Below are 144,179 nucleotides of genomic sequence, written 5' to 3'. Positions count from 1 at the left end.
AAAAACCTTACAAATTGGCTCATAAGTATAAGTCCATAGTGCCAAAATAAATGCATGATATGCTAGCAACAATATTCATATATCCCACAAAAACGGCATAATGGGATAGCCCCATGGTCATGTAGTCCAAAAGGCATGACATAAAGAAATTTAAAATTTGTGAGGAATTCAAAGACCTTAATAAATTTACTATAACAAATCCATTCTTAACTCTATTTGGTAATAAAATCATAAATGAGGTGGAAGGCCACAAATGGTACTCCTTGACGGATGAGTTCTTAGGCTAGAATTAGGTTCCAATTGCAGTTGAGAATTAGGAAAAGATGAATTTTGTCTTAGTGTTTGGTTCCTTTGCATACAAATTAATGTCATTTGGATTGAAAAATGTAGCAGTAATGGTTTTAAGGATTGTAGTAAAAGAATTTCAAGAATATTTATACAAGATAATGGTAGTTTATTTTGATAACTTGACTATCTACACTCTTTTGAAGTACCATACCACATGGCTAATATCAAAGCTTGAGTGATTTAGAAAAACATGTATGTCTCTCAATATAAAGAGATTCCTCTGTACTACACCTGTTAGAATACTGTTAGGCCATGTTGTATGCAAAAATGGAATCAAAGTTAGTATGGAAAAAAAAAGGTCATCCTCAACTTGAAACCTCTTGTAAACATAAACAAATATTTTTCTTAGGACACAATGGTTATATAGAAAATTCATTCATCATTATAACTTTCCCAATCGATGACTTACTAAGAAAGGATCTTGAGTACACCTAAAACAAAGAATGTAATGAATCTGATCAAGTTACCAAAAATGAAATTGGTAGAGACACCAATATCGAAATTTCTCAATTAGGAAAAGGGATTTCACATCCATGTCAATGCATTGAATGTAGTTGTTGGGGTGATACTATCCGAACTAAACAATGACACAATCGACTATTCAAACACCTATGTCAGCTGAAAGTTAAAAAAGGTATAATAAAACTATTCAAATACAAAATGGGAATCACTTTCTATGATATTTTCTCAACAAAAATCTAGACATTATTTTTTAGTGAACCCATTCACATTCTTCATGAATCATCAAGCCTTGAATTACTTCATGAACAAACCAATACAGCAAGGGAGAATCTATAAATGGATCTTATTATTTCAATAATTCAATTTCGACATAGTTTTCAAACCAAGAAAACAAAACATTATACTTGACCACTTAAGTCAAGTCGAGATAGGGAAAGAACCAATAGGCATCAATGATAATATTCAAAATGTAAATGTTGTTCAGAGTCAAATCCACTCTAATTTAGTTAGCAAAGCTAGTTGATTTTTTACATCAAGGTTGAGGATCTACCTATAAAATAAGAAAGTGTTAGAAATGAAAGTCACACCATTCCCATTCATGAATGAAAATTAAGGTAAGCTAAGGCCCAATGAAATTTTCAGGAGATATGTACTTGAATAAACAATAGAGTATTATCAATGAAGCATCCAGGGATTAGCGGGAAGTTATTATAAAATAGATAATACAATGAGAAATATCTTGCAAGCATTACAATGGTGGCTAAGTTTATTGAAAGATTGTCAAATAAAGATAAAATAATGTGGTATTTGTCAAAGGATGGGAAAACCATTATGGAAAGATGGTATTCCCTTGAAGTCAATTAACCCAAGACTGCGCTTTGAATTTTGGGCCATGGACTTCATTCGCCCATTCCCAATAAGAGAAAAATGAACAAGTGCTAACTATATTATAATTATAGTCAAGTATCTCACTAAATGGGATGAAGTAGAACTAGTTGAATCATGTACCAAGGAAATTGCAACAAAGTTTATTTCTGAAAAAATCATCACAAGAATTGAGTTCCCACTAACACTTATCAATGATAGGGGCGCTCGCTTTATCAATGCAAAAATACATGTATATTGCAAAAAATCATGATCAACAATAGGAGGAAGATAGCCTACCATCCTCAAGCCAATGGTGTGGTCGAGTCCTTCAATATGACACTACATAAAGGAATTACAAATATTTTTGGAGTCGACTAAAATAATTGGGATGAAAAAGTGCTAGTAGTTCTATGGGATTACAGAATAGTATGCATAATTTTGATCAGTGATACATCATTTAAACTAGTATATGAAAAAGAAGTCATCATCCCTCTGCACTTCATGAAAAATGCAACTAAATTTTTGAATGCTCACAATTATGATAGGGATAAAACAGAAAGAAAATGCCTCCACCAATTACTTACTTGAACAAAATTAACTTCATGCAATACACTCGTAGGAGGCTCAAAATTATCAACAAAATGCATAGCATGATGGGAATATTAAATCTAAGCATTAAAGATAGGATATCTTGATTTCCTCTATGATAGTTAGAACAAAGGGAAGTCGAGAAAGCTATAAATTGCATGGTTAGGCCCCTTTGTAATGGAAGATATCTGACCTTCGAGTGTTGTTTAATTAAAGACACAACAATGGTATTTCCTCATTTTAGTCATCAATGGAGCTCTCTTGGAAAAGTTAAATCCATGATATTGTCAGCATGCTTGCTAGTGAAAACCCATTTAGGGCACTAGTAAGCATGGGTTAGGATAAAAACCACTCCATGGAAATCTAACCAGCTATCCATTGTATATTAACCCCTAATTATTTTCATTAATTAATCCAAGTATCAGTCTTAGACATGGAAATAAAGTTGGTTATAAAAGTAGGTACGATAAAAAAACAACCTCAGCATTAAGTACTTCAATTTTCCATTCCATGACTAGAATAATTAATGATGTAGAAAAAATAATACCTACATAAATTGTTGGATCGAAAGATGCACAATCAATATAAAATTCAAGGAAACTATCAAAATAGCGAAAGAAAAGAGTGAAGAAATAAATATTGAAGTTTACGGGGAAGGAATTGATCAAATAAGAATCAACAAAAATGAGTCTTTAGATGTGTTTGACTTGTCTCGACAATTTCCCCCATTAAGCAAACCCCACACCCCATCATGTGGCTTATATGTTTTTGCATTCAACACAATTGGAAAATGAATGTTTAGGGGAACATGCTACATCAATGAGAAAATTTTGGCCAAAAAATTAAACAAAATCCAACTTGACACTTCATTTTTACCACTTTTCTAAATCAAGCACCTAGTTGAAGAGTTTGAGCTTACAAATATTCTTAAATTCTCAAAGCTACTAGAGATGAGTATTTCTGAATCCAACCAACGTGTTTAACTACCGAGATTTTTGGAATATTTTAAGATGGCATGAATGAGAAGTCAAGTATAGGCACCATAAACCTTAGTAGAGCCACACACCAAGGTTAGGTTTGACAAATCCATGAAGACTATGTTGTAATTCCTCCTGCATAGCATTCGATATGAAAGGTTGGAGGAGATACCCAAGGATAAATAGTGAAAAGATTTTAGAAATGACCCCTTGTACACAAAAAGTGGAAATTCAAGTTGGATTTCCTTCACGCAACCATAATTAGTAACTATTTGGGTGCTCCCTGTCAGGCTAATTTAAGTGCATAAACTAGCACACATTATTTGTATCAATCTAGATGTTCATAAACTTAGGAGCACAATACAATCTATAAAGTGTTAGGATAGATGGGTTATCACGTTTTCAAACTAGTACTAAAGTTATATAATGAAGGTCAAAACTTATAATTCTAGCAAAAGTTAAAGGGCTAAGCTAGGAAATCATGAAAGAAAACTTAAACTAATCACACTGCTTAGAAAATAAAGCACACATTCTTGAATTAAATTGCTTGTAAATGAAAAAAATTGGAAACAATGCTCAAGAGGTTTATTTGATGTATTGGTAGTGCACTAGGACTTTTCCACTAGTAAAAGTATATGGACACTATGGTAGTTGTTTATCCAATCTATTAAACTCAACTTAATATTACTTAAAGAGCCAAGAATGCACTATGGCCTTTTCCACTTATGAGAGAGAAAGTGGATGGCCACTCAAGTAGTATTTTACTCAACTCATTAGTTGATGTATGCTTAAGTCATTGACTTAATCTAAGAAAGCAAGGAATGAATAATGAATATAAAGAAACAAGGAACTATGATGTTTTTTAATGCAACACAAAGTGAAAAGCTATGAGAGAGTTAGGGCCTTTTTCCACCAAGAAAGGTAGTGGATGGCACTCCTAGTACTCTACTTAACTTGTTAATTAGCTTGTCTTAATAAGAAACAACTATTCTATGATAATTATGGTTAACGAACAACACTTTAAACCATAAAATATATAATAAAATAACGACAGTAATATGTATTCAAATATAGTAGCAAGCTCACATGTAAACTATAAGCATAATAGCATAAAATAACTAGTATGAACAAGATAATTGAAAATACATAATAAAAAAAATGAAAGTTAAAGGGTATGAACATGAAAGAAACACATACAAACAAGATATGCCATCATGTACAAGATGGAAAACAAATAAAATGGAGTGTACAAGATTCAGTTGTGGGGGCCCTCCACGCCTCAGCAAGCACACCATGTGACTACCAATGATTGGAAATAAAAGGAGATGAAAATTTAATATGAAATAAACTTGAAGAAAGGTTCAAATCTAAAGTCTAAGCTCACAAAATATTTATTCAATGTTTTGAAATTACAAACTTACTTAGCAAGCACCATTTGCTTGATTTTATAGAAAAAAATTAAACTAAAAACCTAAAAATACTCCTTGATGACTATTGTGGAATATATATAGAATATAAATAGATCAAATTGACCTTATGATGGGATCAGATTGTGCATAGAATCAAGAAAAATTAGTTCTGAGTGAAAATGAAAAATTTCCTTTTGTTGCTACTAGATTGGGCACGTTAATTGGGCATCTCGAGGTCGATTTTGGTCAAGCTGACATGTATTCATCCATCTTAGAATGTTGGGTAAAAAAACTCATGTCATAGAATTCACCCAAGTGGCTTGCATATATAAGAATGGATGATTAATTACAAGATTTTTTACATTCTGTAAATTCATTTTACAATGTAATTATTTCATAAAATTTTAAAAAAATTAAAAAAGGACCAACAAAGTATGTTAGGAAATGTATTCATTAGGGAAAATATGAATAAATGATATCAAAAGAAACTTGAACTAGATTTCCTAAGGATGGATGGAGTGATAAACCATAACAAAATTATGTCATAATAGAGAAATGACACTCCTCTTATAATATACTTTGATGGGTGGAAGGAAGAATCTATGAAATTTATAGTTAGTCGATTCCATGAAGGTGTGTTGTGTTTAGACCACCCCGTTCAAATCACAGTAGGTTTAATCCACCATATCACTAGTCTTACCCATGCAAGTGAGAAAATTATTCGGACAATCAACTCAAATAAGTGGACTTAGAAATTTACAAGCAAGATAATTGTGAAGAATTCAAACGGATTGATAATTGGTCAAATAAAGGAACAACATATGAAATGGACCTACATCATAATGGAATTATGTATTACTCTGGTGGGTCGACCACCAGACATAAAATAAAATATGTTAAAGGAAACTGGCCAGATCATTAGGTTGGGGAAGCAGTACAATTAGGCGTACCACCTTGTAGACATTGTCAAGAAAAATTGAAAATAATGTCAAGAATATGGTAGGTTTATCATATTTCCTTGTTTAATCATTTGGATAGTTATGGAACATGTCCCACCAATTACAGAGATTGTATTTACAAAGATAATTCTTCCTTCCATGAAAAACTACAAGTATTTCGTCACAAACTAGTTAGAGAAGATGGAATCCCTTTTCCCAAAAAGAGATCTTTAGAAACTAAGTGGATAATCTAAAAATGTATCCCATAGATTGAGAATCATCCACAACATTCAGTAGGTATTACCCCTATCATCCTAAATTTAGATGAATTTGGATACGACTAAGGTATGGTACATGAACAATGACCAAGTGCATCCTAAGGAGCTAGCATATTAATAGACTTCACTCTTTATTTTTTATGAAAGTGGTGATAGTCAAACACAATAATCAACATACCAGAAGAAGTTTTCCATCTCAATGAAGAACTAATCACCCCATTAATTGATGGAAAAATAGAAGACGACAAGGAGGAAAAGTTATACATTGAACCATTCAAAGTTGATATGATGGTCCCAAGAGCATCACCAAGCAACAATCCAACATAGAAGAAGTTAGTCGAACAAGCTCCACAACAAGCCTAGGAGTAGGATTTTGGAATTAACTAAGTTGATGTACTTCAAGATATTTCCCTCAATGACCCCAAACAAAATAAAAATATCAACAAAATAGAAAATGAGGTTTTAGAAGAAATAGCCAGAAAGTGGAAGTTGAATAGAAGATAGAACAAAAATAAGGAGCTGATGATGGAGCCTTTAGTTGGAGTCTAGATTGTGGAAGCAATAGGACATGCGAAGACTTTCTTTATAGATATAATAAAGTAAAGGATGATGCATGAACAAGAGAGATAAGAAAGGGAATATTAGCAGGAGGAGAGTGTTGGTCAAACCACTTTAGCGGTTGGCAACAGTGATTCTCCAAATATTTTAAATACAACGACCTCCACCCAAAGCCACATTTATAGAGGAGGAAAAGAATGATGAAATAAAAGAGCAAGTCTCCTTAGAAAGAACTCAGTCAGATATTCCAATTGAGACTCCACAAGACAACATTGTTACAAAACCAAAATAACAGGAGAATCAGTCAAATCAACAAGAATAGAACATTTTTGCCCCATAACCTACCACACCTCCACAAGAATCATTTCAATCATAGTTATTGATCATCCACAACAATAGATCATTCCCAAATTAGTGTAATAGCAGTCAGAGACAAGAAGCAACAATAGTTAGAATTAGAAAAGAGAAAGGATAAGGATCAACTCCAAAGAAAATGGATAAAAATTATGATCGAGGTGGATATTGATGGCCACCTGCTTATTCCACTTGGACCCTCGCCATTGTTTCTTTTTAGTTCCCTTAATTGTAGCACAACTTACTATTTTTTATAGTTTTTCAGGTCCTAAACTTCTAGAGCCGTTTTGAGGCATGAAAATACATTTTAAGGTAAAATGGAGAGACCAAAAAAGTCCTAAAACAATGTATTGCTATTTTTTTCGGCCTCCTCTTCGAGATATTTGAAACTAGGTATTATTACAGTCAAACAAAAATCGTAAGCCAAAGTTACGACCTTGGGAAGTTGATGTACCAATTTACCCAAACGGCGCCCACAATTTTGGCACTTCATCTCCTAGGGTTAGGTTTTTGGATGTTTATGGTTTTCCATTATTTCTCAACAACTTGAGCCTCATTGTAACACAGTTCATAGGCATGTAGCTACCACATCTCTTCTCAGAGATAAGATACCATCGCCTGAGCTAGTCTATTTCCGTTTTTGTATGTAAGCATATTTCAGATCTTTGAAACTAATGAAATGAAGTTTTACTTTTGTTTCATCTCTATGAGTATGTGTATTTCTGTATTTTGTTGTGTTCCTACATAAGTCTGGATAAGTGGTATCAAAGTGGTCTTCTCTTTCTCTATTTTTCTTTGCATGTCCTCAATGAGGTTAGGGTATAAGGAGTTAGGGATTGACCTGGTTGAACCTTTGCAAGACCAACCTCGCAAACCCCGATGACCTCCCATGGCAGAAGAAAATAAAGATGAGGGGGCAGGAGATCCTTTCAAAATATTGCTCGAGGAAGCCCTCAAGCAACAAAGGAACACAATGATGGATAAATTTTCCTAGGTCCTTAGCCGACTACCCACAAGTGACACATCTTCATCCAGTAGCCACTCTGGAGGCAGCATTCCTTTTAAGGTACAAGTTAACTTTGAAATTCCCATATTTGAATAATAGATAGATGCAGATGTCGTAGATAGGTGGTTAAATCTATTGGAAGGATATTTTTTTAGTTCATGACTTTTACAATCAGGAAAAGATTACTTTTCCACTCCTCAAAGTCGCCCCACATGTCAAGGACTGGTGAGGAACCTACTATGAACAAAAGGAAAAGAGGGAATCCTCACTGTTTTCAACCACACCCACTTGGAATTCTTTCTGATATGCCATCAAGGAAAAATATTACCCTATTGGGAGCTATGAAGATAAATACATAAAGTGGACCACACTGCGGCAGGGAGCAGACCAAGATGTGTCGAAGTTCACAAATTTTTTCCATACCCTTCGCATGGAGCTAGGTATTAAGGATTTTGAGTGGCATTTGGTACTCAAGTACATGGCTATCTACACAAGTACATCTAGGATGAGATGGAGTTCCTATGCATCTCCTCGCTTAGCATCGCCTATTGATACACTGTCAAGATCAAGCATAAATTTAAACAGAAGAAGTGAGACTTTGGATCTGCAAATCTAAAGCAAGGGAAAGGTGCCCCCAAACCACAGAACAAAGTATAAATCCAAGTCAGGGTGACCTAGGACAACCCAGCGAAGTCACAAGCAAAGAACAACACCATGAAGACAAAGAAGGACATAGGGAAATGGTGTGAGTTCCACAAGACCCCCACTCACAACTCAAATGACTATCAAGGCAAGCAGTCACTAGTGGTCGAGATAAAGACTTCTGAATCAGATGCATGTTTCGACTTTGAGTCACAAGCTGATAAGGGGAATGACAAAGGGAAGAAAATTATCGATGCGAAGGCTAGTGACATTGTTTCCACCACCAATATCCAGAAGGATGAGCCCGAAGATCCAAAAGAGGGTGATTGGCTATTCCACTCACATATGTGGGTGAAGGATTCTCCATTGCAATTCATTGTCGACGGTGGGAGCAAAAATAACCTCATTTCAGTAGAGGTCGTGAAGCGGTTGGGCCTATCAAGCCCTTCACAGATGAGGTATTGTGTGATGTTTCTCATTTTGAAGTTTGTGATGTTTTATTAGGCCAACCATACTTGTAGAAGCAACACGTTGTCTATGAGTCTAAACCTCGCACTGTTATTATTACTTTGGGTAATAAGTTGTACAAGATATCAGAGGTAGCATTGCCTACCACCGTTTCTTTTATCACTACAAAGAAATGCAGTAAGATCATTTCCCAAACCAATAAAAAAAAATTCCTTATGATACACCCTCAAGAAAAGAATAATATTGTGGCCACGGCCTCTAGACAGGGCTCCTCTACACAACAGTAGCAAATGAACAAGGTTCTAGAGGAGTACAAGGACATCTTCACCTCACCCATAGGGGTACCTCTACATTTCTAGGTCAAGCACTCCATCAATTTGAACCCGTGCGCGCCGCTACCTAATGGACCAATCTATTGATGCTATGTTCTGGAAAATTATGAAATCAAGAGGTAGATTCAGGAGAAGTTGCAAAAATGGCACATCATTCCAAGTTCATCACCTTATGGGAGCCCGGACGTGTTGGTACAGAAGAAGAACGGGACCTGGAGACTCTGTATTGACTATCGGGCACTGAAAAAGATCACTATCTAGAATAGGTATCCAATCCTACAGATTGTTGAACTTCTGGACCAAATCAAGGGGGTCAAATATTTCAACAATATTGACTTGAAGTTTGGTTATCACCAAGTACCGATCGAAGCCTCTGATGTGTGGAAGACTATCTTCAAATCCAAGGAGGGCCTTTTCGAATAGTTGGTCATGCCTTTCGGGTTGGCGAATGCCCCCGCAACCTTCATGAGGTTAATGGAAGACATATTGTGACCCTTCACCAACTCATTCGTGGTGGTGTATTTGGATGACATTCTAATCTTCAGCCATAGTTAGGAAGAACACCTCCACCATATTCGACAAGTCCTCCAAACCCTACGACAACACAACTTGTGTGCGAATTTGGATAAATGCACTTTTGGTATGACCTAGGTTCAATATCTAGGGTACATCATTGATGATTGGGGTGTGCATGTGGACCCAGCCAAGAAACGTCATTCGGGACTAGCTAGCCCCAACCACTCTAACAGAGCTCTGCAGCTTTCTAGGTCTTGCCAACTTCTACTGTAGGTTTGTGTTGAGGTTCTCTCATATCACTTGGCCTTTGAGTCAAGTCACCAAGGGAGGAGTGAAAGAAAAGTCATTTTGGTATGAATCCCAATAGAAGGTGATTACTGAATTGAATCATTGCCTTTGCTTTGCACCAATGCTCACATTACCAGACCTCCAACAACCATTTGAGGTCGAGATAGATGCCTTCGCCTATGTTATTAGTGCAGGTCTTACTTAGCAAGGGCATCTAGTGGCATATCACAGTGAGACACTTTCAGACACAATTCAAAAGTATCCCACCTATGTCAAACATATGTATTCCATTGAGCAGGCCCACTGACAATGGAAGCATTACATTCTATGGAAGGAAATGGTCATCCACACAGACCACCGACCCTTGGAGTTCATACAGACACAAGAGAAGTTGCAAAACGATTGCCATCAGAAATGGTCCACATACCTACAATAGTTCCATTTGAACATTAATTACAAGAAGGGCAGCACCAACAATGTTGCAAACGGCCTCATTCGACCACCGGTCACAGCGTTGGCCACTGTGCTTGACTCTTGTGGGCATGAGACTGTGGGGTGGCCACATCTTTACAAGAGCAATCCAAAATTTGACAACACATAGTAGATGCTCCTGGAAGGCAAGCAAGTTCTAAATTTTCACCTCCAGGATGCATTGTTATGCCACTTGGAACACCTCTATGTTCATTCAAGCGAGCATGCACAAATTATTTGGGAGGTGCATTACAATCGGGTTGCTGGAAATTTCGGGTAGAGAAAATAGTGGCAATACTGTAGAATTATTTGTATTAACCAAACCTTTGACAAGATGTTGGGAAGTACATCTAATCCTGCACTACCTGCACCATTGCCAAACCGACTATCAAGAAGAAAGGACTATATACTCTTTTTTCTACTCCTAGTCAACCTTGAGAATCCATCTCCATGGATTACATGTCGGGTATTCCTTCTACTAAGCATGGAAACGACTGTGTTTTCATGGTCATCGACAGATTCTCTAAGATAGCCATTCTAGCGGCCTGGAAGAAGAGTATCATAGAAGAATCCACTGCTAAGATATTATTTGAACGAGTGTGGGTAAATTTTGGTATCCCACTGATCTGATTTACAATATTAGATTGATATGCTAAGATCCTCCTCAGATTAGAAACAAAATTCTTTCATTGTGCTTAAGGATTCATAAATTTGTGCAAGCGAAATGATGTGTTTTTATGTAAATTTTATCAGTGATTTAACATAAATAAGAGACTGAACAACAACATAAACATGTACAGAACATCATCTAAAACACATTACAATAGGAACATGATAAAGGAGTTCACCCCTCCTCGGCCATGTCTCCTTGGTCCAGCTTCCAATGGCTTGGGCCTCTCTATTATGTTCAAAAGTGTAAAAATATGTGTTTACAATGCTCAAATGCTTCTAAAACCTACTCCATTCAGTCCAACATACTCCAAAATGGTACCCTAGCCTCTTTCTCCTCCTCATTTGGTCGAAAATTTCCTTAGTTATGACTTCTGCCAGTCTTTCCACAATTTCCTCCTCCAAATCTGGCTAATTACCAGTTAAATTCATTATCTGGAGTTAATTCTGGCAGTTCCGCTGAAATTGGCAGTCCCGCCAACTTCCCCGCCTATCTCGCAATTAAGGTCGAGTGGTCACATGCAAGGTGATTAGGTCCGATAGTTAAGGCGACGGTTCCGACAACTCCATCGCAAATCGCAATTGGCAAGAATCAGCGGGTCTTATGGTTTTTGAATGCGATCGTGGGTGCTGTGTGATTGCGATAAGCGACGGACCCAATGGAACTATCAACTGCAGTATAATCTACATCGCATCCGGAACATATCACAATCAGTGGAGTCAAAGATAATGTATATATATATATATATATATATATATATATATATATATATATATATATATATATATATATATATATATATATATATATATATATATATATATATATATATATATACGGGACTTCTGAAATGTGCGATCTGCGATTGCAATATCGCATCGCAACCTGGTACGTTGTGATCTATGATTGCGACATTGCATCGCAACCCGGTATGTTGCGATCTGTGATTGCAATATCACATCGCAACCCAGTATGTTGGGGGTCGATTCTTTAATCGCTGACCCGCCTGCGATACGTTAGTTAAGAAAAAATGTGTAGGTGGAGTGGTTATCCCTTTGGTCTATTATGTGGGAGGTCGCAGGGTCAATCCCGACCTCCAACTTGTCTTTCCAACAAAATTTTGATCGACCATTAGGAGGACATGTGGCGGCCTCCGGCTTAGCCACGTGTCACCTCCTTATTGGTCCAAACCCAAAACACACGAACCAATGAAATTCTGACACTAGTCACCTTCTGATTCGCCACCTGCAAGGAATATTTTGAGTATATTCCATGGAATATTATTTTTGCTGACTGGGTTGTACGAATGCCCAATCAGCATCCCTATCAGCTCCTACACCAATTTGCTTGTTTGGGAAAATGAATAGATCACGTTTCTGGGAGCATACAGTGTTTGTTTTGCGCGAAATGAGTTGCACTGGATTCAGGATGATGAGCACTACGCAGTCATTTAGGTTCCACAGAATTCTGATGACTTTTATTTTTTAGCATAATTTTCAGCACCTGATCACTCCTCCCCGCTGGAAGCCTTTTGGACCCCAAAAGATCAATTTTAGTTGTCCATCAGGTGAGGGTACAGTTCCCCCACCTTTTCAATCTCGATCCATTTATCACTGACTTGGAACTTGTGATCTACATGATGCTTGTCATGCCTTGCTTTGTACCTGCCTTTGTCCTTTTCAAACTAATCTTGCATTGTTTGATGTACCATTTGGAGTCATTCAATGAACTCTTTGGCTTTTTCCATGTTACTATCAGTAGCAAAATCCTTCTTACGAAGATGATACAAAACATTATGATGCAAATTGTAAACAAATTCCTCTACTAGATTGCCTTGACTCAAGCTTGAATATACATCTTGAAATTATGTATTTTTCTGAACATAGCTTTCATGTAAAACAACATGATGGTTGAGGAAAGTAGTTATACAAACTATAGGCCTAGAAAGTACATCAACAGACTTGTCGCTTATACCTTTCTTATAACATTTGACTAAATGGAATAGTAGAAGAAAACTGATCCAATGGAAATGCCTTTGTCGCTACAACTTAAACACTGCACCATTGAAAATTTCTAAATGAAATGAAATGGGCTTACCATATTACATAAAGACCACACCCATGGCATAGTCACATACATCAACCTGAAACTCAAATGAATTTTTCAAGTTTAGAAGAACAAGTATAAAGGTTGAACTGATCTTTTGTCTTAAAGCATCAAATGCCTCTTGTTGTTTGCCTCCCCACTAGAATACCTTTTTCACAACTGCCAAAGAATGAAAATGAGCTACAATAGAAGAAAAATTAACAAAATCTCTCCTCCAACATTGGGTTGCTCCCAAAAAACCTCTTATCCAAATGACTATCTTGAGCATTGACCAATCCGTAATGGCATCAATATTGGAGAATACAAACTTCAACTCACCTTCTCCAATATCGTGGCCCAATTACATCAAAGAATTTTTATCCAACATATACTTTGACATCTTCAATAACAAATGTTCTTCACATAAGACATCAAGTATTTCTTTATCATACATGACATGTTCATAATGAAATTTTCTAAAAATGAAAATGTCATCCAAGTATATTGTCATGTCTAGAAATGGCTTCAATACATCTTGCTTCATATGCATGAAAGTAGTAGGAGCATGGAAAAGACAAAAAAGCATAACAAACCATTCAAACAAACCTTGCCTGGTTTTGAATGTCGTCTTCCATATGTCTCCTTCAACAACTCTACTATGATGAAAGCCACTTCTTGAATCCCATTCAATGAAATGCTTACCATTCTTCTTGGGCATCAAAACAAGGGGTGCACCACATGGTAAAGGAAAAGGTAAAATGATCCTTTTATTCAACAATCCTTGGATTTGTTTTATTATTTCTGCACTTTCCCTTCTTAACATCTTGTGCATGTCAATGTTAGGAAGAAGACACTTTTGCTACAATGGTATTTCATGTTGGATTCTCCTCTTGGAAGGAAATCCTTTTGCTTTCTGAAACACCTCATCATCATGGTTAACTACATCAACCAAATAAGTTTTCAAGTTTGAATTACAACCAACAAACTCTTCATAATCAATATCAACATTGGGTTTGATCATAAGAAGCACTAAATTCTTGCTTGAATTCACTAGTCTTTTCATTTACCCTCCATTAACTAATGAAAGATTTAGTTTCTTGCAATGAGATCGCACAATATACTCCACAACATCCTTGAACAAGTGGTACTTGTTTTCATGATGATAGAAGATTGCTTTTCTATCATAGAGATAAGGACTACCCAAAACAATTCCTGATATATCAAGCGATACAGCATCTAATTCAACTTCTTCAATGAAGTTTGTTGTGATTACAAACCGAAGAATACATTTTGTTGTAACCTGTAAGTTTGTTTCCTTGCATATCCAACCCAATGGATATGGCTTGGGATGTAAAATGGTTTCAAGATTAAGTTTTTTGACGAAGTTATCAGATATCAAGTTAGCTTGAGACCCACTATCAAAAATTGTGTTGATTTTTGTATGTTTTGAGATTACTCTCCAAGGATAATTTTAGGGGCGAATGTTCGCCCTTTGGCGAAATTAAGGGGTTTTAAATTTTTAGTGGGCGAATATTTTGTATCATAGTACATTTTTACAAATCATCTCAAAAAGCCCACCTTATTTTAAGGGAGAGGGTAAAAAAGGTAAATTTAGCCCTTGAAATTAGCAGTTACAACATTCCATTCGCCCATTTTTAAGAATAGGTTTTATTTAAGTGAATCCATTCGCCCCTTTTCAAGAATAGGTTTTATTTAAGTGAATCCTATGGGCCAAAGGCCCAAATACCATATTTATAAAAGAGGTATGGTAAATTAATAAAAATATAAATAAATGAGAGGTATGGTAAATAAATAAAACATTTTTTATATTTACTCCATAAGTCACCTTATATACATGCAAGGGTGTAAACAAATAAAAATATAAGTAAAGTGGAGGTAGGGTAAATAAATAAAACGTATTTTTATACTTACTCAAAAGGTATGGTAAATAAATAAAAATATAAATAAACTAGACGTATGGTAAATAAATAAAACCTCTTTTTATATTTAGTCCATAACCCTCGTTCTATTTATGAAGGCTCAAGAAAGAGATTTTATTTAAGTGAATCCTATGGGCCAAATACCATATTTGTAAAAGAGGTATGGTAAATTAATAAAAATATAAATAAACGAGAGGTATGGTAAACAAATAAAACATTTTTTTATATTTACTCCATAAATCACCTTATATTTACGAACATTCAAAAATTGCGTTATATTTAGGTGAAACCTATGGGAAAAATACTATGGGACAAATACCATGGACTAGATTGTTATTAATACCATGCAAAAAAACATTATTATTAATAAAAATAAAAATGGCACATTGTATTGACCCATGGTATTCACCAAAATGGCACATGGTATTGACCCATGGTATTCACCTAGAATGCAACCTATTTAAATGGGGGAATTAAACCAGCATAGATCCATCTTTACTCTGGATCTACTAACCCCCGAGAGGTATCAAATATCGTGATATGCAAACTAGCATGGAGTGAAAAAATATTTGCTCCCTCTCGGAGCTTGGTTAAAATAAAAAATAAAATAAAAATCAACTATTAATTTTATTAATTTTTATAAATTACTAATAGTGATTTTTAAGCTCCAGGTTTATGATAACCTATGGTATTGACCCATGGTAATACCATGTTATTCATGTGAGCATAGACTATTTAAAGGGGAAATTCTATCATCTTAGATCCATCTTAATTCTGGGTCTACCATGTGCTCAGAGGGATAAATAGATTTCATCCCCCTAAGAGTGGTAGATGTGGAGTTAAGATTGATATAGGTTGGTTTTTATGATAAATTATATTGTAAAAACATCTTAAGGTGAATGGTTAAAGCATAGACATTGGACAAGTATATTTGTATACTTCTGTTTTAACTGAAACAAATCCAAGGTTAAAAGGAATGGATTGATTGCACTAGTCATCCTTCTATAACTTTCCAACATATATTGGAGTAAACAGATTGTAATTTGGGTAATTTTTCTAACTGCAAATAGGAACATACTTGTGTATTGGCAGGGTGGTTACAAGGTCCCTAGAAGTGATGAATTCAATTTTTTCTTGGTTTTATATATAGTATTAGTTTTTTCTCATGCTTTCTGTGAATGACACGGATGAATTTTATCCTACACCCACTAGGTTATCCATATGTAATTTCGGTAATTTTGATTTCAAAATATATTTTAAATAAATGCAATGATTTCATTTGTGTATTCAATAAACACAAGATTTTATAATTGAGTAAAATATTTGCCATGCCTGGTGAGAGATTCGCCAAAAAATTATATATACATATTATATTATTGATAAAATCGCCTTCCATTTTTCCTATATACCATGGAGATTCGCCCATTTATTAAATATATAAATTTAGGGGGGGTTCTTAAAATTTTCCCTGTTACTCTCACATGAAATAATTCAATCCTTGTTTCTTCATTTGGATTGCTAGTGTGACAATTTGATATACTAGTGCTAGCAATGGATTCTTTTCCTTTTATACCCATGGTTGTAATTTTAGTTTCATCACTCGAATCGGATCCCAAATCCTCTTGAATGATGGCATCTGTCTTTTCTTTTCCTTTGTTGTTGAATTTATTTGGTTTCATTTCAGTATGAAGCTTCCAACAATGAGATTCATTGTGACCCTCTCTGGAACAATGTTTACATATTTTTTTCTCTTATTCCTTTTTAATGGATGCATTTTTCTTTCCCTTGAAACCCTTTTCTTTCTCTTTACCCTTAAATGGATTTTTACTACCTCCTTCTGGAGTGTTTTTCCCTCTTGACTCAAGATGGGTGGCTTGCACACATACATCATCTAGATTATTATGATTAAACATTAATATAGTATGCCTAAGTTAACTATGTAAACCCCCTATGTACTTCAACAATGTGTCCTGTGATTTCAAATCTACACTTAACATCAAAGACCTTTTTCTGAATTCTTGGGTGTAATTTTGCACATTTTGACCTTTAAGCTGTCTAGAGTTCAACCAATTCATGATGTCTTTCTGCATATAATCTAGAGGGTAGAATTGCATTTTTATTGCAGCAATGAAATCATTCCAAGAAATTGAGATCTTACCATTTTTTTTAATCTCCTCTTGGGTATTTGATTCCCACCATACTAGTGTTGCACCCTCCATTCTCAAGGAAGCTAACTGAATCTTTATGTCATCCTCTTGAAGGTTTTGAATCCTACAATAGACCTCCAACTGATGAATCCAATTATCAAGATTCTCTACATTCACTTCACCATTATACATGGGTAGCTCAAATTTAACAAGTTTTAAAAAAGGTGATTTACTAGTTCCTTTTGAAGTATGGCAATGAGTATGAGTAAGGGTTGTGTTAGTGGAAGAGGGTGAAGATGCTTGTGAAGAATAAGATGAAGAAGATGGTGGAGAGGGTGGAGGTTTGTCTCCATTTCCATTACCTCCTCCTAAAGATCCTTCTCCTTTGGGAGGTTTGTAACTTTCCCCTTGCAACCTGGGATTCCTCTCTTCATAAAGGACCTTTATCATCTTTGTCATATCAAAGAAATCCTTTCTAAAGGTATTCTCATCTTCTGTCATGTTTGTAGGTTCTCCCTCATGAGACATGATCTTTGGAGTCTCAAATACAACTTGGGGCTAAATTTGTGTTGGATATTGTGGCATCCTTGCTCTCCTTCTCCTTGACCCAACTTTAGGGCTTCCAACCAGTTTCCCTTATCCTCTTTTGAGTTTTAACCTTGTAAGCATGACATAAACTTGCAAACAATTAAATCCTTCTTTCACAAAGAAAACCTAGAGCTCTAATACCAAAATGATCTTATTTAGAATATTAGATTTTTGTGCTAATATCATCCTCAGATTAGAAACAAAATTCTTTCATTGTGCTTAAGGATTCATGAATTTTTTCAAGTGAAATGATGAGTTTTTATGTTAATTTATGAGAAATTTAACATAAATAAGAGACTGAACAACAACATAAACATGTACAGAACATCATCTAAAACACATTACAATAGTAACTTGATAAAGGAGTTCACTCCTCTTGGGATACGTCTCCTTGGTCCAGCTTCCAATGGCTTGGACCTCTCTATTATGCTCAAAAGTGTAAAAAGATGTGTTTACAATGGTCAAATGCTTTTGAAACTTGCTCCAATCAGTCCAACATACTCCAAAATAGTACCCTAGCCTCTTTATCCTCCTCATTTAGTTGAAAACTTCCTTAGTTATGACTTCTTCCAGTCTTTCCACAATTTCCTCCAAATCTCGTTAACTGCTAGTTAAATTCATTATCTAGAGTTAATTCTCGCAGTTCTGTGGAAATTTGCGGTCTCACCAACTTCCCTGCCTATCTTCCGGTTAAGGTCGAGTGATCACATCCAAGGTGGTTAGGTCTGGAATTTAAGGCGATGATTCCAGCAGCGCCATTGCAAATTGGCAAGAATCAGTGGGTCTTATGGTTTGTGAACGCAGTCGTGGGCGATGTGCGATTGCGATAAGCGGCGAACCCGATGGAACTATCAACTCTAGTATAATCTATATCACATCCGTAACAGATCGCAATCAGCAGATTCAGAGTTAATATATATATATATATATATATATATATATATATATATATAGATACACACACACGAGACTTCTACAATGTGTGATTGCGATATCGCATCGCAACCCGGTACGCTGGGGGGCGATTCTTTAATCGTTGACCCGCCTGTGATATGTTAGTTAAGAAACAATGCGTAGGTGGAGTGGTTAGTCCTTTGGTCTATTTTGTAGGAGGTTGTGAGGTTGATTCAGGCCTCTGACCTATCTTTCCAACAAAATTTTGATCGACCATTAGGAGGACACGTGGTGGCTGGTGGCTTAGCCACGTGTGACCTCCTTATTGGTCCAAACCTAAAACATGCGAACCAATGAAATTTCGACACTAGTCACCTTCCAATTCGCCACCTGTAGGGAATATTTTGAGGATATTCCATAGAATATTCTTTTTGCTGGCTAGGCTATACGAATGCCCAGTCAGCATCCCTGTCAGCTCTTGAACCAAATTACATGTTTGGGAAAATGAATAGCTCACGTTTCTGGGAGCATACGGTGTCAGTTTCACGCGAAACGAGTTGCACTGGATTTAGGATGATGAGCACTACGCGGTAATTCAGGTTCCACACCATTTTGATGACTTTTATTTTTGAGCACCTCATCAGCCACAATCCATTATCTCAATACGAGACAAGTAGTTCCTAAGTACATTTTGGTCAAGTCTCTGGTCGATGTTGGATACCAAGCTCACTAATTCTATGAATTTCCACCCCCAAACTGATGTTCAAACAGAGGTCGTTAACAAGATGATCGTACACATTCTACATATGTACAACTCGAAGCATCCCCGCACATGGATGAAAACCTCCCCTATGTCCATCACAGCTACAACAGAGCTCTCCATAGCTCAACTGGCCAAAGCCCCTTTCATGTGGGGTTGGGATTCCAACCACTATGTCCAATTTATGTGGCCATACCATTTGCAGCTACTCATGAAGATTCGTCTGATGTCCAGTCCGAAGCTGACATGGTTAACAACTTCATTGAGCGAATTCAGTACATCCGCTAGTAGGTCCATGACATATTGGATTGGTCCAATGATAAATACAAGCAGCGCCATGATCAGAATCATGTGCCACACAAGTTTCGGGTGGACGACAAAGTTTGGTTACATTTGCAGAAGGAGCACCTCATTGGGCCCCACCGCAAGCTTCGCCCACTCTGATATGGGCCTTACACCATCACTAAGGTTGTAGGGGACAATGCTTTCGAGCTAATCATTCCACCATTCCTTGGCCTGCACTTAGTGTTCAATGTGGACCACCTTTGACCATATTTTCCACCATTACTCGATACATCAGACATTGCAGAACAACTCACACCAAAAGAGTTAAACCCAAACTACATGGAAGAAGCCACACCTAATGAGATCATGGACATGCAGATCAAGAACAATCTTCAGTAGAATATCCAACTATATAGGGTTGTCAACGCTGGCCAACTCCTGCGCCAAGGCAAGTGGCTCACCACACAATGCGGACCATTAATTCCTGAGGGGGGAGGACTGATCCAGGTGGATATTGGTGGCCACCCACCTATTCCACTTGGACCCACACCGTTGTTTCTTTTCAGTTTCCTTCATTGTAGCACAAATTACTATTTTTGGTAGTTTTTCAAGTCTTAAACTTCTGGAGCCATTTTGAGGGATTAAAAGACGTTTTTAGGGAAAATGGAGAGACCAGAAAATTCCCAACTTAGTTTACCAATTTTTTTCAGCCTCCTCTTTGAGATATTTGAAATGAGGTATTATGATATCCAAACGGAGATCGTATGCCAAAGTTACGACCCCGGGAAGTTGATGTACCAATTTACCCAAATGGGGCCCACAGTTTTGGTGCTTCATATCATAGGGTTAGCTTTCTAGATGTTTAGGGTTTTCCGTTGTTTCTCAATATGAGCCTCATTGTAACACAGTTCATATGCATGTAGCCGCCACATCTCTTCTCAAAGATAAGCTACTATCACCCGAGCTAGTCTATTTCCATTTATGTATGTAAGCATATTTTAGTTCTTTGATATTAATGAAATGAAGTTTTATTTCTGCTGCTTTTTTGTGTTTATGTGTATATGTGTATTTTTTTGCATTCCCACATAAGTCTCAATCAAATTCAAAGATCACCTCATTAATACAAATAAAGCCACTTCGATTCAAACCATGCCAATTGATCCAACTAAAGTATCAGATACACATATTTTAAAATCATTTACTGGAATTTCAAAAGAAGCATATATTAGGTGGATATGATTACGGATAAAGAAAACAAATAGCGAGAGAGGAAGGACAAGAAAGAGGCTATCTAGAAAAAATATGTGGAACTCAACCAAGAGAAATTTCATATTCAGGTCCCTGCAATAGGGGAGGATCGACTAAAGGCTATGCAATCTCTTATGCATTATCTACTCAACCACAACGTAAAGATGAAGGAAGAGGTACAATAATTACAACAACACATCAAGAAAGCATGAATTGATGAAGCATCCTTTTTCATGATGTAAGATTTTGCTTCATTTGACAAATTCAAATAGTATCTAGACATAAAAATGGATCATTTTTCCATAATGATTGTAATTTGAATAATTTGACAACATATTTATCATCCACTTACAGTAGGAATTCAACAAATGCTAGTCAAGAACTTAACCAACAAAAATAGCTCCATATCAAAAGGAAGAGCAACAATAGCATTGGACACGTAGATATTATAAGAGAAGAGCCTAGAGATCAAGTTAATGCAGGAGGAAAGACAATGGCTCAGAAAAGGGAAAACGAAAAAAGTTGAGGCAACTAATACTTGTGACCACCTCCAAAAAAATTGACAACAAGTACAAGACATAGAAATAAAAAACAATCTTCAAGAGTTCTAAAATAGTTCCATGTCTAAACAATTGAAGCATATTTCATAGATGAAGTCACTTGAAGCTTAGGTGGAATATTCAGTTACAGAATGGAACACCTTTGATCAACACTTACAAATTTTGGCCTTAACAATACATAAAAGAACAAATGGGGAAATTCAAACTATTCCAACAATGCTAGAATCTTCACCTCCTCAATCAAAGTACCAAATTTTCCAGCCAAGTAACTATGGGTACTATAACAACCCTCATGAAAATTTCATGTAATAAAAGTTAACAAAGGCAAAATAAGACCACGGATAAGGGGAACTTATTTTAAGTTGAATGTTGGGCAAAGATATCCTAATGGGCATCACTAGATGTGTGTTTTGGTTACGGAAAATTGGCAAAGGCTAAGGCAAAGGTATTAAAAGGAAAAAAGGCATTTTTGGCACATTTATTTATGAAAATAAAGGAAAATAGGAGAAAAGGAAGGTAAAATGTCAAAAGATGCGTGTGAGGAGGAAATTGAAGGAAAATAATGGAAAATGAAGAAAATAGAGGCCTCATTAATAAAAAGGATTATGAGGATTAGTGGGCAAGCTTTTGCTAACCTTTTGTCAGTTCAAGTTTGGAGCTCTCTCATTATTTTCTCTCTCTCTCTCTCTCACTCTTGGTCTCTTGGATTTTTCTTGGAGTACTCTCACTTTGGATCAAGGAAGGAAAAGCAATCAAAGGGAAAGGAAGGAAATCAAGGATCAAGGAAAGGAAAGCGGGATCAAGTAGCTTCAGCAGGAATACTTGTAGGTATCCTTTTGCATCCGTGATTTCCTATATGTTTTGGACATGCATGGCTTTTCATGTTGGTTTGTGGTTCTCTTACTATCAGTGGCATGGTTTTGTCGGGTTATGACGGTGGTTTTTATCCTAGCCTTGCCTTTTTCTGGATGCCACGGTATGTTGGGATGTTTATCTCGATTTTGAGATTTGGTTTCTCGGATGGATTTCGAAATCCAGGGCAGAGGTGGTCTCAAGTTTCATTCCCAAAGGCCCAAGAATTCCTTAACCAGTTTTGGTGGGATACATGGTAAAGCTTGAGGGAAAAGTCTTGGTTTAGGGCCTAGTGATATGGGTTTGGATTTTGGTAAAGCTTAAGAAACTAGTCTCAATTTAGAGCCTAGTGATCAGGGGTTGGATTGCAGTGAATCCTGAAAGACAAGGAGACAAAAAGATCCTCAAGGATAGTGATGGATTTTGGATGGCATTCCAAGTTCGGATCGATTGTGATTGAAGCACCGGTTATGGTGTGATCACGGTTTGATGAGGGTGGAGGTGGTTTAACCTATGGATTCCCTTGGTTGTTCTATGAGATCCCACATCCATGCAACTTGGAATATGGCACGTGGTTGATTGGTTGAAAGTGAGATTTGGTTCAACCATCTCTATGGTCGGGTGGTATGTGGAAGTCCCGAACTTGGTCAGATTTGCCTATGATTAATAAAAGCTAATTTCTCTTACTTTTGCATTGGTTTGTATGTGGATTTAATGGTTGTCATATCTATGATAATTATATGGTGTAATGTTGGTTATAACCTATTGTACCATGAAACAACCCCCCCATTTATATATAGCAATAGCTGAGGTTAGACATATAAATGGGGACACTTTTTAAATTTTTGGTCATAGAATAATAAAACCTAACTCTAAGAAATTGCCTTAAAAAACTCTTAAAACAACCCAAAGATAGGATCCCCATCACAAATTGCAAATCGTGTTTTTCCCATGTGATGAACATGAAACACCATTAAAAAATTGCGATGTGCGATCAAACCTCCCGCTGCATATCCCGATTAAACAACTTGCAAACTCGTAATCGCATTTCGCAGAATTCGCAAGTAATTAAGCCTTGCCACTATGAACTTCATTAACAATTTGTGAAATGTGATATTGCGATATCATAATCATATTTCGCCTTATAAGCAAGCAACACTACATTACATCATTTTAAATATTGCGATGTGTGAATAGTGCAGTAAGCATGTGAAATAATTGTGTTTGAATGTAATAATGAACAGTTTGATAGGGTAATAAAATTTTAGCGGCCCAAGGAGAGGTAATGATTTTCCAAGTTATGGGAAGTTAATGCTAAATATCTCATCTAAACTGATACCGTCTACGTTGATATATCTCTTCCATTTCAGGCGAGATACAAAAGACATGTCATTGAGGAAGGTGATGCAGAAATAGAAGAAATAGAGCATTGCAGAGTCCGAGTTTACAGAAATGGCTCCTATATTCTCTGATACGGTCTATAGCGCTGATGGGGGAGCAACAACTTGGGAGGTCATATACAACAGGCTCGAGGATGAGCGTCCCAAGGTTACTATCACAAAAGCGACAGCTGATTCAATAAAACCTTCAGGACTCCAATTCAAGGATGCCACCTATTCTTTCCTTCATAGGATAGGAGCGAGAGCTAAAATCCTACCATACACGGATATGACTAGGTGGGTGGTAGAAAACCTCAGAATTGAAGATAGGCAATTCAGGAATTCGCAAATGGAACTCATCGGTTCATTCAGAGCAGAGGACCTGAAGCAAATGTACCATATACCTAACCCACAAGATATATATGATACCACATACGTGGCCAACTTCGCAAAGAAGAACCAAGAGCCCCTCAAGGTGATTCAGGGCTGGAGAGTGTTGGAGAACAAATTCAAATTCGAGAAATCGGGTATGTATGCTATAGCCTCTTTGGAAAACCCCTACAACTATGCAGTTGCTATGTTATGTAGACTATATGGGTTACCCAATAATGCTAAGTTTTCCATAGAATGGATTCCTCTTATTGATGCCTGTGTTAATTCCCACATTATGAATTGGGCCACCATCCTATCTGATAACCTAGCCACCATCATCACCGAATATCGACAGAAGAGATCCTCCTCTCCAGAGAACCTTCCTCCATTCTATTTCAGTGCCTACATTATGGATGCCATCTGTTTTTGCACTAAATTTCCAATCATGGGTTGGAAATGGACCTTACAGGACCCCTACCCTATCCATCTTAGTCATAAGAAAATGTGGGAATCCCATTACATACCCCATTTCTATAAAATATGTCATGTTGTTATTTTGTCGCTGCATCAATTAATTTTCAATAGGAAAGCCCCCAGATTCTCCCAAGAAACCGCTACAGACCTTCTGGTTGTTGGAAAATATTTTTTTGAAGAGTGGTTCACCTATATTAAGGTTTTTGGTAGCACAGCAGACCCACATGTCCTCCCCTTATATATTTCTGATAAATTTTTGGCAAGGGAAATTGCCCACCAGACCGTGGGAAAAGGCCTGACCAAAGTTCTCAAAGAAAGCAAGAAATTGTTATGGCCATCTTTTCCTATCAAGTGTGGTTCTTTTTCTTTGGCAAATTTTAATCATGCGATAAAGGAATCAGTAAGCATGCAAGGCCTCAGGCTTCATACTTTGCCGAAAAGGCAATTTTATCTAGACAAGATAGCATATAACATTACTATTGCGCTAAATATCAAGCCATATACCCACGAGCCTAATGATTTTGAAGACCTGTTACAGTCAGCTGAATCCTTCGAATAGTCGTTCGAATGGGCAAGGGCAAATCTGAGTCCTGGAGATTTTGGAAACTTTCAGGAATTTAGAAATAGAAGGCTCGAAATAATCTTGATGCACTTGTTGAAAATTGAGGAAAAGCCCACACCTAGTGTGACTGTCAATAGCGAGGGACCTAGTTCTCGCATTGAATCTCAGGTAAATAATGAGAAAACATTGGATACAAGGAAGGCCCAAGACACCGATAACATAACAGAATCCAACAAGAAGTCAGCCGAGAAACAGGTTATGAGCACCCCACTTAAACAGATTAGTTCAGAGGTCAAAAGCGACAGCTTGGAACAAGAGTGGGATCAATTTAATAAGAAACTGCAAGACACTCCCAACACCACAGACACCCAGGAAACAACGTAGTGTCAAACTCCTCTGCATAATCAAGAAAATACAGAGTCCAAGCCAATAGATGAGAAAGCAACAACGTCTCAGCAGACTAAGGTTATCCCTGCTCTGCCCACAATAGAGATTGTCTTGAAAGTGACTGAAATCCCTCCTCTAGATGTGTTCTACAACCCGCTGCACAAGGCTGTAGTAAGAAGACAGAGGAAAAGAAGAAGGGTAGAAACACCTGAGCTTCCACCTAGAAACGAGCCAATGAACATAGTTTGGAGGGACATTCCTTCCAACCCAGCTGAGAACTTGACTAGATTGTCACAATTTACGAGAGCATATGCAACGGCCACCATGGACAAAGCCACCAAAGTCTCTATTTTTTTGAGAGAAAGGGAGGAGAAGATTTCACAAGTCGAGCAGCAACTTGAAATAGAGAGGGCAAGTGTGAATAGGCAAGTTGCTGACCAGCTCGCCCAATTGCAACAAAGCATAGAGGTCCTAAAGATAAGCCATGAAGCCAATATATCGGTCAAAAATACGCAACTCCAAAAATTGCAGCAAGCCATGGAAATATATAAGGATACTCCTATTGTCAAGGAGTTCATTAAAGAGGCACTAGAATTGAATTCCCTCCTCATGAAACAACAAGAACAATTCTGGAAAAAGATGTCACACATCGCTCTTATCTGATCACTAGGGACCAACTAACAAATAAAGCAATTGACCAGAGAACTGATTTTACTGATCTAAACACCAGAATATCAGATTTTATTGAATGGAAAGAAACAAAAGATGTGAGGAAAGCTAATTTCCCTGAGATTGAGGAGACACACAAGGACATCCTTTTCATGGATTGGGACACAAGGATCAAGCAAGCTGAGCTAGCAGTAGCAAGAGCAGCTAGGGTGGCGAAGAACATAATAAAGGCGGTAAACCATACTTTGTTTTCCACCAACCTCGTAAGAGAAGGTAACCCAAAAGAAATGCCCGATTTAGGTGATTTGCATCAAAACTGGAAGGAAAAGGCAGAAGCTCAAAGGGAAGCAATCACAAAATTAGCAAAGACTGACTGGGATTCGTATTGGCAATACCTCATCAAGCCGCACAGCCAAATCATGACCCTTAACTACTCACTTCATTCGACTCAGCGGATGCTGCCACCTCTCATCGATGCAATTTTCACAGGACATGTTAGAGCACATTTTGTGGCACCTCCTCAAGTCAAGCCGATGGTCGGCATATGCGATTTAAAGGACAAGTTGGTAGGAAACAAATCATCATCCTAGCCTCTGCTCATCAAGCCACTATTTATTTTTAGAGTTAGTTAACTAGTTAGGAGGAAGTTTGTTTGAAACCTCCTCAAATTTTTGTATAATCTATTTTTGCATATTAATTAGCATGGTATTTATACCCTTCTCATGCATTTAGAGAAGGGTCCATAATTTTATCAAAAACATTTGCAAAGAATGCACTATTGTAAGTTTGTGAATGCTTTGGTGGAATTATGGAACATGATCGTTTCTTTTAAATATCAGATTACTTTCCTTTGTTGATGCACTATTGTATACTTGGGAGATAATTTGATCTAAAGAAAGGAGTTGATCCATGTCATTAGTCAAATGAGCAGAACTTCACACATATGGTACTTTTATCTTATGTGATTGATTATGTTTCTGTTTAATTAGTGACAACACTTTTTTTTCATGAATTATGTATAGGATACATTCTTTCTGTTAAGCGTTAATTGCACTATTGTATGATGCCTAGCTGAAATTGTCTACTTTCATATATAAATCATCATATATGAGATATAGTTTATACAATTTATTTGAATAACTATTTAGTCAAAGAAATTATCTTTATACATTTTCATCTGTGTTTTATGTGTGATTGATCTTTATTATCACATGTCAAGCAGATATCTTTGTAGATCGCATATCACACAGAAATACCCGGGTTTATATTAGAATAAGTTAGTTAGAGATTTGCATAATAGAATAGGTCATTTAGATTACCATTATTCTATTGCAATCACTCATGAACCACCCACTCTCATGTTAAAATCCACACTGGGAAACTGGTCCCATTATCCCCAGTCGGAGCCACCACTTTAAATGGAAAAGGAATTGTCTTAAGGTTTAGACCGGGTGGTTATCCCCCATGTTTCGGCAGCAGAAATCTGAGGCCACGACATTTTGGCGCTAGAAGGAGGGAATCTGACTATGAATGGCATATAAACCTAAAGATCAATCGAAAACCATTCATAAGATTCAAAAACCCTCCACAACTTCTACACCTTATATATCTCATTCAAAATCTCATGATCATAAATCTGAAGTTGTAGAAACATCTCCCTTGTCTCTTGAAGTAGTAAGATGACCACCTTCTCCATATTACATTCCTGAGTCTCCCAGAGTCCATTCTTTGATACATAAACTGGAACAGATATCCATTTCTGCCGAGAAACTAGAGAGGCCCGAAGTTTCTGAAGAAAGTGTTACTTCCTTATTACAACAAACTAGTGTATTCTCTGCGTAGAGTAAGTACATAAAGCATTTTGAAGATCATAGCTCAAAGCAGTGTCTCCCTGCGTGGAGTACACCTCTATCTAGTTTGAATATTCAACAGGATAGGCTTCTAGCCCACAGTACAGTATATGCCACTGGCATCTGCAAAATGTAATTTTCCTCATTAATGAAAATTAAGACTTTTTCCAAGGGAAAAAAAAAAAAAAAACAAACTGGTGTATTAACTAGATTGCAAAGTGAAAGGCTTGGAGTAACCCCTTTTGAGTTCCCCATCCCTCCACAATGTAGGAAAGTTACCTCACCAGGATTTGATTTGGATACCAACAAGATCACATCACCTTTTCAAACATTCACTTCTCCATTCACTTCTACTCAATCCACAACTTCTCAACTATCCACTTCTCCAATTAGTACTACTACTAGTAGTACTAACCCAGTAGTAAGTTCTTCGCCATCTATACCTACTTCTGGATCGACCTTCCCATCTTCTCAGTCTCCAACTCAAGTTATGGCCAATCAACCCACTCAACCTTGGAAAAATCCTGGTGTTGTTCTAGTTGCAAATCCAAATGCGCTCCCAGCAAACCCAGAAAAATCGCTGCCTAAGTACAATCCTGACAATGGTCTTCCTGCTGAAGAACATCTAAACAACTTTATGTTAGCCATGAATCTTAATGGATTTGCGCATGAAGATGTTGTAATTAGACTGTTCCTATATACCTTCCAAGGATCTGCTGCATCTTGGTATTTTTCCCTTCCGGCAAGTTCTTTAAGAGACTTGGATACCTTTCGAGAAGTATTTCTTGCAAAATTTGGTGATGACAGGATGATAGCATCCTTAATCAATGATATTTCTAACTTAAAAGCTAATTCAGATGAAAGGATCAAAGATTTCAACTCTAGATTTAACAAGTTGCTAAATAAAATCCCAATTGCATCAAAACCTGTAGTAGATGTAAAAATATAATGGTACATATCGTCTCTTCCTTCTAATATTGCAATTTTTGTAGATAAAGCCAATAAGGTGACCCTTGTAGAAAACATGAAAGAAGCCCTGTCTATAGAAAGAAGGATTATAGCTTTAGAAAAGAGATCACAAACAGACAAGAGGAAGTCAAAGAAAGTAACATTTAAGGATGAACCAAAAAAGAAAGCTTCAAAGGACCCTTTCGATCTTGAAGGCCTTCAGAAAGTGTTAAAGACCATGTCTAATGAAATGGTCAAAATCAAGAAACAGGTCATTGAATCCTCTGCCCCCAAGAAACCTTTTCTCTCATTTAAAAGAAATCCTTCTTCTGCATCGCAACCGCCAAATACTATTTCAAATTCCAAATCTAATCAAGAAGCAAAACAAGACTCACCAGCTGAAGAGGAAGCCGAAATAGAAGAAGAAGTTGAATTAAATGGAAGGTGGGATTTCATCCTCCCAAATGAAGAAGAAGCACAAGCTATGCCAGTAACTGCGAGGAGTAAAAACTCTCCTGATATGTCTGTAACAAATCATAAACAAAATATTGTTACCCATGTTTAAGAAAAAAGTCTAAGACTATCCAAACTGACCCTATTCCAATAGATCCTCCAAATGCTTCCAAAACCTTGGTGATCTCAGATACAATGGAATATAACATAGTGGAAGATATGAAAAATACTAGAGCAAACATTTTGTTACACGAACTCACTAAACTCAAACAACAACAGAAAATTCTATTAAGAGAGTTAAAATTAGTTCTTGTATCTCCTTTACCATATGTTGTGGTTACTCAGGTTGCCTAGGATATGGGAAAAGCTCCCTCATCTTCAAACAAAGTAGATCCTTCAAATTTAGTCCTAATCGGTGATAGAGCTATTTATCATATTCCTCCATTTCTTCTTACTTATGAAATTTTCAATAGAAATGTTCATAATTGCCTTGTTGATTCAGGATCCTATTCAAATATTATGCTAAGAGCTATGTGCACCAAATTGAATATTACACCTCGAAAATCTGCAGTACACATAGTTCAATTAGACAAGACAAAAGTAGAGGTACTTGGAGAAATAGTATCAATGTTAATTAAGCTTTCCTCTAATCCAAAAGTTTCGCAAATAATTGACATTCTAGTGGCTAATATCCCAGAATTCTATGGTCTAAGTAGGGACTGGTCTGAAAAGTTGCATGGTTATTTCGCAACTGATTGGTCCCACATGTGGTTGCCACATAATGCTAAACCAAATCAAATTAGAGTAGACCAAGAAAAGTTCATGAAATACAAGTCACTGACCTCGAGGGAAGCAATGAACCTGTTGCCTTCACCAATAACATCATTGGAAATTACTCAGCCGAGTCATTTTTGGGATCCTTTAATGCTCAGAGGTCTCCCTTCCCAGATAATATCGTAGTGTCTCAAATAGAAAACTTTTCACAAACAGATGCTTCCAAGTGTGTAAATGTAGTAAATAAAATTTCAAATAATCATTTGTTCTGGACTCTCTATTTTGATAGTTCCAATTCTAAAGACGGTGCAGGCGCAGGATGCATTTTGATTAACCCGCAAGGAGAGAAAACCATGTTAGCCTGCAAACTTGAATTTCAATGCACTAATAATATCACTGAATATGAAGCATTGATCCAAGGACTGTCTAAAGCCATTGGTCTTAATGTCAAATATTTGCAAGTCTATGGAGATTCTGAAATAATCGTTAAGCAGGTAAGAAATACAATTCATTGTGTCTTTGGGCACCTTAAATGTTATCAATCGTTAGCCTAGAAACTTACTTCCCATTTCACCACTTTTAATATTTCTTCAGTTCCTAGGTTGCAAAACGCAAGTGTTGACTTACTCACTAATGTGGCATCCAAGCTTATACCCTTGGAAGATTTCAGTCCAGACAGATTTTAAATAGAGTTAATATTTAGGCTGTCTATTCCCGATAATGTAACAAATTGGAGAGTATTCAATAACGATGCAGATATCGTTAATTTCCTTACATCAGAAGGGTCGTATGAGGAACAAGTCATAGATGAACATGAGCATGATCTGCAAATTAAACACAATCAAGACCAAAACCCAATCCCAAATTCTGTAGTTAAGATGGAAGATCTCTATGATCTAAAGGATAGGTTCAAGAAAGTTACCAACTCTAAAACTCAAAGTTCTACTTTGAGATTTGAAGTAGTAAACCTAGGGTCAACCAAAAAACCTCAAAATTTCAACCTAGGTCTTGACCTATCATCTGAAGAAAGAATATCATTCATTAGGTTGTTGAAAACATACAAATGTGTCTTTTCCTAGGATTACGCAGATCTCAATACCTATGATACCTCCGTAATTCAACATACCATACGTATGACTTCGAATGAAAAACAAGTTCAACAAAAGCTTCAAAAAATTCACCCAAACCTTGAGAGTCAAACCAAATCCGAATTGAAAAAGCTTCTGAAAGCCAAAATAATATTCCCTGTTAGACACTCAAAGTGGGTATCAAATATGGTGCCTGTAAGGAAAAAGAACAGTGATATTAGGATTTGTATTGATTTTAGAAACCTGAATAAAGCTTGTCAAAAAGATAACTTTCCTTTGCCTACCATGGAACAGATATTGCAATCAGTTGCAGGTTCTGAATTAATGTCTTTTCTAGATGGATTTTCAGGATATAATCAAATTCTTGTGCATCCAGATGACAGATTAAAGACAACATTCAGGACCAAGTGGGGAACATATGCCTATCAGAAGATGCCTTTCAGACTCATTAATACAGGTGCTATATTTCAACATGTTATGGATATTGCTTTTAAAGGTCTGATTAATAGGTCAATTGTTATTTACTTAGATGACATCACAATCTATTCTAAGGATAGGAAAAATCATTTAAGTGACATGAAGCACATTTTTGAAAGATGAAAGAAATATCGCATTTCCTTACATCCCAAAAAATCTTATTTTGCTTTACCAAAAGGCAAACTTCTTGGGTTTATAGTGTCCAGCAAAGGGATTTACAATGATCCTGATAGAGTCCAAGAGATCGAAAAGATTCCTCTCCGACATAACAAAAATCCCATGCAATCGTTCCTAGGCCAAATCAATTTTGTAAAAATATGTGTTCGATATTTTTCACAGATCTCCCTACCCCTTCAAGCAATGATAAGAAAAAACACAATTTTCAAATGGGGCAAAGACGAAAGAGAGTCATTTGAGTTAATTAAAAAAGTCGTTATTAATGCTCCTTCTTTGACAACTCCTGACTTTCTCAAACCATTTGTATTATATAATTTTTCATCTGATACATCATATGCAGTAGTTTTAACACAGTTGAATGATAAAAATATCGAGGCACCCATCTCTTTTCTCAGTTCCAATTTGGAAGGTGTCGAGTTAAATTATTCAGCGATTGAAAAAAAAAGCATTTTTTGTTTTAAGACCTTGAAACATTTCAGGCCTTTTCTTCTCAAAACCCATACAAAGATTGTAGTACCATACCCCATAGTAAGGTAATTATTGATCCAAAGGGAAGTAGGGGAGAAAAGAGCCAATTGGGTTACCGCGCTTCAAGAATATGATGTAGAAATTTGGCCAGCTAAAATTGTTAGGGGCCAAGGTTTTTGCAGGATGTTAACTGGAGCTTCCCACTTATCAGCAGAAGAAGATCAAGGTAATCAAGTACAAATATTAGAGGTAATCCTCAATGATGTACAATCACAATATGCTGATTTGAAATTTTATTTGAAGAATGGGTATGCTCCTATGCATCTTAATTATAAAACAAAGCATGCTTTAAGGTTGAAATCAAATCAGTATGAATTAGTCAATGATGTATTGTTTAGAAAAAATTATGATTCAGTATTGTTAAGATGCCTGGAAAAACCTGAAGCTGAGAAGGTCATGTAGGAATTACATGATGGACCAGCTGGAGGACATTTCGAAGGAAATACCACAACTCACAAAATCCTGCATGCAGGATATTATTGGCCAACAATATTTAAGGATGCACATGAATATGCAAGAAAGTGTAAAACTTGTCAAACTACAGCCAGAAGAGAAAGGAAGCCAGCATTCCCTTTGCAACCAATAAACATCCAACAACCATTCGAACAATGGGGATTAGACATAATTGGTGAGATTGTTCCTAACTCTTCCAAACAGCATAGATACATCCTTACAACTATTGATTATTTCACAAAATGGGTAGAATCTATCCCACTAAAAATATCTAATACATAAAGCATTATGGATTTCATTGATCAATACATAATTACCAGGTTTGGCTTACCCTTAGCTTTAATGTTTGACAATGCATCTTATTTTTCTGGAAATGCAATGGTAAAATTTGCTCTAAAGCGAGGATTTAAGTTAAAATATTCAGCCAACTATTATCCACAAGGTAATGGATTAGCAGAATCAACAAACAAAAACCTCATCAGAATTATCAAAAGGACTATTGACCAAAATCACAAGGATTGGCACAAAGCATTGACATTTTCTCTTTGGGCAAACAGAATTACACAGAAGACATCTGTTGGTTCTTCTCCTTTTGCTTTAGTTTATGGAAAAGAAGGTGTTCTTCCCACAAATATAGCAATCCCATCTCTTTCCCTAGTGCAATTCATCGATGAAAACCCTTCCTCTTCTCTTCAGGCAAGACAGTTTCAAATTCTTAAGCTTGAAGAAGAATGAGAAAAGGCTAAAGCAACCCACTTCCATCATCAACAATTAGTCAAAGCCTCTTTTTATGCAACCTCTGCTAGTCAAACAACTTTTGAAGTAGGTGATTTGGTTTTGAAATGGGACAAAGCACATGAGGAAAAAGGTAAACATACCAAATTCCAAAGACTATGGCCTGACCCTTTTCAAATCATTGAGAAAATTGGTCAATCAACATTTCTTTTACAAGACTTGTCAGGTAAGATAGATTCCTTGCCCGTTAATGGGAAAATCTTGAAAAATTACTTTTCTTAAAAGATAGCCTCTTCCAATTTTGTATCATATTGCCTTTAATATTCTTAGGAAAATAAAGGTTAAGTAGTATTTACTTTTGGCTTTTCAAAATAAAATCTTTGACAATATTTCTGATTTTTTCGCTTCTATAAGTAAGTAAAAGTTAAAAGAAATAATTAGAACATTTGAGTACTAAAGTAAACCTGATTTCTTTGGAAAAACTTGATCTTGCTAAAAACATTTATTCTATGAACAAAATCTTATCTTTATAGAGTATGAATGTTTTGTTATCAGTCAAGAAAAGAATCTTTAACCTAGTAAAGACTTTTTGCAGATCAGTATCTTAAAACTCTATCATTATCATCCAAAACTCTTAAAAGAGCCAATGATTCACCCCATCTGATAAAATTTTCCTTTTTCAGAGTGTAATTCTAAAATATACGAAACTTAGAAGATAAAAAGTCTCATTACGAGCTTGTTTACCATGATCATAGGGAAATAATTAAACTGATATTACCAAAACTGCATATCAAAACAAGGTAATAGCCAATGATCTCATTGATCAGAGGACGAGGGGTCTCATCAAGAGCCAACTTGTTCAGTTTAGTTACAACCAGTGAATGGCATTGTCATTATTAGGTCACCAAGCCTAGACAATGTCTTTTAAGAAACCTAAAAGAAAATATTGTATTAAAAAGTAAAAAAGGACAAGATCCAAGTGAGATTCAAAGCAAGTGAATATCATTTTGAATTTCAAAAATTGCTTCAGATGGGACAATGAATCATTATTGGTTAAAAGATAACCCTGTCGAGGCTATAAATGCCTACTGGCAGCAGAGGCTCTATCTGTGATAAATGAGTAAACACCAAAAAACTAATCTGTAGAAGACACCTGCTATATCACTTTAAATCTTATTATTGGCTGATACAAACATTTGTATTTTTATCACTACAAGAGTAAAGTAGTTGAATAAATAGATTGAGTAAGTGATTACGATTCTACAGAAATGTTACTTACTTTATAAATCATGTAATTCTTATTCCTATAATTCTAATTACTTTGAAAGTTTTAGGAATTTCAGAAAACTACTCAGAGATAACTGGTTCTCCCAAGTGAATTGCCAATTATTGTACTATGAAACAACCCCCCCATTTATATATAGAAATAGTTGAGGTTAGACATATAAATGGGGACCCATTTTAAATTTTTGGTCTTAGAATAATAAAACCTAACTCTAAGAAATTTCCTTTAAAAACTCTTAAACAACCCAAAGATAGGATCCCCATCGCAAATCACATTTTTTCCATGTGATGAACATGAAACACCTTTAAAAAATTGTGATGTACGATCAAACCTCCTACTGCGATATCCCGATTAAACAACTTGCGAATTTGCAATCGCATTTCGAAGAAATCGCAAGTAATTAAGCCTTGCCACTATGAACTTCATTAACGATTTGTGAAATGTGATATTACGATATCACAATCACATTTCGCCTTATAAGAAGGAAACACTACATTACATCATTTTAAAGATTTTGATGTGCGAATAGAGCAGTAGGCATGTGATATAATTATGTTTGAATGTAATAATTAACAGTTTGACAGGGTAATAAATGTTTAGCGGCCTGACGAGAGGTAATGATTTTCCAAGTTATGGGCAGTTAACGCTATATATCTCATCTAAACATTTCCCACAATCCAAAGTCATTTTAGAAGAGTTTTTAGTCTTAATTGCCCAAACCATCTACGCTGATATATCTCGTCCATTTCAGGCGAACTAAAAAAGACATGTCATTGAGGAAGGTGATGCATAAATAGAAGAAACAAAGCATTGCAGAGTCCTAGTTCACAGAAATGGCTCCTATATTCTCTGATATGATCTGCAGCGCTGACGGGGGAGCAATAGCTTGGGAGGTCATATACAACAGGCTCGAGGATGAGCGTCCCAACATTACTGCCACAAAAGCGATAGTTGATTCAATAAAACCTTCAGGACTCCAATTCAAAGATTTCACATGTTCTTTCCTTCATAGGATAGGAGCGAGAGCTAAAATCCTGCCATACACGGATATGATCAGGTGGGTGGTAGAAAACCTCACAATTGAAGATAGGAAATTCAGGAATTCGCGAATGGAACTCATGGGGTCATTCAGAGCAGAGGACCTGAAGCAAATGTACTATATACCTAACCCACAGGATATATATGATACCACATACGTTGATACGGATTTAAACAGGAACGCAACAAATTACAGAGATAACCATATACACAAAGATGCATCGAAAATAATACTTCATTTCATTAATGGAAAATACTGAAATATGCTTACAACCAGAAATGGAAATAGACCAGCTAGGGCGATGGTAGCTTATCTCTGAGAAGAGATGTGATGGCTACATGCCTCTGAACTGTGTTACAATGAGGCTCGAAGGCCTATTTATTGTTGAGAAACAATGGAAAACCCTTAACATTCCAAAACCTAACCCTAGGAGATGAAACGCCAAACTGTGGGCCCCATTTGGGGTAAATTGGTACATCAACTTCCCGGGGTCGTAACTTTGGCATATGATCTCCGTTTGACGCATACAATAGCTCGTTAGAAAGATCTATCCGAGTACTACCATTGTTGGAATGGGCAACATCGGTTCACCCATGTTGCCCCCGGATTCCCCAAAAAACGTCGTTTAGGGCCTCAAAACGGCTCCGGAAGTTCAGGACCCGAAAAACTGCTAAAAATAGTAAGTTGTGCTACAATTAAGGAAACTGAAAATGCTGAGAAAGACAATGGTGGGGGTCCAGGTGGACTTGGCAGGTGGCCACCAATATCCACCTGGATCATTCCTCCCCCCTTAGGAAGCAATGGTCCCCATTGTGTTGAGCTCCTCCATGAGATGAGGAAACTTTTGCTGAACTTGTTCCCTGGTGAGCCACTTGCCCTGCTGAAGGAGTTGGCCTGCTTTGACAACTCGATACAGTTGGATATTCTGTTGGCGAGTGTTCTTGATCTGTGTGTCCATGATCCGATCAGTTGCAGCTTGTTCCATGCAATCTGGATTTAACTCTGTGGGTTTGAGCTGTTCTGCAATGTCGGATGTGTCTAGCAATGGTGGAAAGTATGGCCGAAGGCGGTCCACATTGAACACTGGGTGCAGGCCAAGGAATGGGGGAATGCTGAGCTCAAATGTGTCTCCCATAGCCTTAGTAATGGTGTAAGGACCATATCGGAGTGGTCTCAATTTCCGATAGGCTCCAGTAAGGCGTTCCTTTTGCAAATGCAACCAGACTTTGTCGCCCACCTGAAACTTGTGTGGCACCCGATGTTGATCATGTCGCTGCTTGTACTTGGCATTTGATTTCTCAAGAATGTCATGGACCTGCTAGCGAATATGTTGGATGCACTCAATGAAGCTGGTGGCCTTATCTGTTTCGGACTGGACATGAGCTGAATTCATGTGAGTAGCTGCAAGTGGCATGGCCACATCAATGGGGCATAGTGGCTGGAATCCCAAACCCACCTGAAAAGGGCTATGGCCAGTGGAGCTGTGAAGAGCTCAGTTGTAGCTGTGCTAAACATAGGGGAGGCTCTCGTCCCATGTGCGTGGATGCTTTGAGTTATACATGCGCAGAATGTGCACAATCATCCTATTGACAACCTCTGTTTGGCCATCAGTTTGAGGATGGAAGGCTGTGGACTTCGTGAGTTTGGTGTCCAGCATTGACCAGAGACTGGACCAAAATGTGCTGAGAAACCGACTGTCCCGATCTGAGATGATAGACTGTGGGATCCCAAAGTGCACCCACACTCGTTCAAAGAAGAGTTTAGCAGTGGCTTCTGCTGTGATATTCTTCTTGCAGGCCACCATAATGGCCATCTTCGAGAACCTGTCGATGACCACAAAAACACAGTCATTTCCATGCTTAGTGGAAGGAAGGCTTGACATGTAATCCATGGAGATGGATTCCCAAGGTCGACTAGGGGTAGGCAACGGGGTATAGAGGTCGTGCTTCTTAATGGTCGGTTTGGCAATGGCACAGGCAGTACATGATCTGATGTACTTCCCAACATCCTGTCGAAGATTCGGCCAATAGAAATAATTTTGCAGTACTGCCACTGTTTTCTCGACCCCGAAATGCCCAGCAGCCCGACTGTAGTGTGCTTCCCAAATCATCTTGGCACGCTCGCTTGAAGGAACACAAAGGTGACCGAGGTGGCATAATAGGGCATCCTGGAGGTGAAAATCTGCAACACGCCGACCCTCCAAGAGTGTCTGGTATGTGTGGCCGAATTCTGGGTCGCTTTTGTAGAGAAGTGGCCAATCAGAAGTCTCGTGCCCACAAGAGTTGAGCATGGTGGTTAACGCCATGATCGGTGGTCGACTGAGGCATCTGCAACATTATTGGTGTTGCCCTTCTTATACTTGATATTCAAGTGGAACTGTTGCAGGTATGTAGACCACTTCTGATGGCGATCATTCTGCAATTTCCCTTGGGTCTGTATGAACTGCAGGGGTCGGTGGTCTGTGTGGATGACCGTTTCCTTCCCCAAAATGTAATGCTTCCATTGTCGGCAGGCCTGTACAATGGAATACATCTCTTTATCATAAGTGGGGTACTTCCGGATTGTGTCTGAAAGTGTTTCACTGTGATATGCCACTGGATGTCCATGTTGAGTAAGGACTGCCCCAATAGCATAGTCAGAGGCATCTATCTCGACCTCAAATGGTTGTTGTAAATCTGGTAACGCGAGCACTGGTGCCGTGCAGAGGCGATCCTTCAACTCCATGAATGCCTCTTGTTGAGATTCAGACCAAAAGAATCTTGCTTTCGCCCCTCCCTTGGTGACCTGACTCAAGGGCCAAGAAATATGAGAAAACCCCAACACAAACCTGGGGCAAAAGTTGGCAAGACCTAGAAAGCTGCGGAGCTCTGTTAGAGTGGTTGGAGAGGGCCAATCCCGAATGACTTGGATCTTGGCTGGATCGACATGCACCCCCTGTTCATCAATGATGTATCCCAGATACTGAACCTGGGTCATGCCAAAAGTGCATTTCTCCAAATTGGCACATAGCTTGTGTTGCCGCAGTGTTTGGAGAACCTGTCGGATGTGGTGGAGGTGCTCTTCCCAACTCTAGCTGAAGATCAGAATGTCATCCAAGTATACTACTACAAAGGAGTTGGTGAATGGCTGCAAGATGTCATCCATTAGCCTCATAAAGGTTGCAGGAGAATTCGTCAATCCGAAAGGCATGACCAACCATTCGAAGAGGCCCTCCTTGGATTTGAAGGCAGTCTTCCACACATCAGAGGGTTCGATTGGTACCTGGTGATATCCTGACTTCAGATCGATCTTGCTGAAATATTTCGCCCCCTTTAGTTGGTCTAGGAGGTCATCAATCCGCGGGATCGGGTACCTATTACGGATAGTGATCTTGTTCAGCGCCCGATAGTCAATACAGAGTCTCCACGTCCCATCCTTCTTCTGTACCAACACGATCGGGCTCCCACAAGGCGATGAACTCGGACGGATGTGACCTTTCTGCAGGAGCTCCTGAATCTACCTCTTGATTTCATTGTTCTCCAGAACGGAGCGCCAATAAATTGGTCCATTGGGTAGCGGCGCACCTGGGGTCAGATCGATGGAGTGCTTGACTTGACAGTGCAGAGGAACCCCTGCCGGGGAGGTGAAGATGTCCTCGTACTCCTCCACAATCTTGTCCATATGTAGTTGTCGTGCAGAGGGACCCCGTCTGGAGGCCGCGGCCACTGTCTTCTTCTTTCCTTGAGGGCGTATCATCAGGAAAACAAATTTCCTAGTTTTGGAAATGATCTTACTGCATTGTTTTGCAGTAATCAAAGAGATGGCAGCAGGTGGTGCTACCTCTGGTATCCTGAACAACTTATTTCCCAATGTAATAATAACAGCACGGGGCCTTGATTCATACACAGCATGTCGCTTCCACAAGTATGGTTGTCCTAGTAATACATCACAAACTTCAAGGGGAGCAATGTCACACAATACCTCATCCGTGAAGGGATTGATGTTGTATGGAAGGCGACACTGCTGGCTCACGCGAAGATCTCGTCCTTGGTGCAGCCACCCAATGGTGTATGGTTGTGGATGTGCTGTGGTCGGTAAGCCCAACCGCTTCACGACCTCTGCCGAAATGAGGTTCTTTTGACTCCCGCTATCAACAATGAACTGTATCGGGGAGCCCTTTACCCACATCTGAGAGTGGAAGAGACGCTCCTCCTCCTCTGGATCTTCGGGTTCATTTTTCTGGATCTTTGCGGTAGCAACAGTGGCGCTGGGATCCGCATCAATGATCTGCTTCCCTTTTTCATACCCCTTATCGGGTTCTGACTCAGAGTCGGAACATGCATCTGATTCTGAAACCTTTAGCTCAGCCACCAGTGACTGCTTGGCCCGACACTCACTTGTGTTGTGAGTGGAGCTCTTATGGAACTCGCACCATTTTCCAGTGTCCTTTCTCAGCTTCGCGGCGCTGTTCTTTGCTTGCAGCTTCGGCTGGTTGTCTTGGGTTGTCCCGCCTTGGCTTTGTCCTTTGTTCTGTGGTTTCGGGGCACCTTTCCCCTGCTTTGGATTCGCAGATCCAAAGTCTCGCTTCTTTTGTTTAAACTTCTGCTCGACCTTGACGGCATATCGGTATGCTGCGCCGAGCGAGGGGATGTTTAGGAATTGTATTTCTTCCTGGATGTACTTGTGCAGGCAGCCACGGTATTTGAGTATCAAATGTTGCTCCGAATCCTTGATACCTAACTTTGCGCGAAGGGTATGGAAAAGATTGGTGAACTCCGGCACGTCTTGGTCCCTTCCCTGCCGCAACGTGGTCCACTTTATTTATTCATCCTCATAGCTTCCAACAGGGTAGTACTGCTCCTTGACGGCATCCTGGAACGAATCCCAGGTGGGTGCGGCTGAAAATAGTGAGCCAGTACTTTCATCCTTCTGCTCGCAGTAGGTTTCCCACCAGTCCTTGACGTGGGGGGCTGCTTTGAGAAGAGCAAAAACAATCTTTTCCCGACTTGAAAATTCATGAACAGAAAAATAACCCTCTAGCAGATTTAACCATTTATCTACGGAATCTACGTCTATCTGACCCTCGAATATGGGGATTTCAAAATTAACTTGTACCTTAAAGGGTGTGGCGTTTCCAGAGTAGCTGCTGGAAGCCGATGCGTCGCTTCTGGGTAGCCGCTGAAGGATCTGGCAAAAGCTGTCCATCATCGCGTTCCGTTGTCGCTCGAGGGCTTCTTCGAGCAAGATTTTGATGGGATCTCCTGCCCCCTCGTCTTTCTTCTCGTCCGCCATGGGAGGCCGTCAGGATTTGCGAGGCTGGTCTTGCAAAGGTTCAACCAGTTCAAGCCCTAACTCCTTATATCCCGACCTTGTTGGGGACATGCAAAGAAAAACAGAGAAAAGCAAACCGCTCTGATACCACTGATCCGGATTTAAACAGGAACGCAACAAATTACAGAGATAACCATATACACAAAGATGCAGCGGAAATAATACTTCATTTCATTAATGGAAAATACTGAAATATGCTTACAACCAGAAATGGAAATAGACCAGCTAGGGCGATGGTAGCTTATCTCTGAGAAGAGATGTGATGGCTACATGCCTCTGAACTGTGTTACAATGAGGCTCGAAGGCCTATTTATTGTTGAGAAACAATGGAAAACCCTTAACATTCCAAAACCTAACCCTAGGAGATGAAACGCCAAACTGTGGGCCCCGTTTGGGGTAAATTGGTACATCAACTTCCCGGGGTCGTAACTTTGGCATATGATCTCCGTTTGACGCATACAATAGCTCGTTAGAAAGATCTATCCGAGTACTACCATTGTTGGAATGGGCAACATCGGTCCATGAAATGGACCGATGTTGCCCCCGGATTCCCCAAAAAAACGTCGTTTAGGGCCTCAAAACGGCTCCGGAAGTTCAGGACCCGAAAAACTGCTAAAAATAGTAAGTTGTGCTACAATTAAGGAAACTGAAAATGCTGAGAAAGACAATGGTGGGGGTCCAGGTCGACTTGGCAGGTGGCCACCAATATCAACCTAGATCATACGTGGCCAACTTCGCAAAGAAGAACCAAGAGCCCCTCAAGGTGATTCAGGGTTGGAGATTGTTGGAGAACAAATTCAAATTCGAGAAATCGGGTATGTATGCTATAGCGTCTTTGGAAAACCCCTACAACTATGCAGCTGCTATGTTATGTAAACTATATGGGTTACCCAATAATGCTAAGTTTTCCATAGAATGGATTCCTACGATTGATGTCTGTGTTAATTCCCACATTATGAATTGGGCCACCATCATCACTGAATATCGACAAAAGAGATCCTCCTCTCCAGAGAAACTTCCTCCATTCTATTTTAGTGCCTACATTATGGATGCCATCTTTTTTTGCACTAAATTTCCAATCATGGGTTGGAAATGGACCTTACAAGACCCCTACCCTATCCATCTTAGTCATAAGAAAATGTGGGAATCCCATCACATACCCCATTTCTATAAAATATGTCATGCTATGATTTTGTCGTTGCATCAATTAATTTTCAACAGGAAAGCCCCCATATTCTCCCAAGAAGCTGTTATAGACCTTCTGGCTGTCGAAAAATATTTTGTTGAAGAATGGTTCACCTATATTAGGGTTTTTGGTAGCACAGCAAACCCACGTGTCCTCCCCTTGTATATTTCTAATAAATCGTTGGCAAGGGAAATTGCCCACCAGACCGTGGGAAAAGGCCTGACCAAAGTTCTCAAAGAAAGCAAGAAATTGTTATGGCCATCTTTTCCTATCAAGTGCGGTTCTTTTTCTTTGGAAAATTTTAATCATGCGGTAAAGGAATCAATAAGCATGCAAGGCCTCAGGCTTCATAATTTGCCGAAAAGGAAATTTGATCCAGACAAGATAGCATATAACATCACTACTGCGCTATTTATCAAGCCATATAACCATGAGCCTAACGATTTTTAAGACCTGTTACAGTCGTTTGAATCCTTCGAACAATCATTCGAATGGGCAAGGGAAAATTTGAGTCCTGGAGATTTTGGAAACTTTCAGGAATTCAGAAATAGAAGGCTCGAAATAATCCTGATGCACTTGTTGAAAATTGAAGACAAGCCCACACCCAGTTTAACTGTCAATAGCCAGGGACCTAGTTCTCACATTGAATCTCAAGTAAATACTGAGAAAACACTGGATTCAGGGAAGGCCCAAGACATCGATAAGCATAATCCAGCAAGAAGTTAGCCGACAAACAGGTTATGAGCATCCCACCTAAAGAGATCAGTTCAAAGATCAAAAGTGGCAGTTTGGAATAAGAGTGGGATCAGTTTAATAAGAAACTGCAAGACACTCCCAACACCACAGATACCCAGGAAATAATGGAGTGTCAAACTTCTCTGCATAATCAAGAAAATATAGAGTCCAAGCCAATAGATGAGCAAGCAACAACGTCTCAGCAGATTGAGATTATCCCTGTTGTGCCCAAAATAGAGATTATCTTGAAAGTGACTGAAATCCCTCCTCTAGATGTGTTTTACAGCCCACTGCAAAGGTTGTAGTGAGAAGACAGAGGAAAAGGAGAAGGGTAGAAACACCTAAGCTCCCACCTGGAAACAAGCCAATGGACATAGTTTGGAGGGACATTCCTTCCAACCCAACTGAGAACTTGACTAGATTGTCACAGTTTATGGGAGCATATGCAATGGCCACCATGGACAAAGCCACTGAAGTCTCTATTTTGTTGAGAGAAAGGGAGGAGAAGATTGCACAGCTTGAGCAGCATCTTGAAACAAGGGCAAGTGTGAACAGGCAAGCCGCTGACTAGCTCGCCCAATTGCAACAAACCATGGAGGTCCTGAAGATAAGCCATGAAGCTGATATATCAGCCAAAAATACGCAACTTCAAGAATTTTAGCAAGCCATGGAAATATATAAGGATAATCCTACTGTCAAGGAGTTCATTAAAGAGGCGTTGGAATTGAATTCTCTCTTAATGAAACAACAAGAACAATTCTACCAAAAGATGTCACACATCGCTCCTTATCTGACCACTAGCAACCAGCTAACAGATAAAGTGATTAACTAGAGAACTGAGTTTACTGATCTAAACACCAGAATCTCAGATTTCATCGAATGGAAAGAAACAGAAGATGGGAGGAAATACAATCTACCTGAGATTGAGGAGACACACAAGGACATCCTTTTTCATGGATTGGGATGCAAGGATCAAGCAAGCTGAGCTAGCAGTGGCAAGAGAAGCGGGGGTGGTGAAGAACATAGTCAAGGTGGTAAACCATACTCTGTTTGCCACCAACCTGGTAAGAGAAGGTAAACCAAAAGAAATGCATGATTTCGGTGATTTGCATAAAATCTGGCAGGAAAAGGCAGAAGCTCAAAGGGAAGCAATCGCAAAATTGGCAAAGATCGACTGGGATTTGTATTGGCAATACCTCGTCAAGCCGCACAGCCAAATAATGACCCTTAACTACTCACTTCATTCGACTCAGCGATGTTGCCACCTCTCACCAATGTGATTTTCGCAGGACAGGTCAAAACACATTTTGGGGCACCTCCTCAAGTCAAACCAATGGCCGACATATGTAATTTGAAGGACAAGCTGGCAGACAGCAAATCATCATCTTAGCCTCTGCTCATCAAGCCACTGTTTATTTTTAGAGTTAGTTAACTAGTTAGGAGGAAGGTTGTTTGAAACCTCCTCAAATTTTTGTATAATCTATTTTTGCACATTAGTTAGAATAGTATTTATACCCTTCTCATATTTAGAGAAGGGTCCGTAATTTTATCAAAAGCATTTGCAAAGAATGCACTATTGTAAGTTTGTGAATGCTTTGGTGGAATTATGGAACATGATCATTTCTTTTAAATATCATACTACTTTCCTTTGTTGATGTACTATTGTATACTTGGGAGATAATTTGATCTGAAGAAAGGAGTTGATCCATGTCATTATTCAAATGAGCAAAACTTCACACATATGGTACTTTTATCTTGTATGATTGATTATGTTTCTATTTAATTAGTGACAACACTTTATTTTCATGAATTATGTATGGGATACATTCTTTCTGTTAAACGTTAATTGCACTATTGTATGATGCCTAGTTGAAATTGTCTACTTTCATATATAAATCATCATATATGTGATATAGTTTATATAATTTCTTTGATTAACTATTTAGTCAAAGAAATTATCTTTATACATTATCATATTTGTTTTATGTGTGATTGATCTTTATTCACATGTCATGCAGATACCTTTGTAGATCGCATATCACACAGAAATTCTTGGGTTTATATTAGAATAAGTTAGTTAGATATTTGCATAATAGAATAGGTCATTTTGATTACCATTATTTTATTGCAATCACTCATGAACCACCCACTCTCATCTTAAAACCCACACTGGGAAACTGGTCCCATTATCCCCAGTCGAAGCCACCACTTTAAATGGAAAAGGAGTTGTCTTAAGGTCCGGACCAGGTGGTTATCCCCCATGTTTCAGCAGCAGAAATCTGAGGCTGGAACATAACCATAGTTATGTGACTAGTTCATGTCATGGTTATTTGATGTATTTACTTGTAATTGTTAAATGGATGGATGAAATACCAAATTGGTGATATAATAGTTCAATGTAGAAGAAGGTGATCCTTGTGTTTACATTTCATAAGTTATTTCAGTCATTTATGCTCTATCTTGTATCCTAGACTTGTAGGTTGCATTGATGCCAAGTGTTTGACAGAATATCAGTTTCGGTTGGGGATGCTCAGGAATAGTCCTAAGGTTTATTTTTTATTTATCAGCATTTTTATCATGTCTTTGATGGATTCTAAAGGTTGTAGCAAGTTCTGGGCAAAGGCCAGAATTATGGGCTAGAAAAGTGGCCCAAATCTCGAGGTCACTGGCATAGTTCTGTTGAGAAAATTTCACAGTCGTTGGCACATAGGCCTATGAGAACGACTTTCGGTTGTTGATCATTGTCTTTCCTATAGCATGAGAGAGACTTTGAGTTAAAAGCTTAAAACATTACTGGGACCCAGGGGCAAGATGTTGGAGTGGCTGACATGTCTCCTGGGGGTGTTATTGCTGATGTGGATGGGTTTGTTTGATGTGTTCCGTCGATTCCATTTTCTTAAGGTTACCAAGGGGATTGAATCCCTTATAATGACCTCTCTCATCACATGTTTTCCCCTGCTGGTTGGTAGCTTGGATAGACCTAGGAGGAGGGGGTGTTACATATTGGTATTAGAGCATGGTTGCAGTCTCCTTAGGTGAAAGTGTTGGTCATGCATGCATCTCAGTTGCATGTGTGTCTCTTACACTTGCATTCCATGTGCTTGTTGCATTACATCACGTTGATCATGATTGTGTTAAGGTTGGCATGAGGAGATTGATGTGATTTTGTGGGATGCATTGTCAGAAGTATATGACTGGTTGCATATGGTTATGTGTAGCTTACATGTTGATTATATGTTGCTTGATTACATCCTTGTAGGTCAGGTGCATTCTTGAATGTTTTGATTACATATATCAGTCTTGTAGGTTGATTACAAGAATTGATCGCTTATGATTGACTACATGTGTGCATATGTATGTGTAGTTGATTAGGCATTTCTTATACATGTTGATAGTTGTATGTGGAAATGTGTGCAATGAGGTCATAGCATGCATTGTTGATATGGCCTTGCATTGATGATTGGACCCTAGATAAAATGATGTTTATGCGTTGATACATTTATTCGATATATGTCTGTATGATGTTATGATTATGTTATACATGTATCACGCAGATTTGATGATCTTGTAGACAAGGTATCCTCCCCAAATTATGCTAAGGTATGTTGGGTTATTGTGATTTGGTTTAGCTGACATAGTATGCCTTGCGGGAAAGAGATCAGATGGCTAGCAAGGTGGTAGACTACATAGAATCTCCCTATGCATTAGATGGGAAACGTGGTGTTGGGCACTCTTCTGACTTGGCAGACACATTGAGAAGCCTGAAGGAAGAAATACAGAGTTGCAAAGCAGACAATGAAAAAAAACGTAGGCACAAGAGAAACAAGCAAAGGTGAATGCGATACTACTTTAGAGTTTGTCATATTTGCAGTGACAGGGACCACTTCGGATTAGCCATGGACATGAGGACAAAACTAATGGGGCATATGGAAGTAGGTCTCCTAGTAGACATAGGTCGGATAGATCTGACATGATCAGAGATGGCAGGTTTTTGAACACTCCGGATAGGAGAGGTGATAGACATAGATTCTATTCCAACTCTGGTTCTAATAGACATCATGATCGTCATCGTCATCATCCTTACAGGAGGAGTGATAGCGGATACTTTTTGGATGAGTTTAAGAAAGCGAAGCCACCTTCCTTTGATGGAGAGATGAAGAAATAATAGGATGTGGAAGCATGGTTGCTTGGTATGAGGAAATTCTTCAGATAGCATGATTACTCAGAAAACATGAAAGTAAAGATAGCCACTTCCAGTCTCAAAGATGTTTGGTGGGAAGATTTGAAGAATGTCAAAGGTATACATGAGGAAGATTTGACCTGGCATGCATTTGAAAGACTCTTCAAGAAGAAGTATTTGTCTGAGAGGTACTATGATGATAGAGCTAAGGATTTTTATGAGTTACGGATGGGTTCTATGACAGATGATGAGTATACTAGCATATTTTTGGAGCTCTTGAGATATGTGCCTTACCTCAAGGAGGAGAAGGCCAAGGTTCAGATATTTATCAGTGGACTGCCAATTGCATACAGAGACCAGATTGAGTTCGATGAGCCTATATCGTTGGAGGAGGCCATCCGAAATTTGAAGCATTGTTATGAGCAGTCGAAGCACAAAGTTGAGCCTAAGAATGACTTGAAAAGAAATGAGAAAGATAAAGGAAAATGGCCACCAAAGAGAGGAAGACCTCAAGATGCAAGTGAGAAAGAAAATGTAGTTCCTTACAAGAGGTTCAATACAGCTGAGAAAGGACATGGAGAGCAACAAGCTAGAGGCGGTGATAGGGAACCATTGCAGTGTTGGATATGCGGTAAGGATAATCGTAAGAGGGATTATCCACAATATTAGAGTGGTGGTAGACCCCAAATATATTGTGCTCAAGAGGTGCATACAGTTGGTGATGTTGGTCATAACATTCCTTGGGTCTATGTAGTTGTGGACAATAGGTAGGTAGATCATTAGGCATCGATCATTGAGATGGACGTAAACTTTGTGATCAAGTTGTTTCTATTTTGATTGATCCTGGATCTAACTATAGTTATAGTAATCCTGACCTCGTGTATAAGTGCGGTTTGAGAAAATAAGTGCATGCAAAATCTTGGTTGGTACAGTTGGCTACAGGTACGAAGAAGCAAGTTCACTATTGGGTAAGATCTTGTGCATTTGAGTTAAATGGCATGCCTACAACAACACATTTGAATGCACTACCTACAACAACACATTTGAATGCACTGTTATACCTTCCTAGACCAAAGTGGATTGCTTTTACAAGGCCATTAAGTGTGTGGATGATAGTGGGGAAAATAGGACTTTGCATGGGAAGAAGAAACCCACATCAGTGAGGATGGTTATCACTATGCAGGCTAAGCGTAGTTGCAGAAAGGGTTGTGTGATGTTTGTAGCACACATTTCTAGTGACAAGGGTAAGGAGGTTGAGGATGTTGATGTGTTAAGCAGGTACCCAGTTTTGCATCAGTTTCAAGATGCATTTCTTGAGGACATTACAGAGTTGCCACCTCACAAGGAGGTAGACTTTTCTATTGAGTTGGTGCCAGGGACAGCCCCAAGATCAAAAGCACTTTACAGGATGAGCACACTTGATTTGGATGAGCTAAAGTTGCAGCTAAAGTAAATGTTGGAAAAGGGGTACATTAGGCTAAGTGTATCACCTTAGTGTTGTTCGTGAAGAATAAATATGGTACTCTTAGATTTTGCATTCAATACAGGCAGCTGAGAAAGGTAACGATCAAGAACAAGTACCCTTTGCTGAGGATTGATGATTTGTTTGATCTGTTGAAGGGAGCAGCAGTGTTCTCTAAGATTGACTTGAGATGGGGATACCATCAGGTACGCATAAAGGAAGAGGATATCTTCAAGAACACGTTTAGGACCAGGTATGGACATTATGAGTTTATTTTTGTTCCATTCGGTTTGACTAATTCTCTAGCTACATTTATGTGTTTTATGAATAGTGCGTTGCATCCTTATCTGGACAAGTTTGTTATTGTATTCATTGATGACATACTGGTATATTCTAAGAATGAGGAAGAACATGCTAAGCATTTAGAAACAGTGTTGAAATTGTTAAGAGAGCGTCAATTATATGCTAAACTTAGCAAGTGAAGTTTCTTTCATATTGAGGTACATTACTTGGGGCATGTTGTCTCCAAGGATGGCATAGCAGTGGATCCAGAGAAGATAAGGTCCATCATGGAGTGGGTAACTCCTAAGAATGTGGATGAGGTGAGATCATTTATGGGATTAGCAGGTTACTACAGGAGGTTCATCAAGAACTTCTCATGCATTCCATATCCTATCACATCATTACAATGGAAAGGTAAGAAGTTTGGATGGAAAGAATAATGTGAGGCTAGTTTTGAGTAGCTTAAGTAGTTGTTGACACATGCACCAGTGCTAAATATTATGGATCCAGACAAGGCGTTTGTAGTGTGTACAGGTGCTTGCAAGACAGGACTTGGTGGAGTTCTCATGAAAGAAGGGAAAGTAGTGTGCTATGAGTCGTGGACACTGAATGAGCATGAGAAGAACTATCCAATGCACGATCTTGAGCTAGCAACGATTATACATGCATTGAATATGTGGAGGCATTATCTTCTTGGCAAGAGATTTACATTAAGGAGAGATCATAGTGGGTTGAGTTATTTATTTGATCAGACGAATCTAAATGCCAGGCAAGCTAGATGGTTGGCTACTCCTTCTTCTTTTTTTGGGCGTGGTTCACGGACACCTTCAGTCAACAGGTGGCGCTACATCCACGGGAAAACTCTGGGTTGACGCCCCTAGACCTACTGCAAGACTTGACCCTAAGAGCTTTCGGGAATTGACCCTGTGACCTCCCATTTGGCGAGGCCCCGACTTGACCGATTGAGCTAACCCTTGGGGCTATGGTTGACTACTCTTAGTGAGTTCAACTTTGAGATCAGATACATCTAAGGGAAGGAGAGGGTTGTGAATGATCTTAGCAGGAAGGCACAGGTAAATCATATAGCAGCTATGAGCTCTTATGGGACAGAGTTACAGGATAGGATCCTGCAGGAAGGACAACAGGATGAAAAATACATGGATGTTATGCACTGGTTATGGTAGAGCACAGGTGCAGGTACAGGTACAGGTGATCGGGATGCAGACTATCATCTCATGACAGATAGTTTGGTGAGATTTAGAGACAGGATATATGTGTCGAATTACAGTGACCTCAAGAAGCTTATCTTGAGGGAGTTTCACACCAAGCCATACTCGGGTCATCCAGGATATCATAAGATGTTGACGGTAGTAAATAAGTTCTACTATTTTCTGAATCTGAAGAAGGAAGTGGCAGAGTTCATGGCTAGATGTTTAGATTGTCAGTCGGTCAAGGTAGAATGTAAGCATCTAGGTGGTTTACTATAGCCTATAGTGATTCCGAAATGGAAATGGGAGGTCATTTCCATGGATTTCATCATAGGTCTTCTAAGGACAGTAAAGTAGCATGATTCTATTATGGTCATGGTTGACATGTTGAGAAAGGTAGTTCACTTCATTACAGTAAAGAATACATATTCAACTAGTGAGGTAGCACAAGTGTTCATCAGAGAGATAGTGAGGTAGCACAAGTTTTCATCAGAGAGATAGTGAGATTGCACAATGTTCCAAAGAAGATTGTGTCGAACAGGGATTCAAAGTTCACTTCCAAGGTTTGGAAGGAGTTATTTGTAGGCTTGGGTATAGAGTTGGCCTTCAATGCATCTTAACATCCGCAGACAGATGGACAGACAGAGAGGGTCAATAGGATCTTGGAGGATATGTTGAGGATGTACACGATGCACCAGCAGAAGAAGTGGGAAGAGTATCTTCCATTAGTGGAGTTCGTGTACAACAATGGTTATCAAGAATCATTGAGGATGAGCCCTTTTGAGGCATTGTATGGGCACAATTGTAACACTCCCATCATCTGGAGTGATCCAATGAATAGGGTACTTATTGGAACAGACATGTTGGCAGACTTGGAGCAGGAAATGCAGGTTATAAAGAAGAATATAAAGGCAGCACAAGATAGACAAAAGAGTTATGCAAATCCACATGGGGTGTTCAAGGAGTTTCAGGTTGGGGAGCATGTGTATTTGTGCATCAAGCCCAAGAAAATATCTTTGAGGATTGGTTCATGTGCCAAGTTGGCACCACAGTATTGCGGTCCTTTCAAGATCCTTGAGAGGATTAGACTAGTGGCATATCGACTTGCACTGCCTCCAACAGTGAAATTCCATGATGTTTTCCATATTCCATTGCTTAAGAAGTATATAAAGGATGTTGATCATGTTATTGATTGATCTATATTATAGGTGGAGCAAGAAAGAGAGTTCCAGTCGAAGCCTCAGTGCATATTGTAGCGGAGACATCTCATGTTCAGGAATAGAGCCATAGATAAATTTAAAGTGAAATGGAAGCACTTTGGGCTTGAAGAATCTACATGGGAGATGACGGATCATATGCGGGCCCTGTATCCTTCAGTATTTGCTGGTTGAGGCAAAAAAAATTTGGTTTGATGTTGGTATATGTTTGGCATATGTTTTTTTTATGTTATGGTATATGTATGTATATGTATACGGATGTAAACACTGCCATGAGGTAAGTTATAAAGCTCCAATAAGCGGTATGGGTGTCATGTTATTATGGTTGTTATATTTTCATGTTGTCATGATGTTTTTCTTTTGAGTAGGTCTTTCATTGTAAATACTACAATGAGCTAAGTTATAAAGCTCCATGGGCATTATGTTTGCTTGTGAGCAGTTTTGTTGATGTCATGGTGTGGGTTAACACCGAGGACGGTGTTCCCCAAGGGGGAGGGTTCTATAACAACCTTGGTGAAAATTTCATGTAATAAAGGTTAATAAACACAAAATAAGGTCACAGGTAAGGGGAACTTATTCTAACCTAAATGTTGTGTTGACACCTAATCATGGGGATTGGGTGAACAGTTGTAAATAATGTAAATAATAAATCATGGAAAATGAAGAGTAATCGGGAGATGAAACTCAAGAGTCACTCCCTCATGTATATAATAATTAACAATCTAAATGAATAAACACAATTTCATTTAAGGAGTTACCTCCTCGCCTGACATGGTATCAGAGCCAACGACATTTTTGGTTTCCCTCTCTGCCTTGTAACTCCTAGTTTGTCATATCTGCCATTATTCTATCATCTGTCCTTTGGCCAGATACTTCTCTGTGTTGAATTAATTAGATGTTGTGTATTTTTTATTATGGTTAGTGCATTCTCCCAATAGTGTTTGAGGAGTTGAACATTTCCAACCTGACATTCCTTTGTCACTGCGTCCGCCTCCTCCCACTGCACATACCATTCTGCTAGCCATACGTAGTCGGCCCACTTGGCTTGGCCTAACATCGTATTTGGCCCTCCGTTGCACAGTCGAACCAATTTTCTGTGTAATTGGACAGTGCATTGAATTATACCTGTGATTTATCTTGTTCACCCACTGATTCCTTAGAAATCAACACTAGGTTGGGTTCTCTCTGCGTTGAAGTTGGAATGTGTGAGCCATCCTATACTCCCTTGAAACCTGCATTTAGCATTTAGGTCTTGTGGACACACCACTTCTATCACGGCTTACCTGTGAGGCTTCATTCAGAAAACTGTTCGTTGAAAGCCCAACTGCCTCCCATTCCTTTGTACATCCCTCGGGTACCTTTCTGAGGCAATGATCTACTTCACAACATCCATTGCACGCGAGGCAGTTGACCAAGAGGAGGTGTTGGTTGACTTTGGAGCTTCACCTTAATAGTGTCAAAGGGGTGCCCAATGACAAGTTGTGCCACTCCCCCAACGGATCTAAATCCAAAGATGAAGCCGAGTTGTTGCATGATCCTAAGAGGACCTCGAATGTAAGGCAAGTCGAGATCTACCAGGTTGTTTCATATCTGTGTTTCAAGTGATTGTTGGAGGAATCATAGGAGCCATGGTGCAGTGGATACATGTGGATGCATCATGTGATCCATCTCTATTGCAACGTATGCAATGCAAATTTGACTTTTCTCCTTGAGAGTGTCTGCCCCCCCTGCCTCTGAAATTTATTCTTCCTCTTCCTCTTCGACCACCTCCTCCTCTGGGAGAATCCTGAGAAAGATTATTCTCTCTATGTGCAAGACACACAACCTCTTTAGAAGGATGACGAGATGTCTTCTTCCCAAAATCTTTCTCTCTCTCAGTAACTTTATTCACAAAGGAGTCAAAGTTAATTTCTTTGAGGTTTCCATTTGCTTGCAATGAATCAAGATAATTTGAGTAAGTGGGATAAAGTGCCTTGACAAAAGCTATCAGAGGAATGTCTAGTTCAACATTAGTGACTATGATATCATGCATAATAGATTTTACTTCTAATGCAAGAGCAAGAGGATCGTCATTTTGTAATTCAAGGTTGAACAATTTAATCATGAGTTGAACAACTTCAAGCGCAGAGTGTGAGTCATAGAGTTCCTTCAGTTTTTTAGGTTTCGAAAGCATTTGAAAATGGTGAAATATGGTGACTCACCTCTTCATTTACTGATGTTGAAATCAAGGCATAAGCCTTGTTGTTCTTATTTTCCCAAATGGTGAATTCCTTGTCTGAGTTAGGCTTTTATGGTTCTTTTTCTCCTTCTCCAACACACACTCTTTTCCAAAACTCATTAAAAATGAGAGTGTGTTTGATTTTCCGCGACCATTATGGATAGTTCTCCTTCCCGGTGAGAACCACTCCCACAATAGATATCAATGAATGCATTGTAAAATCTGTGTACTGTAAAAAAATATACTTCTGCTGCCAATATGTTGTGAGAAATAGCACTTCCAGTGGTAGTTTTGTAAAAAAAATTACAATTCTAATATAAATATAGTATAGGTATTATATAATGGGAGGGTATTATACGGGGAGGACCTTATATGAGGGAGGCGGTGGGAGCCACATAGTAATATATAAACCGCAGTTAAAAATACCCATTTGAATATAGCCATCACACAAAATTCACTTTACGAGCCTTGAATGAATTGTTATGTTGCACCATACCACAATTACATTGTGCAGGATTGAGTACAGTCAGCCACCGCTCTTGGGCTTGAACACAGTCAACCACTGCACCACAGCTCCTCTACTTCCTCCAACAATGAAATCACTTGAAACAAAGATATGAAACAACCTATTAGATCTCAGCTTGCCTTACATTCCAGGTCCTCTTGAGCTCGTGCAATAGCTCAGCTTCATCTTTGGATTTAGATCCGTTGGGAAAGTGGAACAACTTGTCGTTGGGCGCCCCTTTGACACTATTAAGGTGAAGCTCCAAAGTCAACCAACGCCTCCTCCCGGTCAATCGCTTCGCTTTTCAGGTGCAATGGATGTTGTGAAGCAAACCATTTCCTCAGAGGGTCCCTAAGGGCTGTACAAAGGAATGGGAGGCAGTTGGGCAGACACTCTCAAGGAGAAAAGTTAGATTTGCATTACATACGTTGCAATAGAGATGGATCACATGATGCATCCACATGCAAGTTTCCTTGGGATAGAATTGAGTGGGAAAGAAATCAACTCAAAGGTAAAACTAATGACAAAGAGAAAGGTAAAGCACCTGAATCCGCTCACTATGTTGTGGCACATTATAATATTGGAGTAAATGAAGACTTGTTTAATGCTTCACTTGCTTCTTAGAAAAATTATTGGTTTCTTGATTCAGGAAAAACTTGCCACAAGAATTTTAGAAGATATTTTTTTGAAGAATTTACTGACAATGTTGATGGAGAAGTATACTTCGCAGACAAATCAAAACTCAAGCCATCAGGGCTTGGCACAATCAGGCTCAAATTGCCTGGTCTTCCAGACTTTTTCCTACATGATGTTTTATATCTCCCACAACTGAGGAGAAACTTGTTGTCCTTGGTCCACATCTGCCAACAAGGACACTCCATTCATATGTTTGACGGAAAGGTTGAGGTGATAAAAGCATCAAATCACTCACTTGTCATGACGGGGATAGAAGAAGAAAGGCTTCTCACGCTGCAAGGTACCTCTGCTCGTGCACAAAATTTGTCATACAATTCTCATTATGATGAAGGTACATTTCCATCAAGTTTATTATGGCATGCTAGATTTGGACACTTGAACTATGAAAACCTTCGCTTGTTGAAGAAAAATGGTGTTACCAGTTTGCCTACAATTCCTAGGAAACTTAAGCAATGTGATGCTTTCATTCTAGGAAAGCATAGCAAATAGTATTCTCATGATTCACATTCCAGAGCACATAGAAAACTTGAACTCATTCATTTAGATTTATGTGGTCCAATGCCTGTTCATTCTGCAAATGGAAATAAATGTTGAAAATAGCAACAAGAAATGCTAAAAATAGAAGTGCTAAAAATAGCACTGCTATAAATAGAATTTTGGGTATCAGTGCTGGATTGTGCAACAAGGAATGAAAAATGGAAGTGCTAAAAATAGAATTGCTATTTTTAGCAGTTCGGGATGGATTGCTATTTTAGTCAGTCCCTGGACTAAAAATAGGAAGTAAAATTCGAATTTGATATTAATAGCAGTTTGTAAATTAATTAATTAATTCATCTTGAGTTAATTAGTTAAGGAAAATCAAACTTGAAGTCTATGTGAGGACATGCAACAGTTTATCTATTAATTGAGGAATTTATCCATCAGTTAAAGAGATAAGGATGAGTTGTAATTAGTTTTCTCAGTTAACTGAGTCAAGTCTAGTTATATTAATTTAACAGTTTGTTAAATTAATGAGAGTTCAGTTAGTTAATGCTTGCATGCATGTAACTATTTTATCTTAGATAACTGAGTATTCATTCATGGATAACTCATGCATGTCAGTTCAGACAAAGACCCAGCTGAGATCAGAGAAGGGCCAGTGTGTTATCAGTTGGATGAATATTTTTCCTATAAAGGAAGCTCATCCATGATGAGGATTTATCTCCTTCAGGATTGTGTACTTGGATCAGAGGTTAGTGAGTGTGTGAAGAGGCCAATTCACACAAGTGGCTGCACTGGACCCCAATCATAATTGCGCAAAGAAATAGGAGGCTTTGAGGGCAGACCAGAGGTTGGATAGAAGCCTTTGATTGTCTATGAGCAGCAGAGGTATTGCAGAGAGAGCAGGATAGCTTTTGAGCTGATTCTTTTTGTAATACTGGTTATATTTCCACTTGTATGATAATACAGAGTTGGGGTTTTAGGCTGAGGCTTTCCCCGGGTAAATTCTTCTGTGTTATGTGTGATTGATTTCTCCATATTAGTTAGATGTGTTCTTATTGATGTTGCTCATGTTCGATTAAGATTCCACTAAATTGGTTGTAGAAGTAGATCAAATATTTTGCTTTAGTATATTGCATTATCAGGTGATCTACAGTGGGAATTTCTACATGGTATCGGAGCACAGGTGATCAAGGAAGAACAATATACAAGAAGGGAGAAGTTGAAGTTTGTGATTCCTGAATATAGAAATCGAGTTCTTATCACATCTCTATTTCACCTATGGCATTCAATGGTTTGAGACTCAAATATGCCCTTGATCAAATTATATAGCCCGGAAGGATCGCATGGAAGCAGTACTAGAGGATAATGGTCTAAAGGACTTCATTGATCAAGAAGTCCCCAAGCCGACTGGTGCTACTGAATTGGCTAAATGGAAGAAATGTGTGGCTAGAGCAAGGAGAATCCCTCTGGAGGGAGTTCGAGATCACATAATCTCGAGTCTCCATGGGAAGGAGACACCGTTTTCAATGTGGAAAAAATTGAAAGATCTATATCAGAATAGCAGTGATCAGAGGAAGCTGGCACTGAAAGACAAGCTTGAAAAGATCAAGTGTGAAAAGGACAACATGATCTCTACGTATCCGAATAAGCTCACCACATGCAGGGATGAGCTTGGAAGTGTACGGATCGTGACAGTTGATGATGACATGGTAAGTCTTGCATTCCTCGGTCTTCCTACAAGCTGGCATAGCTACCAGGACTTGGTTAATGGAAGAGAGAAACTGCCAGATTGGGAACGACTTTAGTCGGATTTGATGGAGGAGGAGATTAGAAGAAGCACCAGAGATTAAGGCACATAGAAAACTTGAACTCATTCATTCAGATTTATGTGGTCCAATTCCTATTCATTCTGCAAATGGAAATAAATGTTGAAAATAGCAACAAGAAATGCTAAAAATAGAAGTGCTAAAAATAGCACTGCTATAAATAGCAGTTTGGCTATCAGTGCTGGATTGGGCAACAGGGAATGAAAAATTGAAGTGCTAAAAATAGAAGTTCTATTTTTAGCAGTTCGAGATGGATTCATATTTTAGTCAGTCCCTAGACTAAAAATAGGAAGTAAAATTCGAATTTGATATTAACAGCAGTTTGTAAATTAATTAATTAATTCATCTTGAGTTAATTAGTTAAGGAAAATCAAACTTGAAGTCTATGTGAGGACATGCAACAATTTATCTATTAATTGAGGAATTCATCCATCAGTTAAAGAGATAAGGATGAGTTGTAATTAGTTGGCTCAGTTAACTGAGTCAAGTCCAGTTAGATTAATTTAACAGTTTGTTAAATTAGTGAGAGTTTAGTTAGTTAATGCTTGCATGCATGTAACTACTGTATTTTAGATAACTGAGTATTCACTCATGGATAAATCATGCATGTCAGTTCAGACAGAGACCTAATTGAGATCAGAGAAGGGACAGTGTACTATCAGTTGGATGAATATTTTTCCTATAAAGGAAGCTCATCCATGATGAGGATTTATCTCCTTCAAGACTGCGTAGTTGGATTAGAGGTTAGTGAGTGTGTGAAGAGGCCAATTCACACAAGTGGCTGCACTGGACCCCAATCAAAATTGCGCAAAGAAATAGGAGGCTTGGAGGGCAGACCAGAGGTTGGATAGAGACATTTGACTGTCTATTTAGCAGTAGAGGTATTGCAGAGAGAGAAGGATAGCTTTTGAGCTGATTCTTTTTGTAATACTGGTTGTATTTCCACTTGTATGATAATACAAAGTTGGGGTTTTAGGCTGAGGCTTTCCCCAAGTAAATTCTTCTATGTTATGTGTGATTGATTTCTGCATATCAGTTATATGTGTTCTTATTGATGTTTCTCATGTTCGATTAAGCTTCCGCTAAATTGATTGTAGAAGTAGATCAAGTATTTTGCTTTATTATATTGCATTATCAGGTGATCTACAGTGGGAATTTCTACAATAAATATATGATGACATTTATTGATGATTACACCAGAATGTGTTGGGTTTATTTATTGAAGAACAAATCTGATGCTTTTCAAACATTCAAGAACTTTCATACATGGATTGAAAATGATGCACAATCTCATATTGGCTCTTTGCACTGATAATGGAAAAGAATACACTTCACATGAATTTGAAAACTATCTTCGCCAACATGGGATCAAACATCAAACAATGGTGCCTTATAATCCCCAACAGAACGGAGTAGCTTAAAGAATGAATAAGACAATATTAAATATGATACGCTCCATGATGTTTTTCAAGAATGTAAAATTGATGTTTTGGGTTGATGCAGTTGTATGTGTTGTATAGGTAAAGCATAGATGTCCATCTAATGCTATTAGAAACAAGACTCCTTATGAAATGCGGTATGGGCACATTCTTTTGATAAAGCATCTCAGGGTCTTTGGTTCTACCTGTTATGCCTTGATACCAAAGGTACATAAAAACAAACTTAGTGCAAGGAGTAGTAAGTGTATCTTCTTGGCGTATTCAAATACCTCCTAAGCATACCGCCTATATGATGAAGTTAATAAAAATTTTGTTGTACCTAGAGATGTAATATTTCTTGAATCTTCCAAATCCGACAATGTTGTTGAGCGACAACTTGATCACTTGGATAGATTCGCAAATGAAAAATCATTTCAAAATTTTGATAATCAGATTCCACATCTTGAAGGGGGGGTTCCTATACTGGATCAACTTGTGGAATATTCTTCTGAAGCACTCCCTCCCCTGCATGAAACTCCAACCATTGATGACACTTTGAGTGATGTGATTAACAGAATTGGGAGACTCAATCTTGATTCAGTCCCAATTCAATCAACTGAGTAGCCTAGACCATCTTAGAAAGGTCCCCCAAAGTGGCTGACAAAGACACTTGAAAGTGTTCATCCTAATGAGGTTGGAAAGACATGAACAAGAAATTCAACCAGGAAAAATGGAGGTGATGTAGATGATTCTGATTCACTTGTTGATATGGATGTTTCTTATGATTGTGAATTGAATTTGTCTACAGATTTTGAACCAACTTCCTTCAAATAAGTCGCTTCTCATGATGAATGGAAATAAGCGATGCAAAAGGAGTATGATTCCTTGATACAGAATGGCACTTGGAAGATGGTTGATCCTTCATTCGGAACCAAACCAATTGGCTTCAAGTGGATCTATAAGAACAAGTATAAAGTTGATGGCTCATTTGACAAGCACAAAGCTAGGCTTGTGGCAAAAGGTTTTTCACAAAAGGAAGGGGTCGATTATGAGGAGACTTTTTCCCCCACAGCAAAATGGGCTACTATCCAAACACTTTTTTCCCTAGCGGCTCAAAACAGCTGGAAATTCCATCAAATGGACGTAAAAACTGCTTTCTTAAATGGAGATCTAAAAGAGAATGTTTTTATGTCTCAGCCTGAAGGATTTGTTGTGAAAGAACATAAACATAAATTATGCAAACTTGTGAAATCCTTGTGTGGCCTCAAGCAAGCACCGCGAGCCTAGTATGAAAAGTTAACTGAGCATCTTCTGAAACTCAATTTCAAACATTATGATCTTGATGATGCAGCTTTGATTCTCAAAAAAGTTGGAAAAATAGTTGTATATCTTGTGGTATATGTAGATGATATTTTGATGACAGGGAACAATGAGAGCTACATTGCATCCATAAAGAAGGAATTGAGGAAAGGTTTTGAGATGACTGATTTGGGCTATGTTCATTACTATCTTGGTATTGAAGTAACTCAACATCTGAAGTCTATATTCCTTTCTCAAAAGAAGTACGTTGGAGATCTGTTGAACAGATTTGGCATGGTTGAGTGCAATCCTCTAACCACTCCAATGGAACAAAACTTAAAGCTCACGTCCATTGAAGGAAAAGAATTTGAGGATGTAACAAAGTAGGAAGTCTCAACTACCTGACTACTACCAGACCAGACATTTCGTTTGTTGTTGGAATCCTCTCCAGGTTTATGAAAAAGCCTTGTGAGGGACATTGGTCAGCTACAAAAACAGTTCTAAAGTACTTGAAGGGAAATCAAGACTTTGGACTCAAGTATACACAAGTGGGCGACTTCATCTTGATTGGATAATCTGATTTAGACTTCGATGGAGACAAAGAAACTAGGGTATCTACTTCTGGTTATGCTATGAGTCTTGGATCAGGAGGTATCTCCTAGAGATCACACAAATAATCAGTTCCAGCAAATTCCACAACAGAGGCAGAATATGTGGCAGAAGCTGAGGCAACAAAATAAATTGTGTGGCTCAAGAAAATTTTGGAAGATTTGCAGGTAAAACAAGTACATTCGACTCCACTCATGATTGACAACACCTCTGCAATAAAGTTGGCCAAGAACCCAAAGTTCCATGATCGAATGAAGCACATCAATACAAAATACCATCTAATTCGACATCATGTTGAGGCCAACACAATCCATCTACGCCATTGTTCCACTAATGAGAAGATTGCAGACATCTTCACCAAAGCACTTGGAAGAGAAAAGCTTGAAAGATTCAGAACGATGCTTGGACTTACCAACATCCCTTCAGATTAAGGGGGGAATTTTGACACCTAATCATGGGGATTAGGTGAACAATTATAAATAATGTAAATAATAAATAATGGAAAAGGAAGAGTCATTGGGAGATGAAACTCAAGAGTCACTCCCTCATGTATATAACTATGAACAATCTAAATGAATAAACACAATTTCATTTGAGGAGTTACCTCCTGGCCTGACATGTTGGTCAAAGATACCTTAGTGGGTATCACTAGATGTGTGTTTTGGCAAAGGAAAATTGGCAAAGGGTAAGGCTAAGGCATTAAAAGGCAAAAAGGAATTTTTGGCACATTTATTCATGAAAATAAAGGAAAATAGGAGAAAAGGAAGGTAAAAGGTCACATGATTCATGTGAGGAGGAAATTGAAGGAAAGTAATGGAAAATGAATAAAATAGAGGCCTCGTTAATAAAAAGGTTTCTGAGGATCAGTGGGCAAGCTTTTGCTAACCTTTTGTCAGTTCAAGTTTGGAGTTCTCTCATTATTTTCTCTCTCTCTCTCACTCTTGGCCACTTAGAGTTTTCTTGGAGCACTCTAGCTTTGGATCAAGGAAGGAAAAGCAAGCAAAGGGAAAGGAAGGAAAGCAGGATCAAGTTGCTGCAACAAGAATACTTGCAGGTAACATTTTTCATGCATGATTTCCTAGTTGGTTTGGACATGCATGGTTTGCATGTTGGTGTATGGTTCTCTTGTTATCGGTGGCATGGTTTTGTCAAGTTATGATAGTGGTTTTCAACTTAGCCTTGGCTTTTTTCGGATGCCATGGTATGTTGGTTTTATCTCGGTTTTGAGCTTTGGTTTTTCGAGTGGATTTCAGAATACGGGAAGGACATGGTCTCAAGTTTCATTCCCAAAGGCCTAGGAATCCCTTGACCGGTTTTGGTGGGATAAATGGTAAATCCTGAGGGAGAAGCCTTGATTTAGGGATGAGTGATCCGGTTTTGGATTACGGTAAATCCTGAGAGACTAGTCTCAGTTTATGGCCTAGTGATCTGGGGTTGGATTGCGATAAAGCCTGAGAGAGAAGGAGACAGAAAATTCCTCAAGGATAGTGATGGATTCCAGATGGCATTCCAAGTTAGGTTCGGTTGTGATCGGAGCACCAATTTTGGTGTGATCACGGTTTGGTGAGGGTAGATGTGGTTTAACCTCTGGATTCCATTGGTTGTTCTTGGATTGGTTGTTCTATGAGATCCCACATTCATGCTTGGAATATGGCACGGGGGTGATTGGCTGAAAGAGAGATTTGGTTCAAACATGTCTATGGTTGGGTGGTACGTGGAAGTCCTGAACTTGGTCGGATTTGCCTATGATTAATAAAAGCTAATTTCTCTTACTTTTTCACTGGTTTATATGTGGATTTAATGGTTGTCATATCTCTAATATTTATATGGTTTAATGTTGGTTATAAGCATGGTAATGTGACTGGTTCATGTAATGGTTATTTCGTGTATTTACTTGTAATTGTTGAATGGATGGATGCAAGATCTAATTGATGATATAATAGTTCAATGGAGAAGGAGGTGATCCTTTTGTTTATGTTTCATAAGTTCTTTCAGTCATTTATGTTATATCTTGTATCCTAGACCTGTAGGTTTCATTAATGCCAAGTGTTTGACAGAATGTTAGTCCCAGTTGGGGATGCTTAGGCCTAGTCCCGAGGTTGATTTCTTATTTATCAGCATTGTTATCATGTCTTTGATGGATTCAAAAGGTTGTACCAAGTTTTGGGCAGAGGCCGAGATTTTGGGCTAGAAAAGTGTCTCAAATCTCGAGTTCATTGGCACAGGTTTGCTTAGAAAAGTCCATAGTCGCTGGCACATAGGCCTATGAGAGCGACTTTGGTTTGTTGGTCGTTGTCTTGCCTATAGTATGAGAGTGACTTTGAGTTAAAGGCTTAAAACATCAGTGGGACTCAGGAGCAGAATGTCTGAGTGGTTGACATGTCTCCTGGGGGTGTTCTTTCTAATGTGGATGGGTTTGTTTGATGTGTTTTGTCGATTCCATTTCCTTAAGGTTACCAAGGAGATTGAATCCCTTATAGTGACCTCTCTCATCACATGTTTTCCCCAGCTGGTTGGTTTCTTGGGTGGACCTGGGAGGAGGGGGTGTTACAGGTACACACCACAAGCTCATCAATGTTAGTTAGCCACAATTAAGGTGGAATTTGAAGGATCAAATTGGTCTCCTACAAAGAAAGAAAGAAGAGGCATTAAGCCCATGGACAAAGATATGCCTCTTTAACCTTGGAAAGAAGCATAAGCAATGAATCAACCAGCTCGTTTGACACCAACAACAACCATGATAGAAAAATATCTAGTTCTCTAACGATTACATGTCCTTCAAGATTTATTCCTTCTAAGCATATTATTCTCTTCTTGAATTTTTGTTCTCAAACTTTCTATATGTAAAGCATCTATATGTGGGGAGATGTTGGAAGGGTTAGTGAACTTATTCAACTAGGCTCAAAACTCAAGATAGCCAACTAGACTCTTAAGTAAATTTGTAAGTTGGGTCAACTCTCCAATCAAATCGACCTACTATTCAAGCCAACTTCTCGGTTAGGTCAACCAACTGAGTTATTTATGTAGTTAAATCAATTATAAGTATAAAGAGTCTAGTATAAATATAGATGTATCTCATCATAATATAAGAGTGATCATTGTGGATTAATACAAGAGGTAATTTTGCTTACCTACCACTACTTTTGTTCTCTCTATTTACTCTCTCTTATATATATGATTTTTGTCTATATTTACTTAATATCTTCTCGGTATAAGGATCTATTGGTAACGAATGCATATTTTTCACTAGACTACAACATATGGGTTATTAGTTCATTTATTAGCTTGAAAAGTACCATTGAGAAACATGTCTTCCTTTCTATTATAGCCCAATTTTACCTTCTTACAAATTTCTCATCTCTGCAAAATCCATTCCACCTGAACCCTTACCTTGTGATTGCTAGTCTTATTCAAATTCTTAAAACTTGTTTTCTCATTCTAATCTACTCCTTTACAATTAATATCAATTTCAATTATTCGAATCATGAGTCATAATCACACTCGCTTGAAAAACATACAACATAATCACAACATAAAAATAGATCATGTTTTAATCACATGGTATGATTTTAAAAATTAAACTTAATATAAAAAAATTAAAAAAAATTAAAAAAATAAATCATACTAATAAGTATCATTAATATTATAAACAAATTCATTAATACAATATATATATATATATATATATAAAATATGTTGTATTACAATGACTACAACCACCAAACATCACAATAAATGCCATAATGAGAGGATAAGCCCACTAAAGGAAATATAAAATAATTGTGACTTGGTACCACTCAAAATATCAAATAAAGGAATGTAAGGAAATTTAAATAAAAGTTGTAGCCTGCTAGATGAAGCCACGTGGAAGGTTGTGATTCCATTAGAAGCGAAAAAGATAGCTTATCTCTCGATTACTTTAAGGTCCAATGTGATTATCGTCCATCGATCACATCAATCCTACACCACATGATACGGAGACAACTTAACATTATTATTAATCCTAAATTAATTTTAGGATAATGATTAAGTCAAATATTTAGAATATGAGATTTTTTTAATGTGTAATAAAATTGACTTATTTTTAAAAAATAAATAATTTATTCGCGTATATATAAAAGTATATACATTTTATCCCTCTAGATTTGAACTAGTAATTTTTTTATTTATAATATATAAAAATTCATACAATATATGATTTAAGGTAATTTCATTATGATTTTAATGAATATAAAATTTATTTTTTAAAGATTCAAAGTAGTGATAAAATAATATATTTATTATTTATTATTTAGAGCATATTTATTTAAATTAATAACACCAAGCTCTTAACCAAAGTCAGGTTTATCTATAGTTAAATATTTCCAAATAAACATGTGACATGTAATCCTTTACTTTTGTAGTTCTAACTTCATAAATACTATTCACCCGTATTTTTAGTTCCAATGTGTTTACATGGATTTGTATTATGAGGTTCATTTTAGATCTTAAATTTATTTTTATATTTGAATCTAAAATCGCAAAAGAATAAATAATGATTTTTTCAAATGGAATGGATCTCACTAATTACAACTAGGTCTATGGTGAATTTTGGTTCACTAATAACTAGGTTTAGGACGAATTTTGGTCCACAGGGAGCAGGAATAAGCACGAAGAAACTAAGTTGAATATTTTTCCAAAGTCCAAAGAGTTTGGAGTACAATTGAAGAAATAGGATGAAATCTACTACTTTGAGATTTTTTTATTGCAATTTTGAAAAGTTTTTAATAAAGTAAATGTGACCCTAGACATCAAATATGGAAGAAATTTCTTAATTAGCATTTAATATTCTCAAGGAACTGGACAACTTTGTCTTATTGAAAATTGTCTAATTTTGCACCATCTAAAAAATAGTTTTTGCTAAAAAAAAAATCAGTTTAAATAAAATGAAAAAAAAAAATGGAAAATTGACCATCCATTATTTATATAAGAAATTGGTTAAGACATTAAATAACTGAGATGAGAAGTTGTTGAATACTCAAAATTTTAGATGGGAAGTTGTTGAATACTCAAAATCTTAAATTTTATTAGTGCCAAAAAAAAAAGAGAAAATATATTTCTCATTTCTTTTACTTCTACCAGTAATAAAAAAAGTCAATATGTCTCTAAAATTCATTGCACCATGTAGAACTAGTAACTTATGAGAGTTAGAAGTTTTAACTCTAAACTCAATATTAAGCATGAGTATATTGATTTGAAATGTATTGTAAAGAATAATATAATGAAATAAATATGTTTTATATCATATTTCAAATTGCTCAAAATATTTAGTATAACACAGCTTTAGGTATGATTAGATCTAAAAAAATAATAGTTATGTGCATAATTATTGGGATATTTAGACTCTTGGGAGTTAGTTAAGTTTAATTTGGTTTAATGTGTCTATTAGAAAAAGTGTGTTTCTTTAGTATGCATTAGTTGCACGATAATCTGATGGTCATGATATGTTCTAGACATAGAGTGATTCGACAACCCATGTTCTTCTCGATATCAACAACTATTGATCTATGGCTTAACACCCAATTGGTTCATGATTTCTATTTAAAGGGCATGGATGATCATGGTTAATGATCAATTATAATAATTCTCTTATACAAAATAATTTCTTTTTCATTAATAAAATTGCCTCAAGTGGTCGCATTGGATAGGATCGTGGACTCTCCCACTTAGAAAATGTTAACCACATAAAAATACTAGTGTCATTATCTTTAATCTAATTGTGTGAGTAGTTATTTAAAATGATAATCCTATATAAAATACCCTATATATCTAAATATAATGTTAAAACTCATTTGAAAAAATATTGCCCCACATATATATATATATATATATAATTGTATTACAATTATTGCTACCACCAAAATCACAATAAATAACATGGTGAATCCCATAAAAGGAAACATACTTGGTACCCCTCAAAACATCAAACATAAGGAAAGTAACTAGCTCTCTTGATCAAGCAACGTGGAGGGTTGCAATAGTTTATTTGTCAAATACTTTAAGGTCCAACGTGATTGAGACAACTTAACATTAGCCTTCTCACTCCAAGACATTTAATAATTATTATACTTACCATTAAATGAATGAATATGTTTCGTTTGCAAATGTGATGTCTTTGTGCTGGATGCTTTAACTTCAAATGTCCTAAAGGTCATATTTACATTTCACACGCTCTGCACTGAGGTCATGAATCGCTATTAAGAGATTTTAAGATGGATCCATTGATTTCATAAATAGTTATTAAGGGATTTTAAAATGGATCAATTGATTGAAGTCGATCCAAAAGATCTCTAGAGGCCGATATTCCTGGTCATTCGTCTTTGCGTCAAGAATGTGATTAATGTGTAGAATGTGATTAAGGTGTTAGGAAAGGTGAATGGATTATTTGTATGTAGATTGTGAATTTCGAAAATATTCTATAATTTAATAAATTTTGACATTTGAGAATGTAAATTTTTGTGATTTATAGTGTTTTTTAAGATAGTTTTTTAGTAAATTACATTTCAGTTTTTTAAGTCGAGGCATTTTGAACTACTAAGTGTAACATATTTTTAGATTTTATAATGAACATAATTTCAGAATCTATAATCAACATAAGTTCAACAATATAAATTTGTATTATATATATGTTTCCTCCATGTAAACAATTAATTTTTTCCTAAAAAATATGATGTTCCTTAGTACATATATTGGGTGGCATTCTTCTTACTTCTATTACATAGCTTGGTTTCAATATTTTTGGTTGTTGTGCAGCCTTTTTGGATGCCTTGCTATGTAGACAAAAACATTTCTTGCAAGGACTTTGTTTCATCAATAATAAAATTTTGATAGCATAAACACCATGTATTATATGGCATCTTTCCTACTACGATATTAATTATTCTGGCATTATTCCTCGAGGGGATGGTGTTTCGCACTAGTTTTAAAAAAAAGAATATGAAGGTAGAAGTGGAAATTATGGTACCATTCCTTATATTCTGCAACCCAATGCAGCGGAATGTGCAATTACCCTTGAAGTTTGTACTTTGATCGAAATATGCAAATTGGAAAATGTTATATATATATATATATATATATATATATATATAGCATATTTCGATCAAATATATATATATATATATATATAGATTCTGCAACCCAATGCAGCCGAATGTGCAATTACCCTTGAAGTTTGTACTTTAATCGAAATATGCAAATTGGAAAATGTTATATGAGTGTCATACAACTATTTCATAAGTGTACAATATGTTGTGAGACAACAAAATGATCAAAATATTATTGCGATAGAGGGGTTGACGATGTGTAATGTAAGTTTTGGTTCAAAGTGACAACTAAAATCATAGGATGAATTTTTCAAATATGGAGTCCTATGGATCATTAAAAAAACTTATTAATAATAATTACTACGTTTGAATTCGAATTTGGATTTGAATTCGATATGATATGATAAAAATTTAGATGAAAATTTTTCAATTAAAAAAAAGTTAATAATATACATTATATATATATATATATATATATATATATATATATATATTTATATTATATTTATTTATGTATTTATTTATACTTCCTACTTATTTTCTTCTTAATTCATTTAAACTTTGAATAATTTCTAATAAATCTAGATAATATAATAGTCTTACAAATACAATTCACAAAAAAAACCATACTTGTTCTTCCTTCTAAGATCTTTTTTCTTTTTAAAACTTAAATCTAACACGGTTTCTTGTTTTCAAAACTTATTTATCCAAAATTATTACCTAATAAATAAATCCATATTTAGAAAATCAATGTTCTAAATGTATTTATCTAAAATCTGTCAAAAAAAAAAACATATTCAAAAAAATTAATCACTTGTTATCAAAATAATCCATTTTCTCAAATTCTCTTATTTTCATGCTTTATTGCATTTTCAACCTTCGAAAGCAATGTAAAACTGAAAAATGGAAAATTTTCCAATTTCAAGATTATTTATATTTCCTTTCCTTTTTGCATACACGACTATCTATATGAAAAATCATTTCTTCTAGAACTTTTATATAAAAAAGATATATGTTATCAATCATTTCTTCCAGAACTTTTATATGAGAAAGATATACGTTATGAGGGTTTTGAGAAATCATTTCTCCTAGCTCAAAAAAAATTGTTTTTTAAATAACCAATGTTGTTTTTTAGTTTTTTAAATAATAATGCAATTTTTCTCTTCTAAATGATAAATTATATTCATGACAACTTAATGCATCTTCCTCTTATTAAATTACTAAAACACATGATATATCGAGACTCAACTCAAGGTTAACCTTCTCATGTTAACCTTCTCACACCTCCCACTCCACATTTAATAATAGTCAATTCAAAAAATATTAATCCTTACCATTAAATGAATTAATTAATAGATTTTGTTTGCAAATGTTATATCATTGTGTCAGCTTCACATTTCGCACGCTCTGCAGTGAGGTCATAAATCGCTATTAAGAGATTTTAAGATGATCCATTGATTTGAAGTCGAACCAAAAGATCTCTAAAGGAATATATTCCTTATTTTTATTTGCCTTTTGCTTGTATTCTTTTAGGGATACAATTAAATTTTTGGTTTGCAATTGGATGTGTTATCACTTTTTAGGTTTATATATATATTTTTATGGGTATGTGAATTAAAAATTATATTCAAGTATAGATTTATTTTAATTCTAAATCTATTAAGTGTTAAAAGGGATTAAAAATATTCTACTTTAAAGGAGGTTTGCATCTCAAAGATTTGATCTCTCTCGGCGTTTGGTAGATCTGAAATTAAGATGGATCTACAATAATTTAATTAATTTCATATAATTTGACCAAGTGAAAATGTATTATTTATAATTATAATTATTAATTATTTTATTTTATTTTTATGTATATGTAGTTTGACCGAGTCAAAGTGTTAAACAAGACATTACATTACAACATCTCTACCACACTGAGATAGAGAACCCCTCTCGATGCAAAAGTTACAACAAGCAGATGGGAATTCCGGTGAAGAAATTGAGGAGAATGAGGCATTATCTCACATTAATATTCAATCCCCCATAATTCTCATAAGGGATGTATCACTGAGAAATACAATTGGGATTTTATCTACATAGAATATGTTATGTGTTGAAGAAAGTGTAACTAGGTTCAGTCTTCATAAATATGAAATGTAATTTTGATTCTTGTATTTTGTAAAAGAAAGAAAAATGATTATTACTATTGTTGAGCTTGGGTTTCTTGCACAAAAAATTTGTTTTATTGGTCAACCACTAATTGAAAGTGCTTCTAGGGTTGTCCTAGGTCAAGAAGTCAAATAGGGGCATTGTCATAATATGAAGACCCCATCGGGCATCTTGTAAATTGTAAAAAGAATTATTTTTTAGCCTTCCAAGACCAAGTCGACCTACCAACCTGTCAAATCGGCCTAGAAGCTAAAATACGTACCCCTGGAAGACCTATATATAGGAGACAGTTCGACCTCATTTCGACACATTCATTCAGACCTCTCTCTCTCATACGAAAGAAGAAGTAGAAAAGGGTAGCGAAGAAGGCAAAAGAAGGAGAAGTGTTTTTAGGTTCGTCTCTCTCTCTTTCTCTCCACACGTGTGAAGAAGAGGGCTGAAATTTTGCAGCTTTTCGCTAGGGTTTCTACTACTTGGCTAGGGTTTTGTTGTGAGGGTTTGATCTGATGAAAAGGGGCTGAAGGAAAGGCCAACAAAGTTCCCTTCTAGATCCAGAAGACAAATTAGGTCAATCGAGGTAGCTGGAGGCAAAGAAGAAGTAGTTCTAGTCCACACATGCGAAGTAGCAGCTGCTTTCGGGGGGGGCGAAATTGCAGATCTGCAGTTAGGACCGAAAATTTGTGGTTGGAGGTCGAAAAAGTGCTGCCAGAAGAGATTTTGTTGGGTTTAGACAGCAATGAAGCAAACACATTATTGAGAAGTTGATCTTGGTCTTGGAAGGGCTTCAGTGTTGGTCAAAAATCTTGGTATTCGTCAATAAAGAATCTATAAGAAGACATTGAATGGTTTTCCTCTCAAGAGGAAAGGTTTTTCCCTAGCGTGGAGCCTACATCTTGTGTACTTGTATCTTGTTGATCTTCTTGTTTTGGTAGTTGTTTGATGATAGAAGAACACACTATAATAATAAGAAGAAGAAGATAATCCTAATAAGTAAAAAGACATCAGAAGCATTTATCATAGTTAGAAGAATCATTAATGTCAGCTTGCCTTAGATTCTTCAACATTACGGAAGTTGGTCATCATTAACATTACATAGTTTCACAAAAGGGTAATCTAAATAGTCGATGATTTCGCTCAAAAGAGAATATTAGTTTTTGCAGCACAATTTTGTCGAAATCCATTGGAAGTTTTTTAAAATCTAGGTTACAACTGTCAAGTTTTAGAATTTTGGGTACTCGAGGGATTCTTGGGGGTGTTGAATCTATTTTCACCATTAAAAAATGATTCAAAAACTCCCAGTTTCATATTTTTTTTTAAGTAAGTCACTAGATTTCGATGAGAAAATCACCATTCAGACAAAATTGTCATTGCTTAGACCAAGATTGTTTGGCAGATAGTTGAGGACTATTCTTGTTATCTTTTGTTGCTCAGATTACCTATCTGTTGCCCCATGGTATCTTTCTCTATGCCATTAATGATCCCCTTGTCATTCAAGAACGACAAAAAAGTCGAGAAGAGATGCATAAAGAGCTTGAAAATTGTCTTCAATTTGAGTGCTTAGCAACTAGTTGTACATTTAAGGAGGAATCTTGCCACTCCGTTGGATATACTTGGTATGTGTTGCATCTCCAAAGCAAGAGCTCACGTGCAACTTTAAAGGGCTTCCAGCGTATGTCTACATGCCCAATCTCATTAAAACTTGTCATCATATTGCAAGGTAATGCGAGTTTTGGTTCCACATCATGAATGGAAACCAGAACTACAGGATGGGTTTTTCAAATATGGAGTGCTATGAATTATAAAAATCTAATTAAATGGTAAAGCAAATTAATTATTAAAGTTTAAGATTAACAAGAGTGATAGCTCCATAACAGCATAGTCTCTACCTCTTTTAATAGTTATCAATATGCTGGAGCGATTAACATAGTGTAGGGTACATGATTTTTCATTATTCGAGAATGCTTTGTTTCCACAATCGTTTCCTCAATATTTCGTTATTCTTGTCTCCGCACACTTCTTCCCTACATATCTGCCCTGCAAATGACTTGTTCCGCATAGGCACTACTCTGCACTATTTTTTTCCTGCATTTGTTCTTTCTTGCACACTTTTCTACTGAATGCTATCAATTTTTTATATGCCACCTGTTGTTATTACAAAGATTTTGTGGCAGTTATCGGATCCACTATTCATGTCAATTCAGGATTGCCATATGACATAGTGCATTTACTGTACACGTAAACCAAGTGTTATGCAGGTTGTAGGTGTGTTAAAGAAGGGTGCAGAGTGGGGAATGTGTGTGGAGGTGCGAAAGTGGGGATGTGTGTGAAAGGAGGAAGAATGCATAAAAGACATTCACACTTCTACACGTTCTGCATGTGCAATAGATTTCCAAGTCAATTCAATCTATAATTAGCTATTGACTACCACATAAGTGACACATTTTTTGCCTATGTGACATAGCCACCTACCAAAACTAGCCCACCCTCGAGCCCTCAAACCACCCCTATTCAGGCCCGACCATACTCGAACCTCCGCACAAATTCATTCTTGTGCGGGCCTGGCCTCATTCAAGCCCCGCACTAACATTGTTCAACGTGGGCCTCATTCAAGCCCCACACATATGTTGCTCAAGCTTGGGTCCTTTACTATTGTAATTGATCCAGATCTTTGAACTTTAAGGGTGCATACAAAATTTCATATAAAAGAGCATGTAACCAAGTAACTTAAACACATGAAAAAGAAGCAGAAATCATAAAGCAACCATGAGATCAAAGGCACACAAATGATTTGATTACAGAGTTCACCCAAATGTGGGCTACGTCTCCAGGTCATGCTAAAAGTGGGGAAGCCTCTTTCATTAAATGGAAACAAAAATAAATTACAATCAACTTTACATAAATGACCCTTATACCTCTAATTTCTATCATGGACGAAAAATGCAAAGCTCAGATGCAGAAACAAACATCACCATTGGATTTTTGGCACGAAATCGAGTCAAACGACTATAAACTCGACCATATTATGACACTGGCACTTATGGACCCCAAAGGAATCTTCTCAACATCAAAAGATACCCCTCTTCAGGGTTCTTCCACTCTTGGACTGCTCTTGGTTCCGCACCCAGACCCCGCTCCACTCTCTGCTAGTCGAATGGGCAAATGATTTGAGGTTTAAGCAATGAAGTTTTGGCGCAGGTTCCAACGGATGGGCCGTTGGCCCATTGGTTGGCGGTACTATGGTAAGGCGCACAAGTGGGTGAGATTCTGAGGTCCAACTCCACAAAACCTTTTTGGTGTAACAAATATTATATATAGTGTGCATTGACTTGTTTGTTGGTTCCGCCGTTATGGATGGGTGTGGACGTTGGCAATTTGCAAATAGACCGTGCCCCGATATATGTATTAACATAATTCGGTTGGAAAGGTTTGACCACCTGCCAACTACTTGCCATTTTTTTAATATAACTGTTGGAGGGATGGCGAGGTTGGCGGCCTGCCACCCCACACATGTATATTTTTTATTTATTACAATAATAGTTGAAATTTTGTTGTCGGTTTTTAAGGGTCACTCAGAAAATTAAAGACGCGAATAATTCTCCCTTTCCGACCGCCATTTTCTATGCGTCATCCCTTCGCCAAATTTTTGCCTCGTTAATGACTGCTACTTGGCCTAGTTCGACCAGAAATTTGACTGGCTATATCTTGAGCATATGAACTCTAGATAATATAACAGTCTTACAGATACAATTCACTGAAAAACCCATACTTTCTCTTCCTTCTAAGCTCTCTTTTCTTTTCAAAACTTAAATCTAACATGGTTTCTTGTTTTCAAAACTTATTTGTCCAAATTATTACCTAATAAATAAATGCATATTTATAAAATCAATGTTCTAAAGATATTTATCTAAATTTTGTCAAAATGGAAACATATTTAGAAAGTTAATCAGTTATCAAAATAATCCATTTTCACAAATTTTCTTGTTTTCCTTCTTTATCGACTTTTCAACCTTTCAAAGCAAGTGTGAAACTGAAAAATGAGAAATTTTCTATTTTCAAGATTATTTATATTTCCTTTCCTTTTTTCATGCACGATTATCTATATGTAGTCAACAATATGCGAGTACTGACCTTAGTGTTACATTTTATTCTTGGGCCTTCGTTACTCGGGAATAGCTGACAAGGATTAGGAGAGGTATGAATGAACTGAAGTCGATTACGAGTGTAAACAACACCCCAGTCGTCCCTGGGACAAATAAGGGTCCGAGAATAGCCTTCGAGGTCAATGCACTTGACCTCACCAAAGGAGGGCACTAAGGTAACCCACTCTCTCTACGAGAATATTGGTATGGGGTATGGAGTCGAGTATTGGCCTTGGCATTCTATACCCATGCATGAACAAATATATCAATGAACTAAATCAAATTTCATCGAATCATTTGTTATTCAAATGAAGTTGACAATTTTTTGAGAATTTTGCCCCAATTCTAGCGAATTTGGTAACTATAGAATTTAGTAATTATGAATTAAATGCAAAAGGACATTACTTATTGAAGCTTAATATTAATAAGGAAAACATCAATATTTGTACTTTATTAATATTTTATAACATATGCTTAAGTTATTTAACTTAAAGTCCAAATTGAAAAAGCATTTAAATGAGGACAAATTGAAAACTAACTTTCAACTAAATAAAAAGGGACTCAAAGGCATCATTGAGAAGGGAGGGGAAGTTTTACAAAGGGAGAGGAGACCATGCTTAGGGCAGCCTAGATGGATGAACTAAAAACAAATTGAGGCCAGCTAACGAAGTTGCCTCCACTACACAGATTCAATCTCACCTTCTTTCACGATCATAAACTCTTCTTATGTATTCCAAAACTTTTCTTATTGTTATATACAACTACAGATTTTTTGTAATTATTGATTATATACATAAACAAATTAATATTGACAAAGGTTCATTATTTTTACTTGATGACTATCTTAAATATCATTTAGCGAATGAATAGGGTTTTAAGAAATTACTTCATGCCAAAGTTTTATAATAGAGTATGATATATACTATCGCTTGTGAGTCATGAAATTGGTGTTTCTTAAAAAATGAATATTAAAAGATTTGACAATTTATGGTTTTGAGAAATCATTTCTTCTAGAACTTCTATATGAGAAAGGTATATGTTATCGATCATAGTCACAAAGAATTTTTTTTTTCAAATAACCAATGTTGTAAAAATATGCATTTCTTGTGAACTATTAGGCTAAGTGATTAATCTATTGTTTTCATGCACACCATTGTTTTATTCATAAGAACTTAATACATCTTCCTCTTATTAAATTACTAGGGAAAATACATTTTATTACTTAGTATTTAATACATTTGTGTTCCTATGTGCTAGTGAATAGTTGTGTTATTTATTGGGCACATTCTTTCTTCTTAATCCTTCATTTATTATGTTTTAATTATCTATGTGGTAGTAATAAAGGCTATCATTGGAGATGCCTTGATTCTTTGACTTTATTTTGAGTGTTCTATCGTCCCCACTCTATTTTAATTATTCACCTTTCATTTTATCCACTATCATGAACCTAACAATCTAAAAGCTTAAATAAATTGTTCTAAAGTAATTCAAAATGGTTATCTTTTGTGACATAATGAGGGCTACCCCCTCTAGTCCAAGGGCCAACTTGTGACCTAAAATGGGGAGATCTTATTAATCTCCACTGAGTGCCTTGGTATTGACCCTTAATGGGGTTAATACGGGGAACACACTTTCCCAATTGCAATTCACATTGTTTAGCTTCATTAATCTTTTTTGGGGTCACTCTTCCTTCAAGTGCCCCTTTTCCTACACATTTTTCTCTAATTTGTCTTCCACTTTGATAGTCATGTTAAGGGTTCCCCCTTTTGACTTTATTTTGTTTCCTTAGACATGTGCTAGGAGGTTAGGCCACAAGCCTTAAATGAGACAATCCATGCATACTTTTTTTGAAACATTGTACTTCAATTTATTAAAGTTCTCCTTTATGTCATGAATCATATCATTGAAAGGTTTCTCCCCCCATATGTCTAGTGTCTTTGTTTGTGATCCATTGACTCACTAGGTCAATTTAGTTCACTATGATCGAGTTGACTTACTGAGCTAGTTAAGCAGTTAAATAAGTTGTAACTAACAAGAGTCTAGTATAAATATAGATACATCTCATAAAAGTATAAGAATGATCATTGTGGACTAATGCAAGATGTAATTTCACTGATCTACCACTCCTTTTGTTCTCTCTCTTTACTCTCTCATATATATGTGATTACATGTCTATATTTACTTAATATCTTGTTGGCATAAGGATATATTGGTAACCATTGCCTATCTTTCACTAGACTACACCATATGGATTACTACTTCATTTATTAGTTTGACACTACAATTGAGATTATTGTCTTCCTTTCTCTTGTAGCCCAATTTTACCCTCTTAAAACTTTCCCATCTCTACAAATTACATTCCACATGAACCTTTACCTTATAATTGTTAATCTTACTCAGATTCTTAAAATTTGTTTTCCTCATTCTTATCTACTCCTTTATAATTAATATCAACTTTAATTATTCGAGTCATAAATCATAATCACACTCCCTAAAAAATATATAACATAATGAAAACATAAAAATTGATCACATTTGAATCACAACATATGATTCTAAAAATTATACATAATAAATAAAAATAAAATTATTAAGATAATCAAATTATATTTAAAATCATAATATATTATTAATATAATCAATATTTTAAGGTCCAACGTCATTATCAATGCTATATCGAGACTCAACTCAATGTTAACCTTCTAACACCTCTCATTGCACATTTAATAATAGTCAATTCAAAAGATATTATATCCTTACCATTAAATGTTATTCATAGGTTTTGTTTGCAAATGTTATATCTTTGTGTCCGCTCATCTTTTCTATTAAATGTCTTTGTGTCAGCTTCACATTTCCCTATGTACATTTCATAAATCGCTATTAAGAGATTTTAAGGTATATATTCCTTATTTTATTGGTCTTTTGCATCAATATTGTGGTGAGAATGTTAGCCTACTTTACTACACCTGCACCACTAAAGATGTGCAATTATTTGTTGTATTTTTTTATGAGTATGTGAATCTATATATCAGTGTAGATTTATCTTAATTTTGAGAGGGATAAAATTTCTTTTCATTCTAAAAAAATTTGCGTTTTAGTAGATTTGATCTCTCTCAACACTTAGTAGATCCAGAGTTAGGGTAAATATTTATAATTATACTTATCAATTATTTTATTTTATAGTTTGACCAAGTCAAAATGTTAAACAGTGCATTACATTACAACATCTCTATCATACTTAGATAAAGAATCTTTTTCGATGCAAAAATTAAAACAAACAGATAAAAATTTAGAAGAAGAAATTGAAGAGAATAAAACATTATATATAAATTGATGTAATATATATACCTCAAAATTATATATAAATTATGGTAATATTTATACCATTTATTACCTCAATTCATAGTGAATATTACCCACTTTCTACAAAATATAATTCTTGTCTATAACTTTGTATAACATTTAATGCGTAAAGTCATTCTATAAAATTTAAGAATTAAATATATTTAATTAAAAAGTCATTTAAATGACATGAGAAATATTTATTTAGAGACATATAGGTCAAGCTTAGTTCTTCAAAGTCACTCACGACCCATCTTCCATTAGCATTTACTTCGTGTGAACCAACGACTCCATGCTTCATTTACTCAATGGGAACCAGATGGGAACCAATTACTAAATTATCATGATATAGAAAAATGAATGATGGATACATAATATTTTAGTTAATGTTTTGGTTAAATTTTTTATTTGATGTTTCATTTTAATTAACGAATTTATATTTATAAAGTGGAATTAAAATATTTTGTAATGTTTTAATGGCGGTGATTCATTTTGTTTAATTAATTCTCGAAACTCAAGCATAGTGTTTTATATACATAAAATTACAAGATTCTCAAATATAACACAAAGAATTCGAAATAAAAGTTCAAATATTGAGATTACTATGATTTGTGTAGTCTCAATTTATATTTTAAATAAAACTTATGTTGATCATCAAATAAGAAATAAGCTTACAGCTTATATTCGATATTAAAAACATATACTCAATGTTTAACAAGTATACTTGAGTTATGTATGGAAAATAAAGTTTTATTGATACCTTATATTTTTGGAAATGTAATAGAAATTGAATTGATCATGATTTTAATTTAAGAGTTCCAAGTGTACCAAACACAAATAACATAGGCTAGTGTGATAGGAAACTTAGAAGTTCAAAGCAAGGTGTTTGATAGATTTAGGAAAATTAACTTCAATAATAAATATCCAAACAAGTAAAAATATGTTTTTTATAAACTATTAATGAAATATTTATGTTGTTATTGTTTTTAATTTAGTTTAGCTCTATTTAAACTAAGCGGCAGGTACTAGCTACTATGTAGCACTTGTTATAACTTTCATATTTATACTGCTTGATTTGACAATGACGCGGGATCATAATAGATGGATTGAGAGTGTTGTAGGTAGAATATGTGCATTTCTATTTAAGATACTGTAATCACTTGTTTACTTTATTTTTGTGGTTACTCTTTTTCTTTGTGTTTAAATAGTTGAGATGGTTTTTGTTTTTTTTAAGAATTGTCCCGGGGGGCAACTCAAATGGTTAATTTGAAGTTTGTGAAATCGTGGAAATAAGGCAACCCATGCTAAAATCCCCCCTGAATGACTTGATTTGCGACAAGGAGGATAGGTTGTAAACCCCCAAAGGTTTACTAGTAGTTACGTGTGAAATGGGTTGCTAGGTTCCTCTCGGATATATATATATATATATATATATATAGAATTATTATAAGTTTTATTGTTAGATAAGAAGTAGGTGCATAATGTTTTTTAATGTAATTTATTTGGTAAGTTCGTGATATGTAAAGTAATATGAGTGATGAAAGTTTTATGTTCAATCCTTTAATGTAAACTTGTGTTGTTGTCTTTGGAGGGTGGGGGCGATACTTCAAGGTTATAGTGTTAGTGGTTGAAATCGAAATCATCTTACACAAGTACAAGACCAACGCACTTATCGATTCCACCAGACACCAAAATAAAAAGAGAAATAAATAAATAAATGTATAATATAAGGAAGTTAAGTTAAAGTAAATCATGTAATTAAAATTGGAGTTATTTTGGATGATAAAGTGTTTCGTAATTCTTTGGCTAGTTTTAATATGATTGAATTATCAAAATATAAATTCCTTAACACTTAAAAAGTTCGAAATTCACATGAATTTATGTTAGTTTTTTTTTTAATATATATTTTTTATGGGCCAATTTTTTCACTATTAAATATTGCACTTATTTTTTCCAATTTTTTATTAATATTACCTGTATATATATTTATAAATACGCATCTTTATGCAAGCACGGCTCACTTTTGTCAATTGATTTAACAAACCTAGCTTATATATTTAATTTATAATTTCTTTTTTTTTTCCCATATATATATATATATATATATATATATATTCGTAAAAAATAAATATACATGTTGTAGTCCTCTAAGTGAACTTTAGGCCCTCAAAAATATTCTAATATAGGCTTCTACATAAATTACAAACAAACAAAAACAGCATATACATCTTTTACACCTCCTTATCAATTAGTACCGAATACATACTTACAATTAATACCATTTCCAATTGTATTTTTTTTCCACAATCTTCAAAAAAAAAATATTAAAAATAAAAGTTTAAACCAAGATCCCATGGAGTTGAACTCGACCCTTCAATAAATTCATTGATTCCAAACGACCCTACAGGGAGAGTGAGTGCTTCCTTAGAAAGCTCGTCATCCTCGTTTAACTCCCTATAAATGTGTCTAGTGATGAATTCAACTTGATTATTTGAACCTGTTCCTGGGGCATACCTAATATGTACATAATGATATTAGTTAAGAAACAAGACTGCACTGACCTTGCAGGATGGAGGATGACCTTGGCTAGTGCCACTGAAGATGCTTTGCATAACGTCTTCCACTGAGACAAGCATAATCAAAATATTCGATTCTTATCTTGACATCAACCATATATTCCTTTAAAAGCTTGATAATTAGAGCAACAATGATTCAAGAGAGGATGTCCACATCTTTGAATATAATTAAGTTTTACACCTACCATATACCATAAACAAGAATGCCTAAAAATGCTTTAAATTGTTTAACTGGTTTCCCAACTAACCAATCCCTCATACATTCAACCAAATCAAATTTCAACTAAGGCATCTTTTGCTTAAACTTAAACTCAAATTTGATAAAAAAAAAATTATTGTTAACTTTCATATTTTATTTTAAAATGTCTTTAAAAACTATCAAATTTTTATTATAACTTTTATAAAAAAAATTAAAAAACAATAATTTTCATATTTCTTTTAAATTTTAGAATGATTTACTATCAAAATTAGAATAAGTTGGATATTGTCATTTTTCTTTAGTTATATATGAGATAAAATATAATCACTTACTTACTTTATTAGTCTCTTCCAAGGCAGGACTCTAGCAATCGATTTGTCTGATGATCATTATTAGTTTAGCATTGACCAATACAACTTATAATGTTTAATTTTGAAAAAAAAAATTGTTTTTCAATATTATTGCAAAAAATATTTTTCAAACATTTGATTGGACCATAAAATTGAAGGTCTTATTGTAGCCTTTGTTACATGTGGATAACTGCCTCAGATTTTTTTGCCATAATTTTTTTATGCAGTTGCAATATTTGTGCCATAAACTCTATATATTTGTGGAGTGATTTTTCATTGTTAAAATATTTGAAAATGTAAGCATGTATTTGAATAAAAAAGGGATAGGAACAAGATGTAAATAAATATACTTACCAAGAACTATTGCACACCATTATTTATGTAACACCCATATCCCACATCTACCCAATAAACCGGCCAACCGAGGTAAATATTCAACAAGAGGCCACTATAATGGGATTCAACATCCTAGGTGACCTTAAGGAAGTGGAATTGATAAGAACACACCACACAACCTTCCACATCAGCAACAAAACTCCCAGGAGCCATCCCAACCACTCAGGTAACCAACCCTGGAGACCAACTAAAGTTTTAGACCATTAAACCCCCGGACGCTCCTTTGATATGGACAAACATGCATCCAGGAGGCTCTAGAATGCTCCCACAACATGGGTATGCATGCATCTAGGGACTTTTCTCCTCATACCTATGTCTGCAACTCCAAGATTTGTGCCACTTTTTCAAGCTCAGAGCCCAAGTCACTAGCCAAAACTCAATGACACTTTTGGAAATGAATTTACACAACATAGCAATGATGAATTTGCGAAAACAATTCCAAGGTCTAGACTAGACCCCTATTAGCCATGACAAGCATTTCATCAAACATGTCACACATATGTAATCTACAGGGCTAAACAACATAGATGAGCATAGGGATCTCATACTTATCTGAGAATCGCTAATAATAATTGTTCCCCTTATATCATTAGTTGCATTACCATCTATTAGGTCATAGATACATTGTTCATTCATTTACAAATCAAAACATGAGGAGATCCATACATCATCATTGTCATAATACATGCTTATAACCAGAATAATAACAACAGAAATATAAAGGATACATCATCCATAGAATCCACATATAGACCAGTACATTTACACATAAGGTGTCAAGGAAATAACCTCTTATTAATGAATGCAAAAAGCTAACCGAGGATGGGACTACCACGTTCCACCCGACCATAGAATGGCTGAGCCATTTCTCTCTTCGTTCATTCACCCCTATGCCATATTCCAAGCATGAATGTGTGACTTAAACCAAAAGAACCAACTAAGGCATCCTAAGGCTAAACCACCTCACCCTCATCAATAGAAACCAAGCTTTACCATAATCCATCCCGGATCACTAGGTCAAACAACAAACATGTAATAACAGGCTTCACCGTGATCTCCACCAAATCACTAGACCAAAACAAGCATGGATGCCACCATATTTCTCCACCAACACCATGAGGAATTTTCATGTCTCCTAGTCTCTTAGGCTTTATCACAATCTACACCGGATCACTAGGCCCTAAACCGAGACCCACTTCCAAGCTTTACCGCATATCCCATCCCAGGATTACCAGGCCTGATGGAGAGCACCCACCTCTAGGCTTTACTGTATATCCCGCCATTCAGCGGTCAAGGATTCCTAGGCCCACTGAGGCAACACAAAATATGGTTTTATCGCAACACATAGTCTGGTTCATGGGTTACTAGGCCATGTGTTATATTATTCAAATATCCACCTCACTCATCTTTGAATCCATCCAACAATTTTGTTCAACCAAAACATGACAACTCCATCACACCATGGCTATCCGAAAACGGCAAGTCTAGGCTGAAAACACTGTCACACCTCACAAAACCCATGCCATAACAACAAAGAACCACATGCAACACCATGCATGCCAAATATAGCAAGGAAAACACACATGCAAATCGATACCTACGAAGAATCATGTTTTAGTTGCTTGATCATGCTCTTCCTTGCTTGCTCCTTCCTTCATCTTTCCTTCTTTTTATTTCTTGATCCAATGCCAAAGTGCTCCAAGAATACTATAAGTGTCCAAGAGTGAGAGAGAGAGAATAATGGGAGAGCTCCAAAACTGAACTAACAAAAGGTAGCAACTAATCCTCATAAGCCTTTTTATCAATTAGGTTTCTATTTTCTTCATTTTCCATTAGTTTCCTTCATTTTCCTCCTCACGTGCAACCTGTGACCTTTCACCTTCCTTTCTCCTAATTTCCTTTATTTTCATAAATAATTGTGCCAAAACTGACATTTTTCCTTTCCAAAGCCTTAGCCATTGCCTTTGCCAATTTCCTTAGCCACAATAAACCAATGAACACCCAAACTAAGATGTCTTGCCCAACATCCAGCTTGGAATAAGTGTCCCATCAACCGTGGTTATTATTTTTTCTTTTATTAACTTTTATTACATGTAATTTTCACCAAGGTTGTTATAGAACCCTCCCCCTTAGGGGACACCATCCTCGATGTTCAACCACACCTATAGTTCAGCAAATAGTTGAAAGAAAACATACTACTCATGGAGCTTTATAACATAGCTCGAGGCAATATTTACAATGGTCACCCTGTTGAGAAGAAAACCAACATGACAACATAACATCATAATAACATGACACCCATTTTTCTTATTGGAGCTTTATAACTCAGCTCATGGTGTATTTACATCCGCATCCATATGTACATATATCAAAACATCACACCAAAACATATGCCAAAGCATATACCAAACATCATACCAAAATTATCTTGCCTCAACCGACAAACAATGAAGGATACATAGACCACATCTCATCTGTCATCTCCCATGTAGCTTCATTGGGCCCAAAGTGCTTCCACTGCACTTTAACTTGCTCAATTGCTCAGTTCTGGAGCATAAGCACCTTTCTCTGCAATATACACTGAGGTTCCAACTATAATTCTCCATCTGGCTCCACCTGTAATACAAACCGGTCAATCAAATGATCAACATATTTAGCATACTTCTTAAGAAATGACACATGGAAAACATCATGGAATTTCACTATTAGAGGCAGTGCCAGTCGATAGTCTACTGATCTGATCCTCTCAATAATCATGAAAGGTCCACAAAATTGTGGTGCTAGCTTGGCACATGATCCAATCCATAAGGAGCTCTTCTTCAGTTTGATGGGCAAGTACACTTGTTCCCTAACCTATAACTCCTTGAATAACCTATTCTGATATGCATAGCTCTTCTGCCTATCATGTGCTTCCTTTATATTCTTCTTGATTAACTGCATTTCTTGTTCCATTTATGCCAACATGTCTGGTCTAGTCAACTCCCTATTAATCGGATCACTCCAACTGATGGGAGTATTGCAACTTCGCCCATATAATGACTCAAACGGACTCATCTTCAAAGATTCTTGATACCCATTATTGTAAGTGAACTCTACCAATGGAATATACTCTTCCCACTTTCACTACTGATGCATCACATACATCCTCAACATGTCCTCCAATATCATGTTGACCCTCTCAGTCTGTCCATCTGTGTGCAGATGATAAGTTGTACTGAAGTCTAACTCTGTGCCTAAACCTGCAAACAACTCCTTCCCAAAATTGGAAGTGAACTTTGCATCCATGTCTAACACAATATTGTTTGGAACACCATGCAATCTAAACACAACTCTAATGAATACATGTGCTACATCACTATTTTAAAATTCGTACTTCACTGAAATGAAGTGTGCAATCTTCATCAACTTGTCCACAATAACCATGATGGAATCATGGTGTCTCACTTTCCTCGAAAGACCTATAATAAATTCCATGGGAATGATCTCCCATTTCCATTCTGGAATCACAATTAGCTATAGCAGTCTACCTGGATGCCTGCACTCTGCCTTTACTTGTTGACAATCCAAACATCTAGCCACAAACTCTGCTACATCCTTCTTCAGATTCGGCCAATAATAAAACTTCTTCACTATGGTCAATGTGTTATGATAGCCTAAGTGACCTGAATATGGTTTCAAATGAAACTCCCTCAAGATCACCTTCTTGAGCTCACTACTGTCTGGCACATATATCTTGTTCCTAAATCTAACCAATCCATCTGTCATGAGACAATAGTCCACATCTTGTGCACCTATACCTGCACCTGTACCTATACCTTTGCTTGTACATGCACTTGCACCACTACCTGTACCTGTACTCTATTGTAACCTATGCACAATCTCCATATACCGGGCATCCTGTTTACCTACCTACAAGATCATATAATGTAGATCTATCCATAAGACTCATAGTTGTTATATGATTTACCTGTATCTTCCTGCTAAGAGCATCTGTGACCTTGTTCTCCTTTCCTTTGATGTATCTGATCTCAAAATCAAACTCACTAATCGTGGCCAACCATCTAGCTTGTTTGACATTCAGATTTGGCTAGTCAAATAAATATCCATTGTTATCACTCATAAATAAAACCTTTTGCCAAGAAGATAGTGCATCCACATATTCAATGCATGTATGATCGTTTCTAGCTCAAGATCACACGTCGGATAGTTATGCTCGTGCTCATTCAGCTTTCGTGACTCATATCACACTACTTGTCCTTCCTGCATAAGGACTCCACCAAGTCCTCTCTTTGAAGAATCTATGCATTCTACAAACTCTATGTTCGTATCTGCAATCTTTAACACTAGAGCATGTGTCAACAACTGCTTAACCTACTCAAAATTGGCCGCACACTCCTCTGTGCATTCAAACCTCTTACCATTCCTCTACATTGATTTGATAGTATAAGAAATATGCGAGAAGTTCTTGATAAACCTCCTGTAATAACCTGCTAACCCCATGAAATATCTAACCTCATCCACATTCCTAGAAGTTTCCCACTCCATGATGGCCCTTATCTTTTCTAGATCCACTACTATGCCCTCCTTGGAGACAACATATCCCCAAGTAATGTACCTTAGTCTGAAAGAAACTGCACTTGTTGAACTTAGCATGAAATTGATGTTCTCTCAACAACCTCAACACTGCTTCCAAATGCTCGACATGCTCTTCTTCTTTCTTGGATTATATCAATATGTAATCAATGAATACAATAACAAACTTATCCAAATAAGGACGCAACACACTATTCATCAAACACATAAATGTATTTGGAGCATTAGTCAAACCTAATAGAACTACAACAAACTCATAATTCCCATACCTGGTTCGGAAATTTGTCTTGTAAATGTCCTCCTATTTGATGCGTGTCTGATGGTATCCTGATCCCAAATCAATCTTCGAGAACATTGTTGCTCCCTTCAGCTGAGCAAAGGAGTCATTAATTCTCCACAATGGATACATGTTCTTGATTGTCACTTTGTTCAACTTCCTGTAGTCAATACATAATCTGAGAGTACCATCCTTCTTCTTCACAAACAATATCAGTGCGCCCCAAGGTGATACACTTGGCCTAATGTATTCCTCATCTAACATCTCTTTCAGCTACAACTTTAACTCTAACAACTCAGGTGTGCTCATCCTGTATGGTGCTTTTGATGTTGGAGTTGCCCCTGTAGCTAACTCAATAGATAAGTCTACTTCCCTGTGAGGTGGAAACTCTGAAATATTTGTGGGAAACACATCCTGAAACTGCTATAGAACTGGGTACCTGCTCAAAACATCTACATCCTCAACTTCCTTACCTTTGTCACTAGAGATATGCACTGCAAATAACACACACCCTTTTCTGCAACTGCACTTTTCCTGCATAGTTGTCACCATCCTAACTGATGTGGCTTTCTTCTTTCCCTATAAGGCTCTTTGTTCCCCATTTTCATCCAACCACTCGATGTATTTATCATAACAATCCACCTTGGTCCTATGAAGGTACAACCAATCAATTCCCAACAACATATTGTATGATCGCAACGGTAATACATTCAAATGTGTTGTATTAGGCACACCATTCAAACCAAATGCACAATCTCTTACCCAATGATGAAATTTCTTCTTTGTACCTATAGCCAACTGCACTAACCAAGATTATGCATGCACTTCTTTATTCAAACCACACTTATCCACCAAGTCACGGCTAACATAATTATAATTAGAGCCAGGGTCAATCAAAATAGAAACAACTTCATCACAAAACTTACCGTCCATCTCAATGATAGATGCATGATGGTCTGCATGTCTGCTATCTAGTGTTGCACAAATACAAGGAACGCTCTAACCAACATCCCCAATAGTCTACGCCTCTTGTGCACTATATATATGAGACCTACCACCCTAATTATTTTGACAATCTCTCTTAAGGTATTCATTACCGCATGTCCAACACTCCAACTATCTAGCACCATCACCTCTATGTTGTTGTTGTGACCCATCTCCAACACTCCAACCATCCAGTACCATCACCTTTATGTTGTTGTTGTGACCCATGTCCTTGTCTAGCTGCATTTAACTTCTTTTGTGGTGCCACATTTTCTTTCTCTTTTGCATTCTGAGGCCTTGTTATGTTCGGTTGTCATTTATATTTACCTTTATCTTTCCCTTTCCATTCTTACATTCCAACTGCTCATAACAATGCTTCAATTTCCCAATAACTTCCTCAAGTGACTAAGGCTCTTCATACTCAATCTGATCTTTAAATACTAATGGAAAAACAATGACAAATCAGTGAACTTTATCCTTCTCATATTTAAGAAACGGTACATACCTCAATAGCTCTAGGAACTTGGTCATGTACTCTTCATCTTTCATCGATCCCATCTTTAGCTCATAGAATTCTTTGGCCTTACTATCTTATTACCTTTCTGAGAAGTACTTCTTCCTAAAAATCCTCTTGAGCTCATGCCAACTCAAGTCCTCTATCATGATGTCTCTAACCCGCTTCACATCTTCCCACAAAATATTTGTGTTACCTATCAGGTTGAAGATAGCTACTCTGGCCTTCATATTATTTGTGTAATTATGCAACACAAAGAACTTCTTCATCCCAAGTATCCAAGCCTCTGCATCTTCCAGCTTCTTCAAGTCTCCATCAAAAATAGGTGGCTTTTCTCTCTTAAATTCATTTGGTAAGTATCCCCTATCACTCCTCTTATAATGATGATAACGATGATGATCATAATGTCTATCAGAACCAGAAATAGAGTAGTACCTGTGTCCATCACCTCTCTTATCCGGAGTATCCAATAATCTGCCATTTCTAACTGTGTCATCTCTATCCGAGCTATGACCACTGTGAGACCTACTTCCATATGCCCCATTAGTTTTTTTCTCTTTCCCATGGTTGATCCAAAGTGGCCCCAGTCGCTACGATTCTGACAAGCTCTAAAGGAGTATTGCATTGACCTCTGCTTGTTTCTCTTATGCCTGCACGATTTTGTCATTGTCCACCTTAAAACTCCTTATTTCTTCCTTCAAGCTTCTCAATGTGTCTGCTAAGTCAGAAGAGTGCCCAACACCACACTTTTCATCTGATTCATAGGGAGAATATTTGTATTCTACCATCTTGCTAGTCATTTTTGTTATCTTTCCTGCAAAGCATACTACGTCAACTAAACCAAATCATAATAAACCAACGTACCTTAGCATAGTTCAGGGAGGATACCTCATCTGCAGGATCAGAAAATAAGCGTAATACATGTATAACATAATCATGACAACATATATATATACACACACACACACACACACACATAAGCATATAGCCATCATTCTAGATAGATTTCAATCATCAATGCATGACCATATCAACTACACACACCATCACAACAACAACCATACCAATGTACACTGAAAATAGGCATGCATATGCAACAAGCATATAGACCACAAGATGATTAACACATGTGCAATTGACATGAATGCATAACCAACACACATTGCCCATCCAATCCGAGGGGTAAACCATGCTCTGATACAACTCTGTGGTATCAAATATCACACAATAAGAACGGAAACCAAAAACCACCCAAATAGAATGGAACTGGCTCTGATACCACTTTGTAACACCCTTATCCCACATCTACCCAAGTAACCAGCCAACTGGGGTAAATATGGGACAAGAGGCCACTATAATGGGATTCAACCTCCTAGGTGACCTTAAGGAAGTGGAATTGACAGAAACACACCACACAAACCTTCCACATCAATAATAGAACTCCTAGGAGCCATCCCAACCACTCAGGTAACCAACCCCTGAGACCAGTTGAAGTTTTATACCATTAAACCCCTGGATGCTCCCTTGATATGGACAAGAATGCGTCCAGGAGGCTCTAGACGCTCCCACAACATGGATATGCATGTGTATGGGGACATTTCTCCTCAGAACTGTGCCTGCGACTCCGAGATTTGTGCCATTTTTCAGGCCCAGATTTGAGGTCGTTACACAGAACTCAACCACACCTTTGGAAATGAATTTACACAACATAACAATGATGCATTTGCAATAACAACAACAAGGTCTAGATTGGACCCCTACTAGCCATGACAGGCATTTCGTCAAACATGCACACATATGTAATCTATAGGTCTAAACAACAAAGCTTAGCATAGGGGTCTCATACTTATCTAAGAATTGCTAAGAAGCATTTTTCCCTTATATCATTAGCTACATTATCATCTATTAGGTCATATATACATCGTTCGTTCATTTACAAATCAAAACATGAGGAGATCCATACATCATCATTGTCATAATACATTATTATAACCAGCATAATAACAATAGAAATACCAAGGATACATCAGCCATAGAATCCACATATAAACCAGTACATTTACACATAAGGTGTCATGGAAAGAACCTTTTATTAATGAATTCAAAATCCAACTGGGGATGGGACTACCACATTCCACCCAACTATAGAATGGTTGAGCCAATTCTCTCTTCATCCATTCACCCCTGTTCCATATTCCAAGCATGAATGTGGGACTCAAACCAAAAGAACCAACCAGGGCATCCCGAGGCTAAACCACCTCACCCTCATCAATAAAAACCATACTTTACTGTAATCCATCCCGGGTCACTAGTCCAAACAATAAACATGTAATAATAGGCTTCACTATGATCTCCACCATATCACTAGGCCAAAACAAGAATGGATGCCACTGGATTTCTCCACCTACACCATGAGGAATTTTCCTATCTCCCAGTCTCTCAAGCTTTACCGCAATCCAAACCAGATCACTAGGCCCTAAACCGAGACCCACTCTCCAGGCTTATAGTGTATCCCATCCCAAGATTACTAAGCCTGATGGAGAGCATCCACCTCTAGGATTTACCATATATCTCACCATTCACCGGTCGAGGATTCATAGGCCCATCGAGGAAACACAAAATCCAACTTTACCACAAACCATAATCTGGTTCAGGGATTATTAGGATGTGTTCTATTATTCAAAGATCCACCTCACTCAGCTTCAAATCCATCCGGAAATCCAACTCAACAAAAACATGAGAACCCCATCACATCATGGTTATCCAGAAATGGTAAGGCTAGGTTGAAAACATTGTCACATCTAGAAAAACCCATCCCATAACAGCAAAGAACCACGTGCAACACCATGCATGCCAAATCTAGTAGGGAAAACACACATGCCAATTGATACCTGCAAATAATATTGTTGTAGCTGCTTGATCCTTCTCTTCCTTTCTTTCTCCTTCCTTCCTCTTTCCATCTTTTCCTTTCTTGATCCAATGCTAAAGTGCTCCAAGAAAACTCTAAGTGTCCAAGAGTGAGAGAGAGAGAGAATAATAAGAGAGCTCCAAAATTGAACTGACAAAAGGTACCAATTGATCCTCACAAGCCTTTTTATCAATTAGGCCTCTATTTTCTTCATTTTCCATTATTTTCCTTCATTTTCCTCCTCATATGTAACCTGTGACCTTTCATGTTCCTTTTCTCATAATTTCCTTTATTTTCATAAATAAATGTGTCAAAAATGCCATTTTTCCTTTCCAAAGCCTTAGCCATTGTCTTTGCCAATTTCCTTAGCCATAATAAACCAATGAACACCAACACTAGGATGTCTTGTCCAACATTCAGCTTGGAATAAGTGTCCCATCAACCGTGGTTATTACTTCTTCCTTTATTAACTTTTATTACATGGAATTTTCACTAGTTTTGTTACAATTTATGTGTTGTTTAGCACTTTAATAAGTAGGAGTAAAAATGTAATTGTGAAGACTCACTAGTGGTTACTACCCACCAAAATTTATACAACTCCTTTCCCCTTAGTTGGCAATTATTTCTTCCATTTCATATATCAATTTTCACTTTTTATGAAAGCATAATTTCCACTTAAGAGGCAAAGACTAAGTTTCCCTAGCTATTTGATACATTTCCCTCCTTGAAAAGAGAAACTGCTTTATTTTTAGCACGTTCTACTAGCCATCCCATAATTGACCTAACTACATGGGAATAATTGCATGTTAGAGTACAGTTGTTATTATCCAATAGGTCGGGAACGTACATGTTTAACATTTCTTTTAAGTTTTGTGTTTGTTGAATAAGAGGTTTTCTCATTGCAGAAGTTGTTGGCATATCAGATATAGTTCAAGGGTAGGAGCAAATATAGAGAGTGGAACATTGGATTTTGTTTTGCAAGATTATATGAACTACAAATATATAGTTTACATTCACAGTCTTGATATAGAGAGTGGAATATTAGATTTTTTTATGAATAATTACAAATATATAGTTTTCATTCACAGCCTTGATATTATTTATCTTAAATATGCATCAGCTTCTAAGTTATTCAATGATTAAATCTGTAATTGCATCAACATAATACACCTAGAATATGGAAGGAGGAGTAGGTGAAAGCTTGGAAGCCCATTGTCAATGTTTCACACGAGAAACGAGGCATTTTCTTCTATCAAATTTGGCATACATGAAGACCTTTGCTATGCAACCAGATCATAAAACAGAGGAAAATATAGATCAACAACTTGAAAATTAGCCCCTTCGAAGGAGAAACCTCCTTTACATCACATAAATGAACAATTCTTGGATGATAAAAACCACAAGACCTCCTTGGTATATATAGGAGTCTAAGGGGCACAATATAACCAGAGCCTACATAACAATAATAATGTAAGGGCACAACAATCACAATAGTGGGCTTCTATGGGGCACAACAATAAAAATATTGGGGCTACATGGGCACAATAATAACAATAATGGGGCTACACTAACAATAGAAATAAGTCTCTCATTCAAAAAAGTGTTGGCTTGAGTAGTTATGGATGCTTCTGTATAAAATTTTCATCCTCCCATGTGGAATCTTCAGCGAGTAAGTTCTTCCACTTAATGAGATACTATGAAATTGATCAATTTCGTAGCTATCGAGTTCTTGTTTTCTTGACTACTTCAGGCTCTAATACAACTTTTCCTTCTTCGTCAATTTCTGGCACTATTGTTTGAACTAGGAGTTTATCAACAATAACCTTCTTTAAGCATGAAACATGGAAAACTAGATGTACTCGTGAAGATGCAGGCAGCTCCAATTTGTATGTTATAGTACTAATCTTTTGGAACACCTTGTAAAGACCATAGTACTTGGGCGATAATTTATTATCCTTCTTATCTTGCTTGAGGGACATTTGTTAGTATGGTTGTAGCCATAAAATTACCTAGCTACCTATGTCAAAAATTCTTTCACTACGATGTTGATCTGACTGTTGTTTCATTTTATTTTGCGCCAGAGTGAGGTTATCCTTTAAGAGTTGGGGAACTTGTTGTTGTTGCTTGATGTGATCTTCCACTTCTTGAACCTTAGAATTTTCTCTTAATATGATGTGATGGATGGTGGATGATATCCATAAAGAACCATAAATGGAGTAATTTTTGTTGCAGTATGGAAGGAAGTGTTATACCACCATTAAGCCAAAGGTAAACACTTGACCCATTGTGTTTGTTTATCATATACAAAGCAACGAAGATGCCCTGCCAAACATTTGTTCACTATCTTAGTTTTCCCATCAGATTGAGGATGATAATATGATCTATGATCTAACTGAGTACCAAGACAAGAAAATAATTCCATCCAAAAATTTCCAATGAAAATGGGATCTCTGTCACTTATAATCATTTTTGGGTTTCCATGTAGCTAAATTGTTTCCATAAATGTAGTAGCAATTGTACTATCTTTGAAAGGATTAGATAATGCACAAAAGTATGCATACTTGGTAAGTATCTCAAATACAACCAAGATGACACTCTTTCCTTCAGACTTGGGTAAACCTATGATAAAATCCATTGAGACCTCCTCCCAACGCTAACTTGGAATGGCTGAAGGTTGTAATAGAACCAAGGTCTTAATTGTCTCGGCTTTATTTTTTTGGAAAACCAAACATTCTGCCTCAAACTTATAAATATCAGATTTAATGCCATCCCAAAAAAATCCTTCTTGACTATCAAATGGAGGAACTATCAAATTATTTTGACTACCAATTATAGTTCCTGCAAATCAATTATTATGAATATCAATATTATTTTGACTCAAAGGAAACAAGCAATTTACAACTAATCTAGCAGATACATGAAATAAATGATCGATGAAATAAAATAAAATGTGAACTTAATAATACAAATAAAGATAGTGCCTCATCCAGGAGTGCACCTAAACAACCAGAGTCAGACTGGCTTGTAGAAAAGATCAGGACAACAGATTAATTCTCAACAGTGAAAACTTTGCATTATATTAGAAAAATGATTACAGCTAAAACTTGTTAACAAGTTTGTCTGATGGATGAAAAGTTACAAAAATCTCTTTTTCAGGACATAAGCCCTATGTCTTTATACTACAGTTGAGGAAGATAAAATAGTAAATCTTTTAACAAAGAGTGATCTTGAGAATATTTATATTCTTAGGATGCTCGTTTTTAGTTACAAAGAGTCTTAATATCGCTCAGACAATAAAATCAAGGGCCTTGTCCCTAACAGATTTTCTTAAATAAGAAACAGTCTCGCTTGATCTACCATAGTTAGTTGGAAACGACATCACGTTATCTCAATTTTACCACAGACAGTTTGGAAACAACATCAAGTATCAGTTGCTCCATGTTACAAAATCTTTGTTCATAATGAAGCTTCAACCACGAATTATTAGTGCTTTTATAATCAATTAACACATCTAGAAGGAAAAATAATAAGAGTGCACGAATTCCTTCTAAGTCCTATATTATACTAATTAATATATCATAAGTATGAGAAAAAGACAAGAAAACAACATTAAAACTAAGAATAGGATAAGGAAATCGTGATAATTGTGAGGCCCAACAATGGCTAACCGGCTTATGAAATGAAAATTATCAACCCAATGAGCAGTCTCCCATTTCATCATCAGATTGGAAAATATAGAGAAAGATTTTGTTGAGCAATGACATGGATTTTCCATATTATCCTACTCCACGAGCTCTTAAAATTGTTAATGGTTTTCGTGTTGCTATTATAATTGCTATCAGTGCAGCTGACTGCCATTCATAATTTGACATTTAACGACTAGTTGAGTGAAGTTTTACGAATCAATTTTATTTATTTATTTATTTTAATTAATATTGTATTTATTTTCTCTTGTTAATATTAAATAATTGTTATATAAATATGTTTGGATTTAGAATATTATCAATGGAATTTGTTAGTTGTTATTAGTCTTTATTAATAATGTGTATTGAATAGTATTTATAGCTTTTTCATTTCAATATGTTATTATGATTTTGGATACAATTTGTTTTAATATTTATTGGTAATTTTTGGATATTTTGTTGTTAATTAATAATTAATATTACTAATTGTGATATATTATTTTTCTATCAATTAATATTATTAATTTTTATTATTTAATATATACTTTCTTATTAAACAATTATTATTATTGTTATTATTATTATGGTTAAGTTGATATTCATGAGTAGTGATGAATATATATGTGTGTGTTGAGAAACTAAGTGGTAGATAGATTAATGCTTGATTCCTCTTTCTTGATAATTACTTGTGAATGTTAGTAGTATTCTTATTAATTATATGTTCTCTCCATCAAGAAATTATACAAAACTTCAAAGCATGAAAATCACAAAGAGACAAAAAACACCAAAAATTAGGCTCCAAGCCAGGGTAAAATCCCACAAGGGGTAAAACCCAACCAATCCTTCTGTTATAGAATCATATCAAAATTAGATATCCAAGACCCAAGGCCGAGACCAAAAATACCACAAAGATCTCAAGTCAACCCTCCTCTAAGTCTCCTCCAATCAAGTCAAAGTCAACATTTGTCAACCTTCTCGAAATTTGGTTAACTCCTAAAATTTTGGCCCCTAATATTTCAGGCCTGCGGTAGCACAACAATTGCCTCAGAAAATTCGCATGTGTGAGCAAAACTAGGGTAGAAAACTTGTCTTCTCTCTCTCCTTTGACTTCCTTCTCTCTACCTTGACTTGGATTGTCCTTTCTCCTTGATTATGTGCATAAATGATGATGAGGTGATGAAGAATGAATGAGTCTCCAAGAGTTTGAGTTGACTTGTATATATAGTTGTACAAGAGGGTCGAATAGCTGCCACATAGGCCGATTTGGTCTTTGTTGGACTCTATGACTCAAAATAAAAATTATTTTTCTTTTCTTTTAAATGTCCAAATGGGACATGACTCAAATACAATTTTCTTTTTACTCATAATAAAATATTTTAGCTATTTTTTACTCTATGGGCATGAAGAACATGCTTTGACCAAAATAAAATAATAATGAATTTGATAAAAATGTCCATGATAAAAAATTACATTTTATCATATTATGAAGATCGACACTAGTTACATTTTCAACAATACACACACACACACAATTTTATTGCACAATAAATGTATAGATATCTTCAAATCATTAGCATACATTTAAGCATTTTTATATTCAAAATTATTTGGTAGGGACTATGCTACATACAACACTTGTTTTAGTAATTGTACCTTTTTCTTATATCGTGTTTAATAGTTTAAATTATATTTGTTAACATCCCCTTTTTTTTGGATTTGTCAACGATTGAGTCATGAAAGTAGGTGCATAAGCAAAGGTAGTATAGTTAAAAGTTATTTATATAGTTACTACAAAAGCATTTTTATTACAGTTCAATGACAAGGTGTTCTACAGCTTTTTAATCAATTTTGCGGTGGAAAAATTAATAAAATGAAATTTTTTATATCTTAGAGATAGGTATAAAGTAAAATTAATGAGATAAAATCTAATCACTTGCTTGCCTTATTTTAGTAATTGTACATTTTTCTTATATCTTATTTAATAGTTTAAATGGTATTTGTTTGGGTCCCATTTTTTTTCTTTTGTCAATGATTGAGTCATGCAAGTAGGTGCATAAGAAAAGTTTTTTTTTTGTAAATTCCTGCAAATGATTTCTATTAGAAAAAAGAAGTTTTACATTGATAGTGTTTCTATACAAGGCCTGTCTTGCCAACTAGATCATCCCATGACTGAAAATAAAAACTAGAATATAGAATATTCACGTATACCTCTCAGAGACACATATCAATGCTATTCAGTTGTATCCACCATAAAGGAATTACATTATATGTGATTGAGATTAAAAAACTAGTGGCACGCTCACTATCAATATCCAACTATAGTCACCACTTAATCATTATTGAATTACATAACCAATGATTGTATTTTAAAAAACAAGAAACAAGGAACTGCAAAGTAGGTGGTGAAACCCTTGTAGGATAGGTGCCAAAAGTAGTTACACTATCAGAAAAATTGAACCAAAGGTCATTGAGACCTGAAGCGGGAACCAGGAGTTAAACAAAAACTAAGCCAACCATACCAGTGCCAATGCATCATTTGCAAGAGTAGTATGTTCTATGGAGACTAGTCGGAGATAAGAACCGAGGAAAGTGTCGTTGAATTTGTCTATGGTGAGGTACCAACCGCACATGCTACAGTTAAAGGCACAACACTAATAACCATAGGAGCCTTGTGGTCCTCCACTGAATCAATGTTTGATCCAGAGACTACATATTTCTTCACTCTAGCCAGTATGGTTTCAATATCATCGAGGCTTAAGCAAAGATTGTGGAGCATCCTTTTGATGTCTTCTTAACTTGCAAACAATTTATAATTGTCGACTTATTTTCCCCTTATAACCATGTGGAGCAAGGTCTTGAGTTATTGGTGTGTAAGCAAAGGTAGTATAGTTAAATTTTATTTATATATTTAGTACAAAATATTTTTTATTACAATTCAATGACAAGGTGTTCTGCAACTTTTTAATCAATTTTGAGGTGGCTAAATTATTAAAATGCAAATTTTTTATATCTTAGATATAGGTAAAAAGTAAAATTTTGTTAATTTATTTTTAAATATAATTTATTTTGTATAAGTTGAACGTTTTTATCTTTAAACATAATATTTCTTTTATTTTGTTTCTTATATATTTTATTGATATGTTTTTTTTAATTATTATAATCTTGATATATTGTCATGATTCATAACTCGAAATTAGAGTAAGTAGAATATTTATTTTCATTAAGTAACCAAATTATTAAAGACATGAATTGAAAGTGATGGATGATAGTTATTAGTTATTTGATGAATCATGTCAAAGTTAAGGTGACCAAATTATCAAGGGAATAAATTGAAAGTGATGGATGAAAAGTTTTAGTTTTCAAAGATCTAATTGAACCAACTCTAAGGACGATGAACCAAACCAAATTACAACAATCATATGTTCTTAACCATGAAGCTAATTATAATGAACCAAACCTAACTACTACAACTATAAGTTGTTTCAATTATGATTAAGTTTTTAGAGAAAGTGTTTCTCCAGTAAACATACAACTATATGTGTTTGAGTTGTGATTAAGTTTTTAGAAAAGTATTTTAGGAAAGGTATATCATTGGTATTTTTAATTATACCATACATACTCCATTATCATCAATTTTGATCATGTTTACATTTAATATTTATTTCATGTTTTTTTGTAAATGTTGAATTTTGAGAAGAAATTTTAAAATATTTATTTTCAACTGCATAGTTGTGGCAATTTATTTTTGATGCATTTTCTTACAACATTAGTCATGATGATGATGATGATGTGTCCTAAGACTAGTATTGGTTTATTGAAGCTTCAAAAAAAGGTAAGGAATTGCTTGGCTGCTTTGGAAATTTATGTCTATACTCAAAAAGCTTTAAGAGAAGTTATCTCAATTCATCATAGTTTTCTTGAGTTAAAATGTTAGGAAGGTTAGTATTGTAACAAATATTTTGAAATTGAGATATAATGTTGGTGTACACACAACATTATAAGGGAGTGTTTTTTATCTTCAACCCTTTGAATGTTATAAAGATAACAAATTCTTTCGACCCATGGCATTTGAAGAATTGAGTAGCACCTTGTTTTTCTACTAACCTTATGAGAGTTTCTTCTTATTTTAGATATGTTGATTTTCTTATTTGTAGTAATACATGACATAAGACAATGAAAAAAGTAATTATATTCTAAAATATTAAAAAAAATGTGAAAAAAGTGATGGTTATTTATTTTAACAAATAAACATTTTATTCCACATATATCAAAATGAATATGATATTTTATTTGTAATTTGGCGTTAAAAATGTGACACTTATGAGTCTCATGTTTTTAACTAACTAGTCAAATAAGTTATTTTTTTCCCAAAAAAAGAAAACCTAATTTTATAAAATTTAACAAAATTGCATGGCATAGATGCATGCCACATTCCCAAAATCTTTTTATATGAATAGATTTTTTTAAATGGCTATACTACCTATTCTATTAATATATCCTTATAAGATCCCATACAATCTCACAATAATAAGATCTATCTAGATTTCCATCAATATAATAAAATCATCCCAAATAAATTGTTCATTAATTTCACAATTTTGTGGATTGAAATAAAGCTTTAAGGAAGAATTATTTTCTTATCAATATCCATCCTCATGATTAACCAAACCCATTCATCCATATGCAAACCAGATTTTGAAATACCATTAATTGCGACAATCCTCTCTTTGAACATATGATGAAAGGAAGTGATAAAAAGTAGACCAACCTAACCTTGATTGTCTTGGTTTTTAAGAATCAATGACCCAAACCCCAAATATCCAAATTTAAGTGGGAATTTAAACATCCAATTCAATTTTCACCATTGAAATAGTTGTTTAGATTCATCGACTATGCTTAAATTCTATTAACCAACCTTTAGCATATACACTTTCGTATCGATGGTTCTCACAATAGTTTACAATGTATATTGTTGTGCCTTTTCCAACCTTCAAAATAATCCATTTTTTAAGTAAAGGAAAGGCTATAGCCATTTCCTTCCAAATGATGGACCCATTCTGGCCATTTTTATTGGGTTTCATAATCTAACTTTTTGCAATATTTCGTGATATGCATTTATGAAAATTCACCTCATAGCAAAGCCCTTTCTCACTAATCAATCTCCATACACACTTGAAGTTAAGGCTTGGTTGAAAGAGAAGGTATCTTTTAATCCCAAACTCCCTAAATGTTTGGGTAGGGCTAATTGCTACCATTTTATCAAAAGGATTCTAGATTTTTCTTTGTTACTTGGCCACAAAAACTTATAACTTATTTTTTTAACTATATTTGTAACACTTTTAGGGATGTAAACCAAAGGCATAGTTTGTTATGTGAGATAACCATTGGTTACACAATATATTCAACTTTTTCTCTACCTTGGTTATAAGCCAACTCTAGTACCACTTCCCATAATTATTAAGTTTGAGATGAAATTCAAGATAATTCATCCCTTACTCTAATTTAACCATTTATTTGGGAAATAGTTTATTAATGAGTTGAATTTCTTTTGTAGTGGCCCCAAATAAATAAATTGTTGACTTCCAAACAATAACCAACATGTTAGTTGCAGTGTAATAGAGATCAAGTACCTCTTTGATATTTAAAGCATCCTAGCTTATATGATTGTAAAAGAGAAGAAGAAAAAATCAGCGATGAACAACATATGTGATAAATGAAAAACCCCAATTTTGATGCCTTTCAATGCACCTATCTTTTTTGTACTCTGAAAGGGATCCACTTGATCCTTCTACTACAACAAGGGAGAAAGAGGTGACAACAAATATAGCTATCTGTGCCCCCTCATAGGCCTACAAGGAGTGGAGGCAAAAAAAATTAAGGAAAGGAAACAAAAGAGACACAACTCATGATCCAATTCACAAAATATGCATCAAACCAAAATAAAACAACATCAATCCCAAATGTTGCCAACTTTCTCTATTGCACACTTTGGATAAGTCTATATTTATGATAATTTATGGGATATTTTTAGTTTTGGTCAAGTGTAGTCCCTATTGCAATACCTTGACTACCTCATGTATTTGTCTTCCCTAAGAAAAAACCAAATTGTTCATGATAAATTGTTTTTAACAATATCCTATTGACCCTAAGAGCAATAATATTTACCACAATTAAAATTACAATTACACAAGGATACATATTGAAATTGCTCAAAGAGTCAAGACGACTTGAGTTTAGAATCAAGGTAATGAAGCTAGAATTAAAAGTTTCAACCATCCTCCATAACATGGTGGACTCATTAATAAATTGCTATTTTATCTTCTATAATGTCAAAGAAACATATGAAAAACTCTATGATCCATCCATCCATCCTCAAACCCTTGTCCCTCAAAAAATAGTGTAGTATCATCTCAAGTCACTTTTGAGCCATTCTTTATTAAAAATTAGTAAAAGTAAAACATATAAATTGAAGCCTCTAATGGTTCTCAGAAACCTCACTACTAAATTCAAACAAAAAAGGGCTTGAAACATGGAGTTAAAATCACATACACTGCCCATGGGGTATAGAATAGATGTTGATGTGGTGTACTATTAAGGCACTCTGTGATGTGAAGGTCATTGGTTCAAAACTCTGTGGGAAAAAATATAGCCATATTAAGGGCTAGCGTGGCCTAGGTTGGGTGTGGTCCTTGGGTGATTTTGATGGCTTAGATGCCCCTAGGTCGAGGTTTCTCAAGCTAATGGTTAAGCGTGTAGCCATCTCAAGACACACAACTTAATAATAAAAAAACATACACAATAAAATAAATAAGTGGCATGGGAAAGCCCATTTCCCCATGAAATTAAATACAAAAACTTGTGATTAGTTTTGAATAGGCTATAACCAATACCAAAATGTATAAAAAAAGAAAATATGATACGTAAAGAGAGATAGATTGCTTTGGGTTACTTTCATTTTGGAGCATGGAGTCCTTTTTGTTGTTAGTTTTGAATAGGCTATAACCAATACCAAAATGTATAAACAAGAAAACATGATACGTAAAGAGAGATAGATTGCTTTGGGTTACTTTCATTTTGGAGCATGGAGTCCTTTTTGGATGTTGTTAAATCCTTTGAAGCATGTCCATTAATTTAACCTCCTTGTCACATGGTCAAGTATTCAATTACATCAAGAAGGGATTCATATTTATCACACAAGAGCTAAAGGGTGTCTAAAATGTGTACCAAGATATGGTTGTCTTGTTTTGGTTTCCTATCCATGTTGAAAATCTATTTGTTGTGTTGGTAAATGTTGATAGTGAGTGAGTAGTGGGTAATTCTATTTTCATATACCCCTATTTCCAACATAACGTTTTTAGGTGCCTTATCAATCATCTGCCTATAAGTGTTCCTTCTCTTATGACAAACTTTTTCTTCCAAGTTGGCCATCTTCTAAATGGTGAACTCGTGTTTACAGGTGAAATTTTTCTTGAGTCTTGAACCTTTCAATTTTTTCATATGAGTGTTGGGTGGAGCTACAACCTTCTCCTTTTGGGTTTGGGATTTCATAGGTCCTCCTTTGCATTGACTTTTAAAAGGGGTTTCACCTAAATCACAACACTCTTTCTTTAGGCGATCTGGCTCAAAAATTGAAAGATGGGTAGCATAATCCATGCCCATAGGTTTTGTACCAATTATTCTTCATAATCTCTTGTCAAGGGTCTTCTAGTTATCAACTCCCTTCTCCTCAATTTTTTTATGCAAAGTGGTGTAGCATCATATGAGAAGAGTTATTGAGTCACACTTAACCATTATGGGTGTAAGTAAAATCATTATATTTCTATTGTGGTTGTAAATCATTATCTCAAACAACTCTCTAGACTTTGGTTATGCACCATGCTATAACTTGTAGGAGTTTCCTTTGCATCTTACTCTCCTTCTTGAGGCCATTTGCATCAAGAATTCGTAGAGGAGTATCATAATTCAAATGCTTGGGTTTAGTCTTGGTAGTTTTTGGGGATCTCTTTCCAAATTTCTTCTCCTCAACTATCTTTTCCTCAAAATTTTCATTAAGGAGGGTGTGACATCATGAATGAAGAGTTATGGGGTCCCTCCTATCCATCCTAGGTATAAGTAAACAAGATTTATCTACTATGGTTGTACTAAAACATTGTCTTGAATAACTCTATGGACTTTGCTTCTTCTTGTTGCATCAATATCATGTGTGTTGGTACTAGTTCCCACATAAATGACTTGGCAGGGATGAGATAAACCTCCCCATGTCCTCTCACATTACTTCTAACATGTTGGTGTTTAGCTCTTGTTCAAGCTTGTAGCTCGAGTAGGTACTTTTACAGGCCTTGTGTCTAAGCGTGCAGAAGTCTCCCACATCTCCTTAGAACACTTGTTCTAGGTTGAGCAAGTTGCTAATGTAACTTAACCTAAGTTTAACTTAGGGAAAAGGACATATTAATAGGTTCGCCTATTGAACTAATAAAACTTAGGAAAACTAAAATAATTTACTTTAGTAAGTTTTAATCTTATTTTTTGATCTCAAGTGAGGTGAGATCTAATCTTAGTCGTCAATCACTTTGAGATTAGGGTTAAGATTAGGGTTTTTCTCAATGTAAAGTTATAAAAGCAAAATTAGGGAGAGAGAGTAAGACACAACAACAACACAAGATTCAGAGTAGAATCTCAGTGAGTGCGTACTGGGTATGAAGGAGTTAGAGGTTGGAGATATAGATATGCAAAAGAGATCAAGTTTCAATCCAAGGTAAATCTGTTGGATCAAATCCATAATTTTAAATTCTATATTTTCTTAGTCGGATCATTATGCTAGGACGAGAGCCCTAGTAGGTTTTGAATTTTATTAATGAAGAACTAATTTCTGGGGTAAAAATATGTGTGTAGTCATGTGATTCGGATCATTATTTGGTTCCGATAAATGATTCAAATAAATATTTTTTGTTGCGAACCTAGGTGTGTTTATTCAATAATTTATTGCTTGAAATTAAAAGGGAAATCTATATTGAGTGATAGGTTTAGGGAAATCTAACATGGGATTAGAACTAAAAAGTTTACTTCATCTTGGAATCTCTAGTGTCGAGTTCATATTGGATAACTGGAGACATGTTCAGTCGTGATCATATAAAAAAAATAATAAAATATCGAACTAAATTAGCCCAATGGCCGAGAGGAAATTATTTTTTTAACAAACCAATTGTTTCAAGGAGGCACAATTTATTTTAATTTTTTAAAGGGAAATGTGGATCAGATGAAGGCTCAATTATAGTAGGCCACAGGCCTGACCCAACCAACCATATACCGCAGGATGTAAGATGTTGTTACGCTGCCCAGAGGAATCCGTTGTAAAGACTAATCAGCTTGTCGACGTAGCACAACCAATAATCTACTAGCTAACAAGCAAATTTTACAGGGTTGTAGCGAGCCGACCTAGTGAGGCAAAGCGGTCATCAAGTGATTTTTGGGTCGCATGACATATTCGCAGGAGACCCATAGCAAGGGAACAATGTTGCCATTGATTAGTCGTGCAAAGCAGGCTAGCCCGCAGGAGGGCCAATGCAGAGTTGAGGAGAATCATGCAACAGGTCGGTGGTGGGTCATGTGAGGAGTAGGCATTCCAGAAATTAATTGAGATTGATTGAAGCAGGCATCCAATCGGGTCACGAGTAGCCAACAACCGCATATGATGCAGTGCAACCGTCATCGTAGCAGCCATCCATGTAGAGAGTGCATCCAAAGGTAGACCAGCCATAGATCTTTTAGGCAACTAAGACTGTAAAACTGTTGGCAGCATAGGCGACACGGTTGCGAGACCGTAGCTGCAGAAGGTTGAACTCGCTACCACAAGCAACAAGTCACCAGGGAAAATCGGTGTGAGGGTTCACTGAGTAAAGTTGCGTAGTGAAATATAGAACGCACGTCAGGGTAGCCTACAGTAGAGGACATACTCGAGTCGGACTGAGGGTAGAAGGAGCAGCTATGAGCAAAGGCATAACCATCGAGCAGTTTCCATAGCCATCCAGCAACTCGAGAGATTACATTGTGCAGACAGTGAAACCAAGGAAATGTTGGACATAATCAACTGGTAGAAGTCGCTAGCAACCTGCCAATGCATGAGGAATAACAGCAGCAGAGCATACTAGCACTAAGGGTTGTGACATGCTATTTGCAGGCTTACAGAGAAACCAACATGAACGTGGATAATGGGGTTCACTGTTCCGCCCACTGATGCAAAAATAGAGATAATGGAAGGTTGTGAAGTTTGAGTAGCTATAAATAGCGTGAGGAGGAGAACACTTCTTCATCGTTTTTTTTGGCAGGGTTTTATCAACTAGATATCACAGTAGGCAGTCTTACCTTTGAAGATTGCTGGGATGGGTAGGCAGTCTTACTTTTGAAGATTGCTTGGATGGATTATCCAACTATAGTATCTGGAAGGAGAGGATTGCGTAAATGTTAATGGAAAATGATATTTGGGAGTTTGTATCAAAAACTTAGATGATTCATCCTACTGATGTAACACATCTATCTGCCCATAATAAGAAGGATGTGAAAACAAGGAGGAATATCCTAGATGGAGTGAAGGATCATATTAGTCCTCATCTATATGAGAAGAAAACAATGAGATAAATGTGGGATGCACTGACCAAGTTATACCAAATGGACAACTAGAACTGGAAGATGGTGTTGAAAGAAAAACTTAAGGGCACCAAGGTGTCCAAGCATGAATCAGATTCTTCTTATCTCACCATAATTTCTCAAATATGAGATGAGCTTATTGCAGTAGGGGAGCATGTCTTAGAAACAGAACTGGTAAGGGCAACTTTGAATGGGTTCACTGAGTAGTTAGGTACCTTCATTAAAGAGGTCATGGCACAAGAGAATCTCCAAACCTGGGATAGGTTGTGGGGGGACTTCACCCAAGAGGAGACTCGTGAGGAAAATCTTCATGGAAACCAACTAAAAGGTGAAATGGATGAGGATAACTTTGTTCTTTCAAGTCATGTAAGAAAGGGAAAGGGGTGTGTCAAACTGAACAAAGGAGAGGGAGGATCCTCTCATGATGGGAAGAAAAAGGACAACAGAAAATTCAAGTGTTCTACATGTCACAAGCCAAGACATTATGCGAGCTACTGTCCAAACGGAAAGAAGGGAAAGAGAAAGATTGTCATGATTTTCACTGCACAAATGGATGATTTGGATGAGAAGTTTGAGAGGAGCTTTGCCTTAGTGTCCTTTCTTTCTGATACTATCACAAAATATGCATGGTTCGTAGATAGTGGAGCATCTAACCATATGACATGGATGAGGAAAATATTCCTTAGTGTTTCATAGATAGATCTAGACATGTAGGTGAGAGTTGGTATGAATAACATTCATGTGGTGAACGAGGTTGGAACAATGTTATTCCAACTAGAATCGGGAGGGGTTTTGGAGGTGGTAGAGGTGTTATATGTTCCAAAGGTGAAGATGAACTTTCTTTGTCTCAGTTATGGAGGATGTGGGGTATGATGTTGAATTCCAAAAGGAATAAGTATTCATACATTCAGAGGGAGCTACCCATGACACAATAGTTATATTTAGTGTTAGGAACGGTAAGTTGTACAACTTGCAAGGATAGCTTGTAAGCAGATACAAGGGGATCTTGGATCAACGATCGATGTTAGTGATAGTGATTGAGCAAGAGGCTTTGAAGATTGAATTGAGACTGCGGACACAGAATTCTAATCTAGAAGATGGGCAAGAGGCCTTTTCCAGAATTTTCAGGACTAGTTGGTATGAGCTAACATTGATGAATTCTCAGGAGTAGCCTCCTAAGATCATGGTTGGGAGAAATAGGTATTCAAATAAACTTCCAAAGCAGGTAGAAGGGAACTCTTCTACTTCAAAGGGAGAAGTTGCAGTAGCAGATGACGTGGTTCGATTGGAGACAGATCCAGGTGGAGGAGGTTCATCCAGAATTACCTCCCTCACTAAGAGGGAGTGTTGAAGTTTGTAGCTTAGGCCAGTACTTCTACACATGCCTTATGTCTAGGCATGCAGAAGTCGCCCACATCTCCTTAGGCAACTTGTTCTAGGTTGAACGAGTTGTTAGTGTAACTTAGCCTAAGTTTAACTTAGGGAAAAGAACATATTAATATGTTATCTTATTGAGCTAATAAAACTTAGGAAAAGTAAAGTAATTTAATTTAGTAAGTAATTTTTAAACTTAGTTGTTGATCTCAAGTGAGGTGACATCTAATCTTGATTTTCAATCACTTTGAGATTAGGGATAGAATTAAGGTTTTGGTTCAATGTAAAGTGATAAATGAAAGGCTAGGGAGAGGGCGTAAGACATAACGACAATAGAAGATTGAGAGCAATATCTCAATGAGCATGTTCTGGGTCTGAGGGAGTGTAGAGAGGTTGGTGATTTAGATATTCAGGAGAGATTGAGTTTCAATCTAAGGAAGATTTTTTGGATCAAAATCCAGAATTTTATATTCTATACTTTTCTTAGTTGGGATATTATCCCGGGATGGGAGCCCAAGTAGGTTCTAAATTTTGTTAATGGAGAATTGAATTTTTTGGGCAAAAATCTCTGTGAAATTGTTATTTTCTTTCGCTGAATTTTTTTGTTAGGAACCTAATTATGTGTTTATTCAATAATTTATTGCTTGGAATTAAATTCCAAGTGCTAAGTTTAGGGAAATCTAACAATTATCTCCCCATCTACAACCATGATGGCATCATCAACATATATAATAGTCACCCTATTTGAGTGAGCAACATCCTCTTAAGCAATTTTGACACATTTTCTTTTTTGAGGTTGATATTCTCCAAGGCACTTTAGTTGAGATCAATATCTATTGGCCTCCTAGAAATTTCTTAATTGGTTAAGAGATCAACCAATGGATTCATTGTAATTTTTATATGTAAAGGTTGAATGACATTAAGAGTCTTGTAATGTTTTTAGCTGTAGCTTCAAGACTAATTGAGATGAACTTGTTCGTAGAGACCCATCCTAAGTTGTAACCATTGATAAATTTGGTGATGAAAATAATGAGGATTTATGAGTCTCCCTCAATCACTAGGTCAGTGAAACCATATGTATCCACCAGTTGAATCACTTTCTCCCTAACTCAAAGTTCAAAAAAATAGTTGTGTTATGTCCCTCGTATCAAACTCTTATTCTATATGGACTTGGGTTTCCCTTTGAGCCTCAATCAAAATTGAGCTCGACCATATTTTTTGGAAGGGTTTGCCAAAGACTTAGAGATAATTTTTTGTGTGTTCACAGTGTTCCAAGTGGCAATCTCACCTACAATCTAGGCCATAAGGACTCATTTTCCCTATTCTAAGTGTTTTTTATTATTTCATGCCCGTCTCATCGTTTTAATGGTTTCCCTAGGATTATTTTATATCACTAGCCAAAAATTTGATGCCCCCTTTCATGAAAGATTACGTGATTTCAATTATTCTATAGTGTCCATAAGATTATCCCTAGTAAGAGAATCAAAGCTGAAGTTTTATTATTCTCTCCATTTTTTGAAGATGTATTTATTATTTGTAGTTGCCATAACAATTCTTTTGGAAAAATGATGTAATAATGATTATTTATTAATTTATTAAAATAAAATCATTCTAACCTTCTTATACAACTTTCATTACAGTGTAGCAAAATATTTTGTAGTCTTCAAAAATAAATTTATATTTTAAATTGATTTCACACAAAACCAGGGTCCCTATGCCAAAACTTATAGGTATAGAGTTTAATATTGTCCTAACAAAAGTAAACACTTAAAAACCCCCAAGGATGGTGCTCAGGAGTAGGCATTCCCCACCTCGCCTTGATATGATGTCATCTCAAACAAAAGGGGGTTGTGGCTCCTGCTACATTTGGCACATTGCATGTGCTGCTGTCACTTCATTGATCATGGAATGAAGTCGGCACAAGGTTAAACTTCATTTGAATACCACACGTGGCATATGGAGGTACAAGAATACTTAATAGGAGAACTCTAACATATTGGCGGAGGTGGAGAAAGAAATTGATAATATAGGTTGCATGTTGACCATTCTATCCAGGAGATCATCCAACATTTACTTCTCCTCAAATGAGGGTAGTGACCAGCCAACATGGATGCCTAAAGATTCTTCCCAATAGTTCTTATGACTCAGTAGTTTTTTGCTCGCAACACTACTAGTTTTTCTCTTCTTCTCATGTCAATGTATGTCAAGGTCTAGCACAACCAACCTATTTTTTTAAGTTTATATTTACAACAGATCTAGTTAGACAAGGTCTTTGCAACCTCAAGACTCTAAACTTATGTTAGTGGTTCACTTTCCCTTTGGGTGGACCAATAGAAAAAAACTTATGATCATATGCTTCAACACTCTGCTTTCAATGAACCATGCACCCTCATTAATGGTTCTCTTATAGAAATGAGAGACTAGAGAAAAATGTTCTTTGAACCTTCTTATGAAATCATCATGCTCAGTTGTAGAGGTAGCAACCATTACTATCTCTTTCTTATTCTTAGTATCTCCCTTCTTCTGACACAAACATTTACGCGCATAATGACCATGCTTGCCACATGTGAAACACTTCACCTTGCTCAAGTCCTTCTTCACTTTTCCCTTCATCTTACTAGTGAGAGCCACATTGTCTCCATCAAAATTTTTCTTATGAAGATCCTTGTCCTACAATTCCTCTTGGATGAAGTCATCCCATAAAATGTTCCAATATGGCAACTTGTCTTGAGCAATTATTCCATTGATAAATGGCTTCCATTCCTTGGTGAAGCCCTTTAAGGCATTCATCACTAATTTTTACTATGGAACGCTAGCACCAATGGAACTTAGCTCATCACGAACTTGAGAAACCAACGTCAAATACGATGTTAGGAAACCAGTGCACAAAAATATAGAAAAGATAGATCAACGCCTTAGAAATAAGCCTCTTCGAGGGGGCAACCTCCTTTCTATATATAGGAGTCTAAGGGGTCACAATATAACCAAGCCGACCTAACAATAATAATATAAAGGCACAAAAATAACAATAGAGGGATTCTATGGGGCACAATAATAACAATATGGGGACAATAGGGGCACAACAATATTAATAAGGGATACAACTACAATAGTAATGGGGGAATCACTAGTATTATAGGAACCTAACATGCCCCTCTCCTTCAAAAAAGTGTTGTCCTCAACGCTTGAGTAGTTTTGGATGCTTCTGTATAAAATTCTCATCCTTCCATGTGGAATCTTCAATGGATAAGTTCTTCCACTTGATGAGATACTCCGAAATTGATCGATTTCGTAGTTGTCGAGTTCTTGTTTCTGTGACTGCTTCCGGTTCCAATATAATTTTTCCTTCCTCATCAAGTTCTGGAAATATTGTTTGAACTGGGATCTTGTTGCCTATAACCTTCTTTAAACATGAAACATGGAAAATTGGGTGCACTCAAGAAGCTGCAGGAAGCTCCAATTTATATGCCATAGTACCAATCTTTTGCAACACCTTATAGGACCATAGTACTTTGGTGATAATTTATTATCCTTCTTAGCTTGCTTGAGCGACATTTGTTTATATGGTTGTAGCTGTAGGAATAACCAGTCACCTACATCAAAACTTATTTCGTTGCAATGTTGATTTGCCTGTTGTTTCATTCTATTCTGCGCCAACACAAGGTTATCCTTTCAGAGTTGGAGAACTTGTTGTTGATGCTCGATGTGATGTTCCACTGCTTGAACCTTAGAATTTTATCTTAAATATGATGTGATGGATGGTGGTTGATATCCATAAAGTGCCATAAATGGGGTCATTTTTGTTGCAGTATGGAAGGAAGTGTTATACCACCATTCAGCTAGAGGCAACCATTTGACCCATTGTGTCTGTTTATTAGATACAAAGCAACGAAGATATCCTTCCAAACATTTGTTTACTATCTCAGTTTTCCCATCAAATTGAGGATGATAAGATGAGATATGAGCTAACTGAGTACCAAGACAAGAAAACAATTATGTCCAAAAATTTCCAGTGAAAATGGGAACTCTGTCACTTACAATAATCTTTAGGTTTCCATGTAGCTTTTGAATTGTTTCCATAGTGCAGTAGAAACTGTATGGGCTTTAAATGGATCTGATAATGCACAAAAGTGTGCATACTTGGTAAGTCTGTCAACTACCACCATGATGACACTCTTTCCTTCAGACTTAGGTAAACCTGTGATAAAATCCATTGAAACCTCCTCCCAACGTTGGCTAGGAATGGATAAAGGTTGTAATAGGCCTGGGATCTTAATTGTTTCAACTTTATTTAGTTGGCAAACCAAACATTCTGCCAAAAACTTTTGAATATCCGATTTAAGGCCATCCCGAAAAAATTCCTTCTTAACCCTGTGGTAAGTTTTTAAAAATCTTGAGTGCCCTCCTAAGGGAGAAGTGTGCAATTCCATAAGAATATTTTGTTTGAGTTGGGAATTTCTACAGAGGTATAAGCGATCTTTGTACCATAACGAATCATTTTTCCAGCTAAATGTATCAGATGTACTGGAATCTTGTTGTAACTTTCGAATACGTGCCCACACTTCTTCGTCATTCTTACATTCCTCCCTTGCTTCGTTTATCCAATCTGGTTGGATAATACAAATGGCGCACAACAATGCTTCCACATCCTCATCCTTTCTTGAGAGTGCATCTGCCACAACATTTTGCTTCCCCTTTTTGTAGATGATTTCAAAGTAATAACCCAACATCTTTGTGACCCATTTTTGTTGCTCTTCAGAGGATAATATTTGTTCTAAAAAGTATTTAAGGCTATCATGATCCGTTTTTACCTTGAAGTGTCTTCCCATTAGGTAGGGTCGCCATTTCTTAAGTGCATGTAGTATTATCAACATTTCCTTCTCATAAATAGCTTTGTGTAAATACTTTCCCTTGATTAGACGACTTTCGAAAGCAATGGGTCTTTTATCTTGCATTAAAACAACACCAATTCCATTTCCTAAAGCATCACATTCCACAATAAAGGTTTTTGTGAAGTCTGGTGTAGCTAAGACTGGTGCTTGGCACATTTCCTCTTTAAGATGTTCGAAGGCCTTTGTTGCTTCTGGAGTCCATGAAAATGCATCTTTCTTCAATAATGTTGTTAGAGGTGCTACTATTCTCCCATAATTCTTAACAAACTTGCGATAATACCCTGTCAACCCGAGAAATCCTCGCAGATGCTTTATGGATGTGGGGATTTTCCATTCCTTAATGGCTTTAATTTTGCTAGGGTCTACCTTAACACCTTCATGAGATACAATATGACCCAGATATTCCACCTCTTGTACTCCAAAGAAACATTTGGAGCTTTTTGCATATAATTGTTTCTCCTCCAATAGTTGTAACACCCTGTCAACATGTTCAACATGATCCTTCCAAGACTTGTTGTAGATTAGTATATCATCAAAAAATACTAACACAAATTTTCTAAGGAAGGGTTTGAAAATGGAATTCATCAAACCTTGAAATGTAGAAGGTGCATTGGTAAGGCCAAAAGGCATGACCAAAAATTCATAATGACCCTCATGAGTTCTAAATGATGTTTTCGGAATGTCTTCGGTCTTCATTCTGATTTGATGATATCTTGAACGAAGATCCAACTTGGTGAAGTAAATTGATCCATGCAATTCATCCAATTATTCATCAACGACAGTAATGGGAAATTTATCTTTAATAGTGAGCTTGTTGAGCTCCCTACAATCTGGACACATGCGCCATGATCCATCCTTCTTGTGCACCAATACTACTGGAGCAGAGAAAGAACTTTGACTAGGTTGAATTATACCAGCCTCTAGCATTTCTACAACCATACGTTCAATTTCACTCTTTTGGGCGTAGGGATATCTGTACGGCCTGATGTTTGGAGGAACACTTCCTGGAATAAAATGAATAGCATGATCCTGATCACAAATAGGTGGGAGACATTTGAGAGTCTCAAATACCTTGGAATGATTGTCCAAGACTTTTTGGAGGTCTGGAGAAATAGATGATTTCGATGTGGAAACATCTGGCAAACATAATTGTGCAATTACACCTTGTTGTTCCTTTTTTAGAAGCTTTGTCATACCGTTAGAGTTGATTATCTTTCCCAGATTCCCTACAATACCCCTTAATTCAACTTCCTTTCCTTCCACAGAAAATTTCATGAAAAGTTCTTGAAAATTAAAAGCTATTGTACCCAAGGATTGTATCCATTGGACTCCTAGTACAACATCAGCACCACCCATTGGAATGGAAAGCATTGGGCTATTCAATACATATTCTCCCATGGATAGCTTGATATTATGGTGCTTTTCCAGAGCAATTTATGGTTCCTCCACTTGCAACCATCACTTGACACTCTGGTGCTAGATATAGGAAGCAATTCAATTCTTTTGCTATCTTACAATGAATAAAATTGTGGGTACTTCCTGAATCAATCAACACTATTACCCTTTTCTTCTTGATATGTCCTTCTATCTTGATAGTTTGAGGAGTGGTAATTCTAGCCAATGTATTACAAGATATGGTCAGATTCATTTATTCTTTATCTAGGGTTTGTTCCTAGAGTATATCCTCTTCTTTTGACATTTCTTGTTCATTTTCTTCCTCCTCTTCACATTCTATGTAGAATAATTTCTTCTCCGCACACTTATGACTTTTAGTGTGTTTGCTATCACAACTGTAACAAAGCCCTTTTTCTCTTTTTTCTTCCAATTTTTATGGTATCAACCGTATAGTTTGTGGAAGGCTAGGGGCAGCAGCACTTCCATCTTTATAGTTGTGAGTGGTAGGCTTCCTGGTTGTCATAATTTTGCTTTCCATTTTTCTTGCTAACTTGAATGCCTTCTCCAATGAATCAGGTTCCCAAAGGCGAACCTCATGTTGGATATTATCCTTTAAAGTCCCTATGAACATATCAATCCTATGCTTCTCTGGAATATCTTTTACCCTTATGTTCAATTTTTGGAAGTCCTCAATGTGCTCCATCATTGAACCCTTTTGTTTGAGACTTATCAATTGGCTAAAAAAGGTGTTTCTTTTTGTATCCTCATAATTTGTTGTCATTTCTTCTGTAAAAGTTGCCCCTAAGTGACAATTTGTTTGCGAGAGCAAAGCCATCAATACGATACACACTGATTTGGTTCCAAATATAAAGTTGCAATACGTACCTTTTGTGTATTTTGTACATTATGGAGATCGAAAAATTGCTCCATCTATAGTATCCATGTTGCGGGATCCTTTCCATCAAACTTCCTCATATCGATTTTTGGAATATGGTGGGTCTTCAATCCAACATTAGAGTCTATGAAATCATGATTAACATTTCTTTTGTTCTCATCATGAGTTTCCTTTACTACCCTTTCACCATTAGTGACCATTTCTTGTAGCAACTTATTCAAATTTATCTTCAATTCTTCCATCTTATCGTCCATGCCATTCATCTTAGCTTCCATATTAGCGTCCATGCCATTCATCTTAGCTTCCATTCCATTCATCTTAACTTGCATGCCATTCATATTAGCTTCCACGCCATTCATCTTGGCTTCATTTATCTTTAGTGAGAGTGAAATTTGTTGTACTTGGTCTTGTAATTTTGATATATCATGTTGCATTTCTTCCTCTTCTTCACAAGTCATGCTAGAGCTTTCAGGTTTCTTACTAGGTGTTTCCATTTTATTTCTTCGGGGCATTAATTAATGCTAACAATTCTTCACTATTCCCTTTGAATTCCTTCAAACTAATTTTTCCAACCAATCTTATGCAAAAAAAAAAATTACACACCTTTTTTTACTTTGTAAGAGCTTGATATTGAATCTGTTGTATCTCTGTAGCCGCGGATCTTGAATATTTGAAATCTCGTCCTTCGGTAGCCTTTTGAGTCCTCTTTATAACCCCGCAAGTCTAATCAATATTGGATTCTCCAAGGAAGAGTTATGCCAAATCTTCAACAGTGACCTGATTATAGACTAGTTCAGTAGAGCAAACTTGTATGATGTGTCGCGTCTCACTGTTTCAACCTTAGGTTCTGAAAATGATACTCACAAAAACTACAGTCCGTCCTCTTTCTGTAACTTCTTACGAAAATTCAATCTGATATTCAGAGCGAAAGTTATGATGATTTTCCCAAGGTGACCTGTTTGAAATGTAATTCGGGGGTCTGCAAAAACCCTAACTTCCTCAGATCATATCTCCGAGAATATAGCGAGACAAGCTCTGAAATTCAGACCCGAGGTTCAGCGCGATTTTTTCTCAAATGGGTTTTTTTTCGCTTCTGAAACATCGCAGAAAAAAAATTTATAGCGAAAATACCTCGATGTCCTGTTTGGAGCAGCCAAACCCTAAAATCCAGAGCTTTGATACCAAATGTTAGGAAACTAGCTCACAAAAAGATAGAAAAGATAGATCAACGCCTTAGAAATAAGCCTCTTTGAGGGGCAACCTCCTTTACATTATACAAATGAACAATTCTTAGATGATTCAAATGAGAAAACCTCCTTTCTATATATAGGAGTCTAAGGGGTCACAATATAACCAAGCCGACCTAATAATAATAATATAAAAGCACAAAAATAACAATAGAGGGATTCTACAGGGCACAGTAATAACAATATGGGGACAATAGGGGCACAACAATATTAATAAGGGATACAACTACAATAGTAATGGGGGAATCACTAGTATTATAGGGACCTAACATATGAAGCCACACTCTTTCCATCAGACATCTTGGTGTTCTTGATCTTCTCTCTAGATATCAACTGGTCCTTGTTCTTACTTTGGAACAAGTCCTAAAGAGCCTTCCACATATCATGTGTAGTGTTCTTCCTAGTAAGATGAGGTATGAAGTGATCTTTTACTCCATATAGGATGATCATCTTGGCCTTTGCATTCAACTCTTCAAACTTACCCAACTCTTTAAGAGTTGTTGGATTACCAATCTCCTTGTCATCAAACTCCCATATCTTGTTCACCAACAAGTTTGAGTATGAGTTTGCTTAGAGCGTCTAGGATTGAGCATCACCTTTCCATCCTGGAACAATACTTCAAACCCCTTAGCCTCAATCAATAAGACAAACAACCTGATGCAATTGAGGTCTGGTACCCACAATACATCCTAGACTTATAGCATGCCTCCTTATTCCATCCTGAATTTCACCGTACCTGACCCTCTAATGGTCTTCTGACTCTTATCACCAACCTCCACATGTAATTTAGGGTCCCATTCGGTGAGAGTATCGAATATTTCATATTATTCAACACTCCACTTTCAATGAATCATGCACCCTCATCAATGGTTCCCATAGAGAAATGAGAGACTAGAGAAAAATATAATTTGAACCTTATTATGAAGTCATCCTTCTCGGTTGTACATGTAGCAACAATTTTTATCTCTTTCTTCTTCTCATTATCTCCCTTCTTCTCACGTGGACACATACTAATGGCCATACTCACAACATGTGAAACACTCCACCTTGCTAAAATACTTATTTACTATATCCTTCATCTTAGTAGCGAGAGCCACGTTCTCTCCATCAAACTTCTTCTTATGTAGATCCTCATCCCATAGTTCATTTTGGATGAAGTCATCCTATAACCTGTTCTAATCTATAAACTTGTCTCGAGCAATTATTCATTTGATAAATGGCTTCCATTCCTCGGTGAAACCCTTTAAGGTAGCCCTCACTAATTATGACTTTGGAACACTATCACCAATGGCACTAATATCATAATGAATTTGAGAAACCCTCATCAAATGTGAATCCACACTCTTGTCATCCAACATACTTGTGTTCTTAAGATTCTCCCTCAATACCATCAATTGGTTCTCATTCTTATTTTGGAACAAGTCTTAAAGAGCCTTCCACATATCATGTAAAATTTTATTCCTGGTAAGATGAGGTACCAAGTGATCATTTACTCCATATAGGATGATCAGCTTGGCCTTCATATCTAACTCTTCAAAATCAGGCAACTCTTTAAGATTTGTTGACTTAGCAATCTCCTTGTCATAAAACTCCCATATCTTGTTCCCCAACAAGACCATTTTGATCCTTTCTTTCTAAGACCTATAGTTGGAAAGCCCACCCAACATGTCCTCATGCCTTAGACTAGCAATTAATTTAGCCATGATGTTAGTCCTTCAACAACAAATCAACCAGATCCCTCTTAGGTTGCTTGTTGTGCGCACTCTAATCTTGTTAACCCTTCAAAGTAGCTATGATCCCATGTTGAATTTTCCTTACACCCTAGTCCTAGTATATGGTTAACCAAGAACACAAACACACTAGAAGAGCTCAACCATGAATAACTTTGCACAACATAAATATAACAACAATGAATCAATAAAATACACAGATAAATGTGTGGCCCAAAACACTTCTTATTAGTCCATCAACAAGAAACACATAGGGCTCCCATACTAGGGATCATGGCCCTTTTACACCTTGATAAAAGACTAGTATACAAGTGTATCCAACAAGGGCTTGAGTTCCTCTCCCTTATTGGCATTGATGTGTGTTATAGTGTTGCAAGTGTGTTGTTAGTTGGCATTAATGTCAACCTGGTGTCTTGGGTTGTAGGTGAGCTAGTTATGCATGTGTATGAGTGGTTGCACATGGCTTGTGTATGTATTATGTGTATATGCTCCTTATCATTCCTACTATTTTGGACTAGCTTGGAGATTTGATGATCTTCTTGATCATGTTGATGCATACAGGTATTGGTGGCTGCTACAGGAGTTAGAGTTGAGGAGCCTTGTTGATTAGGTCTCCATGTCTTGGTTAGGTCTCTCATGTTGATGATATTATACATTGGGCTTGGAGAGGATCTACAAGTGTCAGTGAATGCTTGAGATGGTTGTATAGGTGTTGGAGGATGTCTGACATGTTCTGGAGCTGCATATTGATGACAAAATTGTTGTGGAGCAGTTTAATGGCCCAGATGTTTAGTATGGTTGTTGGTTGGAATCCTAGTCAACCTAGTTTGATTTGTGATGATGTTGGTGATATGGAAGTGACTCAGTGAAGTGTTGCAGAGGTGTCAGTGACTTCCAAAGGTCCTACAGAGTCTTGTAAAGCTTTGGAAAAAGGTTAAGCAGGATATGATCTTATTTGACTGAGTTCTGACCATCCTCTGCCCCGGTTGCATGGATAATAGGTCATGGGAGAGACTGAAAAGCTCCAATCGTTGGTAGACAAGCCTGTGGGAGTGACTGAGGAGATCCATTTGAATCTAGCATGTGTTGTGCTTGCGACCGAGGATTTTCACGAGAATTTCTATGCATTCCTCGTGTAACTCAGCTAATTTCGGTATTATGGTGAAGTTTATGACCGGACTTTTCCATGAAAAGGTCAAATCAAGTTGTGGGGTCTCCAGAAGTTGATCAAGGTAGAAGATATCAAATTTTTAGTGGAGTTAGTGGTTGATTTGGTTTATCGGTGAAAAGAATTATTGAGTGATCCACAACCTGTAGCATTTACTAAGTTACTCAACAAAGAAAAATGATCAATAGAGGAAGGTTTTGAGTCTATTTGGTTGTTTTTCTTGAGAGTGTGTGAGTATGCTATTGTGAGGGCATTGAGAGTGAGTAGATATTGTTGTAGTTGCTCACATTGCTTTGCAGTGATTTATCAATGTATTATACGCAGAAATCATAGATAGAGTTGACAAGAAGATTCAGATTTTATGTGTTGATTGTGGCAAAAAATTGGCAACTTGTGGTGTGTTAGAGAGTAAATATTGTTGAGAAGAAATAACCCTCTACTCGCAAAGTTTTTGATTTAGATTTTGTGTTGCAGAACGATGGTGTTGTTGGGTTTCTCATGTTGAGAAAATTGAGAGCCTAGTATGGAATATTTATGAAACGTGGTTTGCATGGAGGAAGTGAAGGCATGGAGGCTTTAGAGTAGAAGTGATTCGTCATATTTAGTAGAAGGAACAGATTTCTCCATCTAATTGATGTTGGATAGTCCAATGGGATTTGGGCGAGGATCGTTGGTTGTGGGTGTTTCCAGCAGATAGATTTCCATAGATCCGCAAGAGAAACATATTTCTTGTCTGATAGGTGTTAGAATACTGTGAAGGAAGTCGATTCTTCTAGCTTGTGGTTGTAATCTAATCTATGTAAATTTGTTCAACATATTAATAAAAGAATTGAGCAGCGCAGCAGCAACAGGGTGGTTTTCTCCCAAAAGTGTTTCCACCGGAAATACTTGTGTTTTCATGTGTAATTATTTGTGTTGATGCTTTCCAGTATTATTATGCTTTGAGTTTATTGATTATTTCATGTTTTGATAAGATAATATTTTGATTATGTGTTGCAAATTGATAATCTGACAAAAGACTTAAAATTGATATAAAGGTTATCACTATTGATTCACCCCCCCTCTCAGTAGTGATCTAGTTTCCAACAATTGGTATCAGAGTTGGTGCTCTTCAGTGAAGCTTGACCACTTGGAGAGTAGATCATGGATCATGGCCAGAAGAAAAAAGAGGATGTCTCAAAAGACAAAGGGTTTGAAGAAGGAAAAGATTCATTCCATTGCAAATGAAGCAGCAAATTTTGAAATATCAGCCAAAGAAGTTGTGTCACGAGGTAATATGTTGAAAGCATTTTTGAATTATGATTCTAATGATTTTTTTGAGTTACATAGTGAAGAAGAAAATGATGTTTCTCGTGTTAAGGTTGAATATGAATCAACAATGGTTGTAATTAAAGAATTAGTTGCTCAAGTGGATAGACTAATTGTTGCATGTAGAGATCATGAGAAACTATTGCAAATTTGTGATGAGAAGGAGAAAAATCTCAAGGAGGAGCTCACTACCTTGAAGTCCCAGCTAGCAAACTCAAAAAGAATTGAAGAAGTTGTTATCACTTAGAACTATAAACATTTGTATATAATCCTTTGTCCAAGTTCAATGTCAAAAGTTGGTGTCAAATTGTTTTTGTTCTATGTTTCTTACTTAGGGTTGGAGCTTTAAAGGTGTTTGATGTAAATTGTACTCTAATCCTATTGGTCATCCTCCACCATCATGGTTTCATAAGCCATGTCTTGTCTTATCCATGTCACCGATCCTTTCCGTAATTTCGCAGCGCAGTCTCTTATTGGTCAGTTTCGCAGCGTAATCATTGTTTAGCCATTCCGTAGCGCGTCACCATCAAGCCGTTTCGCAGCGCATTATGACAATTCAAAACTAACTGCGCTGCGAAATCGCAGATTCGTGCGTTTTGCAGCGAATATTTCTCAAAGGGTCAAGTCTGTTGATGAGTCACCACTTCCGTCCTCTCATGTCAGTTTGCGTACCTCCCAAACGCTCATTAACCATCACTCCACCAATAGATTTGTAGACATGCACATAAATATTATTCAAATGGGTTTTACCGTGCATGGATTTTTATGATGATCGTAAATGATGCATAAGTGACCAGCCTGTGTGATGAGATATTTGAGTTTGCAAGCGAACCCGAGTTTTTTCAAATGAGCCTGATTACAAGCGAGCCCGAGTTTTTTCAAGTGAGCCTGATTACAAGTGAGCCCGAGTTAAAAAGAATTGAATCATCATTTTAGTTGAAGCTGTTGGTCATTGTCTGTGCGAAAATTTCAAAAGAAAAATGGACAGGAAAGAACACAGGTCTGGAAAATGTCAGAGAACAGAGCCTGAAGGTTTAGACCTAGCATTAAGAGATGAAGGCGTGAAGAAAGCCTTCAAGGATGCCGGCTGTTGGAATTTCTGTAAGAAGCTGCAAGGTGGCCATGCTCAGGTAACAAAGGATTTTGCTTTAAACTTCACCGGTTTGAATTCTAAAATAGCTATGTTAGAAGTTCAAGTGTCTCCGGAGGCAATTGCTGCTGTAACTGAGATCCCAAGAGGGGGGCAAGAATGGTTTAAGAACTTTAAGTTCGATATGAATCCATGCAAAGAGTTCTTAAAAGAGGCATATGTGAATGAAGATCTAACAAAATCAGTGCCTAGAAACTATGTTAAGGAGCACTATGCCCTTCGTCTCACCTGTATTCAGAAGTACTTAACCTGTGAGGGAAGATACAATAAGGTCTACTCTTATCACTTCAAGTTGCTGTTACATTTCACTGGTAAAGCATCCATAGACATTCCCTTCTATTTGTTTCGTAGTCTGAGCAAAATGTGTGACAAAGTGCAATTAAGGAAGGACGACTGTGAAACATCTTTATTTCACCATGGTTTGGTTAAATTGTTAGTTTTGGATGGTCTTCAGAAAATTGGTAGAGACTGGAACTCCTTCATCTTCATGGCGGGTTTCCAAAGTAAAACAGGTCTTACTCCACAGCTAGTTAGAGAAAAAGAACAATCAGTTGAAGAACTCACGCTAGTTGAGCTTCAAAAGGAGGCAAAAGATAAGAAGAAGGCCAAGTCACAGTTGAGAAAATCAGTGAAGCCACTGATCATTAAAGAACAACCTCAGTCATCATCAAAAGAAGAAGCTCAGCATAAGAAGACTGTACCTGGACCAAGTGGATCTGAAACAGTGTCAAGAGTTAGGACAAGGAGTCAAATAAGCAAAGAAAAGGGCAAAGCATTGGTTGTTGAGGAAAGCCCGATATCTAAGGCCAGCTTGAGTGATTTGCTTGAGGCCATTGAGTTTGAGCAAGTTGAACTGGTGCACATTGAACCAATGCACATTGATTTGACACAGCCATCACCAGAAAGCACTAAGAAATCTAGGGCTTCAAAAAGACTGAGGTTTGATGAACCAGGTGATGAATTCATCTTCAAACCAAGAAGACCTATTACAAGAAAGCAAGTAAGGGAAGCTAAGAAACTGCCTAGAACAGAGGTAGCTGAGGAATTGTCCAGAACAGAGGAGGCAGAGAAAGTTAAGCAAAAAGACACAAATACAACAGTTATCATATCTCAAGGAGGTAATACTATAGCTGCAAGGAACTTGTTAAAAACCGCTAAACATGAGATTGATAAGCTGAAGAATACCACTAGGGAGTCTGCAGTCAGGTATGCAAACTATCGTAAAGCTGTATTGAAAGGAAGTGAAAACCTAGTAAACCAGGTGGATTCAGTAGCTGATATTTATACATGGACAGTTCCCGCAATTAAGGAGGCTAAATTCATCAGAAAGATAAATATGCGTTTAAGAGCCGAAAACAAAGCTATGAAGAGGAGGATTGAAGACTTGGAATCACAGCTAGGTCAGTGGAAGAAGGTTGAAGACTTAAAGGCCCAGCTAGACCAATTAGCTGATAAATAAAGTTGTTGTTCTAAGAAAGGTTTTTTCCAAATTTTGGCAAATTTTGCTTAATTTTGTTGTTTTGAGGACATGTATATCCCTGCTAAATGTATCAAAGATCAAAAGGAGTTTTGGCAACCAAATATCTAGGCGGTAAATACCTCAGGAAAAAGACAAGTTGTTTAAACATTTTAGCAGTTTCGTAGCGCGCTACGAAACTGTTGTAGGTGGTGTTTTCAACGCAAAAAGACAGTTTGGTGATAGGTGCGGGAATTTTCAAAAGGAGACATCTAAAGGACATCAAAGGGACCAGATGAAGCCATCACAACCATTCAGATCAAGACAGTTGTACCTTTAAAAGGTGGAATGCTTTAACTCAAATTTGGAGTTTTTGTTATAAAGCCACTTTATTACCGGTCATTAGGGTTTGGAAGGGGTTGCATACGAGGAGTTTTGACTTGCACACCTGTCCATCAATGAAGCCTCCAACACATCAGGAACATGGTGGTGTTCTATATTTTTGGGATATTAAAGAGCCAAAGACATGCTGCTGCATATTCGAATAAGGAGTGGAAGACTGGAACCGAAAAAACAGGGGATATCACCTAGCATCACTGAGCAGATTAAAGTATTCAGCATCCGAGGCCAATATGGAGCTTTAAATGCTCATCTCAGCCATCTCAGCCAAACTGCAAAGAATCCAGGTGTCAAAGAACAAGAAGGAATCTTTCTACGAAGAAGATAGTGTTAGAGTTATAATCAAAGTAGAACTCTTTAGAACTCCAGTTAGCATTAATTGTATTTAATAGTTTGTTGTAAAGCAGATAGGGTCATTAGTAGCAGTCATCGAGCTCCCCTCATGCTGGAGGAGGAAGCTCCAAGTAGTTAGAATTATGTTTCTATATATAGCTGAATCATCTATGTAATGAGGGTTGGATATTTGAGAAAACAGAGTGTTATTTTGGCTTGTGTACAAACTCATTTTCAGTAATACAAGTCACTGCTTTTCTTCTCAAGATTCATACAGTGTTTCAAATGCTCAAGATATGTGGTTTTGTTTTATCCTTTATGTTTTTACAGTTGTATAGATACACAATCACTCAGAATTCACTTTGCTGCTCTGATTTCCTGTGTGTATTTGTAAGCTGAGGTTTCTATGAGATGTGTTTTGAGTATTTAAACATTACATGCCCTGACTTCTATGTATGAGTAGTGTTATAGTTTACTGAAGGATGATTAACTCCATAAGCCCAATGGAAGTCTTTGTAATGTCTGTCCAGCCAACATATTTGTTAAATTTACTTTGCAAGAGTTAGCCATCTCATCAATAGTCAAATCAATAACCTTTTGAGAGAGCCCTCTCAGACTAAGGAGGCTAAGCCTTAGTCAAAAGATTGGTCTGAAACAGTTACACAAAGTCTACCTGGTCAGCAGCCTTCCAGTGCTTGATTTTGTGATAACATTTTGGTGCGTCTGCCGGGAGCCTGAAGATTACTCATTCCCGAAAATATGAGACTGAACTTCTGAAGGTAGCAGAAGCTCAGGAAGGTGTTCGAGGCTGCATTCTACCTTGGTGACTCCATTCAATCTTAAAGTTAAAAAAGGTGGCTTCGAGAGGAAGATACACAAGGAGTAATCCTGACCCAAACCCACCTAGTCCTGTGGATAATCCCAACATTATCTCAAGGAGTAGACAAAGATTTTCTGATATACCAGGTACTTCAAACATTTCAAAATCTTTGTTTCCTGAATTTTCAAGAAGTCCTGAAGATAAAATTGTTGATGATAAAATTCAAGAGGTATTATTGAGGTCTGAAAACGAAGAAGAGCTTATTGGAATCATTTTAGATTTACAAAAGAGAGGCATTGATACTTCATCTTTAGTGTCACAAAAAGATAAGGAAGAGTTTTGGGAGGTTGTTACTTCAGAATTGCTATTAGAAGAAGAGGACTTAAATCAGCTCAAAGAGCTTGATCCTTTTGAAGTTTTGCTCAAATCTAAAACTGGTTTACCTCTCCCAAATTGGAGTTCTTTTGTCAGTGGTTTGCAAAGTCCAAACAGCCCTTTTCGCACTAATACCTTATCTTCTGCCTCTGCTAGTCCAAATAGTCCACAGACACCATCTCACACTAAATCTACTCCCTCTGGTCATACAATACCTGTTGTCACTGTTCCTCCATTCATTATGGCTGTACCTGCTAGGTATGCTCCTCTAGCTCTCCCTGCTGTTTTACATGATCTTCCTAGTAAATATGCTGCCAGGATTCCAACATGGGGAGGTGATGAAGATATTACAGCAGAAGAACATGTGGATAGGTTCAATGATTTTGCTGATAGGGAAGAAGTGGATGATGAAGATGTAAAATTAAGACTGTTTGCTCAAACTTTCATTGGGGAAGTCCGAAAATGGTTTAAAGCCCTTGGAGCTGGTAGAATTCATAGTTGGGTTGAGTTTGAAGATAGCTTTCTGAGGAAATGGGGAAATAGAATCAATCCTGTTCAAGCCCTCACTGAATATAATAGTCTAAGAAGAGCTCCAGATGAAACTGTCCAAAACTTTTCTAAGAGGTTTAATAAAGTATATAATTCTATTCCAGCACACTTGAAACCTCCTGGAGCTTTGGCACAGTTAAGATACGCTGAGTCATTTGATTCAGATTTCTCTCTTTTACTCAGAGAAAGAGAGTCTGCTACTCTGGCTGACATGCAAAATGATGCAGTTAAGGTAGATGTGAATATGCTTGCTGCTAAGAAGTCGAAGATGGCAAAGACTAAGATAAAGGAAGAGGAGAAGCCTTCTACCTCTGCTCAAGAAGACAAGTTTGAAACCATGATGAAAACCATGGAAAAATTGATGGACCAATTAGCACTTGGGAATACTGCTGCTCCCCAAGCACAGCAAGAGCCTCGATTTAGAAACCCTCAATTTAGAAGGCCTCAAAATCAGCAAAGGCCAAGAGACAATAGAAATCAGCAGGCAGATCCTCCAGTGAGACCTCCTTTCCAACAAAACTTGGTGGATGAAGAAGAAGAACCTGAAGTACCTGAGGAATCTATTCATTGCTTTGATGAAGAAGGGTCAGGAATTTTCTTGACCAAAGAGGAACATGATGAGTCCAGCATGACAAAGTCAGAGGAAGAACCTTCAGATTTTTTAAAGGGCTATCAGCATGCTATTTTTGAGATGCAAAAGCAGTATAATCTCAGGAATAGAGATGTTCCTATTACAGCAGACAAAGCACAGTTCAAGAAGAATACCTCAAGGACAGCCGATGATAAAAAGGAGAAAGCAAAGGTAGGTGAAAGTAAAGTTGATCCTCCTCTTGACAAAAGGGACATTCAAATTTCTTCTCCTCCCAAGGAAAGTGACAAGTCTACCTCTGTTTTTAATATTGAGAATGAGATTGCAAAAATTAAAATATCAGTCCCTTTTAATGAAATTCTCAAGGTAGATAAGTATAGAAGCAAAATTGTTGAAATGCTTAATTCACAACCAGGGGTGGCTGATATCCTAAATGTACAAGAAGATAATCCTATTATCTGCTTGGGTCCAAGGCTTGAGGATGAACAAAATGAAGAGTTTCCTCCTTTCTACATAAGCATTACCATCCATGACATGACTTTACATAATGCTATGTTAGATTCGGGGGCATCACATAATCTTATGCCTAAGGTAATTATGGAAAGACTGGGGTTAGAAATTACTAGGCCATATAAGGATTTATTCTCCTTTGATTCAAAGAGAGTTCATTGCATTGGTTTGATAAAAGATGTTGTTGTGGGTCTGCAACAAATTCCAGCAAAAACCACTGTTATGGACATTGTTGTTGCAGACATTCCACCTAAGTTTGGAATGCTTCTTTCAAGGTCATGGGCAGCCAAAATCAAGGGCACAATGCAGATGGATCTCACATATGCTACTATTCCAGTGTTTGGTGAGCAAAGGAGGTTGTACCGTGAAACAAGGATGGCCTACATGGTGAGTAGCAAAGAAAAACCTCAAAATTTTCCTATTTACTCATGTGATACTGGTCTTGGTTCAGCTATCCTTTTTAATGAATCAGTTGGGAGAGAATTAGAAGATAAATCAGCAGAAAATCAGAGTCATGAAGGACAGCAAGGAGATGAAGAAGATATCATGGGTTGTTGGTCATTATACTTTGATGGAGCAGCAGGAAAAGAAGGGGCAGGAGCTGGAATTTGGATCACTAGTCCAACTGAAGAAAGTAAGTTTCTGTCATACAAACTAAACTTTGATTGTACCAATAACATGGCTGAGTACGAATCTCTGGTGTTAGGCCTGGAAACCTTGATAGAATTGAAGGCAAAGAATATTGTTGTTTGTGGAGATTCCGAATTGATTATTAAGCAGGTACAAGGTGCATATCAAACAAAGGATGCAAGGATGAGAGCCTACAGAAATTTAGTGTTGGAATTGTTGGAAAAATTTCAATCCTATACCTTCAGTATAAAAACCAGAGATCAAAATTCTATTGCAGATTCTCTTGCTGTTTCTGCAAGTCTTTTTATTGTTCCCAAACATTCTTCTGATAGCTATGAAGTGAAGGTTCGCCATAGACCAGTCATCCCAGATAATATCATCAACTGGCAAGTCTTTGAAGATGATCAGCAGGTAAGAAATTTCCTTGAGTTGAAAGAAGAGTTTGAGCATAATCAAATAGATCAGCAGAATATGTTAACAGAGACAAGGGAAAATTCTGAAGTGTTGCAGCTACAAAACAACCTAATTCCTAAAGGCCTTATTCCACTTGAAAAGTTATTTGATCAAAATGATGTGTTTAAAGCACCAAGATTGCAAGCCAAAGAAGAGGAAATAGAAAGCTGTAATTTAGGTGACTCAGTTGTGCCCAAATTAGTCAAAATTTCAAAGTTCCTATCAGCTGATATGAAGGTCAAATATGTTGAAATGATGAAGAAATTTATTGATGTTTTTGCATGGAGCTATGCTGATTTGAAACAGTATGATTCTTCAATCATACAACATACCATCCCAATTAAGCAAAATGAGAAGCCTTTTAAGCAGAAATTAAGGAGGATTAATCCTCTTTTGATGCCACTAATTGAAAAAGAAGTGAAAAAGCTTTTTGATGTCAAGATTATTGTTCCAATCAGATTCTCAAATTGGCTTGCTAACTTAGTACCAGTCAGGAAAAAGAATGGGGAGATTAGAATTTGTATAGACTTCAGGAACTTAAACAAGGCTTCACTGAAAGATAATTACCCTCTTAAGGAATTTAGACTTCTGTGATCCATAACATTGTCTAGATAATCTTCGGCAAAATCACATGATCAATCTTTTGTCGACGCGTTTCGAACCAACCAGTGTGGTTCATCGTCAGGACAAGTTGAAGAACTGATCTGGCTTAGCTGATTTAATCAGCTAAGCCATATCAGTTCTTCAACTTGTCCTGACGATGAACCACACTGGTTGGTTCGAAACGCGTCGACAAAAGATTGATCATGTGATTTTGCTGAAGATTATCTAGACAATTACCCTCTTCCCAAAATGGATTTCATTTTGCAAAATATTGTTGGTTCACAAAGAATGTCTATGCTTGATGGCTTCTCAGGGTATAATCAGATCCTTGTTCATCCAGATGATCAGGAGAAGATAGCTTTCACTACACCATGGGGCACATTTATGTATGCAAAAATGCCCTTTGGCCTCATGAATGCAGGAGCAACTTTCCAGAGGGCTATGGACATTGCTTTCGCTGAAGAGAAAGATAAATCAGTGGTGGTATATCTTGATGATATCACAGTCTTTTCAAAGAAGGAAGAAGACCACTTAAAGCACCTTGAAAGGATCCTACTAAAGTGTAGGAGGTTTGGTATTTCTTTAAACCCAACCAAAAGTATCTTTGCTTTAACTTCTGGCAAATTGCTTGGACATATTATCTCTGAAGAGGGAATTAGGATTGATCCTAATAGAGTTAGTGCAATTCAAAGGTTAGATTTACCAAGGAGTAAGAAAGAGATTCAATCCTTCCTTGGAAAGGTTAATTTTGTTAGAAGGTTCATTCCTAACTTTGCTGAAGTGGTCAAAAATATAACAAAAATGTTAAGGAAAGGAGCAGATTTTAAATGGACAGCTGAAGCAAAGAAATCATTTGAAGAGATCAAAAAGGCACTCACTCAAGCACCAGTCCTCATCAGCCCGGATTTTACCAAGGAGTTTCTGATCTTCACATTTGCTTCTGAAGATACAATTGCTGGAGTTTTACTGCAGAAAGGAAGTCAAGGTATTGAACAGCCCATTTCTTTCTTTAGCAAGACATTGGCTAATGCTGAATTGAAATATAATATCTTAGAAAAGCAAGCATATGCACTGGTGAAAGCAATTAAGGATTTCAGAATTTATGTGTTGCACTCTCATATTGTTACATACGTGCCAAGTGCTGTTATAAAAGATATTCTTACACAAGCTGACCCAGATGGAAAAAGAGGGAAATGGATAGCAAAGCTGTTGGAGTATGACATTGAGATCAAGCCCACCAAGTTGGTAAAGTGTCAAGGCTTAGCAAAATTGTTGACTCAGTCAAATCTGGACTGCATTGGTATCAATTTAAACACAGAAATTTCTGAAAATGAAGAAGAATTGGTCCAAATCAATGAAAAAATTTTGATCTCAGAGTGGTATAAAGATGTAGCATTTGTCTTGCAGCACAATAGAGCCCCTGATAACCTTTCAAAATCTAAAGCTCGGTTCACCAAGTTGAAATCTCTCAGATATTTTGTATATGATCAAAATTTATTTTGGAAGGATGCAGGAGGAATATTATTGAATTGTCTCATTGAAGAAGAAGCTGATAAGGTAATTGATGAATTTCATAAGGGGGATTGTGGAGGCCATCACTATTGGAAAGCCACTGCAAACAAAGTTTTGAGAGCTGGATATTTTTGGCCAACTATGTTCAGAGATATTTATAAAAAGATAGCATCATGCCATGAATGTCAAGTATTTGAAGGAAAGAGAAAGCTCATGCCAATGCCATTGGTTCCTATTTATGTTGAAGCACCTTTCCAGCAGTGGGGATTAGATTTTATAGGGGAAATCCATCCTCCTTCATCAGGACAGCATCGCTGGATTCTCACAGCCACTGATTATTTTACAAAGTGGATAGAGGCAATACCTACCAGGCAAGCAAATGATTCAGTGATAATTTCCTTTTTAGAAAATAACATCTTATCAAGGTTTGGTTGTCCAATCAAGATTATCACAGACAATGCCCAGGCTTTTAAGTCCAAAAGAATGATAAATTTTTGTCATCAATACCACATTTCCCTTGGTCATTCCACTGCTTATTATCCACAGGGAAATGGCTTAGCTGAAAGTTCAAACAAGAGTCTTGTGAGAATTATTAAGAAGCTACTGCAAGAAAATAAAAAGGCTTGGCATTTGAAACTGAAGTATGCCTTGTGGGCTGATCGAATTTGCACAAAGAGGTCCATTGGAACATCACCATATGAACTTGTGTATGGAGCAGAGGCTATATTCCCAACATCTCTCGGGGTACCAGTAATGAAGCTGATTCAAGGATTAGAAGAGGAACCAAATGCCATACAGCGGAGGATAAATCAGCTAATAGCTTTGCAGGAGAAAAGGAGTGAGGTGTTTGAAGGTCATCAACAAAACCAGAATCGGGTCAAGAGAGCATTTGACAAGAAGATCAAAGAGGTTACATTTCAGATTCATGATAAAGTCCTGAAATGGGAAGCCAGAATTGAAGAGAAAGGTAAACATGGTAAATTTGAAAATTTGTGGAAAGGGCCATATCAGATTTCTGCTTTCCATGGAAATAACACCTACATTCTGCAGGAAGTTGATGGAACACCATATGCTGGAGGACCTGTTAATGGCAGGTTCTTAAAGCATTACAATCAATGAAAGTCTGCCAAGTATCTCATGAGCATTGTATATAACCGCTTTATGAATCTTTCCTGTTGAAAATAAATGACAAGCTGAACTGAAAAGCTTAAGCCCGAGGAGAAGGCCCACAAAGCTAGAAAGGAATGCTTGTCAACTCCGTGTGTGTTTTTAAGAAATGGATAAAGCACTGGATCTACGAGTTCTTAGTGTACTACAGGAGCACACTATCCCAAGTGGAGCCACTGTTATCACTTAGAACTATAAACATTTGTATATAATCCTTTGTCCAAGTTCAATGTCAAAAGTTGGTGTCAAATTGTTTTTGTTCTATGTTTCTTACTTAGGGTTGGAGCTTTAAAGGTGTTTGATGTAAATTGTACTCTAATCCTATTGGTCATCCTCCACCATCATGGTTTCATAAGCCATGTCTTGTCTTATCCATGTCACCGATCCTTTCCATAATTTCGCAGCGCAGTCTCTTATTGGTCAGTTTCGCAGCGTAATCATTGTTTAGCCATTCCGCAGCGCGTCACCATCAAGTCGTTTCGCAGCGCATTATGACAATTCAAAACTAACTGCGCTGCGAAATCGCAGATTCGTGCGTTTTGCAGCGAATATTTCTCAAAGGGTCAAGTCTGTTGATGAGTCACCACTTCCGTCCTCTCATGTCAGTTGGCGTACCTCCCAAACGCTCATTAACCATCACTCCACCAATAGATTTGTAGACATGCACATAAATATTATTCAAATGGGTGTTACTGTGCATGGATTTTTATGATGATCGTAAATGATGCATAAGTGACCAGCCTGTGTGATGATATATTTGATTTTGCAAGCGAACCCGAGTTTTTTCAAATGAGCCTAATTACAAGCGAGCCCGAGTTTTTTCAAGTGAGCCTGATTACAAGCGAGCCCGAGTTAAAAAGAATTGAATCATCATTTTAGTTGAAGCTGTTGGTCATTGTCTGTGCGAAAATTTCAAAAGCAAAATGGAGAGGAAAGAACACAGGTCTGGAAAATGTCAGAGAATAGAGCCTGAAGGTTTAGACCTAGCATTAAGAGATGAAGGCGTGAAGAAAGCCTTCAAGGATGCCGGCTGTTGGAATTTCTGTAAGAAGCTGCAAGGTGGCCATGCTCAGGTAACAAAGGATTTTGCTTTAAACTTCACCGGTTTGAATTCTAAAATAGCTATGTTAGAAGTTCAAGTGTCTCCGGAGGCAATTGCTGCTGTAACTGAGATCCCAAGAGGGGGGCAAGAATGGTTTAAGAACTTTAAGTTCGATATGAATCCATGCAAAGAGTTCTTAAAAGAGGCATATGTGAATGAAGATCTAACAAAAGCAGTGCCTAGAAACTATGTTAAGGAGCACTATGCCCTTCTTCTCACCTGTATTCAGAAGTACTTAACCTGTGAGGGAAGATACAATAAGGTCTACTCTTATCACTTCAAGTTGCTGTTACATTTCACTGGTAAAGCATCCATAGACATTCCCTTCTATTTGTTTCGTAGTCTGAGCAAAATGTGTGACAAAGTGCAATTAAGGAAGGACGACTGTGAAACATCTTTATTTCACCATGGTTTGGTTAAATTGTTAGTTTTGGATGGTCTTCAGAAAATTGGTAGAGACTGGAACTCCTTCATCTTCATGGCGGGTTTCCAAAGTAAAACAGGTCTTACTCCACAGCCAGTTAGAGAAAAAGAACAATCAGTTGAAGAACTCACGCTAGCTGAGCTTCAAAAGGAGGCAAAAGATAAGAAGAAGGCCAAGTCACAGTTGAGAAAATCAGTAAAGCCACTGATCATTAAAGAACAACCTCAGTCATCATCAAAAGAAGAAGCTCAGCATAAGAAGACTGTACCTGGACCAAGTGGATCTGAAACAGTGTCAAGAGTTAGGACAAGGAGTCAAATAAGCAAAGAAAAGGGCAAAGCATTGGTTGTTGAGGAAAGCCCGATATCTAAGGCCAGCTTGAGTGATTTTCTTGAGGCCATTGAGTTTGAGCAAGTTGAACTGGTGCACATTGAACCAATGCACATTGATTTGACACAGCCATCACCAGAAAGCACTAAGAAATCTAGGGCTTCAAAAAGACTGAGGTTTGATGAACCAGGTGATGAATTCATCTTCAAACCAAGAAGACCTATTACAAGAAAGCAAGTAAGGGAAGCTGAGAAACTGCCTAGAACAGAGGTAGCTGAGGAATTGTCCAGAACAGAGGAGGCAGAGAAAGTTAAGCAAAAAGACACAAATACAACAGTTATCATATCTCAAGGAGGTAATACTATAGCTGTAAGGAACTTGTTAAAAACCGCTAAACATGAGATTGATAAGCTGAAGAATACCACTAGGGAGTCTGCAGTCAGGTATGCAAACTATCGTAAAGCTGTATTGAAAGGAAGTGAAAACCTAGTAAACCAGGTGGATTCAGTAGCTGATATTTATACATGGACAGTTCCTGCAATTAAGGAGGCTAAATTCATCAGAAAGATAAATATGCATTTAAGAGCCGAAAACAAAGCTATGAAGAGGAGGATTGAAGACTTGGAATCACAGCTAGGTCAGTGGAAGAAGGTTGAAGACTTAAAGGCCCAGCTAGACCAATTAGCTGATAAATAAAGTTGCTGTTCTAAGAAAGGTTTTTTCCAAATTTTGGCAAATTTTGCTTAATTTTGTTGTTTTGAGGACATGTATATCCCTGCTAAATGTATCAAAGATCAAAAGGAGTTTTGGCAACCAAATATCTAGGCGGTAAATACCTCAGGAAAAAGACAAGCTGTTTAAACATTTTAGCAGTTTCGTAGCGCGCTACGAAACTGCTGTAGGTGGTGTTTTCAACGCAAAAAGACAGTTTGGTGATAGGTGCGGGAATTTTCAAAAGGAGACATCTAAAGGACATCAAAGGGACCAGATGAAGCCATCACAACCATTCAGATCAAGACAGCTGTACCTTTAAAAGGTGGAATGCTTTAACTCAAATTTGGAGTTTTTGTTATAAAGCCACTTTATTACCGGTCATTAGGGTTTGGAAGGGGTTGCATACGAGGAGTTTTGACTTGCACACCTGTCCATCAATGAAGCCTCCAACACATCAGGAACATGGTGGTGTTCTATATTTTTGGGATATTAAAGAGCCAAAGACATGCTGCTGCATATTCGAATAAGGAGTGGAAGACTGGAACCGAAAAACAGGAGATATCACCTAGCATCACTGAGCAGATTAAAGTATTCAGCATCCGAGGCCAATATGGAGCTTTAAATGCTCATCTCAGCCATCTCAGCCAAACTGCAAAGAATCCAGGTGTCAAAGAACAAGAAGGAATCTTTCTACGAAGAAGATAGTGTTAGAGTTATAATCAAAGTAGAACTCTTTAGAACTCCAGTTAGCATTAATTGTATTTAATAGTTTGTTGTAAAGCAGATAGGGTCATTAGTGGCAGTCATCGAGCTCCCCTCATGCTGGAGGAGAAAGCTCCAAGTAGTTAGAATTATGTTTCTATATATAGCTGAATCATCTATGTAATGAGGGTTGGATATTTGAGAAAACAGAGTGTTATTTTGGCTTGTGTACAAACTCATTTTCAGTAATACAAGTCACTGCTTTTCTTCTCAGGATTCATACAGTGTTTCAAATGCTTAAGATATGTGGTTTTTTTTTATCCTTTATGTTTTTACAGTTGTATAGATACACAATCACTCAGAATTCACTTTGCTGCTCTGATTTCCTGTGTGTATTTGTAAGCTGAGGTTTCTATGAGATGTGTTTTGAGTATTTAAACATTACATGCCCTAACTTCTATGTATGAGTAGTGTTATAGTTTACTGAAGGATGATTAACTCCATAAGCCCAATGGAAGTCTTTGTAATGTCTGTCCAGCCAACATATTTGTTAAATTTTACTTTGCAAGAGTTAGCCATCTCATCAATAGTCAAATCAATAACCTTTTGAGAGAGCCCTCTCAGACTAAGGAGGCTAAGCCTTAGTCAAAAGATTGGTCTGAAACAGTTACACAAAGTCTACCTGGTCAGCAGCCTTCCAGTGCTTGATTTTGTGATAACAGAAGTAATGTGCAACAAGAAAAAACAAAAGAAAGAGTATGTAGAAGCACTCGAAAATGTAGTAGATAAATTGTGAAAGCAACTTGAAAAAAAAGACCAACAGCTTGAAAAGGTTAAGAGAAACATAGCAGTGAATAAATCTAGCTCTAATATTCAAGGAGGAAATACAAGTTTGGATATAGGAAATATTAACAGAACATAATCAAAGAATCCTACAACGAAGATTGTGAGCAGCCATGAGAATGTTGGAGAAAAGAGGCAACAAATTCATCATCAACAGCAAAGAAGAGATTCGAAAGGAGCTTCTATGACAAGAAAATCATACACTCCTAGAGTTGATAGTAGTAGAGTTCAAAGGAGAAATCAGAACTCATTTTCCCCTTTGTTGAATGAGATTGAGTGTTTCAATTGTCACCAGTTTGGACATGTGGCAGCTATTTGTAGGAGAAAATTGGACACATTTATGCAGCAGCTTGGACAACAAATAAGAGGATCTTCTTTCAGGTATACAAGTTTGTTTAATGGTTTATGTTATGCTTGTAACCTTTTTGGCCATAAGGCCATTGATTGCATATCTAGTACGAGAAGATGGAAATCTAGCATGAGCAACAAAAGATCAAATCATTTGGCTTCTTATCTTGGTCATATAGAGTGTTATATGTGTCACAACTTTGGACACATGGCCAAGGATTTCCATATGCCTAGATCCATGAGACCTTCGGTACAAAAGAAACAGCATGCACAACAAAGGAACCAACCAAGAGCTATGTGGAAGAAAAAGGAGGAACAATTAGGAAAGTGTGGTATTTCTCTTTGTTCACATGATGAGGATGATAAATGGTATATTGATAGCGGATTTTCACATCATATGTCAAGAGATAGGAGAAAATTTCACTTCTTGAAGAGAATCAAAAGTGGTCATGTTATTTTTGAAGGGAGTGAACCAGCGAGAGTATTAGGAAGTGGCAAGGCCAACCTTGGTGAAAAGAGGACCAATGCAGAAGATGTATGGCTCATTGAGGGTCTTAAGCACAATATTCTAAGTGTGAGCCAAATGGTGGATGGAGGTAAGGAAATGGTATTCAGCTCCAAAGGTTGTTTCGTCCGGAAAAAAGGATGAAAGAGAATGATAGCTAAATGAGTCAATACACCTGAAAATGTTTATGTATTAAAGGGAAGAGTAATCAAAGAAAGGAGATCAAAGAAATACTCTTCGTCTTCAAATTCAAAGTAGAAGAGATCAACACATATTGCAATTCGCTCGTGCATGATATGTATTTTAGACTACAAAATGAATGTGAGGCATTCATAGGCTCAGGGGGATTATATAACACATCTTGTTTTGCATGCAGTTAGGATGTGATGTTAATGATTCTTATCTCTTTGATTGTGATTTCTTGATGATGCATTTTTGCTACTGATGTTGTTTTTGCTAAGGTTATTGTGATCAGGAGATTTTCTGTTGTGATGAGTGGAGATGGCACATGTTCAGGGGGAGCACTTCATATGCTTCCAATATTTCAGTGGTATTGATGGCATCATGGCTCCTTGGAGGAGTTTACTATATGTTCCATGCTATGTGCTTATTTGGCATAAGTTTGTTGCAGGAGCTTGCATTTTGGTTGTGCATGGATAATATGCTACATATGTAGTTGGCTTGTATCATGCATTTTGGTTTGATGATATCATGCATGTGTTGGTGCCATGGAGATTAGTACAATGATGGTGCATGATGCTTATATTTATGAGGATGTTTTGTTGATATGATATTGTTGTTGTCACTACATCATTATATGCTTGTTGTTGCTACCAGTTCAGTTTATATTGTAGAGATTCATGCTACATATGATGATTATTATTGTTGCTATGTTTTTCCATAGAGAGTTGATATATTGGGCTGATTGGTGTGTTATATTTCTGATTCATGGTGTTGCCATATGTTGTTGGTTCATGATGTTATTGATACATGTTATTGTTGGGCCACTATACATTGTTATGTGTTGGTGATTACTACTGATGATATCTTGATTCCATGGTTGATGATTTGGAGAGGCTAATACATGTCTCTTATGTGATTTATATTGATGTTATCTTGTTTTCATAAAGAGGACATGTTGTTGATCATATGCTCTATGTACTTGCATTGTGACATTGTACTAGACATGCATTGATGGGAGGATTTTATGACAGTCATAGTCTCATTTTTTATGTGTCATGCATAGAGTTTTGAGCCATGATTGGCATGTGTATAGTGAGTTATGAGAGTTAGTCTATCTATGTATGGGTTGTTAGTAGTGTCAGTACAACCATGTATTTCATGTATTATTCATGTATACTCTCACACTTATCATGGAGAGACTATCTAGAGTCATGTATGCATTGAGAGAGAGTTATGTGAGTCATGGTTCAACCATATGTATGGGCTTATGTTGTCATTGTACAATAATGTATTATCATTTTGGAAGCCATGTAATAGGCCCTTCAAGCCTTGTACTTTGTTGCATATCATATGGTCATAGTCATTGGTCCACGTGGAGTAGCCTCTTGCATATGGTAAGGAAGCATTGGCAGCTATATATATATTAGTTTACATCCAGCCATGGAGATATTTGCATTCAGTGGAGTATGTTTGGTCATACTGTTGTGACATGTCATCATGTATTCATTGCTACCATGTCTACTTCATAGAGATGTTGCTTCTAGATAGGCATTGTTTTTGCTATTATATGACTTTTCTACTGGTGGAGAGTACATTGTGGAGAGGATGTATTTGATGTTGTTGTTTCAGAGTTGGTTGGATATATGTTGTTGTTGCTATGGAGTTTATCAGAGTTGTTGTTGCTAGTTGGTCACATTATGTTGTTGCTGCTATATGTTGGTGATTTGATTTTCTATTACTATTATGACATGGATTATGCTATTGTTGCTTCAGGAGAGAGAGCATGTGTTTCAGTTATCACTGTTGCTAGTTATTGTCATGTTTCCTTAGGATTGAGAGAATTTATTGTTGATGTTGATAGGAGATGTATATTGTTGCTCTAGTGTGTTGTTGATTAGGGATAGATTATGTCCAGTGGGATCTTAGTGCACATATTTTTCAGGGGGAGTGTTGTTGTTGTTTTTATATTTCAATCTTGCACTCCATTAGTCATCACCTGCATATGGATTTTGAGTGGATTTTATTTTGTTGATGGAACCCATTGCTTGTAGAGAAGAATATAGCATGTGTTGTTGACATGTTTATCCCTTTGCTATTGATGTCAAAGTGGGGGAATGTGAGGATGAAGATCAGTTTTTAGATGGTTGTTTCACCTTGGGTTGCCATCAATTCCAAAGGGGGAGATTGTTGGCATTGATGTGTGTTGCAGTGTTGCAGGTGTATTGTTGGTTGGCATTGATGTCAACCTGGTTGCTTGGGTTGCAGGTGAGTTGTTTATGAATGTGTATGAGTGTTTGCAGGTGTCTTGCGTATGGATGAAGTGTTATGGTCCTTGGAATGCCTACTAGTTTGGACTATCTTGGAGATGTGATGACCTTCTTGATCATGTTGTTGTATACATGTGTTGGTGGCTGCTACAGGAGTTAGAGTTGAGGATCCTTGCTGATTAGGTATCCATGTCCTGATTAGGTCTCTCATGTTGATGATGTTATACATTGGGCTTGGAGAGGGTCTACAAGTGTCAGTGAATGCTTGAGAGGGTTGTACACGTGTTGGAGGATGTTTGACATGTTCTGGAACTGCATACTGATGATAGAATTGTTGTGGAGCAGTTTGATGGCCTAGATGTTTAGTATGGTTGTTGGTTGGCATCCTAGTCAACCTAGTTTGACTTTTGATGATGTTTGTGATATGGAAGTGACTTGGTAAATTGTTGTAGAGGTTTCAGTGACTTCCAGAGGTCCTACAAAGGATTGTTAACTTTGGAAAAAGGTTGAGCGGCATATAAGCTAATTTGACTAAGTTATGACCATCCTCTACCCTAGTCGCATGGATGATGGGTCATGGGAGTGACTGAAAAGCTCCAGTCGCTAGCACACAGGCCTATGGGAGCGACTGAGGAGATCCAATTGAATATAGCCTATGTTGTGCATGTGACTGAGGTTTTTCATGAGAATTTCTCTGCATTCCTCATGCAACTCAACTATTTTTGGCAGTATGGCAGATTTTATGATTAGAATTTTCCAAAAAAAGGTCGAATCAAGTCATGGGGTATCTAGAAGTTGATAAAGGTTGAATATATCAAAAGGATAGTGGATTTAGTGGTTGATTTGGTTAAGAAGCCTATCTCAACCAAATATGAACCATGTAAGAAGAATTTTTGAGTGATCCATAACCTGTAGCATTTATTAAGTTACTCAACATAGAAAAATGATAAATAGAGGAAGGATTTTAATCTATTTGGTTGGTTGAGTGTATAAGTATGCCATTTTGAGGGCATTAAGAGTGAGTAGAGATTGCAGCAATTGCTCGCATTGGTTTTCAGCGTTTTATCAGTGTATTGTGTGTAGAAATCAGAGATAGAGTTGAGAAGAAGATTCAGATTTTATGTGTTGATTGTGGCAAAAAATTGGCAGCTTGTGGTGTGATAGAGAGAAAATATTGTTGAGAAGAAATAACCCTCTCTAGGAAAATATTTTGATTCAAGTTTTGTGTTGCAGAACGATGGTGTTGTTGGGTTTCTCGTGTTGAGTGAATTGAGAGACTAGTATGGAATATTTATGAAACGTGGTTTGCATGGAGGAAGTGAAGGCATGGAGGCTTTAGAGTAGATAGTGATTCAACATATTCAGTAGAAGGAACATATTTATCCATCCAATCAGTGTTGGATAGTCCAATGGTTTTTTGGCGAGGATTGTTGGTTGTGGGTGCTTCCAAAGGATAGATTTCTGGAGACACATGAGAGAAACATATTTGTTGTCTAATAGGTGTCAGCATATTATGAAGGAAGATGGGTCTTTATGCTTATGGTTGTAAGCTAATCCATGTAAATTTGTTCAGCATATTAATAGAAGAATTGAGTAGTGCAACAGTAATAGGGTGTTTTTCTCCTAAAAGGGTTTCCACCATAAATACTTATGTTTTCATGTGTGATTATTTGTGTTGATTCTTTCCATGATTATGATGCTTTGATTTTATTATTGATTTCATGTTTTGATCAGATAATATTGTGGATGTATGTTACAAATTGATAATCCGCCAAAAATTTAAAATTGATATAAAGGCTATCACTATTAATTCACCACCCCCCTCAGTAGTGATCTAGTTTCCAACATCCCTTTGACCCTCAATTTTCCCAAAAAAATAATGACAAAATAACCAACTTACTTGATGATGTATCCCCTTCACAACTAGCCCTTTCAGCCTTTATTTGTCACTTGTTACCTAGTTGTCCTTTGACTCCTTCACTCAGATATTTGGCTCCTTTCAGATCTTTGTCCAAGCAGATTCTCACAATGGTCAGATACTTCATATCTATTACATATATCAGCTCGTAAACCAACAACTACTCATAGTGAACTTGTCCCTTCAATTCATTGTATAAATCAGCCTTCAAACCAGTTATTTGATTGTCCTTTACCAAAAAGACTTTAAGATAAATTCTCAGCAATCATCTAACATAGAAAAAAAGCCTCCTTTCCACAAAATTTATCACTTATGTTCATTGTTCCAAGATTCCACAAGGGTTGTGCCCTTCTACAGTGTGATCTAGTCCAATCTAAGGCCTTTCAGCCTTGTTGTCCTCTACTTGAGGACCTCTCAGCCTCTTCTTGTACTAGGTTTAAGTCCCTTTCATCCTGTTTAGAGACAAAAAAATGTCTTAGCCTCTTTCTCAGGGCTTCTTACCCTCTTCCTAGACAAAAAAGACTCTCGTCCATCACTTCCTTTGACTCGTTCTGCTCAGAAACACACAGAAAATCCACTTGGCTTTCTTCTAGAGATGTCCACAACTTTAGATCTACTCCATCTCATATTTATTGAGGTCTATGTGTCACTTCTTGCTTTACTATTCACGTAATAATGGATTGCTATGTTGTGGTTATATCTCTCATGGTCTCACATATGTATATCTCTCTAGTTATTATCTTAGGAACCCCTATATCCATCAAAGGTTCCCTTGACAACAATTAGAATAAAGAAGTAATTTATTTTAGTTGTAAGACCACTACTTTGGGTTCAAAACCCACTTACTTGGGTACTTAGCCCACAAAGTGGGTCAAATAGTCACAATTCAAGTACCCTAAACTTGTGAAATTACCTCCCAAGCTACACTTTTCAACACATCTTAGTGAGTCGCCAGATTTAGAACCGAGATGGGTGAGTATATTCTGAGTTCCCATCTAAGGAAGTTTTGAATATTTTCCATGTTCCCCTAGCCAAGTCCATGAAAGCTTCAGGAGTTGATCTACTCCTTGTAGACATGAGTGAAAGAAAGGAATGAGAAGAGACCAGAAAATCTCTTGATTTCAAGAAAAACCAAAGAATGACAGTAATTTTTCATGGATGATGATCAAATCATCCAGTTTATTATAAGAAGAGAGTCTCCATAGATGCAAAGCTTTTGTATTCCTTTTTCTTGAACCAAAAGAAGATTAAGAAGAATGGATACAAATTCACTATAATTATTTGAGGTTGGGCCCAGTCTAAAAAGAAAAGGTGTGTAATCAATATTATGTAATTTCTCATTAATATAGGTGGTCAACGACTGAAGTGGGGGATTAATGATCCACCCAATTTGCAATGGGCTCAAGGTTTGGTTCATGCACACCATCTTGTGGGTATTTTCATCCTGGTTTCTATATGATGAAATGGAATGATAACCTCCCCCTCAATGAATCATCATAGTGCGCACTTTAGGAATGATGTCCATGCTCTCATGGTAAATAATTGAGAATCTGTCTAGGAAGTTGGAAAGTTTAAAAGGATACAAGTAAGATAAATCTCAAGTGGTTTTTCATTATTAGTATTCTATCATTTGGTATTCTTGTCTTTTCTACACTTTGGTTCTTTGAGTGAAAAAAATTTGACCCTTTTCCTTAATGGTCTTAACTACGACGTCTTTTTGGGTCTGTGTTTTCTAGCTCTAGTTTGCATAAGAAGTGACTCACTCTAGTATATTATTATTGTTTTGGTTCCTTTGTGAGTTTTAAATTTAGATTGATCTTCTAGCTAGAGCCTGCTAGCAGCTCTCTTGGATCTTGTAATTGTTTCCTTTATATCCCCTCTACTTATATTTTTATTAAGGCATTTGAGTCTCTACCCGAAAGATTGCAATAATAGGTTCTTTTTGGATATATGGTTTTATGCTCTAGTTCATAGTTGAAATTACTCTATTTGTGTAATTCTCACTATCTTTGTTTCTAAGAGGGGTTTATATGGAAAATTATTGTTTTGTTCATGCCTGCTTGAAGGTTTCATAACCTTTGTCAGAGATTTTTATCTTTTCCTTTTGAGTCACCATTATGAGTAGTCTCGATGTCTTTTCCCTCCCTCTATTTCTCATCTCTCTCTCTCTATAAACCTTACATGACTCTTGGCTCCTTTTTCATGACACTCAATGTTTTTCCTGTATACATTACCTAGGAACAAAGAATCACTTGCCCTCCTTACTCCCACACTTAGTATCTCATCATGCTCTCCCCTGTCTTGTTCTATAATGTTGGTATTTAGTGTGGATTATAGTCATCAAGGAAAACAAAGCACCAAGAACCCTCCATGTCTAAGAGTACAACAATTGAAAAAAATGTATGCAACAAAATATATGGCCAACACTCCAACCAATATTAGGAGGGAAATCCAAAATGCTAAACAAAATCAAGGTTGGAGCATAGATTTAATTTTATGCTAAAATGGAGGAAGAGGTTGACAGCAATATCCTTGAAAATGTAATAAATGATCTATATAGAGCAAATACATTCACATTATAAACCTATATTGGTAGATAATGACCATAATGGGTGAAGTACTTGTTGAAGAATTAGAATCTCTATAGGAAATCTTGCTTAGTGTCAATGTTGTGCACATGCAACTGAGGGAACTCGATGAAAAAAGTTTCAATATTGACCAAGAAGGTAGATGACCAAGAATTCTCAAATATTGAGGAGGACATAGAGGTCCTTTATGCTATTTAGGTGGAACGCGCACCTAGCTAAATGTTTTCTCTTATAATTTTTGTTATCTATCATAGGTTTTTTTTATACTTTCTTATTTACATGGCTGTAAGACATTGAATATATTGTTTACTTAGCCTAAACTATTCCTTTGCACTTTTGGTCTGGTTTCCCCAATGATATGTCAATAGTGAAAGGAGGATCATTGTGTATTTTACTTCAAATTAATATAAATCTTAGTCTATCTCGATGGAAAGAAAATAATAATAATAATAAAACTAGATCGACCATATAACTTAAATTGCTAGTAAACATTGATAGGCATCAATCAATTATAAGCATCAAAACACTTACTTCATGATACATCTCACATTGTGAAGTTTAAAAAAAAATCGTAAAAATTACCTAAATTATAACTTTAGCTCATGTGGCTTTGGATTGATGGTGAGTGGGTACACCGTTAAGGAACTCCTTGCGAAAAGGTCGTCGGTTCAAATTCCATATGGGGTTTTAGCCTACCAAAAAAAGGAAAATTTTATTTTAAATTGTTGTCATAAGATTGAACCCCTCAACCAGTACATTTGGATAAAAAATTATGACTCTAACACCAATAGGATTCTTCTCGTGATTTGTTGTTTTGCTCCTATCAACTCTTCCTCCTATAAGAAAAACAACCTGGATAAGAATTGCCTCTTCATTACCTAAGAACAGGACATCCACAGTCTAAGGAAGGATGGAAACATCCTTTTACTTGGGGACTTCAATGCTAGAAACGCTACTAACCAAGCTACTCTATTAAGTAATAACGAGAACCCTAACTACCTATGGCTTGATGAGGATTATGACTTACCCAATAAGTTTAAAATAAATTATGAAGACATAACCGATAACCTATTTGGTACCGAGCTTATCAAGCTTTGAAGTTCCCAAGACCTGATTATTTGTAACAGGATTAATAAGTGGCCTACATCTGTTGTGTGTGGAGCATGATTGTTCAGAGGTCTTTTGTTTCAGCCGGATGTATACCCCAAGAAGTTTGTACACCCCTCCACGCGGGTGGGTGCGGGGGGGACTTGTCCCCCCCGGTTGGGGGGTTCGGGGGCCAGCGGTCCCCCGGCAAGGGTTCGGGGGCAGCGGCCCCAAAGCCAAAAATAGATGTAAAATTGCCTTGTAAAAGTATAGTAATTTCTAGTCAATCTGAGCCGTTCATTAGGCGGATGATCTGACGGTATAACTTATGTTTAGTTTAAGGTTTTTTTGCCCTAGAATGCAACCCCTCTCTTTGTATGAGGGCATTTGTATTTGAGGCTGTGATATAGATGTGTATTCTCTGAGTGAGAAACAGAGAGGTGAGACTGTGAGAGAAAATAGAGGATCTTACAGCGGATTTGCTGTAGGTTGTGTCTCTTCATTTTGCTAGATAATAGAAAGGAAGGACTCGCTATTCGGGGTGGACGTAGCCCAAACTGGGTGAACCACATATATCTGTGTCTCTCTTGTTTTATGTGTTTTCTGTGTTTATATTTCTGTAATATTTTATGTGTTCCATTGCTCCGTAATATATAATTTTCTAACAACATCTAGCTAGATGACTTATATTCATGGCCTTGGTAGCAGTGTTGTGTACTATGCAATATATGATACCTAGGTTCTTAATTGTATTGTTAATTTTGACCTCCTAGATGACCACAAGCCTGATTTTGACCATAGACCTCTATCCTTAACCCTAAACCTAGATATACATATTGGCCACATGCAAGAGAATGGTGAGAGCCATGGGGACACTTGCTTTAACAAAATTAAAATGGATTCCTTCTTAACATAGAATTTATATATATTAATATATAATAAAAACATCGATTACATCTACCACAATTTTACTACAACCCTCTCCACTACCATTAACAAATTCTCTACCAAGGTATCATATAAAAAGAACAATAGAACTTCCAACCCTTTGTATGATAAGGATTGTAAGCTTTCCAGGAAAGCAATTAGAGATGCTCTTAAAAAAGCTGTAAATCTTGATAAAATAAGTGTGTACAAATCTCTTATCAAAAGGAAGAAACAATGCTTTATAAATAAGAGGCAAGAGCGCCTCCTTCACCTCTCTAAAGCTTCACTAGAAAATTCTAGATGAATATTCTTGTCTGTAAAATGAAAGAAGATAATTTGATCCCCTTAAAGGAATGGGATATCTATCTTAAGAATATTTATGACTCCCCGGACACCATGGGAAACATCATAAACACTCCTATAGAGGAAGATATATTTTCTTTAGAAGACGTGGATAACGGGATTAAGAAGCTCGCTAAGGGAAAAGCTAGGGATATTGAAGGCTACCAAGCTAAAATTTTCAAAATGGGAAGATCTATCCTCATCCCTCACATACACAAACTCCTCAATTTGGTAGTGAAACATGGGTTCCATAATCCTTGGACGTAAAGCCATATTGTGTCTATATTTAAAAGTTGGGATAAAAGTGTTCCCTCTAACTATAGGACTATCATGATAAGCCACATTTTAGCCAAATTGTATGGTCTCATTTTGGAAAAAAAGATTACCACTTGGCTTGAAATCCATTATAAAAGAGCTAAAGGGAAAGTTGGTTTTAGGAGGCATCATTCAACTATTGACCACCTTATCACTCTGAGGACCATTGTTGAGGAGTGTCGCAATAGTAAAATTGATCTCTTTTGTTGTTTTGTTGACTTTAGAAAAGCTTTCGACACTATTCCTTGAGAGAAGTTATGGCAAAGGCTTGAGGAGATAATGGTTCCTCTCGAAATAAGGGTTGTTGTAACTAGGTTATATGAGAATGTTGTTTCCATGCTTAAAACCAACGAGGGTTGGTCTAAAGATATTAAATG

Source organism: Pinus tabuliformis, chromosome 6, assembly GCF_031772625.1.
Source record: "Pinus tabuliformis cultivar Carrire ecotype Pingquan chromosome 6, CPIR1, whole genome shotgun sequence".
NCBI classification, from domain to species: Eukaryota; Viridiplantae; Streptophyta; class Pinopsida; order Pinales; family Pinaceae; genus Pinus; species Pinus tabuliformis.
Note: the sequence above shows the minus strand (reverse complement) of the source record.